Raw genomic sequence first — 144,179 nt, forward strand, 5'->3', positions numbered from 1 at the left:
TCTAATTCTTCACTCTCCCACTTTCTTTAGCTTTCTGATTCCCATGCAGATTGTAGAAGCAAAACTGATCCAACAGTGTAGATCAAAATTCAGTTTCCTGGGACAGATGAGGAGGCTTTATGCAGTGATTAGTGCAGAATACAGGAGGACTATCCAGATACAAAGACCACTAACCTTCCAAACTGCACCTACCATACATTGGTTAAAATTCTTTTAACTTTGGAACAGAGAAAACTATCATAACCAATCATTAACTAAAATAAACAAAAGTGGTGTACAGACCGCCCCTTTCCCCAATGGATCGGGGCCTCAGCTGCCCTGAGGCTCCGATCCGCCACTTCCCCGCAGCCTGGAAAGGGGTGTTCTTGGGGCTTCATGCCCCAAGGGAGAAAGGGGCCGCTCGGCCTCTTTCTCCTTTGTGTTGCTGGCGCAGCTGTGTAAAGGCTGCGCCAGCGACACAAACAAAGGAAGGAGCTCCGCCCTTCAGCAACACGAAGATGTCACGTCCACGCCACCCCATTTGAAGGTGGCATGGCTGTGACATTGTAATGGCAGCACCCATGTAGAAAGGGCGCCGCCATTACAACGTGCTAGGGTTGCAGGGCGTCTGGAAAGGACGCCCCAAGGCAACCCTAGTACGCATGAAGGCTGGCGCAAAGCACTGGTCTGTACAGCGCCATAGATCCCTATACCTATTGTAAACCAGTTGATATTTAAGTATAGGTTGAGTACTCCAAAGTATAGTACTCCAAAATCCAAAACTTTTTGAACTACAACACAAGTACCTTAGTACGTATTTGTTCTATATTTGCGAGGCTGAAGAGAGATGCCACTGCAGAGAGACCGAGGATCTGTGAAATGGTAGGAATCTACACCTCCCACAATTTCATAGATCCTCAGAGTGAACATTAATGCTTTCACACACAGTCACACATTTAATTGTGAGAGAAGATGGTTTTAATTTGTCCCTGCAGTACATCTGGATCTTTGTGGCAGACCAATAGGTCCTCAGAGATCCTTGCTGTTAGGTGCTGTCACTTGAGTGTGCTCCACAGCATCTGAGTCTAAGAATGGACTTATTTTTCTGAATGGTAAGATAAAATCTGCTTGCCCTGGGGCAAGCTGGGGAAAAGTAAGGTTGATGTATTTCTGAAATGCTTCTCTTGTTTCCAATATTTCAGCTTCCAGGCTATCTTTCCAAGATGTCATATGTTCCAGTTGCTGACCAAGAAACAGGATCTCACTGTCTTTCCTGTTCACCACATTGGTCACTTCTTCAAGCTGAGCCTCACGGAGAGTGTCTGCTGATTTGAGCAGTTTCTCAGTTTCTTCCTTATACTCTTTTTGGGAGATTGAAAATGCAATTTCCATCTCATGCTTTTTCTCCAAGGCTAATAGTTGCAAATTCCTCTGATAAACTGCATGAGCAATCGCCCCAACTCGCTCTATTTGTTCCAAATACTTCCTAGAGGAGTGACATGAACAAGAATAAAATAAGTTTAGCACAATTTTCATTATCAGTAGTTTGGAAATGACTCTTGTGCAGATTGCACAGAACTTATGATTACAGCCAAATTTAAATTATTTAGAACAAACAGAAGAACATTATGAAATTGAGTGATCTGTAACTGAAGTGATCAAGACAATCATCTTGCAAGAAAAGTTAGCAACAACATTCTGTCCAATGGCAGTAGGTTGCAACTTTTTGCGTGCTTATATGGGAGGCAGTAATACCAAAGACAGTGGGACTTACATCTAAGTAAATAAGAACATCTGCTTGTTTTTGTTCCCAAATTTATACATGTATGCACAAGAAAAATAATTAAAGGAGTAAAACTTAAGGGAATAGTAAAAAGACAGCATTTATTGATGTGGCCCAAATTTTCTCTATATTTCAAAATACAATAATAGTGAAGTGAAAGAGATTTTCCTTTTGTTGGCATACATGTGTGATGTGTACAGTTTTTGTTCCAGTATTGTCTTTGCTCAAAACTGTTTTAAACGTGTTTGAAACAATATACACATGTTACAAAACCTTCTATATAACCATCTTGGTCTTCTTCAGTATGGAAAGAAAGAAAAGGAAGAAAGGAAGGGGGCATTGGTGGATTTTCATGCTCCCTATTTATCCCTTAAATTAGAGGATTATGCACTTTGATAACCTCCTTTTACAGTGGGCCCTTGGTACAGTATCCACTGGGAACTCCTTGTGGATACCCAAATCTGTGGATGCTCAAATCCCATTATATACAATTCCATAGTAAAATGGTGTCCTTTATAAAAAATGGCAAAATTAAGCTTTGCTTTTTGAATTTTTAAAAATATATATATTTTCAAGCGGTGGGTGGTTAAATCCATGGATGCAGAATCTGTGGATAGGGAGGACTGACTGTATATGCAATCTATCCCATCCAAATATACCATGAACTACTTTTCCCACAGGATGTGTGTGCATTTTTTTTTTCAAGCAAGAAGTAGTCTCACCTTTGAGCAAAAGAAGAGTAGAGAGGGTCTGCTTAACCTTTTTGAAATTTTGAAAACGGATTATTTTGAAAAAGAATGATATTCTTATAAATTCAGAGAACTGGTGGATTTCCCCCTACTACAATTTCCCCATAACTACCAACTATTAAATAACCATAATTATATATCCTGCAACATGACAAGGCTAAAGAATAAATTATAAGACACCTTTAATGTTTGAGCAGTGGGGCACAGAGAGTAAACCCTGCTATATTGACAGGTTAAGGATTCCTGTAACCTGTGCCTGTACTATGCAGTCACAGATAGCCAAACAGCCAAGGAGAGAATTAAAGGTAGTGGGATGGATCCTGAGATATCCCTTTCACAAAGGGCTCTTCCACCTGCAAAAAGGCCTTTTCTGACTTAGCCCGAGATATTGTATGACAAAAAAAGAACAGAAAAATCCAGAAGTATGCTTCCCCTTGCAGAGGGCTTTCTACAATTACTTGCAAAAAGTCTTGTATAACATCTCAAGAAGTAGTATGTAATAAAGTCTTCCACAGGGATGGGGATACGTTTAAGTGTCTAGCAAGCTACTATGATCTCTGCCCACCCCTGCAAAGAAAACGGGAAGTACCCAGAAGTCTATTTCTAATTTTGAAAAGCTCTTTGTGGGGTTCAAGGCCCTATATCTTATTTTCAAAGGAAGATTACAGGTCCTGGAGGCTTCACAGATAACAATTCTCCTTTTTTGTCTGAAATCTAGGGACTCATGGTCCAGGAGCCATACAACTGGGCAGGTGGCCACATGATCCCCATTTCAGATCTAGCATAAGACATCTAGCACAGCAGCACGTCATGCTTTCTGCTAGCCCTTGGACAATAATTCAAAGAACAGAGGCACTGCCAAAATCTACTTGCAAATTTCTCAGTCAAACTTAGGATCAGGTGCAACTCTTCTCCAGTCTTTTAAAGGATAATATGAAGTTTTACAGTCATTACTTTTTTTGTGTGGCAAGGATTCCAGCTATCTTCTGTCTCTCCTCCTGTCTTGCTTCAGTTATAGCTTCGGCCTTCTCCAGATGGAACTGCTTTATGAGTCGGTGAAGTTTGTGAGTCATCCGTTGCTCGGCAGCTTCTGATTCTCTCTTCAGCTCCAGTTCCAAGTGCTGCAGCATTTCAACCCGTGTATTCTTCACAGCTTCCTTAAACATGAAATAATAAATCAGAAGAGCAAGACTTTATGTGATCTCCCCCTTCTTCCCATCATACTTTAAATAAGAGAAACCTGGAAAGAATGCTGGAAGGACAAACTGAATTCTCTCCTATCTAAAATGTTGTTGTGTGTCTTCAAGTTGTTTCCAATTTATGAAAACCTTAAGGTGAACTTATCACAGACTTTTCTGGGGATGAGAGTGTGTAAATCACCCAGTGTCACCCAGTGGATTTCCATGGCTGAGTGGGGAGTCAAAACCTGATCTCCAGAGTCATAGTCCAATACTTAAACTATTACACCACATTGACTCTAAAACATAACAGACACAAATTTCACTGCCCATAGAAACTCTGCATATCAAGGTTTTAGTATGACATTTACTTTGAGCCCGAACAGACAGGCCAAAATAAAGCTGCTTCGGGTCACTTTGGAGGTATGCTGTTTAAACGATGTTTAAGAATTGGAGCGCAGCTTTGGCACAGCCTCTGTCCTCTTAAGACTCGTGTGTCATTTAAACAGCATACCTCCAAAGTGACCCCAAGCAGCATTATTTTGGCATTTGTTCGGGCCCAAAGACACACTTCTTTTCCATACATGGATTTTTCTCTACACAGATGAGTGCTCAAATGTAATTTCCACAACTAAATATCCATCAAAAATTATTTGCCACACAACTTCTGCATTTGTAGGCTTTGATCATTAGCTTCCTTCCCTAAATAGAATATATCTATTTTTCATATGCTGATTTTTTTCTGGCTCTCCCTTCCCATGACAGTCCTATGTACCACATCTGGATCTGTTTATGATGGCTGGATGGCCCTTGGGAATGGTGTGGGATATATTTTAGGGCAGGGAGGGTGCAGATAAAGGGACATACTAGCAGCTGCTACTGAAATAGCAGCTGAGGATCCAAAGGATATCCCCCTTGCAAATAAGTTGAGAATGAAAAGATAATAACTACTAACTAGTAATGCTTGTTCGTCTTTGGTTTTAAGATCTTCAAGGTCTTTCTTGTGCAGTGCTTCCGCACGAATAAGAGCATCTTCCACTGCATCTTCTTTTTCTGTCTCAGCCTACAAAAGTAAGCATGAACAGACTTGGTTAGCCAAGAATAAGTAGTCTATGCTTACGGTATTTTGATGTGGCATATTGGTTGTATACTGTGACGTACCTTTGCCAGCAGAGCAGTGCCTGTCAGCAGCACCTCCCCACTCCTTCCCACGGCTCCCCAAATATTTCCTCTAAAAATCTTTCACCATTAATATTGGGGGGAGCCTGAATGATTTAAATAATAGTTCAAGAAAAAATGCACAGAATTGCAGCATAAGTATTTAACTTCAGATTAGTTGCCATGGCATAAATACATATGTAGAGCACCATTTCCTTTTCTACATGGCTGAACTACATGGTAGTTTTCTCTAGGGATAACTAGTGGCTCTTTCATCATTTTTTTTAATGGCTGCATGTGCATTGCATAGATAAATACAATGACCCACACAGACTTATTGTTTTACTTACTGAGATTGCTATTTAGTATTGTCTTTTATTTAATGAGATTGCTGTAATATTTTGGAATAAGGAACTCGGGGTTAATTCTGAATATAGATGCATAGCACTGCAGAGTTCTGTGTTTCTGGTTTTTTGTTTTTACTTTAAACATTTGTGTCCCAGCTTTTAAGACAGAGTACTCACAAGTCAGCTTACTAAAACACCAAAACACAAACAAACAAACAACTGCGTTTATATACCACTTCATACTGAACTAGCAGTGTCTAAGCGGTTTACAACTGTAAGCTAATTGCCCCCAACAATCTGGGCACTCATTTTAGTGACCTCAGAGGAATGCAAGCCTGAGTCAAGCTTGAGCCCTTTCACTGGTATTGAACTCGCAACCTTATGGTTTGGAGTGAGTGGCTGCAGTACAGGCATTTAACCACTGCACCACCAGGGCAATGCATCCCACCACAAGTGCTATGGGAACCAAAGTCGTGGCCCAGTGATCTCACACAATATATAATAAAATTTATATAATAAATATATGACACCCATAACTACATATAGACCATATTTCTGTAAGACATTCTGTCTGATTCAGTGACATATATTAAAAGAAGGACTCACACATTGATTCATGTTGACAGCATAATAATTTTACCTGAAGCAGTAGCCTGTTTCGCAGTTTTTCTATTCGTTTCTCTGTTTCTAATTCTTTTCTTTCTGCTTCTTCTTGCTTAAGGTCAGCTCCAAGTTCTGTGTATGTCAAGAAAGAATTGAACAACACTGCTGTACAGGAATATTGTACTATTACATGACATTTGTTTTTTTGCTTTATTATTCAACAGGATAATAGAAATTTTAAGATTTACGGTATGTTTATGTAAAATGTTAAAGCTACACTTTTATGTAATTACAGGCTGAATCCACACTGCAGAAATAATGATAATGATGATGATGATGATGATGATGATGATGATGATGATGATAATAAGGTTCAGTGCTATGGAATATTGCAAACTGAAGTTTTTTGAGACAATTAGCCTTCTTTGGCTGCATCCACATGGCAGAAATAATCTGGTTTGACACCAATTTAACTGCCATGGCTCAGTGCTATGGAATTCTGGCAACTGCAGTTTGTTGAGGCACCAGAGCAAAGCACAACAAGCTGCAGCTCCCAGAATTCCATAGCACTGAGCCATGGCAATTAAAGTGGTGTCAAACCAGATTATTTCTGCCATGTGGATGCAGCCTCTGTCACACACACATACATTAAAAATGACTGTGTATGATATATAAATCTCCCTGTTAGCTAGTGGACTACTAAAATTTGAAATGATGAGTAAATGCTGATATCAGATGAACACCTAAAAAAGATGAGATGCAAGGATAAGAGTGCTCCTCCTTCAATTGACTTTTCCCATAACAAAGATGGTCCCTCTTCCTCATGTTTGCAAGCTTTTCCTTTCAATCTATCCAAAATGTGATAAACAAAACTACAAACATATGTAAAGCTTGGAAAGTTATCTTTTAAAGCAATTACGTACTTAACATTTCAAGCCCACTCAGATGTAATTATTTATCATTATTGTTATAATTTATTTGTTTTTTTAAGTTTTGTTACTTCCCATTCTTTGAAAATTAACAAAAATGCTTTTCAGTTTGCAAGCTGCAAGCCCACAGTACAAAACACACTCGCCTCCTGTTCTCCTCATTGCCACCACAAATGACACCTCAAGTGTCCCTTTTGCCAAGCCGGGAAAATCCATCTGGCAAAAAGGACGTTTTTAAGACTGGAAGAGAACAAACGTGCTTCAACGTCATTTGGAAACAGGAAGATAAATGTGCTTCTCTCCATTTCCCTGCCAGATTTGTTTTCAATGTGATAAGGCTCTAAACCACCACATGAACATGCGATATTCCTCCTCCAACCTCAGTGAAGACACCCCTCCTTAATTCTAACATATGTACCATATGTATACCACAAAAGGAGTGATTTCATTCTTTTTAAGTTTGATTCATATTAGAAGAAGGAATGACTGAAAAGTACTACTCATATGTACGCATATGCTTTGCATTGCAGGAATTGATGTCTTCATGGAAGGCATCTGAATGCCAGAGACATATAGACACTGTTGGTCGTGGCTAGGTATGTGCAGTATTTAAGAACAACTTACCCAGTATATCTTTGTGCGTATAGTATCGAGTTTTGTAAGGCTTATATTCCCTAATCCGATCGAAGGTCTCTGGTGTAGGAGGTGGCGGTATTAGTTTAGAACAAACAGCACAGCAAACAAATGTGTCAAAATCTGGATTCCTAATCATGATTGTATTCAATTTGTTTTTGATTCCACTGGTAATGAAATGTTGTAACCGTGGTCCAGATCAAGAAGCAAACCTTAGTTATTGTAGCCAAAGCTGAGTGTGACTGGTGTTTTCTTATAATGCATGCATGTCAGTAGGAAGGAGAGAAATATTTCACCATGGTATGGTGAGATGGCATCTTCAAGCAGCTGCCTGCTTCTCCTGCAGCTCTGATGTTAAGGAGCTCTGCATATCATATGGCCATCAGAGGGATGGTGAGTGTGGGGTAAAATCTCCCCAAGTAACAGTTGCTAGGCAAAGTAAGCCTGGATCACAAAAGCATCTGAGACACTACTTAGCATTAAGCAGGACATCTTTTAAGTTAGAAACTTAAAAGGGTTTCCATCTGCTTTTCCAAAGTAGTTTCTGTTGGGTTACTGATGAATTCAAGCATTGGCTGAATATCTCAAATTTATTAGTTTTTATTTAAATGAAAATGCCATGGTTGTTGATCAAACTTGCAACATTGTTTAAATTGCATTTCCTCTTTAAGAAATAGCTATATGACACTTTTCTGCCAATGTATGTTCCAGATTTTTGAATCCAGATTTTGACACATTTTTTGCTGTCCTGTTTGTCCCTGACCAAATTTTTTTAAAAAATCATTTATGGCCAGAACAGTGTAATTAATTATGGGGGAAAGTTACAATGGTTCCCCATTTGGTAAAAGCCCACCAAAATTACTAGTCCAACACTTTTTTTTATAGCTAGGATGCACTTTCACACACACACACACACACACACGTGCGCATTACCTGCAGCACCTGATTCTATGAAAAACAAAAAGGAAAAAAATCAGTTATCCCAATTCATAAAATGTGCAAAATGTTTTGTCTCTTGATCCTAATTTTATTTGTCATAGGCAAGTATTTAAAAATAAAAAAGACTGCAACCTGCTTCCTGTTTGTTGTTTTTGACCTATTACTAATATTAGAAGAGTTTGCAAAGTTAATAATAATAATAAGAAGAAATAGTTTATTTATATCCCGCTTTTCCAATTTTTGATCAAAGCGATCATTATGCCACTTCCTATTACCATCCCAGCTCATAATTGCTGTATGTGTGTGTGCCTTCATGTCACCTGTTGACTTATGGCAATCTCATGAATTTCATAGGATTTTCTCAGGCAAGGAATGCTCAAGTTGGTTTTGTCCATTTTTTCCTCTGAAATATAGTCTACAGCACATGGCATTCATTGGCAGTGCCCCATCTAAGTACCTATGAGGGCTAATATTGAAAAAAATTAATTTAAAAATGAAAGGCATAACTTTTTTCACTGTTTATTACTTTTCTGTTGCACTGTAGTGTAGTTCGTCTTTAAAAATCTTTAAATAAGAAAATGACTAGAATTTTGGGGGATGGAATCCCAACAAAATGCCATTCAAAAAGAAAATATTTTACTTTCCTGTAAAAATGAACAAGTAAATGATGCTTTTTTCACTCAGAAAAAATTACCAATCATTGTATTATTTGAAAAATGAGCATTGTTATCTCTCAGAGTATAGGGTTGCCATCCCTGAGGGCCTCCAAACCGGGGGGAAATGTAGGACATGGTTTTAAAATGTAGGACCTTTTTTTTTAATTTTAATTTCCTTGCCAGGAAATTAAAAAAAAAGGTCCTACATTTTAAAACCTTGTCCAAGGCCTCCCTGGGGCCTGGGAGACAGCGTCCCCCAAGCCCCAGGGAAGGCTTGGAGGACGTCGCTTCCAAGGCCTCCCTGGGGCCTGGGAGACAGCGTCAAGGCAGTAGGCAGGCAGCCACCCACCTCCGCCTCAGCCTCCTCCTCTGCCTCTGCCTCCCGGGCCCAAGAAAGTGCCCAGCACGAAGGCGCGCAAGGCAGAGGAGGCGGTGGGTGGTTGCCTACCAGTGCCTGCTGCCCTGGTGCACGCGCGCGCGCACGCAAGAAGCACCAAGCCAGGCAGGCACCTCTGCCTCCTCCTCCGCTTGGTGCGGCCTGCAACGGAGGAGGAGGAGGAGGAGGAGGAGGAGGAGGAGGAGGAGGAGGAGAAGGAGGTGCGCCTCCTGCACGCACCCGCGCCCCCCTCCCCACCTCCCTGCCACCCTCCCCCGCCTCCCGCCCCGTAAACCGCCTCCTCCTTTGCTTCCTCCACAAGGCCTGGAACGGAGGAGGAGGTGGGTGGCGCGGGCACGCAGGGAGGCAGGGGAAGGTGGGTTGGCGCCGTGCGGGCCCCGAACCGGGGGCCAAACCGGACCGGGACCGGGAGGGGGCCTCCAAAAGCAGGTTTGTCACGGGGGCCACCGGGTTATGGCAACCCTATCAGAGTAACACATTCCATGTATACCTCAGTTAATGAAGTAGATAAACTCCTGGGCATTACATTTGGTACCAGACTTCAAAGACATAGTCCTGTTAGTCTGGATCAGTAGCCAAAGGGATCATGAAATATCTTTGAGTCTAACTGAAAGAAACTGGTAGCATCTTTTGTAGTCTTAAAGCTACTTCATCAAATATATGGTGTGAAGTATCATGGGACAGACCTTTGTAGCTATGAATAAGCTGGTTGCATGTGTGAATAGAAATAGAAATGCAACATTTGTGGGTTTGGTGATGTGGTGACAAGTCCAAAAGCAGGAGGAAACATGTTGCCTAAAGCCAAGGTGAGTGGATAACCATATGAAAGGTGGGTGGTTACTGGAATGTAGTGTGATGCTGGCTGGGAATCAGAAAGATGAGATAAACTGGCCAAGACAGCCCTCATGAGGCTGGGGTGATAACTAGTGCTATGTATAGTGAGCCAGGAAACCTTTATCTGTTCAACCCATAGTACATGGACTAGAATGTGTTTTTGCTGTTTCTCTTTCCAATCTTCCTTTATAGTTTTTTTGTTGAAGAACTGCTGTTCTGACGTCTGAGAGGAAATACCCAGGAAGATTGATGAGTTCTGCAACTGAGTTTTATGTATTCCCTAATGTCTGATTTATGTCAATTCATCCTATGGCACAGACACTGGTTTGTTTGCCCAAAGTAGAGTGTTGAAGGGCATTGTTGACAGAGGATGGCATATATCACGCTAGAGGATGAGGAAGTGAAAATACCTCAATATTGTGGGTGATCTGATTAAGTCCTGTGATGACATCTCCTAAGTAGACATATGGCCAGAGTTGGCATCTGGCTTTGTGGCAAGATCTTGAATTCATCTCCCCATTCATGTTGTATGTCCTTCTGTAGGTATTGGGAGGACATCTGTAGGCAAGTTAAGGCCTGACACCAAGAGCCCTTGAGAGGGCAGCGTTATTGTCTAGAACAGGTTGCAGTTCATTGATATGTCTGAGGGGTCTCAGTTGGGAGCTGTATGTGACCACAAATGGAGTTCTGCCATTTCTTTTCTTTAGTGTTCTGTAATAGATTAGTCTGGGTACAAGTCATGTCTTGTTGGTTTTTCTTTTTTACATTATATGGTGGGTACTGTAGCTTGCAGAATGCTTGATGTAATTCCTTAAGTTTGGCATCCCTGTTTTGTGGGTGAACTGCATCAGAGGGCTTGACTGTAAATTATGGATTTGTTTCAGGGTGGAAACTGGAAGCATGTAAGTATGCATAGCAGTCATTTGTTTTGCAATATAGTGTGGTGCTTAGATGTCTGTTGTATGGCTGCATAGTGGTTTCTAAAAAATGAACTTGTTTTGTTAATAGTTTCAGTCTGAAACTGATGGAAGGGTGGAAGTTGTTGAAATTCTGGTGCAATGTCTTGAGTGAGTCCTCTCTATTTGGTACCAGATGTAGAAAAAAATGGAAAGAACAGGGATAGGTTCCTATATCACAAAAAAAGAAGAATACTTCAACATGCTTCAGCAAAGTTTTTATTTTATTATGTAAATAAACAAAAGCATCTTGAATAATCTAAAGGCCACTTGAAGGCTTCTTCCAAAAATGTATCCAGGGATTATTATTTTTATTTCTCCAGCCTTAAATTTTCTTTTGGTTTCCATTTTGGTGTCCAAACTTATATTTGTCTGCTTTTTGACATACTGGCGAGCTGGCGAGGCAAGCTTGTCTGTTCTCCCCTTCTCTCTCTGAAGTATGCCTGTACAGGCAATGCTTCTCTTCTAGGCTCTCAATATTAGAAGTGCACAGGTACACTTTCCAGTCTGTGATTATTAAAATTCCTACTGGACGCAGCAAGAATGAGGAGGCCCCAAATCCCACTCGTGTGGAATTAGTGTTGCCAGAATTTCAAAAACAGCAACAAGGGACAGTCAAAATTCATGACACGCAGGGTTGACAATCAGGAAGCCACTATGAAGAAGTTCAGAATACTATATATCCTCAATTTTTGCCTCCATATTGATACATACAGACAATATGTTTCTTTAATCCCATTTAGAAGTCTTCCGCTTCATCTGTCTGTTTCCTTCACTGTCAACAGCTTCATAGAGATCTTTTTTATTCTCTTGTTGTGCATGAAGGTATCCAATATAAGCCACACAGAGAGTAATGGTTACAAGCCCAAAGGCCATTACTGTTTTGTTCTGTGAAGATTTTTCAAAAAATACATTATGCATTTTTAAATCCCAATGTCTTTTACTTAGTTCATGTCATATAAACTAATATATTAAGGAAATTATTTTATACTATATATTAAGCTGCTCTTTTATTTTATTTTATCCATCTTTGTTTCAGTGAGGAAACGTCTGAAATCTTATACATGTTTTCCAATGAAATCTGTGGGATCTCCTTCTAAGCAGACATACTTAGATTGCACTGTAAATTACTGAATCTCTTTAAAATTAACCGCTGACCTAATTAACAGGAAATATTTCCTTCCTCTGAAATATAGCCTATAGCACAGTATTTATTGGCAGTCTCCCATTCAAATACTAACCAGGCCTGATGCAGCAGTACATATATTTTATATTTATGTTGATATGCATCCTAAAACAATGACTGACTAGTTTACTGATTGGATGGAAGAGTTGTAAACTGTAGTAAAGTTAACTATTTAAAATAGATTTTTGAATTGATTTTGGCCTGTGAAGTCAAAGGCTTTCATGGCCGGCACCCATAGTTTTTTGTGGGTTTTTTGGGCTATGTGTACTCTTCTAGAACATGGCCACATAGCCCGAAAAACCCACAAAAAACTATGATTTTGGCCTCTTTAATCCACCATCCACCTTAATTACTGCGTGCTGGTTGCTTGTGTTTGGTAAACACTGCTGTAATCAGCTCTTACTCCAAGAAACAGAGTAGGTATATAATCTAATAAACATGAAGTCATTTTCCTTTATGACTTTTATGATGACTCTTATGGTGCTATATAAATAACAGTAATGAATTATCTACTCATTACTAGTTAAGTTACAGTTAACTGCAACTCAGCTGATGTATGCAAGCCAAGCCCATATATTTCAACTGACCTAAATCAACAGTCTACATATTTTTTTATAAAATGCTTAACTGTAGTCAGTAGGTTATAGCTCTTGATCATGCGTGTGCATGCATCATGACAATTTCTCTATTCCATGACACATTAAATTTATATTTGGCCTACTATGACTAAAATATCTGGATACTGGGCTATTTTGATTAGAAAACAGTTTTATTTTTTCCCTTACAAAACATGTGTAACTTGTGAATAAAATTCGAAAAGCAAAAGAAAGCTACAATTAAAGGTACAGTGGCCCCTTGGTATCTCTGGGATTTGTTTCTAGGACTCCCTCTTGGATACCAAAACCCGTGAAAGATATACCGGTGTTAGTCTATAGAATCAGTATACAGAGAGATCTTGTAGCACCTTTGAGACTAAGTGACAGAAAGAAGTTGGCAGAATCTATGAAAATTCATGCTGCCAACTTATTTCTTTCATTTAGTCTCAAAGGTGCTACAAGATTTCTCTACATACAAAGTCCACGGAAGTTCAAGTCCCCTTAAATACAATGGTGTCCCTTATAGAAAATGGCAAAATCATTTGCATTTCAGATTTTTGGGGGGGTGGGGGAGAATATTTTCAAGCTTTGGATGGCTGAATCCGTGGATAGGCAGTATAAAATATAAAACAGACTTTGGGATGCATAAGTCCCTGCTATTCTCTTACAGGTTTAATGAAAAGCTCCGGGTTCACAGCTCTGAACAGTGTGGTAGTTCTGGCACCTCGGAGTCCTGGAACTCGATAATCTTTCTCTTTGGGTGCTTCCTGTTGTAAATCTGGACTCTGACGTGCTGGAGGCATCTTCCTGCAGTGCAAAACGTTTGGATAAAGCAAGATAATAATTAAGGTTTCTGCTGGAAAAGAGATCTGTGCACACAGAAAGTATACAGGCCTTCTGACCAGCTACAAGGGAAATTCTCCTGTCCTCTAGAGTTCAGCTGACAGAAGGAACATAGGAAGCTGCCTTCTCCTATGGCAGACTTTAAGTCCATCTTGCTCAGCTGTATTGCAAAGGAGGACAAGGCACAGCAAAATGCAGGATATTCAAGGAGAATGTAGGACATTACAAAATAAAAGTGAAAACCACTAATATAAATGTAAATTCATGCTTCTTAGTCATGCTCAAAATGGAGGACATTTCGACATTCCTCTTGGACAGAAGGTTGAAATGGAGGATGTGTCATGGGAAAGGAGGATGTCTGGTCACCCTGTTCTTAAACTGCCTGACTGTGGCTCCCAATGAGCCATCACACAACCACCTATCTAGTAATGCCAGGGATTGAATCCAGGGGGGCTAGTCCAAATGAAGATAAGGGATCCATGTGTGTTATGTGTGTGTGGCCTATGCAGCAGAGGGATTGCCCCCAGGACTACTTTCATGAGGAGCCATGAAACTGGTTGCATGGCAAACTACACTGATGTGAAAGAAGCATGGGACTCGCTCGCTGCCTTTTGTTTATTCCTGTTTACATTTTGTATGTGGATGGTGGACATCCAGATCAGGCGGCCCAGACACCCTGCTTTTCTATGACATGTCCTACATTTCAGCCTTCTGTCCAGCAGAAATTCCAAAACGTCCTCCATTTTGAGCAGGACTAACAAGGATGAAATTATTATTTCCATTAGTGGTTTTTCTTTTATTTTCCCTCCAGGAGGAATCCCAAAACGTCCTCCATTTTGAGCAGGGCTAAGAAGGATGTATTTACGTTGCTAGGAGTATTTCTAGCTTTTATTTTCCATCCAAAAGGGAATTCCTAAATGTCCTCCATTTTGAGCATGATTAAAAGGCATGAATAGATAGATAGATAGATAGATAGATAGATAGATAGATAGATAGATAGATGAGAGAGTGTTTTCAGACTTTATTTTCATCATGTCCTCCTCTTTTTTTATTGAAGGTCTTCCATTCTGCGATGCCTTGACCTATGGAAGGAAGGAAGGAAGGAAGGAAGGCAAGGCACCATAAAATGTAGGACCCTCAAGAAAAACGTGAGCCATTACAAAATAAAATTCCTCCTGGACAGAAAATTGAAAGCTAAAAGCACTCACAGAAATAGAAATTCATGCTTCTTGGTGATGCTTGAAATGGAGGACATTTTGGAATCCCTCCTGGACAGAAAATACAAGCTTAAAAACACTCCTATAAGTATAAATCCATGTTTTTTAGTCAAGTTCAGAATGGAGGGCATTTTGGGATTCTTCCTGGACAGAAAATAAAAGCTAAAAACACTCCTATAGAAATGTAAATCCATGCTTCTTAGTCATGCTTGGAATAGAGGACATGTTGGAATCCCTCCTGGACAGAAAATACGAGCTAGAAACACTCCTATAAATGTAAATCCATGCTTCTTGGTGAGGCTCAAAATGGAGGGCGTTTTGGAAGGCCCCCTAGACAGAGGAAGGCTTGAAATGGAGGACACGTCCTGGAAAAGGAGGACAGGTCTGGTTCCCCCTGCCCCCAATTACCTCAGGAAAGGGGGGCGCTGGGGGGGGTTCAAGGTGACCCTATCATGGCCCTGGAAGCGCCCCTCGGCCCCGCCCTCTGGAAGACCCCAAAGGCCCCCCACCTGCTTCCCTGCGGCGCTGGCGGAAGAGAGCTAGAGCTGCTGCTGCTGCTGCTGCTGCTGCTGCTGCTGCCTGAACGTGGTTTCCGCACAGCGGCTCAGCTAGCTTGCCCGCGCGCGCCCCCTGGCGGTCGGAAGCTTTGCAGCCCTTGCACTCTGGAGGGAGGGAGAGAAGCAAGGAAGCTAGGAAGCTGTGCAAAGGGTACAACAGTGTTGTTGTTGTTGTTGTCCTTGTTGTTGTGTGCCTTGTTGGGGTCCTTTTCTACTTATGGCGACTTTGAGGGGAACCTATCATGGGGTTTTCTTGGCAAAGTTTGTTCAGAGGAGGTTGGCCATTGCCTTCCCCTAAGGCTGAGAGAGTGTGACTTGCCAAAGTCACTCACTTTTTGTCCCAAGGAGATATGGATCGCCACGGCGATGCATATCAGGTTTGTTGTTCCCATTTTGGTTTGGGTCCGTGAATCTCTTAGATTCATTGTAACCCCTGTATTATTCACATGTGCCATCATTTTGGGATACAATGGAACCTCCTCTCTTCCTTTGAATGATACAGAACGATCCAAATTGATTTGGAAGCTTATTCACACTGCTGAAGATGTGGATTGATGCAGATCTTTTAGGAAAAGTCGGGGGGGGGGGAACGGTATTGGTATCAAATATTCCAGGTTAAGTGGTTTTTTTGCCAGCCCCCCTCATGCATTGAGTGCATTCAGGACATGTGTGAACAACAATGATTCATTCTGGATTATTTTCATAGTGTGAACGGGGCCTTAGTTGCAAATGAGTTAGCTGTGTGAAATTATCACCTTCAATACAGCCAGTCTCTCCAAGACTCCCTTTCTTCCCTTTTCTGGGAGAAGTCCTGCATCAAAACTGTGTCCTGCCAGAGAACTGCATAAAACCCTGTGACCTCAGCTATATAGGGCCTGAATTCAGTAGTCAAGAGACCACTTCTAGCATTAGATCTTGAACACAATGGCTGTCCTCTTACTTCCCTCCAGCACATAAATGGAAGGCAATTTGTCAGGAATGTGAATGAAATTTGCATGCATTAGAGTTTGCAAATATCTGAGAGTGGAAAATACCAAGATATCAAAGGATTCAAAGGGACATCTGTGTTTTGTGTCAATGTTTAACTCACAGAAACATATAATCTGCTATACCCGTAGCTATTGTTGTGGCAACAGTTTTATAATTAATGCACACGGAGAAGAAGACAAAGAAATGAAAGGAAGTGCATGCCATTCCTTTTCTTACAACTAGAAAAGCTGATAAGAAACATAACAGTGTTGCTATTGTTGATTATTATTATTAAGGGAGATAGTGGGGGTATGTTTATACAGTGGAGATAGTGGGGGGATATTTATGCTGGGGTTCGGTTCCAGGACTCCCTGTGGACACCAAAATCTGTGGATGTTATTATATACTGTAGTCAAAAGTCTTTCTAGCGAAATTTAATTTAGCTCAATCTATTGGGTTGGCTACAAGAATCCTTGAGACCATTTCCTTTATGTATACTGAGAGAAAAGAGATCAAAGGAATATTGCAGAGGCAGAATTCTCTGAATGAGTTGTTTCTTTTATTAAAGGGGAAAGTCACACAACAGTCCACATTCACTCACTCTTATGTACCAAGGCTAAGGAAATTAGGGGATAGCTTGGAATAGCTTGGGGCTGAACTAATGGAGATACTTATACAAGACAAGGCTTGACTCTGGATCCAATTGTGAGGGAGGCAGCATTGGATATGACCGTTCAGGTGAGCAAAGGGAGCATGAATGTACTGGGGCCAGTCAGAGTTCACAGTGACAAGAGTATCTCCATGTCTTCCAATTAGCCCACTGATGAAGAATCTTGGGGATCTTTTATAAGCACAAACTAGCCTGAATGCAAAGGTGTTTGTCCTACATCAAAGGAAATCAAATCTGCATTATAAAGGATGGCTTGGTCTGGCAATGTCAGGGTGAAAAATGGAGTTGTAAATCAGCCTTATCTGGCTTGTCCGGCAAAACATCCTGCCTCAATTGCCTGTCTTCCTGACTTCGGAAGTGTTAAAGTGTCTCCCAAACTTTTCTGTTTGGTGTGCATATGGAGTAGTGCAGACGTGTTCTTACGCCTCGGGAATCATGGCTGCCCAGAGTACAGCGTCCGTTTGGGGCATAGGGAAACACACACACCATCAGAAGATGTCGGCTTAGTGTAAGAATAGAATGGGATAGTAAAAATGATAACCCTTATATAAAATGGCAAAAATCAAGAAAACATCCATGTAGCTGTACTGGCCATATAGCAAATCCAATAACATCAAAAATCCACAAAACAGTGATACCTTTATTGGACCTACTAAAATACACAATTTACATGTTGCAAGCTTTCAAAGCTATTTAGAAAGCTTGCAACTTGTATATTGTGCATTTTGGTTGGTCCAATAAAGGCATCACTATTTGGCAAAAATCAAGGTTTTGTTTTGTTTTTTGTGGTTGGATATTTTAAAGCTGTGGATGGTTGAATCCATGGATGCAGAATCCGTGGATAGAGAGGGCCAACAGTGGTGTCCCAGTGGGTGTAGATAGCAAGTAAGTATCTTAGGTTCTTGCTTGCTTCAGTAGAGGATCTAGTGTTGATATCCATAACAGTTCAACAGATGTTTTGTTCAGTTTGTCATATTTATCAGCGCCTTAGTCCAGGGAGAGAGCAATGAAGAAACAGTCCTTAAATTCTTCAGCCTCACCTATGTAAAATGCATACTTTCTTCAAGCTATCAGTCTTAAGGTGATGTCATACTGCAAGTACAGCAACCATTTTCTTGATATGAGGTTAATTTTTTTTTTTTAAAAAAAGAGGAAAATGAGGAATGCAATAGAAACTTTCAAAAGATTTAAGAGAGAAGGAGAGGAAGAAAAGGAGAAAGGTACAAATGTATAGTTTTAAAAAGTCTGTAAAGTGGGTGCATGTACCAAAATTAAAAGGTTGATTGCCAGATCTGGAAAAGATGGAGACAGTGGGCTGGATCCAGACTTAGGGTTGAAATGGATGGGCAAAACAGAACATTTAGATGATGCATGAAATGAAAGCAGGAGAGAGTGAAACCAAGTCTCACTCCAGGGCTAAAAAACAGCAAAAAAAAAAAAGCTAGGGAGTTTATCACATGGGACAGATCCAGTGCAGAAATTGAATTTAAACTTTAAAAAACCTACAAAAGCAGGTAGATTTTCAGATGATGTCAGGGTTAACCCAAACAGAAAGTGGACAAAACTTGCAAAAACGGGTTAATTTTCACAGAACTTAAGGTTTAATGAACATTAACATGACATTAATCAGAATGGAAAGTCCTGAAAATAAAAAGGAGTGGGCTTTGTCGACTTTCCGTTTGGGTTAATGTTGCATTATTGCTGATTAACCCCAACATGTCTGAAAATCAACCTGCTTTTGCAGATTTATTCTAGATTTTTAAATCCCGTTTCTGCATGAGATCCGTCCCATGTGATAAAGTTCTAAGACTCAAGGTGTAAAATGCACCTCTTTCCACCAGCATGTACGTAAATGGCCCAGGCTGCTGCAAAGCAAAGAGGCAAATGTCAATAATGCACTCAAACCAGACACTCCAACAGAAGAGCATGAGGTGAAGGGGTATGTGAAGGGGGCATGTATGGTGGACCTCCATGATTGTGCTTTGCCACTGGTCAGACTAATGAACACGTGCGACTGTGTGGCCAATCATATGGGTGGGTATCTAATGGAATGGCATATGGGTGGGAAGAGGAAAGTAACTGAAGTTGCTGATGGTGTGTTTGTGCAATTGTGTGCATGCATGGTAAACAGGTGGCAAAAAAAAAAAAAAATCACACAGCTTGGCTTGACACCATGCAATGTGGACAGTCTGTGGGTGTTCAGGCTGCCTTCGGTGCCACCTGTGGTGCGACCTGTTTTCAGATAACGCAGGATTTCATATAACGCTTTTTCATGCCCATCTGCTCTGGACTCAAGTTACACTTGGAAGTGACACAGTGAAATCAGAGGGATTTCAATTAGTCATCCTAGGAAGTTACATTAATTTGAATTGGGGGCAACATAAGTACAACTGAATCTGAACCTAACTCTACAGCTAGAAGCTTCTGTCTCAGAGTGTCAAAAGTGGATTCTATACCAATGCATTAACTCTAGGATGTAGGAGCAGCTTTATTTTTGTTGAAGAGAACAGTATAATGAAAAACATCTCACTCATGCAGGTTCCCAAGTTTGATAGAAATCTGATTCTTGGAGGATTTTATGCTTTGGGGTGTATCCATTCAGCAACAGCAGTGCTGTGGATTATGACTATATTATATAAAAAAGGAATGGAACAAAACACTGACTTCCATATTCTGCCCATCTGAAATGATTCATTTATATTTTCATTCAATATTTTAAAGTGAACAATTGCTTTAATCTTTGTTTGCAAAGGCAAAGACAAGCAATTCAATCCACATGTTTTCAGCAACCAGTGATAAAAAGGAAACAGCAGGAGTTCATTTCTGATAAGATCTTTAATTAAAATGTTAGTATTAATTATAATTGTGTCTTTAACAACAACACCTGGACTTCAACTTACATATGAAAAGTTTATGTATCAAATGTCTTGATAATGTAAGTACAACAGGAACACAGTCAAATCTTTTGAGATGGACCAGATAAATGAACTCAGTAAAATCTATTCAACAGAGAACACCTATCTGTGACATAGTTATTTTGTATATTCATAGGTTTAAAACATAAACATGCTATAATCCTAAACCCATTTACACAGGACTGATTTTGAATAAATTCAGCAGGACTTACTTCTGGGTATGCAGTATAGGGTTTTTCTGAAACCAATATGGAATGACCCTTTCTGTTGCCCAACCAGCTAAAGATTGGCCAGTACATGAGAGGCAGACCTATGTAAAACCTGCCTCAAAACCTGTCCTCCTTTTCCAGGACACATCATATATTTCAGCCTTCTGTCCAAGAGGAATTCCAAATTGTCCTCCATTTTGAGCATGACTAAGAAGCCTGAATTTATAGGAACCTTGGCAGCATAGTGGTTAAATGCCAGTACTGCAGCCACAAAGTTGTGAGTTTGATCCTAGAGAAAGTCTCCAAGGTCCACTCAGCTTTCCATCCTTTCGTAGATCAGTAAAATGAGTTCCTAGCTTATTGGGGGCAACTAGCATACACATTGTGAACCGCTTAGGGAGTGCTAGTTCACTGATAAGCGGTATAGAAATGTACAGTGCGCCCTTTACGTGGGGATCCGTTCTGGACCCCCCCCCCCCCCACTTAAAGCAAATAGCATGTATGCTCGAGCCCCATTGACAATAATGGGGATCATGCATGCGGTGTGGCATGGTGCGTGCGCCACGGGTGTGCGCACCATTTTGTTTTTGTTGCACTAGCTGAAAGCTGCATAAAAGGTGCCCGCGTATGATGCGGGCGCACTGTACTTACTATTGCTATGTGTGTTTTTAGCTTTTATTTTGCAATGCCCTTCATTTTTATTGAATGTCACATTTGTGGTGTCATGTCCTTCTTTGCAGCTATGGCATCGGATCACCCTGGCTTCAAATCTCCATGAGGATAATTTCATGCAAGACTTGAGGCAGGTCTTATATAGGCCTTCCTTGTGTGCTACTCAAAAGCCGAGAGCCGGAAGAATGGATGGTAGCTATGCTAGCAAGAAATGGATACATCTCAGAGGCCATTTTGCTGTGCACTAAATGTTCTTGTCAGTCTGTTGGGGTGGCAATCAGCAGCCATGCTAATGGACACACCCCAGTAGACTTACCCCAGAACATGTGGCATGGCATGGCATGGCATGCAACAAAATGGCCTCAGATTGGGGGGGGGGGTCTGTTGTCCAGTACAACTGGAACTTGCTCTTGCTGCTCTTGGCTGTACAGGTGGCTGAGAAAGTAGCACATGAGGCATGATTCTGGGCTGCTCTGTCTCACTTGCCAAAGAAGAGGAAAAGGAAGAAGAAGAGCAGAACCATGCCAACCAGGATCTCAGTTGGTGAACTCTGTAGCATTAGTAGGATAAGGACATTTTGGTGAATACCAAAGGCTCAGGTCCCTGGAGAGAAGGGCTGGTGCCTGCTCTCGACAACTCAAGAAGTATATTGGGGCATCCTACATGGCCCTTATAGGAGATTAGACTTCATCCTCCAAATATGGGACACCCCATACAAAATGGGACACTTGGGAATCTTAATATAGTACAGTTTTCCCTTCGTATCCACAGATTCCTTATCCACAGATTCAACCATCCACATCTTGAAAATATTACACACACACACACACACACACACACACACATAACAAAAAACAAACAAACCTTGATTTTGCCATTTTATATAAGGCACATAATTTTACTGTGCCATAGTATATAATGGGACTTGAGCATCAACGGATGTTGATATCCACAGGGGGTCCTGGTGCCAAACCCCAGCAGATACAAGGCCCACTGTACAGTGCTGGATTATCATGGGATCCTACAGACATTACTCAGCAACAGCTAAAAGCATGCACACTATCATACATAAATATGGGGGGGGGGGGGACTGTGTAAATGTTCATAGATTTCTATACATTCACCTGTAAAATAATTAGTTGGTGCATGCCTGGGATGATAGAAGTGAAAGCATGCTACGTTTCTGCTGATCACAGGTAAAAGTAATTTTATATTTATTCTATTTTATTTGGCTTTGCATTTTGATTTTTATTAACACCTTTGTGGTCTAATGATTTTATCCAGTTTATACATGGATGTGGTCTTAACTACTTTTAATATATTTTATTTAGATTTTAACATTTTATTTTTCTAAAAAAAAAGATTTTAGTGTTTGCCTCTCAGATCTTTGGATATAGGTTGGAAAATGAATCTAGAACTTAATTATGTTAACTGATACAACTATTAAGTTTATCACACAGGGGAAATCCTGTGCAAAAACGGGGGTTTAAATTGGAAAACCCCCCACAAAAGCAGGTTGATTTTCACACAGCATCATTGTTAAACTAATGTTAACTGGAACAGAAAGTGGAGGGAAAGTAGACAAAAGCCTGCTTTGCTTTCTGTTTGGGTTAACATTAGTTTAACAATGACATTGTGTGAAAATCAACCCCGCTTTTGCAGTTTTCCCCCCAATTTAAAGCTCCGAAAGTAAAAAATCCCAAAAGTAAAGAGGAGCAGCTTTTGTTTACTTTCCTTTTGGGTTAACACTAGTTTAAAAACGACATGTGTAAAAATCAACCCACTTTTGCAGGGTTGTTTCCTACCTTTTAAATCCTGTTTTTGCACAGGATTTCCCTGAGTGATAAATTCCTATGTCAACTGATATAATAATTAATTAATTAATTAAGTATGTATTTTTAAACACTTTTATCTTTTAAACTATATTTTATTCTTTTACATGCAATCTGTTTTAATAGTGTAATAATTTAATTCTGTTTTAAAGTAACATTTTAAAATGTTTTTAATTGTACTGTTTTAAATCTTGTAAGCCGCTCTGATTTCCAGTTTGAGGGAAAGGGCAGGATATAAATAAATATAATAATAATAAGATTAACTGATTCTCACTGGTAAGAACAAAAGACAGAACAAAGGAAAAATGCAGAAAGAGTGAGAATGGAAGATTATGTCCTGTGGCCTTTTTATAAACTTCCATCAGTGTCAGTGTGATGGCACAGTAAAAGTCTCATCTAGGAGCACACTTAGATATGAAGGTGCTTTGCAGAAAAAACAGTTAACAAGCCAACTAATGCAGTTAACAAGCCAACCAATCCATCTAATCCAGTACTGTTGAAGGCAATCAGCAGTACCTCTGTTTAGTACGATTTCAGGCAGGATACTTTCCTTATCCTACCTGAAGATGCCAGTGATTGAAAATGGGATGTTCTGCACACAAAGCAGATGCCATGCCACTGAGCTACACCCACTTCCTTTTGTAGGCATGGTTGCATTCTCAAAGTAAATGACACACAGGCTGGGAGGTTTGTTGACACAGTTGTGTTTCTTTACACAATCTCTTATGAGTTCTCATATTTCACTCCCTGGTGGATCATGAAAAGATACCCACAGCAAAAGTTGCTTTGGGGAAACTTTACTTTGAAAGGCAGTAGAGAAACCTTTAAAATAACTTAAAGAAATAAAGTAGAAGGAGGCTCTGAGATGGACAAGATTTCTTTCTTTCTTTCTTTCTTTCTTTCTTTCTTTCTTTCTTTCTTTTTCAAAAAAAATCAGTCCTATATATTTGTAACATTTCCTTTCTTTCTTTCCTTTGGTTTAGAACCCCCTGCCACCCTTTAAGGGGGGGTGGGGGTGTCTTCTGACATTTACTCAGGGAAGATATGAGTCTAGAGAGTCTAGGCAACAAACAAGGGAGGGCCAGAGAACCAGTCTGCACTGGGGCCCTTCACAGACCAAAATCCACATACTCTGTTCATCTCTTGGTCACACTGAGTGTAACCTCAACCACGCCGTCTTTAGAAACAGCCAATCTATTTCATGCTTACCTTTTTCTGAAGTGTGCCATATCTGCGTCTATGCAGAAGTGAACACTGTGTGTTACTCCCTGGTAGGCGTACATATGGCAACCTGTTTCTTTTCATCTCACTGAAATGGATAAGTAGCTGCAGCTTAATATAAATACCAGTTACATCAGGGAACATGATTTGAGAGCACACTTCATTGGTGCTTTGGATGAGAATGACCTTTTTTTTTTAATTTTGAAAACAATTGCTTTGATACTCAATGCATATTTTTCTGGTGGTAACCTTTCTGTGGTGGGGGGATTGTGGTGGGACTGTGTGTTCCTGTGATGCAAGAGGCTATGCTGATAGTAGCAGTGCTGCTAGTAGAATCTCCCAAGGAGGAGCCGGACTAAATATGCCAGTTACCGGGCAACTGCAGTAGTGTGAGTGAAGCTGGTGGCGGATCTCAGAGACAACGGGAGTGGCACCATTGGTAGTACTGTGCAAAAGGCAGCAAGGTAAACTCCTTTTGAATGTTTTTACCATGAATACCCTATGATGAGATAATCCAAAATGAAACAAGAGACAGTGCCAGGTGAAACTTCCAGCTTGGAAGGCACTCAACGAGCTATGCGGGTCCAGCAAAGGACAAATGTGAGTAGCACTGTGGCTAATGGTTCAACTAGCCTCAAGGTAAAAGATTATTCAGCTATTGACATGTTCAGAGGTGAAAGGTATATCCAAAGCAGCACAACACATATGATAGGAACATGGAATGTGAGAAACATAAATCAGGAAGTTAGATCTAGTGTGTAGAACAAGAAACTGAACCTTTAAACATTGCAATACTTGTGGTGAGCGAGCAAGTGGACAAGGATGGGACATTTTGAGTCAGATACTTGCACAGTGCTTTAATCAGGAAAGGAAAAACTAAGAAATGGGGTGCCATTAATAGTGAGGAGAGAACACTTTCTGGCTCCCAGAGCACCTTCTGGCTCCCAGTAAATTAGACTTAGTAATACAAATCTATTTTACAGATTTTCAAAGAACTGCAAAAAAATTCAGCAGAAAACCAGCCTGTGTTTCATAGATTATAGCAAAGCCTTTGATTCTGTAGATCATGAGAAACTTATGGCTCTCTCTTAAAGAAATAGGCATGTTGCAACATCTGATTGTCCTGATACGTAACCTGTAGTCAGGTCAAGAGGCGCCACCATGATGATGCCGATGCCGTGCAGCATCTGCACTCGTGACATATGCAACACGCCACAAAAAGAACCCGGAAGAACCAGGTTCTTTTTACTCTGGAGGGATGCTGTGCGGTTTGGCTGCTGTGGCGTCCCTCTGGAGGGAATCGGGCTGCTACCAGCCTGCCCTTTTTAACAGGTACGTACCGGGCCTAAGCCAAACTGTGCAGCGTCTCTCTGGAGTAAAAAGAACCCCGTTCTTCCAGGTTCGTTTTGTGTCGTGTTTTGGGTCGCCATTGGTGCACTCGTGACATAAGCAACATGCAGCAATGTGCAGATGCTTTGGGTTGTCATCGTCATCATGGCAGCGCCCATGTGGAGAGGATGCCACCATGATGACGACGTCCGTACATACTAGGGTTAGGGAGTGTGCAGTTGCCATGCGTTCCCTAACCCTTGTACTGGTGGCAGCATGCCACTTTAGGCCAGTGTGTACCAGGCCATACTGAAAGTCATTCTTGTGAAAAGAATCTAGCTGTAACAACAAATAAAGGGTGGTATAGGTATCATAAGGGGGGTGTTCTAGAGAGCTGTGGGTCGCACCAGATGACATCCTAAAAGGGGGTGACACCACTACTTCCCAAACACCTGCCTTTTGGCAGAAACAAGCTGCGGCATTTGCCTGCATTCTTTTCAAATGCTGGAGCTCAGCAGCTTAGAGTTTTTTTAAAATTATTTTTAAAATAATTTAATTTTTTTATTTTTTAAAATTCTTTTAAAATTTACTTTAAAAACATCACATCTTACCATTTTTTTGCTTTAACCACACGAAACTATGTACATGTAAGTACATTTAGGCTGTGTGTACGATATTGTAATTTAAAGGTATAATTTTAATATTGCTAGTTGCTTATGTCCCAACTGTTGCCATTGCATTTAGTGATATATGGGAATTACAATTTATGAGTAAGATTGATACAAAACATATTACTAAGGATTCTGTATGGTGTGGTACAGGAAGAGGTCAGAGGGGGGCTGATACCATGAGTTACCACACTCGGTGATGCCAATCCTAGTGACACCACTGAGTATAAGAATGAGAGGGGCAAATGTGCTTATCAATTATAACAAATGAGAACTGTGCCCATCATGAATGGGCAATGTTAATGCTTCCTGTTTAGTTCAGACAAATAATATCTCTGGGATGGATCTATAGTCGCTGAATAAAGGTCTACTGAGTTTTAATTACTGAAGCCTGATTTTCTGAACTTGATGTCCTACTGGACATGACAGTTCTACAAATACCATGGACTGCTAAAAAGACAAATAATTGGGTCCTAGATGAAATCAAGCCTGAATTCTCCCTAGAAGTGAAGATCACTAAACCGAAACTTTTGCACTTTGGACACATCATGAAAAAACAGGATTCACTAGAAAAGACAACAATGTGAGGAAAACTGCAGTGTAGATGTATCTTGTAACAACACCATTGAGACTGACTAAAGAAAGAAGTTGGCAGCATGAACTTTCGTAGACTTAAGTCTACTTCCTCACATCCATTTGGAGGGTGCATCTGAGGAAATAAACTTAAGTCTATGAAAGTTCATGCTGCCAACTTCTTTCTTTAGTTAGTCTCAAATGTGCTACAAGATCTCTCTACATACTGATTGCACAGACTAACACCGCTATATCTTTGAATTCTGCAATGTAGTTGGATAGACTCATAGAATAGAATAGAATCATAGAATCACAGAGTTGGAAGAGACCACAAGGGCCATTCAGTCCAAACCCCTGCCATGCACTATTCAATCAAGGAAGCCCTGGTCTTGAATCTGCAATATCTAAGCAGAGCTGTTAATGACAGGATGACTGGGAAGGCTTGATGGCAGTTAACAACAAACAAAAAAAGGGCTTTCTGGACATCAGTGTGAGACTGACTTAATGGAGTGTAATACACAACAGAGGCTGGCAACTGCAATGGGTCTGGGAGCTACTTTTCTGCTAACGGGACTCACCAAATGCTACATATTCTCCCAAAATAGCCCCCCAAACTTAAGTGGCTGAAATGCCACTTGCATTTTTTTAAAAAAATTGATGTTTATTATGTTTAGCAGTGTATGTAGGGCAAGCTGCAACCTACTGTATTCAAAAAGTAATTTTGCTGCTTTTGGATGCTTCCAAAGAAAGCTAATTTGCCCTTTTTGGGGAGGGACAGAAAAGTAGTGGTCCATGGACTCTGGCAAGATTGAGGAGTGCAAAAATAAATAAATAATAAGCAAGCAAGCAAGCTGGGGAGGTGGTGGCCACTTGTGGCCTCTGGCCTGTACATTGCCAACACCAGATGGCGAGGTTTCTGAGGAGCTAGCTCATTCTCCTTGAGGTCCAGACTAGTCCCCCCCATGTTGTATTCAAGGTGGTTTTTTGGTGTGCCTGTATGTTTTGAGGAACATTAGGCCAAGAGTGAGTGACTGGTTCAAAGTCACCAGGAGTGCTTTGCAATGGCAGCCACCTTGCCTTTTTTTACTAGCGGTCAAGATAATGCCTTCTTTGGTCCTGTACTGGGAAAACTGGGATGTAAATTAAACAAATGAACAAAATCTTCAGCTTTAAATCCTCCTGTATTTTCTCCACTGCTTCTTCCACCTTTTTTGCCACACACCCCAAACCTGTTAAGTTGCAATAGCAGTGCCATTTTTTTGGGAGGGGTATGCTGGGAACTCTCTGGAAGCAACCTCAAAGAAACTTCATTGCTGACCAGGAACTGGAATGCCAGTCTCTGGAGACCAAGCCAGACATGATTTCCTCTACAGCATGCTGCCTTTCAACTTAACCTCTAACAGAAGAATTTTCCAATTCTGCTCCAGCATGGGAAGCCCAAGTATGCTATTTAAAATATATGAGTTCAGCAGCAATGCTATTCCGTTTGAGTTTCTGTTTTCTCTGACACTCCTCTGGACAACAGGAGGCATGTGGTGTTCCTCATTTGAATAGTATGTTAGAAGAAATGATCAGGTTACACCTGTTTAGGTTACACTGCCTAGGAAACCACCGGAATCACTTTTCAAGACCTGAAGCTGTAAAACTCCCTTTCTGGGAAGAGGAATCATTAATTTTTAATGGTACCAGAAACCTGCTGTGTTCTCTGACAACCATCTGCTGTTATATAGGTAAGTCTGTTTTCCACTTATCTTAAACAACATGTAAATGTCTTCCCTTTTAAACAGCTTGATAGTAAAATAGCATTTAGATTCTAAGTACGTCAAATTCAACAAAAATAGCCTTGCAGAAAGGTTTTGCTGGAAAATGTTTAAATTCCCAGGAAATACAAATGAAGCGAGTTTGCCTATAGAAACAGACAAATGCCATGCCATAGTGGATATTAAAATCTGTCCATCTGTGATGGATGATTGACACTGGACTTTCAGATGACCTTCTGGCCCACCATGGTTTACTGCGACATTTTTTTTTCTATGACAGTTACTTAAAAACCTTTTAAAACAATTATCCGGATGACACATTAGCATTTGTTTATATGATATTTTTGGCAACCTCATATATGCCACTAAAAGAGCCTTTCTCCCCACCCAGCAAAACAGAATGTCTGAATTGGAATGAACTAAGGTGAATTAGATAATGTGGAGAAGGTGTAATAATAGCTATGTGTAAAAATATACACAAATAGATGATGTTATAAAAGATACATCCATTGAGAAGGGTAGCCTGCTAGATTTAATATGGCCTCAATTGACATCTAGTAATTCTCTCAAAGAGCTTGTCCAAGTTAATTTTTGGACTACAGTGCTCAGAATCCCACTGCCACCATGGTTCAGTGGCAATGTTAGGGGTTTTTGAAAGGTAGAGTTCCCCAAAAAGTAATTTATAAAATTGGTCACTAATTATCCATATTTGCATTGCCAACAACTTTATCTAGGAGGAGTCACCATGCCAGTCATTAGACAAAGAAACAGAGGAAAAGTGAAAGAGATATAAAGGGAAAGTGAAGGTTTAGAGATAGGAAGATGAAAGAGAGAGAGAAAACAAAAGAGAGTACATTAAAATACTATCTAAATGCTTTGAAGTGAGCTCCATGTTTTGTGGTCCGGAAAGGCTGAAGGCCTTTGCTAGATAGAACACTGTTTCTGTGTCTTTCATTGCAAGTTACAAAGGTGCACTGTGAAGGCACAGGTTAATTCTCCATGACAGCAGGACAAGTTATATCTGATCAATTTTTATTACTATGAACTTTTTGAAAATGCAGCATGTGTAGTCTTCTTAAAGCAAATGGGACTTCACAGTGCGAGTGAATGTTGCAGACAACAGGACAAAAGCTACAGACAATTTGTGTCAGACAGGACATTGCACTGAAGATCTGTGAGAGTTTTCAATCCATTTTTAAGGGAACCCATTATGGAATGCTGCCAGTGCCACAACATTGCTGAGAATAACTTGAGCCAAAACACACATGAACCTGTCTGGGGTATTACATTCTCTCTGAAGCATCACAAGTAGTGCGCACCTGGCATTTTGGCAGGGGTAGTAGGGGGTATACGTCAGCAAAGCATACAGGAAGAAACAAATCTCTTGATGTTACACAGAAATTGCTAGAAGGGTAGATATATCAGTCTGCTGTTGTAAAAACAACAACCAAGAGTCTTGTGGTTATCTTAAAGACTTGCAGGTTTCATTTTGGCATAGTTTTTTTATGGACTGGGCCCATTTCATCAGATGCAGTCTGATTAAGTGGGCTGGAGCCCTTGAAAGCTTATGCCAAATAAGACTTGTTACGTCTTTGTGCTTTAGATAAAGGTGTCCCTCTGAATTATTATATATTACCCCATTTTAGGAGCTGAAGCTCATAGGCTTGGTCAGTGCCTTTTTACACTTAAAAAGGACATTTTGTGTTCATCTTGCATTTCCCCAATGTTTTAGTCTTTCAACACCATGCCAGCAGAGTACACAATGCAGCAGCCACTCCCTTGCTTGTAAAGCTGTTGTGTTAAGCTAGAAAAAGACCTGCAGTGTGTGCCTCCTGACTAGATATGTACAGTATAATCTCTTTAAATGTGGCCCAACGTTCTACCTCTGGCATTGCAAGTACTTATGGTAAACTTCATTATCTATAAAGTGTAGGGCAGCCCCTCACCAAATTTACACTTCTAAATTGATGGCAGGAACAAAAGCCCCTGTGGAAAGTTCATGGCTTAATTTGGCACCACCCATTGATATTTTCCAATTTTCCTCTTGTTTTTGTTTTCAAAAATGTCTAGGCTGGAGTGGACAACTGTGTAGGGGCAGTGATCAATTTCCCCTTTTGCTTCCCAGCACACTGGGAATTACACAGAAATACTTCTGGTCATCAATTTGAGCAAGGTCTCAGCCAAAGGTTTTCACAGGCCGGGGGAGGGAAAATGACCATTTGTGTGTATTTTGGGCCATTTGGTGGTTTTTTGTGGGGGGCGGCCGGGGGTCAGGCAGAAAATCATCTGAAAATCACACTCAAAGACCAAAAAGGGGAGAGTTTTGAGAAGACTAATGGGAGGCATTCTGGGCCCTGCAAACCTCCCCTTCGGGTGAGCTTTTTAAAATAATAATGTGGTAGTGTTACTTACTGCTAGTTTTCTAACATACCTTTAGACTCTGAGCTTGATGGTCTTAACTATCCCCTTTCTTCTGATGGTATTATGTATTACTAACTATATGTGAAAATGCAGTCATCTAGTCTGGCTATGTTTGCAGGGACCTTCTGCTCATTCTACTTTGTGCAATTCAGCACTTCTGCCCCAAAGTCCTGGCCAGAGTGCACCACTGCAGTGGAAGCATGGCCTTTCCAGTCATGGTTTGGGCAATTCTTGGAGTTATAGTGCAGGCAGCAATTTTTCCAAGCTTCATTCCTCATAAGAATGATTGTGGGCCATAGGACAGAGCTGGGTTAGGACATGTGTCCATAGAACTCGGCTATTGCTTATTGCTGTCTGGCGAGTATTATTTGTTTTTGTCTGATGTAGAACAGCTGCCTGTAGTATGAATGCCCACTCCAGAAGCTGAATGCATCATGGGATCTAATTTGGGATTACTCACAGGAATCCAATGAACCTTGAACAAAAATGTAAGGTACACCCATGTGACCAAAGTAGGCCAAATTTCCTTTGTGGCTGCATGACATCCTGTCCTGAAAGGCAGCTCCTCAATTCCCTTTTGCAGCTTCAAGGAGAAATATTGAGATGTTGTGGAGGGAAAAAGGGAACATTTTGGCATGTATAACACATCCAGTGCACACTTTGGATTTTGGCCAGTTTTGTTAAGGCTTTAGGACAAGCATGTCCTACATGTTTTTTTTAAAGTATGCATAATTAGGAAAGCTTGTACAAGGTAATGTTTAACTTAGTAACAATAAGAAACAAGGTCCTTAAACTTAATTATATTCTTTAGCTGTTCTTGGTTGGTTAGGTACCAGTTCTCTATCTTTGCATTACATTTATTGTGAAATAAGTGAGAAGGTTTGGACTCCACTGATGCAAGGACCTCCCTGTGCTCTGGGTGTTATGTCTCTCACCATTGTAAAATCTGTGCTAATGCTAGTTCCCCCTTTATTATTTGTAGCAATATGTTTTGATCAAGGAGAGCACGGCTGCACAGTGTGACTGGACAGGAGTGCCTGGAATGGTATGGTGGCATGAGTTTCTAATATACATAGCTCAGTTGCTCTCTCATCTAAATGCATGAACGTTTGTGAATCTTACAAGAATGGGGAACATGTGGTCTTCTAGATATTGTTGGACTGCAACGCCTGTCATCCTTAACCACTGGCTATGCTGCCCAAGGTTGATGGGGGTTTCAGTTGCAGTTCAACATCTGGATGCCATGGCCATCTCTTATCCAAATAATTTATACAGGGCACATCTGCACAGGTCATTTATATTGGTTTCCCCCACAGAGCCAAAGGCCTGATTTGACTATGGATTGTCTGCACATAAAAAGATCAGTCCTGCCATGAATCCAGGCCATCCCTCCCTTAATCCTCTTTCAAAAAAACTCACTATTTACTCTAGGGCCCCATTCCCACTGGCCTATAACACGGATCAGGACGCGAATCATGGGTGCATTGTCTCCATTTAAGAGTGCATTCGACTCGCATGGCTCCGATATCGTTCCCATTGGAATTCAAATCTGAATCGAATTATCCTAAAACCCCCGAATTATAGGTCGATAAACTGGTTAAAAAAAACAGTGGCTTTTTAGCGAGTTTTCCTGTGCCTCCCTAGTCTGATTTGGGGCAAATGAATGGGAACGAAAGGGTGTCTGATTTGGGAACCTGGAGATGGGAGGAGCAGCGCTCAAGGGACTGGCCTGGGGGTGTCACCCTCTTTGTTCTCTTTCTTCATCGCCTGCGCCATTTTCTTCCGTTCGCATAGCCTTTCCCCCAGTGGATTGGGAAGCAAGGTAAGGCAATCGCGCTACATTGAGCTCCAAATGCAGTACACACATTACTCCCCCTGCAACCTCCCCTCTGCTCCACAGTCATAGACCAATGTGTGAGGAGAGCCATTGAACACCATTTTATACTATTTTTTTTGCCTCCGCCTTAGCGCCTGAGCAGCAGATGGGCTTTGCAGTACATGCCTGCATGATCGCCCCCCAGACAGCCCAGGGAGCAATGGGGGAGGCAAAGGGATTGGGGGGAATGGAGGCTCCTTCTCTCTTTCCCAGAGGAACTATGGGAAGACACAGGAGAGCCTGGACGCCCAGGGATTTGAGGGGGGGATCGAGCCTTCTCTTCTCTCTTTCCCAAAGGGAATATGGGGAGACACAGAAGAGCCTCGGATGCAAAGGGATTTGAGGGGAATAGAGGCTCCCTTCTTCCTTTCTCGGAGGGGAAAAGCGCCTAAGCGACTGATTGACTGTGACGTTGACAGCTGATTTTAAAAAAAGAGGTCTCGGAAGGGCAATGGGAACGGGGAACAAAATAACCCGCTTCAAATTACCACAGGGAAAATACCAATGGGAACGAAAACAGTGGTAAAAAAACCTGGTTCTGTTTGCACCTGTTTTTAATGGGAACGATGGGTCAGATTCGATTATGACTCGGGGGAAAAAATCCGAGTCAGAATCGCAGCAAAATAAGCCGCTTTTTTGCCCAGTGGGAATGGCCCTAGATCTTCTTAGAAAATCCAGAGCATTTCAGAGCTCTGCCAGGTGGCTGTCTACACAGTGTCCCATTGTGCCACCTGCCAGTGGTGATGCAAGTTGCTCCCAGTGAGGTCACACCGAGACGCCCAGCCATATGATTGATGTTGGATGCATTTCTGGCCTCAGAGGGAGCAAATTGTGCCAGCTGAGGTGGCAGGTGGCACAGGGGGATGCTGTGTAGTCAGGTACTTGGCATTGCTCCTGAATGCACAAGTAATAGGGAATTCAGGGCAGCTTCAGCACCACAGAATATTCTGGCCAGTGTAGATCCATCTGTGGATCCTGTCATCACACCATTATTTAAAGAATGTTCTTGGAATCAGTTGCAGAAGTGGATAGAAGTCCATCTGACAGGGATGACAACAAAACCTTGAGTCTAACAAACCAAACATGGCTCCTCTATGTGGTTGTACAACTCATGTTTATTTGAAAAATGCTGACATGGTTTTGTAAAACAAAATATTTTTACTGTATTTTAGGATCCTCCCTTATTTGATGGGGCCCAGTCTAAATTCTGAATGGTTATAGCCTGTGATCTTCTCTTACGTTGTCTAAACCAGTGCTTCCTAAGCGATCCTATGTGAGGGACTGGCAATTATTTTTTTCCAATGTGCCAGACTTCAGTTCCATTTCTGTGCTCAGTAGCTACAATTATTTCTTTATTTCCTGGAAACTCATGAGGCAACTGCAGCAGATGACTCAGAGACCAGCACCGATCTCAGGACCACCACTGCTTTGAATAGCACTGACATAATCTACACAGTACCATATATATCATGGGTTTACTTACAGTTGTGTAAAGGGTCACTACAAATCAGCTGTCAAATAAATAAAGCTTAAATGGCACAGGACTGTAACACTCTCTGATGGAGGCACATAGTAAAGTAAGCATCTGAGTTGGATTTGTGTAGGCTGAAAATTACAATTACTCATTGGGCAGTGGTGAAGACCCCGAAACTGAAACAGTTACTGTGATCAACTGAACAGTGTCCATGCTGGCTGGGGCATTATTTGTGTGTCCACGTGCCTTCATGTTGCCTGTCAAGTTATGGTGACCCAATGGATTTCATAGGGTTTTCTTACACAAGGAATACTCAGAATTGGCTTTGCCAGTTCTTTCCTCTGAAGTATAGCCTCCCATCAAAGTACTAACCAGGGCTAATCCTGCTTAGCTTCCACAATCAGATGGGATCTGGTACCTTTAGGGGTATATGTGTAAAAAAAAAAGGTAACTTCCAAACTCTTGAGAGGATCCTCTGCCCATCCAGATGTTACAGAAACTACTAGTCATTGGCCAAGCTGGCTGGGATTTATGGGAAACAGCACACAGAAACATTTAGAAGGCTTCCAGCTCAACTCTAGGAACTGATGCTTACAGGTCACTAGTGGTCCTATGGAGAGATGGGTAGGGTATTTATTTGAGTGTTGGATTAGAACTCTGGCAGACCAAGGTTGGAGTCTCTGCTCACCCATGGAAACCTACTGGGTAACCCTGGGTATGTCATACTCTCTCAGCTTCATAGGAAAGCAGTGGCAAACCCGCTTTGAACCAGTTTTGCCAGAAAAACCCTTAGGGTCACCATAAGTCAGAAATGAATTGAAGGCACAAATCAGCAGCAGCAACAAGGTGATCCCACACTTCAAATTGAGGGAAATCTTGAGTGGAGTGCTCAGGATTTTGTCCTGGGGCTGTCATTCTTCAACATTTTTACCAATGACTCAGATTATGAGTAGAGGAAATGCATGTCAAATTCCAGATGATAGAAAACTGGAAAGTGTAGCTAACATATTGGAAAACAGGATCTTGATAAAACAGAAAACCAGGCTGAGATAAATGGAATGAAATTCTATAAAGGCAAATACAAAATTCTGCACTTAGGCCACAAACCCAAAACTAAACAAATGTACAGGTATAGAATGGAGGATACTTGGCTTAGTAGTAGTACTTGTGGAAAGGATCTTGGGATTACTACTTATCATAAAGTTAAACTTGATCCAGCAGTGTGACACTGTAGCAAAGAAGGCAAATAATATTTTAGCTATTATTATTAGAACTATGGTTTCCAAGTCAAGGGATGTAATATTTCCACTATATTCTTCATGAGCCAAGCCTCATCTGGAGTACAGTTGGCCCTCTATATCCACGGATTCTTTATCCATGGATTCAACCATCCATGGCTTCAAAGTATTTTAAATATATATATAAATTCTGAAAATCAAACCTAGATTTTACCATTTTATATAAGGGATACAATTTTACTGTGCTATTGTATTTAATGGGACATGAACATCCATGGATTTTGGTATACACAGGAGGTCCTGGAACCAAACCTCAGTGGATACCAAGGACCTGTATTATATTTGATTCTGGGCACCTCATTTGAAGAAGGAAACAGATAAGCTGGAGAAAGCTCAGAAAAGGGCAACAAAGATGGTAACAGGAACAAAACATAAGAGGAAAGGTTGAGCAAGCCAGGCACGTTCAGCAAGAGAAGAGAAGACTGAGGGATGACATGATAGCACTCTTAAAATACCTCAAGGGTAGACATAGAGATGAAGGTGCAGGCCTGTCCTCTGCTGCCCCAGGGGTAGGGACAGGTCTAATGGTTTTAAGTTACAGGAAGGCAGATATCGATGGAGTTTTAGTTTTAGAAGGAACTTCTTGAGAGTGAGAGTGGCCTGGTAATAGAATCAATTGCCTAGAGAAGTGGTGGGGTCTCCTTCTCTAGGTGGCTTCAGAAAGAGGCTGGACAGCTACCTGCTGGGGTGCTCTAACTGGAGATCTTGCTGGTAGTGGTGGCAACTCAATGCTCTATGAGCCTCCGTCCAGCTCTATGAGTCTACCTGATCCTACTAGCAGTGAATTTTACTAATAAAGCCACTCAGCTAACTTTTCCAAGTAAGTGATTTGGTTCTGGTCATACTCATTTTGAAATGCTAAATGAAAAAAGGTAGGGTTTAGAGATAGGCTCAAAAGCCCCTATTTTTATCTATAAGCCCTTTATTCTGATCCCAGAAACTCAGAGCTGCTTAGATTGATCCAGTTGAGTAGGAAGGGGCTCAACATATACTTAAAGATGATTTAAAGTACACAAACACAACACTAAAATATGCATTTGAGCCTTCCTCACCCTCCTTTGTAACATGAGACAGAACACAGAAGTAATTCAATGGCCCTTATCAGACAACAGGTTTTGCAGCTCCAATCCAGAGTCACTCCTGATCCATGCGAGTTCGTGTTAAAATGTGATGTATTATCACACAGGATTGCGTTCTATGGGGAGTACTTCTGAGCCAGATCCAAAGTCAATCCAAAGTGACTCCTGATTTTTGTGAATTCGGTAACAAGTGAATTCACAAAAATTGTTTCCAAGCCCACTTCGATTTCAATCTGAATTTGTCTGATGTGGAATGCAACTTTACTTCCATCCTGGTACACCCCCCCAAAGCTCCAAGGTGGCAAATTTCCCATGATGCAGCGCTGCAATTTTGCTCCATTTGCTTCCAGTACTCCTTCAAGAACGGAGGCTGCATAGTATTTCCTTAATAAGGGTACTTTGTTCTCTCCTTTGGGTACCTTGCCTCCAGCCTTGAGGAGAGGCAGGAAAGAAAATTATTATTATTATTAATAATAATAATAATAATAATAATAATAATAATTCTTTAATAATAAAAACAATTTATTTTTTGCCACGTCTCAAGGCTGGAGGCTGGGTACCCAAAGGAGAACAAGACACTGCAAAATAATAATAATAATAATAATAATAATAATAATAATATTACTTTGCTGAGGCACCAGAGCTCTCTGGCAGAGAAGGCTCAATGTCTCACAACACTACAGTTCCCAGAATTCCATAGCACTGAGCCAGGACAGTGAAAGTGGAGTCAAACTGGATTATTTCCCCAGTGTGAATGCAATCTAAGAGAAGGCAACTGTTACACAGGGAAGGAGAGTGGATTGGATTGGATTCAGGGAAGTGGTACTTTAGGGAGCATGGGGAATAAGGGAAACCGGATCATTTCTGCACTCCTCCAAAATGGGTCTCCTTCAGATCTCCTTCAGCTTCTACACTGATTATTTTGCAGAGACAGAATTTTTTTTAATAATAATAATAAATGGATGTGGGCTCTGACACGGAGGATAGATGTAGATGTGGCTGAAATGGATGTGGGCTCTGACATGGAGAATAGATGTAGATGTTGCTGAAATGGATGAGGAGAATGACAGGAGAATAGATGTAGATGTTGCTGAAATAGATGAGGAGAATGACAGGAGGATAGATATAGATGTGGCTGAAATGGATGGGGGCTCTGACATGGAGGACCCATTTGGATTTGGCTACCAGGGATGGGAAAATAGAAGGGAGGAAGAAATGTGAAGCTGTCATTCACGTGAGGCTAGCATTCACATGAAACTGGAACCAGGAAATGGCCCCCTTCTTCACCCCGGAAGTGCAAAGGTTCACGATGCGTTCAGAGCCCCACTGAGCATGCACAAGGGTCCCAATTCGCATTGGTGAATCCGCATGGTATGTACTGGTGTGGTAATTCAATGTGCACTCATTCCGCTTTGACTCAGGAATCACCACAATTTCGTTCTTCATGTGTGATAATTCATGACATGAATTGCCTTGGATTCAAATTGACTCTTCTTCCCCTTCACTTCAGATTGGCTCTGGATTTTAGTTCAAATTTCACGTGTGATAAGGGCCAATGATTATTCTAGCTATGGTACACTTTACATTCATAGTACAGTCCATGCCAAAAAAAATCCCTAAATGCTGTATGTTCTTGTTACTTCTAGTATTCCATATACTGTTGGATGAAACTGTTAGTGCTAGAATCAAATTAAGGCTAGGATTCTGTTGTTTTTGTCATGCATTTGTATGTTTTGGCCATGATGTAATGTCTGTGCTCACTTCACAATTGTGCAAGTGACCTTTGGCAAGTGTAATTGTTGCAAATACCATTTCTTGTATTCTTGGATGATGCGTAACTATTCAGCAGTGCCTTCAATACTGGCATTCAGCAGAAAGGTGGCATAGTGCAACCACTGATGAACTGTGGTTGTGTGCCTTTAAGTTGTTCCCAACTTATGCTGACCCTAAGATTACCCTGTCATGGGGTTTTCTTGGCCTGAGAGTGTGTGACTTGCCCAAGGTCACTCAGGAGTTTATCAGACAAGGGAAACTCGGAGTATAATCCAATGGCAATCCAAACGCAATCATGGGGTTTGATGTTATTGTGTGATAGACTACCACACGCAATTGCGGGTAATGGCGAGCTATTTTCGGGCAATGAGAAGTCAGTTCGAACCCAATTCGAATTCACATAAATTCACTGAACTAGCGAATTCACGTGAATGCATTCTGGCCCCACTTTCTTTTCATTCAAAATTAAGAGAAATTCCTCCTGTGTGATAAACTTCTCAGTGGGCTTCCATGGCAGAGTGGGGAACTGAACCCTGTTCTCCAGAGCAGAAGTCCAACACTCCACCCACACTGGCTCACTGCTTAACTAAGTTAGTGCAAATTAACACTATACAGGCACAAGGGAGGATCTCAGCTGAAGTCGCTTCTGTATGGCTCTCTATTAATGCCTGACATCAGACCATCCCATTCTGCAGTCAGTTTAGCCACATGGATGCTTGGCTTTGCATTATCCTTGCATTGCCTTGTGGCACCTGAATAGGATAGTCAATTACAAAACACATTTTACACACTTAAAGGCCATTATCTAAGATAATTTAGGACTGAAAGATTGCAATATATACATTGTATTTATGATCCTCAGAGACTAGATACTGAGAGTGTATCAGGATACTGGAAGGAATATTCTTTTATTGTGTATGATACAAGAGCAATGGAGTGCTATTTTGTAAGAAAATACTGCCACCTAGCAACATAATCATAGAACTGAAACTGATTTACTTTGCAGGCTTCAAGGTTTGATTCTTGTTATGTACAGTCAGATATAAATTCTATTGAATTCAATGGAATTTACAGCAAATAAGTTTTGTATTGGCAAAGAGTCTCAGGAAACAATTGGGAATCTATAGAAATACTCATTTTACTCTATAAAGCAGGTATGCCAACGAAAAGTAGATTCCATTTCAATATTTGATAAATTATTTGACTAAAGACCTTGAAATTCTTAAATTTGTACTCAATACAATAGATTAAGTGGAATAGGAAGTAATTTAGGGCATTTAAGACATTGGCATGAATGCATTCAAATGAATTCAGAACTCTCCGGTAATAGAATAATGTAATAAATAAAAATATTCATTGTTCTTTTTGACAGTGGAACAGATTGCTTCAGAGGTTAATGGACTTTCCTTCTCTGGAGACTTTTAAACAGAGGTTGGACAGCCATCTCTCAGGAACAAAGAATTAGGGTTAATCCTGAATGAAAAACGGATGCTTCCTCTACCCAAACTGACCCTCCCATAATGGGCTATTTTGTACATATGGGTTGTGGTTCAGTGGCTCCATCCCAACTCAGCAGAAGTGAAGGTTTAATCTTGGAAATCCCCCAAGAGCTTGCAAAATGGATACCCTCCTATGCCAAAAACGTCAATCCCAGCCTTAAGCATTATAGAAATGATGTTGAATAGTAGTCCAGTAGTGGAAGAACCCCACACCACTTACCTCTGCCTCTTCCACTACTTTATTTATACCCTGCCTTCTTTCCAAAATTGACACACAAGGCAGCTTACAATTATTACAATATAGTAAAAAACAGACAAAAGTTCAGCATTATTAAATCATTAAAAATAAGTTTAAAAGGTCCCATTTAAAACAATACACTTTAAAAGAGTGTTAAACCAATAGCCATTTGCAAGTCCTAAAAGCCCATCAGGGAGGTAAAACTTTTACCTGCCAATGGAAGGACAGCGAGGGAGCCAGCTAACTTCCCTAGGAAGACAATTGCAGAGCTTAGGGACAACCACCAAGAAGGCCCTATCTCATGCCCCATGAACCATACCTGTAAAGGACTGAAAGAAGAGCCTCTCCTGAGGATCTCATGGCCTGGTCAGGCTTGCATAAGGAAATGCTGCCTGTCAGATATTTTGAACCTAAGATGTATAGAGCTTTTTAGGTCATCAGCAGCCTTTTGAACAGTGTCTGGAAACAGTTCAACTCTAATGAAGTTGTAACAAGGTGTAACCTACTGTGGACAAACTATTTCAAGCTTTTTCGTTGTTGCTACGTATGGTTTCTTCTAGTATATGAAAACAAATTGTCCCTAGTGTCTCTCTTATGCATCTTTGTACCCTAAATTCTAAGATCCTTGAAAGAGCAAAACAGGAATAGAAAGTTCTGTTATTTCCAGTTTACAAATAGGAAGACTAAGGCTGCATCTGCACAGCAGAAATAATCCAGTTTGACACCACATGCTGTGGAATGTTGGGAATTTTTTTATGACACCAGAGCTCTCTGATAGATGACCAAATGTCTCACAAAACTACAATTCCCAGAATTCCATAGCATTGAGCAATGGTAGTGCAGTATCAAACTGGATTATTTCTGCAGCGCAGCCTGCGAGGTTTCTTAAATAGGTCAAATGTTGTATCTTACCCTGGTCTAACTGTCACTCCCCCCCCAACCAGTAATGTAATTCAATTTGGATGCTTCCTATTTTCGATGGACACTCTCATATGGCATATTTGTTTTGTTACAGCATCTTGCTTTTCCTGAAGTAGAAGAAATGAGCTGGGGATTTCTCCGAGATATTTTAAGTGGAGTGAATAAATATTCAACTGGAATTGGCAGAATTTGGCTAGCTATTGTGTTCATATTCCGCCTGCTTGTCTACGTTGTGGCTGCAGAACATGTCTGGAAGGATGAACAGAAGGAGTTTGAGTGTAACATTAAGCAACCTGGCTGCGAAAATGTCTGTTTTGACCACTTTTTCCCAGTTTCCCAAGTAAGGCTTTGGGCCTTGCAACTGATCATGGTCTCTACTCCATCACTTCTTGTCGTTCTCCATGTGGCTTATCGCGAGAGTCGAGAAAAGAGACACAGAACCAAGCTCTACAAGGACCCAGGGAGTATGGATGGTGGATTGCTATGCACTTATCTCATCAGCCTCCTTTCCAAAACAGGGTTTGAAATAGGTTTCCTCTTTCTGTTTTACAAACTTTATGGTGGATTTGATGTTCCCCGCCTGGTGAAATGTGATATGAGTCCATGTCCTAACACTGTTGACTGCTACATATCCAAGCCCACTGAGAAGAAAGTCTTCCTCTATATTGTGGTGGTGACGTCTTGCTTGTGCATAGTCTTAAATGTAATTGAATTCAGCTATTTGATTTTCAAATATTCTATCAAATGTTGCTTCAGGAATTATATCAAGAGGGCTCAAGGCTCCAAATGTGAAAACAAAAGGTTGAATCCTACAGACCACAATGGAACAACCTTGCCTCTTGGAAATGATTCAACCACTGTCTTTGGTATCCATGGAGCAGATGAAAAAAACCCACCCATCAGCCAACTTGAAGAATAAAAGCACACATTACATTAAAAAAACACATATTAATTACTTTAAAATGGATACTGAGATAATAGGACAGCTTGAGGATTTTAGCCAGCAGGCTATATGTATGCTTTTTTACAAATAAAATTATTTTAAGGTTCACCAAGATTAAAGAGCCAGGTACTGGTTTGAATGTTGAACAACTCTGGAGAGCAGGGTTCAAATTCCTGCTCATCCATGGAAATCCAATGGGTGACCTTGGGAAAGTCACACGCTCTCAACCTCAGAGGAAGACAAAGGCAAACACCATCTGAACAAATCTTGTAGTGAAAACTCCATGATAGGTTCCCATTGGGGTTGCTATAAGTCAGAAATGACTTGAAGGCACACAACAAGATTAAGGAAGATTTAAAGATGGACTTTCCTCTAAGTTAATGTGTGAACATTTAATGTTTATGATAGAAAATATTGAATCCAACAGTACGTAAGCAGCTATTTCCATTTTTAAAAGAGTTCTGTTGTTTTAAAGACTTTTTAAGTCAGAGACTTTACTCTGTTAAGGAGACTTACACTCTCTGTTTTTCCCAGGAAGAGGAAGCTGCAAGTGCCAGCTAACTGCCGACTGGCTTCCTTGCTATGAGTTGGGGTATTCTCTGGCTTTGATTCTAATGCCCTTACAGGTGCCCACAGCTTGCTTTTGCAATAGAAGTTCCTGCACTCTCCTCCTCCTTCAAGTGACAAGGATTTCTGACTAATTCTTCAAGCAAATTGTATAAAACTGTACACATCTTTTTTGCTGGGTAGTAGAAAAACCCTCCACCCTCCCAGAGGCATTAGCAAGGGGGCAGAGGTCCCACACAACCACCACCACTGGTGCTCCCTTACTACTGTGTTTGCAGTTGCTGATCCTTTCCATTTTCCAACAGAAATCATTCCTTTTGGAAATGCAAATAATATCCATCCTTCTGATAGGCAACTGTACTCATTATTAGTATGTATTATTTATTACAGAATATTTATAAAGACAGAGGAAAAAGAAAAAATGGGAACCCCCCCTTTTTTTTTTTACAGTTTACAATGGAACTGAGGTGGGGTAACAAGATGGGACTACATCCAGATAGCATTAAATTGTTTAGTTTGGGAAGGAAGCTGACCTAAGAATGGGTGTTTTGCCTGTTGTGAATGGCGCAGCATCCCCTCTGAAAGACTAGGCAGGCAGATAGTGGTCCTACTTGGAAGCGAGTTCTGCTACTAAGGGTTGCAGCCAGGACAGTTTTCATCAAGGCTCTTCTCAAAGAGGGCAGATCTGGCTATGGCTATGTATGCATGGTCAGCAATGTAGGTGGGGCTGCTTTTGAAATGTTTGGGAATTATAACTGGCACAGAATGCTGCTGACATTCACTAAACATAAATTTAATTCATTTGCACTGGCCACCATTTTGATCCTGAGCCCAGTTTATAGTTCTGGTTATATACTTTAAAGCCTATATGGTTTTGTTCCAAGGCATGTAAAGAAATGTCTGCTTCCAATGGGATTCTATTTATTAAGCTTTTCAAAGGCTGTTTTACTTCTCATTGCTGTCTGATGTTCCGTTTGGCTTTTCGCAGACAGTATCTAGTCTGGATCTGGATCTGTTACCCTTGTGGATCTTGTGAAAACCTCTTATGAAAATCTGATTTCAGTGGGGTTTTAAAAGTCTGATGGGTCCCTGCTCTTTTATCTGGATAGTAAATGCTATCTTCTGTTACAGTTTTGTAATTTTTAAAAATTGCTAGCTTGTTGTTTTTCATTTTGTTGCATTTTATTAGTATTTTGTTTTAAAATTGTTTTGTTGAGCTGCTGTGAAAAGCAGAGTAAATATGCTAAGATAAATAATTTTCACAAGTCTCCCATTGACTTCAAAATTATGCTGTTGGATCTTATGCCTGAATCAGATGGGCCAAAAGGACTGCACTGGGATTGCAGAAGCACCATTTGCAGTGGGACTGCGACAACTGCATGTGCCCAGTTCTGATCTGGGCCACTGCCTTGGTCATGAACCAGGCTGCCAGAAGGCATCGGCACTACTTCTGGCCACATTCAGGGAATGTGTCATCTAAACTCCATGCCTCCAATACAGTCTGAAGCTGGTGCTTTAGGCCTAAGGTAGTTTGCTGTTATATCCTCTTGAATGTAGAGCATACAGAGTCTATCCACCTCAAACCTCAGCTTATTATCTCTTCTCTGAAACTATCAGCTTAATTTCTTATTCCGCTTCAATAAGAAACCCAGGTTTAACTTCATTTGATCAGAATTTTGCCATTACCACCTATTTCTAAATCCCTCCACTACTTAAATTTATATTATTGTCTGGTTCATATATTGAGTTGACCCATCCCATCTGCAGAGGTTTGGTTCCGAGGGCGCCCACGGATAGGAAAAACACAGACAGTTGTGCCCGTATTATTCAGTGAGTAGCAACACACACACGTCCATGTTTATACACCATCACTGAATAATATGGAGTGTGGCAATCCACAGGTGGTCAAATTTGCAGCTTTAGATTTTTGTTTCCTGAGTAAAAGTGTGTAACAGATTCAAAATATCCCATTTCTGTCCACTTTGGATTCTTTGCTTCAAGTACTACAGTGTTTCTATGTTCCATTTCTTGTTTTACTATGTCTAGCTTTCCTTGATTCATACTTCTCACATTTCATGTTCCCATTTTTGTTGTGCAACTTTGGATCTTCCTTTCATTTCTGAGCACATCAACAGCTGAATGTCCTTTCAGCTTGAGTCCTATTGTGTCATTAGTCACAGCACTATTCATATTTGTCCTCTGCTCTACCCTAGTAGCTCGTTGACTACTTTCTGACATGGAAGTTTCTTCTTTGGGCATTGTCTCTTGCTTTATTTTGGATTGTCTCATCATACGATTTCCATAGTAAAAGACATTAAAAAAGGAGTTTACTTTTCAGTACTAACAAGTGTTAGCTATGGTACCACTGCTGTTGTCTCTGAGAGATCCTCCACCAGTGTTACCCTCCACTACTGCTGCTGCCCAGTAGCTGTTTGGCACATTTAGTCTGGCTCCTCAGCATAAGCTTGTCACGGGAGACCCTACAAGCAGCACTGCTACCATCAGCATAACTCCTTGCCTCAAAGCAGTATGTAATCTTACAACTGTGGAAAGGTAGTGCCATGATGATCATGTAAATGTAAGAAATAATTCTACCATCTTGAAAATAAGAGAAAAACTCTAATCTCCGTTCAGATGGGTTGGAAGAGAAGAAAGCGTATGCTAGCTCAAGGCTTGTCCACATACAATACTGAACAGTTGTTTAGCCATACAGGCTAACAAAATGTTAAATTCTATGTTGTGTATATTACTTAACAATGGACCACACATAATGATTATGTATAATCAAACCAGATTGCCAGAAGAAAACAGCAATTTTCAGCAGTGTTTTAAAATCTTTAGATCTAAATATTTTTGCACAAACTAAATTTTAAACAGAGATTTCTCTCAGAACATTTTGGGAGAGGAGATATTTTAAGTGCCATAGGATTGAGCTGTTAATTGCATACATATCTACATTTGGTTTTAAGTTAACATTGAACTCTCCCAGATTTGTCTAAGACTGGTGAGTTCTTCTGACATAGTTCATTGGGTTTCCCTGGTTGTTGCCACTGCATCCATTCTTTTTTGGGCTGTTTCTAGCAATTTCTTGAGATTGCACTAGGGTTCCTATGATATCATAGGATGCTATGTAGGGAAAATTTTCTTTCTTTCTTTCTTAAAAAAAAGTTGTAGTGCTATAGTACAAAATTGGTCTTTCATTGATGCAGTGGTCCTGTAACTCTTTAAAAAACAACTCATGAAAATGAAAGGAGGGGAACTTTTAATTTTTTTTTTTTAAATCCCATTGCAGGTGGGAATAAAATGTGTCAGAAAACAGTCTCCCATAACAGAAACATCATATGAATTTTTGACTGAAAACTAAAATAAATATCTCAACCTCCTGACAAATTTGCCCTATCTGGAGGAGTCCACAGTCAATATAGGCAGACAAGAGGGTAATGCTATGCAGACCTTGCTGGACTGTACTACAACAACCATTCTTATTAGGAACTATGTTGGAATGTTTTCTTATGAATGAATGCTCTTATCTTCCAGAATACTGGAATTCACAGCACAGAGTGAATTCTACTGCCAATTAAACCCTCAGGTTATATAGTCCAACAATAGCTACATCACATGGTATTGCCAATCACAATGCAGAGCTACAAGTAGATTGTCTAAGAGCACATCAGCAAGGCACCAGATCCCATCTGATATTGGAAGCTAAGCAGGATCAGCTATGGTTAGTACTTGGGTGGGAGATTGCCAACAAATACTAGGTACTGTAGGCTATATTTCAGAGTATTCCTTGCCTGAGAAAACCATTAATTAATTAATTAATTAAATTAGTCATATGCCAACAGCTTATTTGATCACATACTCACACATACAAACTACAGAGGAACAGTGCTCTCCTTAAGCTAATATGGAAGCACTCTATGAGCATATAACGACCAAAAAAGAAATTATGCCAGCTGCCAAGTTCTTACCACTTTTCTGTGGTCTAGTGCATGTCCAGCAAGTTTTAATCAAAACAATTTGTGTTGAAATAAAAATAACATTATGCTTCCAGTGCTTCCATGCTAACGAAGACTTGTATCTAACTGGACAAGCAAAAGGCAACTCATACAATGTTACTTTTCCTCTCCAGCCCAACTTGTGTCTGAGATGCCCACGAAGCAAGGGGTTGTGTTGCACATGGATGAAGCAATAACAGGAAGTTTCCCCAAATGTTCTTGTGCTAGTGGAATCTCCCTTGGCAAAAACGTTCAGTTTGAGGCTATTCCCTACTACCACTGCACCACTGTACAATAGCCCGAGCTTACAAATCATAGAATCAGAGTTGGAAGAGACCCACAAGGGGCATCCAGTCCAACCTCCTGCCATGCAGGAACTCACAATCAAAGCATCCCCGACAGATGGCCATCCAGCCTCTGTTTAAAGACCTCCAAAGAAGGAGACTCTACCACTCTCTGAGGGAGTGTGTTCCACTGTCAAACAGTTCTCACTGTCAGGAAGTTCCTTCTAATATTTAGGTGGAATCTCTTTTCCTGTAGCTTGCATCCATTGTTCCGGGTCCTATTCTCTGGAGCAGCAGAAAACAAGCTTGCTCCAGTCTCAGTATGACACCCTTTTAAATATTTAAACAGGGCTATCATATCACCTGTTCACCTTCTTTTCTCCAGGCTAAACATACCCAGATACCTAAGGAGTTTCTGTCTTCTGAAGATGGCTTTTGGAGGGATGGCAGACAAAGAAAAATTATTTCATATAGATCAAGATCTGTTCATGCAAAAACTAAATAGTGCCTTCTGGTTTTGGGTACTCAGGCAGCTAAACTGAATAATTGTTGCAGCCATATTCAACACACACCACAAAGAGAAAAAATGAAGCACCTCCCATGGCCATTCATTGGTTTGTGGAGATGATGCAGGATTGGAAACATGTCTGGCTATGGCCTATACTATAGCAAGTTACATAATCACCGCCTTAGTGCTGCGATCCATCAGGGCCCTCCAGACCTCTCAGCACTGCTGTAATCATTTTGTGTCTGGCTAAAGGGACATAACAAGACACTTTTCCAATCTTGCCCACTTGGTACAGTATTAGCCCGCATGGCTAATACCCTAGCCAGGAGCAAGTTTTCTAGGATGGTTGGGTGGAAAGTTGTTGCCCAGGACCTTTTCCCTCCCAGAAAGCAGACTACTTTTTGCTCTATGAAACAATTATTATGCTATTTTAATAATTTAGGGACTGATAAGAAGTGAGGAGAATACCTAGAGTTCCTTCAGGTGTCAGATTTGGCCCTGAGATCCCCAGCTATCCATTTGGTTTTCATTAGACCTCTCTGGTACCTTCACACAAAAGGGCCTGTTTTTATAGCTAATAAATCACCTGAGGGAAAAGGATGGAACTCTATCAGACTGCAATTCCTCTTATTCCCTGTAAAAAATGAAACCAATCCACATTAGCATTATCATTTCTCAATTGCTTGTACCTGCCTGCTCCAGTGAACCCCAAGCAGCCAATTTCCTTTCTTTTAGGGCTGAAGCTGATGAAGTGCCTCCCCTTCAACTGGATTAGAGTTGAGCTTGGAGTATACTTGGATGGGTTCTCCTTATTCCAATGGTGGGATGTGGGATGAACTTTTCAGAAAGAATTAAAGTTTCACCTCTCATAAATTTATAATCATCCCAAATCCAGTCTTTCTCTAGCACCTAAGCCAAAGAGAGGCCAGGGAGTGATGGAAATCAGACTCACACATACACACCTGGGTGCCAACATGCAGATGAATTTTGCTTTTAAAACTGGCATTACCAATGGCAGCTGGTGGCATGTGCACAATGCAGAAGCTGATTTTGTATGACAAAATGTTATAGGATGCTGTTGTAAACAGTAAAACAAATGGATAATTCAACATTCTGCAATGTGCAGGTTACCATGGTCAATTATCAGGAATGATGGGATTTGGAGTCCAAAACATCTGGAAAGCACCAGGTTCAGAAAGGATGCTAATATACCAGCGTCCTAATAGTACAGTTGGCCCTCTGTTTTCGCCGGGAATCTGTTCTGGACCCCCATGAAAATGGAGGCTCATGCACATTCAAGCCCCATAGGCATGAATGGGGCGTGCCCCCATGTGTGTGGCTAAGGTGCACACACCATTGAAGATAGCAGAGGTCACCCCTCTGTGGATATTCAAGGGCACGGATCTCAGATCCGCAAGTTAGGAGGGGTGACTGTATTGTAAAAATCCAAATGGAACAGTGGAAGAAAAGACAGATTGTACCAAGAAGGGATTAAAACTAATCTATATGTACCATATTATTTCCAACATATAATACACAACTAGAATGTTCTTCGTCTGGCTGTCAAGAAACACTTTCAAATATGTTATTAAAAGTTCCCTTAGGATAACAGTGACTGTTTAAATAATATTTTCAACAATGCTGGGAAACTAGAACCAAATTCTCCTCACATTGAACACCACCCCTCCCCCAAATTTTGATATCCTTCATGCATATGCCTTTTTTACTCATCCTGATCTAGAGTGGTGATACAAAATAAAATAATCTGCTGACTGCCAGTATTTACTTTCCTTCACAACTGTGGGTTAGTTGATTAATCTGCAAATTTTCCATATTACAGAAACAATTCTGAAAAGTCCTTGCTGGCAATGTACTAATCCATTCTCACTCCTACTGCTAGAGGTTTGGTTTTACCTCCAAAATGGTAGTGGTGGGGGAAGGAATTGTGTTATTCATTTCTTTAATGATTTTCTTTAGGAGAAACTTAACACTTACAACAAATTATGTAAGCTGACAATGAAACATGCAATACTGAAATAATAAATGACACAAGACCTGCAGACTAATTACTCCTGCAGGCTGTTGCTACAATGAAGAAATAAAGCAGTTTGGCATCACTTTAACTGTCATCCTGTGGAATCCTAGGATTTGAAGTTTGATGAAGCATTCAGCCTGGCCTGTCAAGAGAAATTTGGTGCCTCATTAAACTACAAATCCCAAGTTTTGAAGGATACAATCATGGTAGTTAATGTGGTATCAAACTGCTTTATTTCTGCAGTGTGGATACACTCTTAGGTCCAAAACACACCACAGAAATAATCCTGTTCAAGACCGCTTTAACTACCCTGGCTCAATGCTAGGCAATTCTGAAAGTTGCAGTTTTGTGATACATTTAGCCTTCTGTGTCAGAGAGCTGGTGCCAGAATAAACTACAATTCCCAGGATTCCCTACCATTGAGCCAGGGCAGTTAAAGCAGTCTCAAACTGGATTATTTCTGCAGTGTGTTTTCTACCTTAGTCTTCTTCCACTGCTATCAGGCATGCATTTACCTAAGAAAAGGAAGTTATTTATTTCGTGTGTACACATGCATTAACCTGGGCACACTTTATTTGGTCCCTTCACATATCTTCATCATGTTGATATGATGAAAGACAATCATGTTCTTGATGACGCCAAGTATTTCCAGAAGACAGAGTTCCCAGGATACAGAGTGTATAAAAGTCTGAATGAGTATATTTACTGCTACCATGCTAGGGAAGAACAGGGTTTCTAGTAAGGTCATGAATAGACATTTTCCTTGCCCCAACCTGGGTGGAGTAATAAAAGAGGCAAACCACTCTTTTATTACTACACCTTCTCTCTTGTTGTTTCCTTGTGCTTTACTGCTGACAACCAAGTCTTCAAGTTGCTGGGCCATCTTAAATGAGAATGTGGATAGTAAGGTTGGGGACACTGGACTTTCTGCTCCAACAAAACTATCCCACATCTTCTTGCTGGGTTATGAGCTAGTACATTAAATATATTTCAGTGTGCATACACTGTTAACTTCAAGTGAAAATTGATTTTTTTCCATTTAAAATGTTTTCATTTTGTAAAAAGCCAGACAAATAAACTAAAAAAATCACCAGCCTAGTTTCCAATTGAAGCTATGAATGAGAATATAGTTCCATCTCTTATGAGAGTATGATTTTTTTTCTCTTAAAGAGCATAAATTCACTTTCTATTCAAAATGCATTTTTGTGCTTCTAATGCTGTTGTAAACAATACCTATTTTACAAATGGATATGTAGACAGTATAATCAAACTAAGTGATTTAAAAATCCATTCCTGACAAAAAATATCATTTTCAAAGGAGTGTTGTAGAAGTTATGATGTAATACCTATACACCAATGTAAAATTTTAAAAAGCAAAAAGGATCTTTATAAGATAACATGTATAAAACAAGAATTGAAATGTGATTTTATTTAAGGCAATACTGGGCTACTTCACAAATCACCACCTCAAATATATACAGTGCTCCACACTACTAATTTTCTATCACATTCACGATGGGTTATTCAATACCAAACTGTTGTTTAAATCTTCCATGTCAGCAAACTATTTAAAATTTACATTTACATTATATTATGGAAGTGGAAGAGTTTTAGATCCACTCAAAAGCAATGCAAGTGCAGTTGCATGAAAACGTTCTGAGAACTATAGCTCAATACCATCCAAAGACACTGGATGTTTCAAGTTACAAATACAACTGTGTCAGTATGTATTTTAACCATGTGTGATCTGATCCAAGTTTCTGTCCTGTACACATACCCTATGCAAAATAAACTAGATATGGTAGACTTACCTAGTCTTTACTTCAAAAAGTTTTAAGTTTAAAAGAACATTTAAAAAAAAACATAATCACTTAGTTACAAATTAAAATTCTGAATATAAATGTGTCATTTAATATTTCAGACTTACAGACTGCTGGTTGCAGCAAATGATTTACAATAATAAATATATACAAAAATGTATCTACAAATAAAAAGTACTGTTATATATGAGCAGTGACTGGTGAACGATACCACAGACAATTTCACAAAGATTTCAGTCATGGAAAAGGGACATTTGATAAAAAAATTGAGGTTTTTGATCAATTATTTACAAAACTGAAACAATGATTCTGTTCCAAGTCCCATAGGGATAAAAACAAATAAAATTACATGACAACTGTCATGAATTTTGCTAGGTTAAATCACTTCAAAAGAAAACCTTAAGAAATAGCATCATGCTCAATGGCTTCCTACTTTTAAAAATGCAGTACAGGTCACATTTAGACACCATTGGAACAAGGAGTCCACTCATATTACCTGATTATTTTGTAACCTCTGCTTTTGCCTCCCCATGTTCATCAACTCTTGCCAGACTGACAATAGGTTTCATTTTCTGAAGTTGCTTCAACACAAGCTCAGTGCAATCTTTAAAAGTCTTATCTAAAACTATTTTTACAGTACCACTACACTGAAATTGTGATGTGTTAACAAACTGTACATATGTTTCACTTTCTGAATATGATCTTCGTCTTGCAAAAGAGTTCTTGTCATTAGATTTTCTTGATTTTGAATGAGAACCTTTCCTAGTTCCACAATTATTGTAGCTCCTCTCTGTATTTTTCTTTTGCTTCACTGCAGACTCTTCGAGGAACTTGAGAAAAGATACTTCAAACCCCATGGGCTTAAATGAACTCCAGGCAAAAGCTGAAGAATCTTCTTCAGTAGTTTGAACTGCAACTGCAGTTTCCTCCTCTCTGTGCACACTACTTAATTCAACAGCCAAGACTTCTTCCTGCTTCTCAACTTTTTTCTTTTTATTTTGTGTTGCAATTTTTTCTTTGCTTGCCCTTTTTAAATTACTGTTTACGCCCTGCTGTTCTGTAATGGAAGAGCTAGTTTCTTGATAGTCACTATTTACATCAGGAGTGGGTTTTGCATGGTTCTCTAAACTTGTGAGGTCTTCATTTATAAGTTTGGTAATGAACAATTCTGCAAGTTCATCCACCTCATCCTTCTCACTCTTTTCAGGTTCTTTCTGCACCACTGGTGGAGGGGGTTTCAAGTCTGCAGAGACATTTGATGTATGTGGCTCCAATTCTTTTAAATCACAGCTTTTGACATCACTTGCTTCTTTCTGTGAAGGTGCTTCTTTTTCTTCTGAATCTGAATACTTGTTTGAGACAATTAAGAGATGCCTGTGTTGTGAAGTAAATGCTTTAGACAACTTGTGACATTTATAATGCCTAATTATATTATTTTCACTTGTGACAACTGATGAACAGCCTTTTATCATACAAGGATATTGCATTACAAATTTGTTTGTGCATTCAGATAAGGCCTCATCCCTAGCCTTTATTGAATACACATACTTCCCACATTTCAAAGAATATGCCTTACTGTCAGAAGCCTGACCCATTTTGAAGTTTTTGTTTTGTATAGCAATAACCTTCTTTCGCCTCATCCTGATTATTTTGTTTCCATGCTTTCCTGCTCTGTATTTTAATCCTTTATATTTAATTTTCATATTTTTTCCCTGATTAGCTTTGCTTGAAATATTTTCTTGACCTGGTGTAAGGAATCTTCTAGGTCTTATTAGATGGTCTTTATGCCTCTCATTATGCTTATTAAAAATATGCCGTAAGAGATTAGACCTTGTTGCATAAATACGGTCACAGCCTTCACAGTCACACTTGTACATGCCATCGTCTGTTTTGTTCTGCTTTATCTTTATTCCATGATCTGTCTCAAGATGTATAATATAATTAACATATTCTGTAAAGGATGATTTACATTCAGACTGATCACAGGGGAATCTTCCAACATCCAGGGCTGACCTCACACTCCCAATTTCCTCAGGAGTCATCTCATGAAGTTTCATATAGTGCTGAATAAGACTAGTAACTTTTTGAAATATCCTTGAGCAATTTCTCACCTCACATCTGAATTCTTTTACTGTACTTTCAGTTTCTTCACAATCTTCTTCTTTACCAATATCCTCATCTTTGCTTGGCTCACTTTCTTCTTCTGCCTCCTGAGAGAATGATGGCAGATCAGATTTATGTACAGCCTGATAATGAAGAATCAAATTCTGTTGTATTGTAAAAGCGGCAAAACAGCCTTGGTGCACACACCTGTAAGGTCTGTATGGACTATACGTAGTAGGAAATTCCAATGGTTTGTGTACTATTTTTTTATGTTTTCTTTCTTCCTTTTCCTTCCTATGTCTTCTAATCTTGCGTACTTTTGGCTGAACCTGTGTATTATTAAGTGGGGCTACACTATGAAGCTCTAGAGGAACCAGAACTACTTGTGAAGGCTTTTCAAATTTTTCAAGAGCAGCAGGAATACTTTCTGGCATCACTATTTCTGGCATCACCTTTTCTGGAACTTTCTCAGATTCTATATACCTTTCTTCCTTTACTTCAAGTTCTTCACTCAACTGGGATTGATTTTTACTTTCCATTAACACATATTTTTTTAGTTCAACATTTTTTAGTTCAATCGACCTTTGTATTAAGTTTGCAGTTTTATTTTGGGACCTTCTTCCATAAGGCCTTTTTAGTTTTAATTTTACCATTTCCTCTGTTGTGAAGTGATGCACTAATTGACAGTGTGCTCGGAGGTTAGAATTTCTAGTAAATGTTTTTGGACAGGTAGCTACAACACATTTGAATGGAGCATATTTCAACTGGTGTTTCTTGATTTCTAATATCATTTCTGCAGTGTATTGATGTATTTTGCTGTAGTGTTTAAATAATGCATCCTTTGTCATAGCACTATAATTACAGCCTGGAGCCTGGCACATAAATGGCTTATGGACTTTTTCACCAATGTGAGGACGTGTTTCTGAAACTGGCTGGACAAGAGATGTGCTCTCAGCTGTTATAACTGGAACAGGAATTTGTGGCAACAGTGCATCTGAGGGAAGACAAGGAATTATATTGTCAAATACCTGGCTTGATGTTTCACTTTCCAATTTCAGCTTTTTCAATCCTTCTAAAATTTCCATGATCTGGTTATCATCTTTCTGCGAGGTTTCTGATTGAGAAAGGTTAGTTTTGGAAAGAATGATATTCTGTGTGTGTACTATTTGTTCACTGGGTTCAGCTGGTTTAATGTTGTGTGAAGGGTTTTCCAAAGCACACTCAGCAGTTTTAATTTGTTGTCTTTCTAACAATTCAATTGACACCTCTTGGACTTCACTTTTAACTTCAACAACCTGAGAGTTCATTGCGGTTTTAATTATTTCAAGAGTCTTTTCAAAATTCTGAATAACACTATCTTCTGAAGAACCAAAATTAGTATTTTCTTGAATGCAGGAGCCTAGAGTGACCTGAGAAATACTATTTTCATCTTTTACTAATAGATGAGCTATTTCCACAGGGGTTTCATGACTAGTTTTGAAGTTCTCTTTAACATTGGCAGTTAATTCATTGTCCACACTACTCATTTTTTGTGTTAGATTCTCTATTAACACTTCAGTGTCACAGTTTGCCAGTACATTTGACTGCAACTTCTCTGCAGGTATTTGCACATTTCCTTCAACATTTCTGTCTAGAATTTCCAATGTTGTCAAATCATTAATTACTAGTTTCTGTGAAATGTTAGGCACAACTAATGAAGTAGCTGCTTTTTTCTTTTTCTTTGAACTACACGCCCCCCTTTTATCCAAGCTACAAAATTCTGAACCTTTGATACTACTTATGACTGAAACTCGTGATGTGTTGTTTCCAAAATTATGTGTAGGGGCATCAGAATTAGAAACTACATTGGAACATAAACCATTTTCAATAGTCTTAAGTATTAAATCATCTGGAAATACTGGTAAATTGCTGCATTCTTCTACTGATGAAATTTTGGCATTAAGTGTTTTATTTTGGTCTGTTAGCAAGGTAGTTGGGTTGCAAACTGTTGATAACAAGGGTGACACACCTGGACTTGGCAAAACTGTTGCACTTATTTGAGAACTACCAGTGATACAACTAGTTGTCATTATATGTGGTAACATCTCCGCAGCATCAAAAGTATTTGGAATGCCTGCAGTTTCCAAGGCTTGTTTGATAATTTCACTTCCTTCATCATTTTCACTTGTATTGATGCTAGTTATATTGGTCCGTGGAAACAAATTTTGCAAAAAAGCAGCAGTCCGATTTTCTGTAGCAAGCAGCTGTAGAAATGATGGCTCTTTGAAACACACTTCTGGATTAAAAGCTGACTCCTGTTGTTGCTGTAAATTTAAAGCATTTGAAGAAAGAATCATACTAGCAAGTAGAGAAGACTGCCCATTAAGCTGCAGAGCTTCAGGAGAAATTTCTGATTCATCCAGGGGTTTACAGTAAGACCGTTTAGAAAGATGACCACCAAGTGATCTGGGATTGGAAAACACTCTGTAGCATCTACTACAAATAAATTTGCCATCTCTGATAATTGCTGGCCATTTTGCCCGTTTATTATGTTTTGGTTTTTTGTCTTTTCCATCTGGATCTCGCCTACGATCCTTTTTTGCTTTTTCTGCTACCAGAAGTTGTGGAGTGGTTTCACTGAAGTTCTCATTATTCACTTGTGAAGGGAAGAGCACATCAACACTTTCATCTTTTGGAAAAGAATTAGTGTTTCCTTCTAGTTGGGAGGAAAAATGATTGATACTGTTTTCCATTTGTGAAAAGACAGAAGTTGGGCAATTATCAGCTGAGGATGAGAAAAGAGAAATTGGACCATTTTCTGCAGGTAAAGGAAGGAAAGGATCTGAACCACTGTCAATGTTTAGGGGCATGACTGGTCTTTCTAGTTCATCTAACTGGGAAGGTAAAGTTGCATTAGACAGACTTCCCATTTGAGAACTTAATGTATCTTCTGGCTCATTTTTAATAGTGGAAGAGAGACATGTATTTATACCATTTTCATTAGGTAACAATGAATTATTCATACTTTCCAGACGTGTTGGAAAAAGAGCATTAGATAACTGCTGTAACTGACTTGTACATGTAGAATTAAAACTGTTATTAGCTTGTTGAGGAAAAGCATTGCTAGTGGGAGTAACTTGTGATGTTAAAAAATAAACAGTTTTGTTATCATTTGGCAAATTTTGCAAACTGCCTGCTTTTCGACTTTTTTTGTTCTTGTGCTGCATCTTAAATGTAGCATATTGATCAGGATGTGCTGTTTTCATATGTTTACCAATGCTTTGAGAAGAATTGTAGATTCGAGTACATCCCTCAACCTGGCAGGTGAACTTCTGAACTGGAGATGATAATGGTATGGCTGGAACAAAAGGAGGGCCTAAGCTGTTCTGGGCTGGAGCAAGTGTAACTCCTTCTAAAGTCTTCAAAGGGAGATTGTACAGATTCGAAGCACTGATAATGCTTTCTTCAAGCTGAGACTTGGGGAGAGGTGAATTTTGATAATCCAACTCATTCTGCATGAGTGATAAATGGTTTCTCTCTTTTTCTGGGCTTTTTGTTGAAAGGACTTCAGGTTCAAGCTTGCATGAATTAAGGGAAATGGTTTGGGATTCACTAACACTACCAGGTTCCTTTGTTTCCAGGAAAATTGCAAGATCATTGCAAGTATCTTCTACGGTTGAGCATAACTGCTGTATTACAGCTGCACTGCTATCTATTTTAGTAATTCCAGGAGGTAGTTTACCCTTCCTTGCCATATTTTCTCGAATTTTTTGACCCAAGAGAGGCATCAAAGCATTGCTGGCTAGAACTACTGGTTCTGGCTTTGCTGGCGCTTGTATGGGTTGCTCTATGCTTCCAGTGGAGATTGGATTAATCTGTTCTTGTACAATTACTGGTATTCTTGTTCTTTCGGTCAAAAATGATTCATCTTTGATCTGCTCTGTGACATAGTTTTCTTCTTTGAAAGAATTATTTAAGCTATTTCCAAGGGGCAGCATCAATGCTTTTTCTGGATGGATTTCTTCAGCACTCTCATTTTCTTCCAAAGACTGAGGAAAAACAGTGTCATCTTCATTGCCTTTCAGAGGCTGAGGCTGAGGCACAGCTGTCTCAACCTCAGACTGTACAACAGTGTCAACATCAGACTGTTGTATTTTTTCAGATTTAGTGTGATCTTCAAGATGTTTTTCTAATTCAGTCTGTGAACGGTAAACTTTCCCACAACCTGCAAATTTGCAGGTGAAAGTATTATAATGCTGTGCTTCATGATCATAAAGCAAATATGCTTCTGAAAAAACTCTTCCACATTTAGGAAACATGCACTTTGCCCTGAAGACTGGGTGCTCTTTTCTGTGACCCAGAAGTTCTGCATAACTGTTAAAGCTAGCCTTACATTTCATCTGAATACAGATATAGGGTTTGCTGCCACAGTGCATTTGTAAATGATCATTAAGGTGGGTAACACTTACAAAATGTCTTCTACAGTACTGGCAAATTACTTTTTTGCTTTGCATTTCAAGAAAGCGTTTAGCTTCTTCATTGTCTTTGTGACCTTTTGCATGTGCAATCAAATTTTTAAAATATTTAAAGCCTTTTTTACATAAGGTAACAGGGCAGGTAAACTCATTGACAGGCAATGGTTTTTGGACTGGCATTATCTCTGGAACATATGATTTATCTTTTTCATAATTTTCATCATCAGAGCCATCATTGTCATTAAAAACAATGAAATCCGCAGCATAAAGACTGTTCTTTTTAATGTGTCGTTGTTCTGGCTTAACTATAGTATTATTCTTCTTGTTCACACCTGTGGTTGTTGTTTTTGGTGGTCTTCCTAGCTTTCTCAGTGGTTTCATTGCAGCCAGCCTCTCTTTACTTGACTTCTTAACATGTAGTGTCACATGAGGAACAAAAGTTTCTTTAGAACTGAAATTCTGTGCACATATTGGGCAGCTATAAATTCCATCTTTATAGTGTTTTTGTGCATGCCTAACTATTCTGTGTCCAAGAAATTCTTTGTCACAGAGTACACAATATTGCATGTATGCCTGCCAGTTCCTGAATCTAGCAGATATAAATCCCCGCTCTCTCAATTTTTTTATTTCTCGGTTTTTCTGTTTTTTATCTCTAATGGCTCTAAGCAAATTTGTAGCTTCATCAAAACATCCAGAAAGTCCATTCACTGATGTTTCTTTGTTCTCATCCTGGCAGTCTTCTACCTTTTCATGCATTTCAGTATCATTCAATTCATCTATCGATGATACAATTGATGCCTCCTCTCCCATCAAAGCAAGACACTGACGTTTTAGCATTTTCCAGTCCCAAAACTCTGGATCAAAAGGCCACTGCATTTTTAATACAAGTAGAAGTTCACAGCGCAGTGAATTTGGTATTGGAAGATTTTCTTCATCATATTTCTGGTCTGGTTGATTGTACAGTATTTCTACAGCATAGTATGCATCCACAGTAGGCCCCAGTAGAAATTCACTTAGTTGACAAGCGCGTTTAACCTCCAAATCATCCGGCAATAAGCAAGATATAGTCTTGCAAATGGAAATCTTGACTTCTGTATTCTCACTAGCTTCCAAACGCAATGCTTTTACACAAAGTTCAATACAAGTTGCAAGTCCAGCCGCATCAATCTGTAAAGTAAAAAACAAATTAAAGAGCAATTCACTACCAGGTTCTGCATTTACAAATATTATTTAATCCTATTTCACACGTTCTCGCTTCTTTGCTCTTAAAAGACAACAGTCTAGATTTTGCCAACATTAGTTAACTATTTCAGAAAATCACACTGTAGAATTCAGTTTTCAACTCATTTGCCACTGTTGCCGACGCTGACAGAAACCGAAAATTCCTATATGAAGCTCAGTTAGAACTTTGAAATGAATGGTATTAATTTAAGAATGTAAATATGATCCACAGACATATTAATAACAACAAGCGGGAGTGTTGGCAGAAAAAAAAAAAGAAAGAACTCTGTTTCTTAACTGAGTTGGGAATCATTCTTTAGAGATGCCTACTGTAACTACCACATTCAAATGCATACTTGTATGCTGGCTTCAGAGAAACAAATACAAGGATATTTGTGTAAGGGGACTTGCCCACTAGTTTCCTGTGCTACTACTCCAAAGCAGCTGCTACTGTCTTGAAGATGATGCAGAAGTAGCTGAGGCAAGGAGGAATTAGCTGAAATTGGTTATCTGGTCTTTTAGCAAGTGCAGGGTGCTACAACACGGAAATAGTACAAGAATGTCTATTTGTGTATGTGTCTTGAAATCTATGCTTCTTTGGCTCTATCTCAGTATCTTTAGTAGCTCTTAAGACACAAACTTCCACACAATCTACAGATGTTTTGCATGCAATGAAAGCAGTGGTCTGTGGGAGCTGAGAATAAATCTCAAAAGAAACAGGCAGATATATCATATAGATTGCCCAGTCCAAATTTAAGGGATAACTACTACAAAAGAGAATTACCAGGGAGGACTAACCAAAACAACAGTAAAGCTGCAGCTCCCTGCCCTAGTGTAGTAATGGGGACCACTGGTCACCAAATTGTTATATACTGTCCTGAAACTTCTTCCCACAAATATAACATTTTTCTTCTACTCAGATGAACAAGGTAACCCAGCATGATATCTCCCACCATATATCCACAGGTTAGTCTGGAAAATTACTATATCAAATCAGAGTATAAGAAGGCTGTTTTCCTGATATTGTTCTTTAAATCTGTAGCGGTGAACTTAGTCTTGTAACAACAACAAAGAGTTTTGTAGCAGCTTAAAGATTAACAAGGCTTTCTTGGCATAAACTTTCAATGAATTGGAATGGAGTCCATGAAATGTCTCACAGAACTCTTTGATGTTTCTTAAATGGTTCTCTGTAAAGTGACACATAGGAAATCCACACCTCTGCAAACCAAACAACCAGAAGTTTCCGGAAAGATTAAAATCCCCAGAAGATGCCTGGAGCCTTCAGAAAGCCACATTCTTGGCATGCCAGAATGCACACCACTGGGATTGTTCTTACTGCAATGAGCACCCAAGAGGGTAGTGGACAGGTGACTGCACAGAAACTACTCACAATTATGGGAAATGATTTCTTTGTGGTGTCTGTGCAGCTTGATTTATAGCAACTTAGCAAGGCAAAAATATCTGGTGATGAGATGCAAGAAGAAATTATTTTTGCAAGCTAACAATATTTTGTCATCTGTCAGGTTCTGAAATATTGCAAGAGACAATATTCTGCAAGATGACACATTAGAATTGATTTTAATGCTGGACATCTAGTGTTTAATACGAACAGGCTGTCTAATATAAAATCTGATCAGTTAACTTGTTCTAACTGACAACATCAAAGGTTCTTTGGAAAGAACCTTTTCAACTGTGTGCCTCACCAAAGAAACTACTTCTTAACTTCTGCTATTCCAAGGTCCAGGCAAGCTTCTGAGCCCCAGAACTAAACTCTAGATGCAAGTTTATCATCTCAGTGAAATCAAGGTACTCTTTGATTCAGGTGAGGGCACAATTGCTGAAGCATATTAACCAAGCTGATTCACGGTAGCCATTTTCAGCTGTTGATATGTAGCTTGTTAAGACACACACAAATCTTCTGAAAGTATTTAGTCCTATTAATGCAGAACATCAAAGTCTGGGAGACTTTTTGTAACTGCAATATTCTTTCTGTATTGTCCTACATTATTAAAACAACAAGAAAACAACAACAATAATGAAAAACAGGCAGGTACCATGGCTGAAATAAAATGATAAGTGCAAGGACAAAATCCATAGTGAATTAGAACTTTATTTTGTCCATATAAAAATTTCAGGAATTAGGGGCTTAGCAGAGATCACTATCTCACCAACTGTTCATGGGTATGGCGATCATAGGGGTAGCCAGTAGACTATCCAGATGGTGAGGAGGTAAAGGGTTATACAAAAACCATATTAAAACACTACAAGACTCTGCTGTGGGATCGGATACAATAGAACTTAATTATGTCCATCTAAAAATAGGCACCGACTTCAGCACTCTTCAAATCATGTGTGAAGCCAAAATCACTAAATCCTGTACATATAGTATTGTAGTGGTGAGTGCTTTTGCACAACTTCATTTATGATGATGATATTTATTTATTTATATCCTTCCTCCAAGTATAAGGACTCAAGACAGTATCTGGAGATGCAGATCTCATGACTATTATCTATGCTGCAGTCACAGCCAGACTGGACTAGGGTAAACACACTCTTCATGAGTCTGCATATCACAGATGTTCAGGAACTACTAGTGCAGAAGGCTGTGCTACAATAACTATGGAGGCCATTAAGTGTGTCCATTATTATTTGGCTCATTTTGGTGTGAACAGGGGCTTTCAATTTATTTTTGAGTGGAATCTGTGGTGGGAATTCTTACTTCTGAAGTCTTATATGGTTTGGACTGAAGGTCCAGACGAAGCCAGGATCAATTTCTCCTTCATGCACTTCCTTGATTGTTGAGATTGTCAACAGAAGCTTTGAATCACATTTTGCCATCCTCAGAGATACTGATGGTGCAATGGGATGTGTATCAATGGGAATGCTCCCATGCTAGACCTGTATGGTTCCTGCACTACAGCCTTTAGATATTTTGTCTAGACTGCTTTATGTTGTTTTCCTTGAACCTAACTGATTTTTGTTGACCTTGCTTTTTGTTGTATTTTTGATTTTTTTTAAACAACTGCTAGTCATTTCACTTCTGCCGTGTGACTGATATTTTTTATTTATTTTGCTTATTAACATTTGGATGTAAGCTCCTTTACTAGGAAACTCAGCCTAAAATAAATAAATAAATAAAATCAAAACAATACTGAGCAAGATTCACTTTGTACTTAAGACAAATATTATTTTTAGCCTGGAGACGACACAAAAGCCAGGTGGTCACTGAAACTGATTGGAAGGAAACATTAGGCTCTTTCTTTTATTCCTTTCTTGTGACTTCTTAGCAAAAGTGAGACATTTTGGACATTTGGAAGACGGTGAGCATGTGTTTTAGGGTCCAGGGTGAGGCTTATTCATGTGTGTGTTTTTTTTTTTGGAGGGGGCTGTGCGTTCTCCCCGTACCCGTGGTCTAAGGGAATGAGGATTCTGTTGAGTTGATTTGGTTGGAGCCAGCCCTAGCAGTTCTGTCTATCTGCTGCCTGTCTCTGGACTTCAGTCTCTAAAGAGAGAGAGGAAGGTGAGCTTGCAAGTTAGGGAAGGAGGGCTGATTGTTTGGGTGTGCCATTTGGTGGAATGAACATGTGGTCTAAAGGTGTTGGGGATTTATATAGGTGCAACCTTAGTTTCAGGAAGAGGAAAACAGCTATTATGTGAGATTGTTTCATAGAAGAGTTTGAGGGGTATGCCTACAGAACTATGTCATTGTCTGTATAGGGAATGAACATGAATGAACATGAATGGAGTTACCTGCAACATCTGTGTCACGTTTGCTTTCTTGCCAGAGAATACTGAGGGGGGATATACCTGCAGCAAGCACAAGCTGTTTGCATTGCTAGAAGAGCAGGTATAGAAGTTTGAACTCATATATCTGTACTTCAAAGTCACATGCTCTCAGTTTCTGGCGAAAGCAAGGATAAACCTCCTCTGAACAAATCTAGCCAAGAAATCCCTGTAATAGGCTCACTGCAAGTTGAATGCACTTGAAGGCACACAACCACAACAAATCTACACTTCAACTTAGAGGATGAAGCTTTTTTGGAAAGAGTGGCGCATCCTCTCCTGGAAGGGCAAGGCACAGGACATGGCTCGAAGGAGAGCCTGAAACAGTCCCCCTGATATTCTTACATACAAGCTCATGAACTGTGGGCTAAACAGATGGGTGGGTTTGTAACTGGTTAACTGACTAACCCTTCAGAGAGCGTGCCAATGGACAGAAGTGCCTTGGGGTTCTGTCTTAGGTACAGTAACAGTTGTTCAAGAGTGGAACAGATTGCCTCAGAGGGTGATGGGACACTTTTCTCTAGAGGTCTTTAAACAGAGGTTGGATGCATAGCAGTCTGGAGTGCTTTAGCTTTGTCTTCCTGCTTGGTAGTTAGTTGAACTAGATAGCTGTTTCAGTCCTTTCCAATGTTATGATTCTATATCTGGTAGTCAGAGAAACAGTATAAAGTGCTATGCTAGTGTTCTTTGTGGACAATTATGATTTCCAGAAAGTTCTGACTGGTGTCTTATGCAGGCAGAGACAGCATATGTGGGACAATGAAGAACTACTTTTATGTGTGTGTAGAATCAGTGCACCTGGTGAGTTGCAATGAGAGATGTGCTGAGTTGTTTTTCAATATAGATTTTATTTTCAATTCATACCATCTTGAAAGTAATTATGTTGCACACTCTTACCTCTGAATTTATTACTTTAATTAGGAAGAAAATGTGGTATACTGTCTTTGTTAATACAGACAGTTGACGGCATCGCTCTAGATATGTTTGTACAGAAGGCTCTACCCTCTGCTGTAGTTTACTCCAGAAGAGAGTCAGTTCCCTGAAAACAGAATTTCACAAATTTAAAGTATGTTAATGCAGAAATGCTACAGTCATTATAATCAATTTTCAGCTGATGTTCAGTGGAGTAGGGGAGGGTACAGGAAGAGGAATGCTAACTTACACGTTATAATTATATCTTGTACATTAAGGCATACTATGAACTCTTTTGGACGTTCAGTGCAATTTTTCTGTTTTGTAAGACGTTGCAAACAAAAAAAATAAAGCATAAATAGTGGCAGATTTTGTGCAGTCTATTTTTTGTCAAAATAGCATGCTGCCATTATGTTTAAATTAGAGAACTGTTTAACCTAGATTTACCCTAGCCTCTCCATGAAAAGACAATTAGTATATTTTCATATTTGTTTAGGAGCTGGGGAAAATGTCTTGCTTAGTTTATCTTAAAATCCTGAGTGAGGTAAAACTATGAGTGACTTACAAATCATCAAGTCTTAAAGTAGGTCAACAGCTTTATTTTAATAATGAAATGTAATGTGTCTTCTAGTCACTTGTTGATTTATGGTGACCTCATGAATTCCACCTACAACACCTGCTATTTTTTGGTGATTACTAACCAGGTCTGAACTTGTTTAGATTCTGTGATCACATGGGATTTCTTATCTCAATGGTATTTAGGCAGGCCAATTATAAATTCAGAGAGCATCCTTAAATGTAGTAACTTTTCCAATGGGAGTTTAGCATTTCTAAATAATGAGAATAAAGTAAGTCTTATCTATGAGATTCCTGGCTGGAGTGGGAAAGAAAATGAATAAAATTCTTGTGAATTGCTCCTCTATCATAACTTGCAACTATTGCCCATCTTTCTCAGTGAATGCTAATATAACGCATGAAATATTACAAAGTGACAACAGGGATGATTTCACACTAATTAGATATGCAAAAAAGAGATATTTTTACAGGCCCCAAATTATTAATACAACAGGTTTTTCAGGTTTACATTTCCTCAATTTCTGTTGTTCTTAGAAAGGCATCCTTACTGTCATTTCTAAAACGAGCCTTCACTGAGCAAAATGGACACGAGTAATAATTTTTTTTCTTTTAAGTTATTCATTATGACAAACAATTCATTTTTCAGTACACTACAGTTGTTCCTTCATTTTCCTGGTGGATTCGTTCTGGACCCCCTGCGAAAATGGACATTTGCATGTATTCAAGCTCGATTGGATTGAATGGCCACACACACCTGGGCATGTGCGCCATTTTAACCCTCCCCACTTGCCGGTCTGTGAAAATGGTGGGAGGACTGTATTTCTTTATTTAACAACTCTGTATATTCATCAAACCCGAATACAGCGGTTCTAGGAAAACTCAAAATGAGAGATTCCAACCTACCAGGCACAATACATCTCCCCTTGCTGTAGTTGTCGAGATAAAAATGCTGCACATAAAATTAGAGCGCTCTTCTCATCTCCTTCAGATTCTAGATTACAGATCATTTCTAAAGCATCTTTGCAATCTATATCTGCAATCTAAAGGAAGAGAAAAAATGTGACAGCACTGAATACACTTTTTGTTTTCAGATACACAATAACTGGATAACATAAAATGTAAGAAACAAACCACTGAAAGTTTTAATATTTTAATCCTAAAAGTCAGACTGTTTTCCAAAAGTAAAAGATGAAAAACCCAGCTTTATTTGGTGTATCTTTTATTAATATATATCAGGTTTAAAGCACTGTAAAAGAGGGGAAAAGTTTCCATGTATGTTTCATATAACCCAAGGTTTATAATGATTTGTACAAGTTACTTGCAGGTTAAAAATATCAAAGGAAAACATATAATTGAAAGGATTCTGAGAACTGCTGGGCTTTGGGTTAGCATCTGAAAAAATGGATGTTGAAAAGAACACATAAACGACCTATGTAGATGTACCATTAGGAGCCTTGGACTTACTTCTCTTCTTTTACAATTTACTGGCCTGAGCTGAGCCCTCCCTCCAGTTCACCTGATGCCATCCGGCCATGGAGGGAGAGATGCAGGCCCAACTCCATCGGGCCTGGCCTAGATTAAGAAGCAGAGCCCTCCATCCAGTCTATCTGCCTTGGTCCGGGCCTCAGAGGGAGAGAAGAACTGCTGGACCTGATCCCCTTCCCCACCACCATTCCCTTCTCCTTTTGTGTCATGTCTTTTTAGATTGTAAGCCTGAGGGCAGGGGACCGTCTAATTAAAAATAATAATAATTGTAAGCTGCTTTGAGAGCCTTCAGGGCTGAAGGGCGGGGTATAAATACCATAAATAATAATAAAATATTGTATCCATCTTCTTTATTCACATCACACTGTAGCACTGCATTGTTTGGAAGTTAATATTAAATATAGGCAGCATTAGACCAAGGTCTGAAGGTGGTTTTAAAACTCCAAAGAAGAGTACAGGTGCCAATGTGACATTCCCTCACACTAATGATGTGGCCCCCAAAGAAGATTACGATTTCTTGGCTGAAAAGGGTTGCTTGCCCCTGCTTTGGGTCTGACATCTTATAATAGGAGACAGTACACTTCCTCCCCTGCCAATATCTATTACATATTAAAATGAAACAGAGTAAAGGAGGATAGATGTTCCTTTTCACATATCACATCAGAAGTTCCCAACAGCAACTGACATAGCCCACAACATTTGGATAACACCAGGTTGGAAAAGAGTAAATCAGATCAATTTTGAAATTTCTCTTCAAAATCTCAAAATTAGCATTCCTTTCTATGGAGACTTCTATCCCCGAATCATTACCAAAACCATACAATCCTCTTAAGAACTTCCTGTGTTTACTTCTTATAATAATAGCCTCCTATATTAGGGATGGGAAGACTTCAGGCTTGCATGATGTAGTTTGTTTTTTACTATACTCCATAGATTCACCACCTGGAGCCTGTTGCAAAAGACATAGAATTAAAGAATTCTGAGCCCAGGAATTTGTTCTGAGTATCAGACTTCAACATGGTTCATATCTTTGCACAGAAACATCCAATCTAGGCTTACGTCAACATTATTTCATTTCAGTAGTATATTTTAGGGGGCAGGGGCATGGGAGAAAAGGTATGTTATGAAACAAGTGGGAAGTCAGCAAAAGTCCTGAAAAGCACAGAATTAAAAGTAAATCCAGAGCTATTTTCTTCCCCATTGCTGTATTACCAGGCTGTATAATGGAACAGGATGTCTTCTTACACACTGAGAAACACTTCAGTAATACAGTGGGCCCTTGGTATCCTCTGGAATTTGGTTCCAGGGCTCCCTGGGCATACCAAAATCTGTAGCTGCTCATGTCCCATTAAATACAATGGTGTAGTAAAATGGTGTTACTTATGTAAAAGGGCAAAATCAAAGTTTGCTCTTTGGAATTTATATATTTAAAAATATATATCTTCAAGCCATGGATGACTGAATCTGTGAATAAAAAATCCATGGTTATGGAGGGCTGACTGTACCTCTTATAGTTTTCTCTTACTGTGCAGAATGATGCAAGGTTAACTGCTTAAGAACTAATGTGCAGACCTCAATATCCACCCTTAAACCATGTCTCCAGATACTCTCAAAAGAATTTCTAATGCTGATGTTTTGAAAAATAAAATAATAAAATATGAACTAAAGGTGACTCACCTCCTGCATTAGCTTTTCATTTGGTGATCCAGAGCAAAGACAGACCAGGTAGGTTTGCTTAAAACTCCCTTTGCTACTTATTTCTGGGTGGTCAGAGCACACTTTTGCTAGAGCAGTTGCTTGAGTTAATTGCTTTGATTTCATCAAATGTTTAATGCGCATATCCAGTAGCACAGGGCCTTCAAATGCTAAAAATTCATCCACTGAAAGACAGATAATTAAACATATTTTCACTGCTCCATACAAGTCAAATAAAATTAATCTTCAGTATTTGATAATTAAAATTAAACATATCAAGTATCTAAAATGTATGTGAGAGACCCACTTTAAATGGAAACCACGTCCTGTCTTCATTAGAAATATATTTAATGACAGAAAGTCTAATAAGCCAAATGGCTTGGATAAGACAACAGTCAACCTGCTTCAGAATGAAGCAGCGATGAAAGAGAAAGAGCTTCAGTTCTTCACTGTTTTTATCTGTGTAGTATTTCAGTTAAATATGAACCCAAAACATTCCCAGTATCTGACATTCTCCCACAAGAAAAATGGCCGCAGTACTGTGGCAAAGCTAACTGATACCAATACCTGCTCTGTACCTGCCTTCATAGGAGAGCTGTGTTTGGAATATGCCCTTTCCAGTCCTGAAAATGCACAAAAATTAAGCTAATTCTTGTTGTGTTAAGTTAGCTATCAGTTACATGAACACCCCACAAAACATGAAAAAGACTTTTAAACCTGTTTGGATATGATTTCTTCCCTATATTTACCCATAACTCACTCAGTATAGGAATGAAGAAGAATAAACACTTGAAAATCTGGTTCATTCTTTCACTTCTCCCTGTGAAAAGTGAAGCAGGACAAAGCTGGGGAAAAGGTCCAAACCCAAACCTATACCCAATCTCTTCTCAGAGACAACTTTCGAACAGGTCCTTAGTTATGCTAACTATTATCCTGGCTGATGCACCAGCTGCAACCCTACCTGGTCACAGGACCTAGAAACGGTTGTACATGCACTGGTAACCTCTCGTCTCAATTTCTGCAACACGCTCTACATGGAGCAACCCTTGTTCTATGTCCGGAAGCTTCAACTAGTGCAAAATATGCCAGCCAGATTGGTTGCAGGAAAATCTAGGTTCAACCAAATTACACCTATCTTAAAATCTTTACACTGGCTGCCTGTCAGCTTCCGGGCATAATACAAGGTGTTGGTTATTACCTATAAAGCCCTACATGGCTTGGGTCCAGCTTATTTGAAGGAATACCTTCTCCCATATAATCCTCTCTGCACACTCAGGTCCTCCGGGAGGAACTTACTGCAGTCAGGAAATATTAGATTGGTGGTGACTTCCCAGAGGGCCTTTTCAGTTGCTGCTCCAAAATTGTGGAATGACCTGCTGGAGGAGGTTCGTCAGATCACATCTCTTGACGCTTTTTAAAAGGTGATAAAGGGGGCGTTCCCACTTGCGATTTACAACGCTTTAAAATACACCGGTATCAGTTAAATAGATTCAAAATAACCCTGGTCTTATCCCGCGTTCCGAATCGCTTTTTTTTCTTAGTTCTCATTTACCAACTGATTCGCTTTAAGTGATCCTCTTTCGTTCCTATTCAAATAAAACGGTGTTTATATAAACCGGTTTTAGCCTTATTTCGTTCCCACTCACCATTTTTGGGCTGTCAATCAAAGCAACGTCATCATAACGTCACTTTTAAATTTCGCGGTTTGTTATAAAAGAGCCAATGAGGAGGCGCTTAAAGTGCCGAGTCCTGCAATTATTCGTGGGGAAGGATGGTTGAGGGAGAGAAAACTGCCTCCCCAAAGCACTTCTGCTGCCTTGGAAAAAGACCCCAGGCTGGGGGAGGCTGCAGGCAAAGCGAATTTAGGGAAAGCTGCTTCCAGAGGAACTATGGGATGGGAGCACTCTTCCCAAAGATTCTCTTTCCAGGGTTGGAGGAGAAGGCAGATTCCGTTTGGGAAAGAGAGATAGAAAGGCTCTATCCCCCCCCCCCCCCATTGCAACCTCCCCTCTCTGTGTGGGGAGAGCCTTTCCATCTCTCTTTCCCAATCTGGGGAGACACAGGAAAGAGCTTCGGTTCCCTAAATTCGCTTTGGCCGCCCCATAGGGAGAGACTCTTTGGGGAAGAGTGCTCCCTGGGCTGTCTTGGGAGCCATGAAGCAGGGATTTCCTGCGAAACCCATCCCATAGTTCCTCTGGAAAGAGCTTCGGTTCCCTAAATTCGCTTTGTCCGCCCCATGGGGAGAGAATCTTTGGGAAAGATTGCGCACCCTGATGAGCAGGAGCAATGATTTTGATATGGCACCCAACAATTGCTCCAACAATTTGAGGAAATCCTAACTCTGCAAAACTGGCCATGACCTAAGAATAAAACATATAAACAAAGCATAAGTCTTTTTTATTGACATAAACATTGAAAATCTCCTATAGAAAACCACCACATCAGTATCATACAGGATAAATATCAATCACTGCAGAGCTATCTAAGAATAGTGAGTAACAGAATAGGATTCCAGTAAGCAGGCTTTTGCCATCACCAGAGGCTGAGAGAGTGTGACTGGCCCAAGGTGACCAAAGAGTCATAATCCAGCGCTCAAACCCCTTTCAACACGCTGGTGATTACTATGCTATGAGAAAGAGAGAGAGAGAGAGAGAGAGAGAGACATGCAGACAGACTAATTAGATAGGTACATTGGCTAGACAGAGAGATAGATAGATAATTAGATAGATAGATAGATAGATAGATAGATAGATAGATAGATAGATGGATGGACAGACAGACAGACAGACAGTCTGGATAGGTAGATAGGATAGTTAGATAGACAGATTGATAGACAGTTACATAGACAGGCAGACAGACAGATAGATGTATGTATGTATGGATAGATAGATATACAGATACATGGTTGGACAGGCAGACAGATGTACTGGATAAGTATATTGAATGGGCAGATGGATGGATGGATGGATAGATAGATGTATATATGTATATGGGTAGATACATACATAAATGGTTGGACAGACAGAGAGACAGACAGGATACATACAGATGGATGGATAGAATAGAGAGATTTAAACACTGGCTAAACAGACTGAAATAGAATAGAATGGGCTGTCTTGGGAGCCATGAATTCCCCAAATTCATTTTGGCTGCCCCATTGATCTCTGGGCTGTCCTCCAAAGCCCATCTGGTGCTCAGGCAGAGGTGAAAAAGAAAGAATAGTTAAAAATGGTGTTCAATGGCTCTCCTCACATGTCGGTTTATGAAAGAGGAGCAGAGGGGAGGTTGCAATCCACCGGAGGAAAGGCTATTATGCGAATGGAAGAAAATGGCGCTGGCGATGCAGAAAGAGACCAAAGAGGGTGACACCCCCAGGCCAGCCCATCGCACTCCGCTCCTCCCATCCAGTTGACCCGATTCAAAGGCCGAAACGTTCCTATTTACATACTCCGAATCCTATCCCGAATCAAGAAAAAAATGTAGGTTTGACCCTTCTATTTTTTTAACATGGGTTATACGCCTTTAACACAGATTTAATTATAATCTGATTGACGAATCGCATTTTAGTGGGAACGATTGCGGGTTGCTCTAGAACTGTTCTAGACTTAATTCGGTTTCTAATAGGAACGATGTACCTTGGATTCGATTTGTAACATGGAGTATAAGCCAGTGAGAACACTCCCAAAAATGACCCTCTTTTGGCAGGCTTTCCTAGACTAATCTCTGCTAAAACAAAATCAACCGCCCATGTTAACCAAATCCCCCTCTTTATTGCCCATTATTGTCATATTGTTGTCACTTGCTGCCGAGCTGTTTTAACTGATGTCATTCCAGTTAAATGTTTTTATTGTTAATATTTTGTATTGATGGGAGGGAAAGTAGAATGGTGAGGGTTTTCCGGGACTGTTTTGTTATTATTTTCTGTGACTTTTGTATTTGAAATTTTCCTTGTTGTTACCCGCCTTGATCCTCAAATGGGAGAAGCAGGATACAAATAAATATTTTATTATTGTTATTATTAAAAGCATAAATCTGAAAGAGATGAAAGTTGAAATTAACTTTTTTGGATGCTGTCATGATAGACTTCATTAGAGACATAAACTAAATGACTAATTGTTAAGATTATCAATCAGTAGCTATAAAAGCTAGTCAAGATTCCATCAAGCTGTGGTTTTGATCCAAGAAATGGAAATCAAGCTATGAACATAAAAATGAGTAATCCTTATCCAATGTTCGCTAGTGACTTTTGAAAGTATTCTTGATAGATTATCTCTTGATATGTAAGCCCAACCCCAAATATCTCTGAATATACATCTTCATTTTCACCTGTGTAAATGAATCCTTGCCAATCATACCTATAAGAACAAAAGGAATAGTTTTACTTAGCTGCACCATAGCAACAGCAACAAAGTCAATCTTACTTGCTGGATGTCTTGGGAAAGACACAATCCATTTTAAAATGTACTCAAAGCCTATGCTGTTTCAGGAGTCATGACACCAAGAGCCTATTAGGCCAACTGTAAGGACACAATGCAATTATCCAAGGTGTTCTATATTACCTGAAGCCTCCAAATCATCTTAAAGTGCAGTTTGTTATCAAACTCTCACATAATGAACAGCGTATTACAGCTGTAAAAATATTCAAAGTAAAGAAGCTATGGATGACAGTTACCAGTGCTTTTTAACCAATGTATGTACCAGATAGAAAATGGGAAAACAAACAAAAACACAATCACCACTAAATTATTGTTATAACTGAAATAGAAATTGACCATGGTACTAATCATCCCACTGACTAATATAAAAATGGGGAAAAGGCATCCTGTATTTAAGTTACCACATTTTTCTCATCACTCAGTTACAATGACTTCATAAGTAATACTGGGTAATATATGTTCAGTCACAAAAACCACTTCAGTATGAGGATATAACATTTCTGCAAATAATGGGAGCATGAGGGGGAAAAGAGGTTTATCAATTTTACTCCAAAGGGAAAAACAGTATTTTGGGGAGAAATGAATATGTAATACCTATTTTCACATCAAACACATCTACTGAGTTTAGCAAACTGCTTTAGCAATATAAAATGCTTCATTCATATCTTAGCCCATATAATTATAGCATCTGGTAAATAAGTCTTAATATATATGTAAACATACCTTCACTTCTCGGCCTTTTGGCTAAGATCAACTGTGTGTAGTACCTTCTGCTAAATAAAAACGAGCTACAAGCTGCTGTACCCAGTTATCTGAGCACAGATTCCTTAAGATTTTTGTCATTTGAGAAGGAATAATAATAATAATAATAATAATAATAAAGTGGATTATTTAGTCATAATTTCCTATCTCATATGCAATTATTTATTATTATATTTACATATAAATGATTGTTATATGTATTTAAACTGACTATTAATATGCTACTGACCATTATACTAATCATCTCATTGACTAATCTGGTTTGGATAATATCTAGATGGGAGATTGGCAAAAGAATAGCAAATGCTCTAGGCTATATTCCAGAGGAAGACAACAGCAAACCATCTCTGAATACTCATTGCCTAAGAAAATCCTATGAAATTGATGGGATCACTACAGGTTAATGACTTGAAGGTACATACACAGTTCGTTCCTTTTCCCACTGACTACAGTATATCTGGCAGTCTTCTAGTGACATTTGGCTACAAAATGAAACTGCCAATTTTTAGGAAAAGAATTCTGGAGAGTCCTGGGGAGCTTTAAAAAAGGGCTTGAGGCTCGGCTCAAAGGTGACCAATTGCCTAGCTTTATTTAAATTTATAAACTGAAATGTTGAAATTGTCAGCAAATCTCTTAACTTCAGGCCACTGAAAAATGCAGAATTTAAAGATGTGGACTAGGTATTTTTCCAAGCAGCACAGGAAAAGATATGTTTTAATATAAATATACATTTAAACATCTGTAGCCTTATAGCTCACTCAACAGCAATATGAGTAAAAGATGTACGTGCCTCAGTGGGGACTGTAGAACTTATTATTATTATTATTATTACTACTACTACTATTATTATTATTATTCTGCCAGAGGTATGTTTTGATGTTATGAGCTACCATGAGTCCCAGTTTTGATTGAAAGCCAGGGTATAAACATATAAATTCCTGCTTCAAGTGATCTTGGATTTTCTAGACTCATTTCAAACTGGCTTCCGGGTGGGCTATGGAGTTGAGACTGCCATGGTCACCTTACTCGATGATCTCCGTCTGGGCATGGACAGGGGAAGCATGTCCCTGTTAGTGCTTTTGGACATCTCAGCGGCTTTCGATACCATCAACCATGGTATCCTTCTGGAACACCTGAGGGAGTTGGGTATCAGGGGCACTGCGCTCCAGTGGTTCCGTTCCTACCTCTCGGGAAGATTCCAGATGGTGCAGCTGGGGGACTCCTGCTCTGATAAGAGGGAACTTACATCTGGTGTCCCTCAAGGAGCTATTTTGTCCCCCATGCTATTTAACATTTACATGAAACCGCTGGGAGAGATCATCTGGAGACATGGGGCGCGGTGTTACCAATATGCTGATGACACCCAAATATGTTTCTCTGTGTCTCTGACTGATGCAGTGACTAGGGATGGCATCTCTCCTCTAAATGCCTGCTTGGAGTCGGTAATGGGCTGGATGAGGGAAAACAAACTCAGTCTGAATCTAGAGAAAACAGAAGTACTAGTGATAGGCTCCCTGGGCCCGGGTAGTGAAATTTCTCCACCTGTCCTGAATGGGGTCACACTCCCCCCGAAAGACTCAGTTCGCAGCTTGGGAGTGCTTCTGGACTCGTCGCTCCAATTGACATCTCAAGTGGATGTGACGGTCAGAAGCGCCTGTTATCAGCTTTGGCTGATACGCCAGCTGCAACCCTATCTGGGCTGGGGGGACCTTGAAACTGTGGTACACGCTCTGGTAACCTCTCGATTGGATTTCTGTAATGTTCTCTACATGGGGCAACCCTTGTACCCATCCCGGAAGCTTCAATTAGTGCAGAATAGGGCAGCAAGATTGGTTGCCGGTTGTTCTAGAGCTGACTATATAACGCCCATCTTACAAGATCTTCATTGGCTGCCCATTCGTTTCCGGGTGCAATACAAGGTGTTGGTAATTACCTATAAAGCCCTAAATGGCTTGGGCCCAGGTTACTTGGAGGACCGTCTCTCCCCATATAATCCGCCCCGCACACTCAGTTCAGCCGGGAAGAATTTGCTGAGGGTGCTAACTGCGAGATATGTGTCAACCTCGCAAAGGGCCTTTTCCATCTCGGCCCCACAAATTTGAAACACCCTTCCCGATGAGCTTTGCTCCATCACCTCCCTGGATCTCTTTAAAAAGAGACTCAAGACCTTCTTTTTCAGTCAAGCTTTCCCCCATGTGCCTTGATATGTGTGGTTTCCCCCCTGATATGTATCTTGTACCATTGATTATCAACTCAGCTGGCTTTGATATGGTTTTTATGGTTTTAAATTGCGATTGAATTTTTATTGTCATGTTTTAATGTTATGTATATATCGTGTTGTTATTTTTGATTATTGTATTTCGTATTCTTTGTTGTGCACCGCTTTGATCAGTTTTGGAAAAGCGGTATATAAATAATAATAATAATTATTATTATTAAATAAATAACAAACAATTTTTCTGTCCGAGACAACTGGGGCAGCTTACAAGTAAAAATTATGCAATCCTAGATCCCAGTATCCCACCCACCCCTAAAATAACAATTAAACAATTCACATTTTAAAATACTTTAAAATAAACAGATCAGACAGTGGCTATAGCAAGTTCAGAGGGGTAACAGGCTCCGATTTTGGTGGCTAGTTATCTATTCAGCAAAGGCCTGCCAGAAGAGATCAGTCTTAACAGCTTTCTTTACAGCTATTCAGGCTGGTAATGTATCTTTTACGGAAGGCTGTTCTATAATCTCGGAGCAGCAGTCGAAAAGGTCCTCTGGGTGGTTATATGAATAACAGAAGTACAGTATGACCCCCATTTATGCAGGACCTGCACCTGTGGTTCCACTTACCTGCCTTCAAAAAACTATGTTCTCCTTAAGCAATTTCTTGGTCCTTCATTGTGATTCTATGGCATGCTTCCATTAGAAGTTGAGTACAGAGTCATGCTAGAGCCCCTAGATACTCATAGAGAGGTGTTCTCCAGCACAATTCTATGTTATGATTCTACTAGATGTCTTTTTTCAATAAGGTGCAATGTTTCATGTTGGCACAGTAACTCGAGGAACGTATTATCTCCCTATATTCCAGCTAAGATGATTCTGTGCTAACTTTTTTTTAAAAATAAAGCTGAAGTAAATATCTTGAACAGACATGAAAAACTGATATAAATATTTTGGCATACTAGTTTTCACTGGTTGAAGCTAAGTTTCTTCTTAAACTGAACACTGAGTGAATAGGGATTAAGCCTGTGCTGGACGGGGCTTCACTTCCCCTGAAGATGCACATTCGAAGTTTGGATGTACTCCTGGATTTAACTCTGAGCCTGAAAGCTCATGTTTCAGTACTGACTAGGACTACACAGTTAAGGCTTGTGTGCTAGCTGTGCCCACTCCTTGAGACGTCAGATCTGGCCATGATGACACATGCTTTGGTTATATCCCTGTTGGATTACTTTAATGAGCTCTATGTGGGGGCTGCCACTGAAGAGTGTTTGGAAACTTAAACTGGTCTAAATAAGAGTTGTGGCCAGATTATTAATGTGATGGAAACATTGGAGAGAGCCTTTTCAGTGGCTGCCTACAGCCTCTGGAACTCCCTTCCCTGAGAAGTTACACATTAATCGTTATAAATTGCTTTCCCAATCTGGGAAAAAGGCAGGATAGAAACAACAACAATATCCTTCTCCTTCTCCTCCTCTTGGGTAGTGAACACATGATATCATATTTTGACTGTGTATGTGTGCCTTCAAGTCACCCGTTGATTTATGGTGTCCCTATCATAGGGTTTTCATAGGCAAGGAATATTCAGAGGTGGTTTTCACAGTTCCTTCCTCTGAAATATAGCTTACAGCAGTCTTCAATCCAAGAGCTAACCAGGGCTGACCTACTTTAGCTTCCAAAATCAGACAGGATCTGGTGCTTTTAAGGCAGGGGTAGGCAACCTTTTTGAGCCGGGGGCCAGGTTGCTGTCCCTCAGACAACTGGGGGGCCGAAGCCAAAAAATAAATAATTATTTTTTTAAAAAAAATTTAAATAAATAAATAAACCGGGACAAATGTAGGACAACACTTTCAAATGGAAGACACTTTTTTTTAAAAAAATGGAGGACACGCAAAAAAATTTGCTGATTTTTAAAAAAAATGTTAATATAAATGCATGTTTCTGAGGTGTCTATAGACAATTGCCCCCCTTGCCCCTGCGCGCGAGGCCAAAGGCCCTGGCGGCAATCGGCGGCAGGCCCGGGCTGGGGCCGGTCCCAAGGCCTCGCCGGGCCGCATTCGGCCCGTGGGCCGCAGGTTGCCTACCCCTGTTTTAAGGTATTTAGGCCCCTACTCACACTGTACATGTAGTTATTCCTGGTTTTGCAGGAACAGTTCTGTAGTGTAGTTGTTTTAATATTAAAAAGTATCAATACATTGATCATGGGCTAAACGTACCCTCCCATTAATAAAAGTAGAAACCAAAATAATTTAGTAATGATACACAGAGTATAAAATCACAAAACTCTTAAGATGCAAATATTTTCTTCTAATAGTAGGTCAACAAATTGAGTAATGTTGGCCTGTAACAGATGGGCCGAACAGATCATGTGGGTGCTGTTTGCGCTGGGACCTTGGCAACTGCATGTGCCTGGTCCCAATCCAGGCTGCTGCCGTGGTCCTAAACCAGGCCTGGTTCTTTCTGGATGACGAGGGCTCAGTGCAGCTTCTGGCTGTGTTCGGGGAGTACAGTCATCTGAACGCTACATTCTGAACGCGGCTGGAATCTGTGTCATTTGGCCTGTATGTTTTGAGGCCATTGTGCAAAATTTTTATATTTTCCATAGCCACTAACAACTTTCATAAGACTGATAAAGTTCACCTTTGCAACCAAATTTTGATTGGTAAGCGTCTCCTGAACTTTTCCAAAATAACTGCAAGTTTGCAATTGTTTTGAAACCCTTAGCTGAAACATGAGACTTGATTCAGGGGCTGAACAGACATTTAGACAGTGCACGCTCTCAAGACGCCTAGAAGCCGCCCTGGCCAACCAGATGTGGGCGGCTTCAAGACACTCTGGCGGCATGGCCTTTACATGCCACAAACTGCGACAGTGGCTTGAAGCTGCCCCGGGGTTGTGGCTTGGCTGCCTAAGGCAGCTTTTTACTAGCCCAAATAGAAGCAGATCTTTTCAACTCCTGTTTGGGCTGATTGGGGCCACAGTGTGTGGTTGCTACAGCGCTGGGGCTGCCTCAATCTGCCCTTTTCAGGCAGTGTGTTCCAGCCCTTAGACAACACAGTTCTCATTACTAAAGTGCACTTTGGCAACTGGAAGCTTGGGAAGTTTCCCCCCGAACATTTCTTTATTTGACATTGCTAAGAGTTTGTTGTAAAATTTGATTAAGCAAACTATGGTGACAATCAAATACAATTTACTTCAAACATGTTCTCATATTTATTTTGGCACCTCAGTTTCAAGGCAAGCCATGATTAATAGCAACAATTATTAGCTCTATTGAAATAGCACAATAAACAATTTTTGTGATAAAATGCCTGGAGGGATGAGTGTGATGTATGTATAAATTCTTAGTGGTACCCTATGCCTTGCACAATTGTTCAATCATATCCAAGGACTGAGCGGTACTTTCCATGTTTAATTGTGCAATGTGGAGGTGAATATATTCCACTGAATTAACTTTAGAAAGCTAAAAGCAACCTAAGGATGTATCCATAAAAAGTAGTTTCTGAGTATTTTATTTCTGAAAAAAAGTCACCTATTACATGTACATTTCAATCAAGAACGTAAGTGTGCTTAGGTGTAGAAAAGCACTGTAAATGCTGACAGATAGACATCTTATTAACTAGAAGTAGTTCACTTTAATATAGTTCTAAACCTGGGATGTTAACTATTAAAAACAAAATGTTGAATTTATTCAATGTTCTCTTTCTCTATCTAATCAAAAACAGTCATAGTCTTGTCTACCTTAATAATGATCCAGTGAATAATTACATTTTTATTTTTATTTGTTAGCCTTGCGCTTCCACCCACAGGCCTGAATAATCCTTTTAACCAGAGCATTTACCATTTTATCTAGTTTACCTTGCATTAACAGAGGAACATCTTCTTCTATCACTGAAATATGATACAGAAGAACCTTGATATATGTATATATATACGCAAAACTAAACCACATCAATATTATTAACATTTAATATTTTAATGTCAAGGTTTAATTTCCTCTTGCAAATACATAGCAGTCTCCAATTCAATGGTATACTTAACCTCTGAACAAGTGACACCTAGGACTAAAGTAAACATTAAGACACCACAAATTTTACTTAGCTTGGCCTTCTACATTTTGACTAGGTACCCTTGACTAGGTACCTCTAGGACAATGTTCTCAACAATGAACTGCCTTTTAAAAGCCAGAATAAGCTTTCAAATAATTAGTTTCCCCTTTGGGAGTTATTTTGTTTTGCCTAATTTTTTTCCTTTCAAATACGTTTTTCATTGAGCTTCCAATAATAATAATAATAATAATAATAATAATAATAATAATAATAATTTATTTATACCTCCCGCCTCTCCCACGGATCGAGGCAGGATTACAACCTTAATTACAATCAATACAATGTCTTCATTACAGTTCTTTTGTACTCATGTCAAGCACAAACCCAAGCAATTATCTGAGAAGAGGCATCAAAGAATGGAAGTAGCCTTTTGGTAAATATGAGTTTATATTGGCTTAAGAACAGTGCTGTATATTAAGAAAATTGTAAAAGTCCATAATTTATATGTAAATGCGATACTTTGTAATTTATATGTAAATGTATATGGAATTCATGTAAACTAAATACAGGTAATTCAAATTAAAAATAATTAGATTAGTAAACATCAGGAAAGCTCCAGTAACCCTGAAAATGTCAAGGAGACAATTTCTATGTCAGCCTTCCCTTGCATTCTCTATACAATTCTCTATATATTAAATGGACTTTTTCTTACCATTTCTACTAGACCTAAATGCTTCCTGTGCCTAAGAGAGGCCTGTATTTGTGAACTGTGTGTTACTACACCCTTAGTAATTACTTGCAAAATTATTATCTGTCTTTTTTTTCTTTTTTGGAAGATAAGGACAAGAACTGCTATCCAATCATTCAGGAACCCAGAGGTGGGCGTCATGTCTCTGCAGTGTACGTGTCTCAATCTCCGCATTCCTTAAAGACTGAAAAGAAGTTAGGAATGCAGTCAGTGAAGCCTGATATGGAAATGGACTATTCTAATATTCTTCTATGCATGACGATAGCTCAATGCTAAGCACACACAGGTTCCTCTCTTGGGTGGGGGAAATGAAAAAGGTAGATAACTCCCTACTATAGAACATATTGAATACTGAGGTTGGGATAGAGAGATGGAATAATAAATTAATTCCAGAAACAGTCCCATTACTTCCATTCCTGTTGCACTCTAATTTTGGGCATGTTAATAAAAAGCAATATGCAAAATGGAAACAAAATAGGTTGCAGAGAATGTGAAGTTTCTATGAGAATACAATCAATCCCACTAGAGCAAAATAAAAGGTCCAGGGAATGCAGATAAATTGGACCCTCTTACATCAATATGTTACCTTATTATGAATCCCATGGTAAGACAAAGATATCATTAGAAATATAATGAAATTTGGATGTATTTTGTTGCAATATACATTCAATACAAAAAAGGCTCACTGTCTTAAATCTATTTCCATTTTAACTGAAAGAGAAACAAGTATGTCCCGTTGACTGAAAATAACATTAGAACATGATACTGGGATTATAACAGAACCAAAGGTATGAGAGTAGTTGTTGTTTTCATTTATTTATATAGTGCCATCACTGTATATGGTGTTTTACAAGAAAAAGAAAAAGGAAAATAAAAGTTCTCTGCCCTCAGGCTTACAATCTAAAGACACAATGAAGGGGGATATCAGTAGGGGAGGAGATTAAGTTCAGTAGATATCCCCTCTTTTTCTCTCCCTCTGAGTTTTGCATAACTGAAGGAGAACTGTATCAGCAATTCTTTGGAAGGATTCCTTAAAATGATTATACTGCCAATGTATTTGCCAAGAAATAACAGTAAAAAAATGCTAGAGAAATTACAATATCTTGACTAACCATTTATTTGAATGAATAGGTCTACTCTAGTTGGGACTAATCAACAAGATGCCAGCCACTGTGTAATAAGTTCTAGCTGTCACAACATTAACAACATTTTGGGAGGAACAAAACACAAGATTAATTCAGACAAATTAACAATGTTCACCCTGATAGCATCTTGCAAAGTAATTAGCTAAAATTTCAAAATTGTTAAGTTTTTGAAACGGAACTGCAGGTAGACAGATCTGTGGAAAGTATGCAAACAAACTGACATTTAAACTCAAATCAGCAAAAGATAAAGCTAAACTCCCTGACTCAGATGATCCAAAAACAGACTGGAGAGAAATTTAAAATTATTGATAAGGTATGATAAAATCCAGTGTGAAAAAAAAATGGGGAGGGACATCCTATGACTAAATGCCTGGGTTAAGACCCTCCTTCTCTCCTAGCACTGAAGGACAACTAATGCTTTGAGATTAAGAAAAGCCAGTAGGCTAGAGATGCTGCCACCACAACTGTCATCTGGATGCTTGATATGCCAAGCAGTGAATCACAAGACTTCACTGAAGATTAACTTTTGGTATTTCTTCATATGTACCTATATAGTTGTATAGTTACATTTAAACCTTACAACATGTGATATTTTCATGATATGACTTTAACACAGAAGAACAATGGTTGAAAATAACCATATTACTATCTTCCTTCATCACAAACCATCACCAGTCTCTGACTGCAACTGTGCCCTGCATGCCTGTGTGTGAAGATTTCTGCAAGTTTACTAAAGAAACGAATGACTGGACTGAGTTATGAGAAGGTGGTACAAACTGAAATGCAGAAGCAGTCACTTCAAAATATTTGAAGAAATATTACTAAAAAGGGCTTGCTCTTCAAAAGGCACTTAATTGGAATTTCGAAATCAGAAATACTCCAAAACATTCTGCATGGCTGGCTGAGATAGTGACACCTTTGCTTTCTCATAGTTCAATGTTTACACATTTTGTTTCATGTTTAGACTCGGGTCCCATCTCCAAGATATCTCATTACGTATATGCAAATATTCAAAATCTGAAAAGCTCCAAAATCCAAAACATTTCTGGGTCCAAGCAGTTTGGATAAGGGAGTCTCAACCTGTATTTAGCGAAAATGGTAGTAACTGATGACTGTTCTGATCAATGTAAACTCACCTTTATCTTGATCCAGTGGCTCTTCAGAAAGAATACTGCAAAGAACTGGATTCTTCCATGTCCCATTCTCTTGGGCAAGAAGAGATAAAAACTGTAACTGACAGCTACCACGTTGCATCAACTTTTCATGTGCCATCTGAGAAAATTATAGAAATGGCATTTAGCAAATATGTTTATAATAAATTTTGTAATGTCATACTAGCTCCACCAACACTAAGGACACATTCCAGTTGGCTGCCTTGAGTATACTGGCACAGATGGCAGCAGGAGTAAATAGACTGTGGGTATACTAGTGACATGGGTAAGGCAGAGAAAGTCATTTGCATTGCTGTCTGAACAGAAAACTACCAATTCCCAAGCAGCTTATTTCTGCAATATCTGGCTTCTGGATGGGTCCTTGACAATAAAGATGGTCTAAGAAGTCTGGCTTGGAAAACTGTCCCACTCCTTGAAAGTATGGAATTCAAAAAGCTATTTCAAGGCTTGAACAATCTTTGGCTATATTATTTTAAAAATTATTTTAATCAATTTTTGATGTATTGGTGTGCTACAGGGATTTTTAATATCCAACTTGATTTCTAACAATATTTTATCAGGATTTTAGCTAACAGGATTACAAGTATTATGAACATTAGTGTTTTTTCAAAAAATCCTACTAATACCACTACTTCTTAGTATTTAAGATAGCTAAGGAAAAAAATATTAAGCTTACACTTTGTGCAAACACAGCAAATACAGTGGTCCCTCCGGATTTATGAGAGATACGTCCCCCCCCCCCCCCGACTCTGAAATTTTGCAAATATCCCCAATCGAGTCATTGGGGACAATGGGACTTGACAATTTGTGAAATTCCCTCCCTTTCTTACTGGCATCTTCCTCCCCCTGGCACTGGGGACTTTAATCGGAGCCCAGGCTGCCAGGGCTTGTAATCAGCCCTGGCAGCCATCAGGACTCTTTCCCAGCAGCACTTGGGGCCCAGCATGCACATGCCCCAACCCCTCCACCGCAGCTAATGGGCATGCAAAACGTCAACTGGCTGCAGTGGAGAGGGAGGTGCAGACATTTCCATGACTTTTGCCCCAAATTTGAGGATTCTGGCAAAAAATACAAGTCAGGACCATATAGAATTCTTGTTTTTTAATTACTCCTTGCTACAATATTCCTATCAGAAGGTCTCTCTGTGTGCACAACGTAGGGAGAAATGTGGACAATCACATATTTATTTATTTAATTTATAGCTTGCCTTTCTCCTAAAATGGGATTTAAGGCAGTTTATAATAATGTTAAAATTATTCAAGTTAAAATATTAATTTAAAAAAGTTAAAAAAAGAATTAAATCACAATATTATTTTTAAAACATGGCTAAGAACAGTTAAAAACATTTAAAACATAATTACAAGTAAAAAGAAAAAATACACCATACAACTTTACACACACGACTGCTCCATAAGTAAATTTCAAAGGCCTCCACCTAACAGCAGAAAGAGAGCAGGGTGGCTCCCATGGAAGGGAATTAATTTCACAGTCTGGGAGTCTTCACTAAACATATCTGTAAAGCTGGTGGGACTAAAAGAAAGCTCTCCCTTCCAGATCTTAAAACTCAAATTGGGTTGTATGTGAAGATATGATCTTTCATGTAGTCTGGATCCAATCGATTCATAGCTTTAAGGGTCAAAAACAGCACTTTGAATTCTATCCAGAAACAGACTAGTAGCCAGTGAAGCTGTTTCAACAGGGGAGTCACATGATCCTTGAAACTAGACCTGGCCAATAACCTGGCCACAGCATTTTGAACTTGCTGACATTTCCGAACAGTTTCCAGAGCTGTATAGAGTACCGCACAGAGTAGTAGACTTACAGTAGTATGAACAGGATGTAATCCAGGCATATGTCACTACAGCCAGTTCGGTGACTGTTCAAGAAATGGACACTGATCACTGCTAAAACTTGGGCTAACCAAGCCATGAACCTGAGATTTCAGGGGAACCCCATCCAGCACAGGCTGAATCCCTATCTCCTAAGCCAACCTGTGCAGCTCTGGATTTAATTTTCCCCCCTACAGAAACCAGATTAGTACGCACACAGATGACAGTTAGCACTTATTTTCCTCTTTGAAATTTAGCTAAGAGCTAACTAGAGCTAAGATTTCACAAAAGCCAAATTTGAAAATTCTGGATTCTGCATGTTCAGGAAATTCTGGCACACATAGAACACACACATGTCCATGGAAGCACTGAGATGCAGCAGAATACACTGAATACTTGCTAACACAAATATTTTATGTATTTGATCAACTATGACCTTAAATGTGTAGAATTGTTATGAAATCAGAGACCCACCTGAATAAAAGACTGAATCTCTTTCCATTTATTTTCAGACAGTTCAAGAGGCAGGCACAGCAGAAGTTCAACATAGCTTCTGAAAATGCAAATAATATTACAAAAATCAAAAAGGAAGTCAGAGGTCCAAGAAACACTTGATTTGCCAGAAGTTATTAACACACAGAAATCAAGTAGTTTTAAAATAAAAATCATATCTATTGAAAAATTCATAAAAATACACTCACAGGGCTAAGCGTTCAAGCACAAGGGCTACATTTTCACTCTCAGAGGTAAGATAAGGTTGTGCTTTAATGTAACTGTGGATAGCCTCTGTGTATACTTCCAACAAAGGCAAGGGATCTTCAGATGCCTTCCATTTTTCTGCATATTCAAGAAGTGTCTGTTTAGTAAATACAAAACATGGATTACTAATGTTAATCCAAACTGCATTTCTGTTTTTCCATTTAACTCAAAGATACAAGACAGTACACCCAACACTACTTTTGAGCATGGTACAGTCTGTCACCTTTCCTCTCCACAGTTTTAGCAAAAGTTCTTAAGTATAACTGTCATGTAGAACTGTGCTGAAACAAGAAAATGCATTCAAACATACATGAGGTTGTTAAACCACACAATCGAGCAGCTGTGCACCAAATGCTGCTGTAATGGGGGTGGGGGGGAGCAGTCATGACAACCCCCCTAAAAACTGCATGTGGTTTCCTATTTCCTGGTCAGCAGCTGTGGCAATTGCTTCGCTGAGCCATTGCTCCACAGCATCTGGGCTGTGCAATTTCTTCATTTTCAGCCACGCCTATGGTGGTAGTGCTGAAGGACAGCACACTTTTTTGAAAACTAAGAAAGACATGCTGAGCAACTTCAAAAGATGTATTAAATTTTCTGTTCCATAAAGTATCAAGCTTTTCCATATGAATGAAGAAAGATATTGACTCATAATTATGGAGGAGGGGGGATATAGGTAGTGAGAGGAATAGAAAATGAATGACATGCCATAATGTTAATACATCCCCCCCCCCACATGTGATGGAAATATGAGAAGACACTAGAGAACAGTATTGCACAACATTAAAATTTTCAGCTTGATTTGACAATGCAGAAACATATTTTTTTTCAAGGATTCTGAATGGGTTAGTACCTGTACATATATTATTATTGTTGTCAAAGTTCAATATGCTAAACTAGGAGAAGTAACGAAAAGATTCAACTGTTGAAAGAAACTGTGTAATGAAACAAAAATGGTTAAACTGACAACACTTCTGGAAAACTCACAAAAATATAGACCCTGAAAGATTGGTATTCAGTGATTAAGTACTGGACAACTGTTATATCTTGAAAAGGAGAATGAACCTATAGCATTATTAAGAATACAGGTCAATCAAAAATGTAACATTTGGAAGATATTTTTGTAATATACTTTTATTGGTTATAAGCCTTTTTGGAAAGAAGTACAGACATATTAGAATGTCAGTTTTGTATATAATCCTCCATTAATTATTTTAAAAATGAAATGGTTTACAAACCAACGAAGAAAATCCAGCAAATGCTTCGCTCAGCCAAGGACCAGAGAGACCCTCTCAGAGCCGCAGTAGTTTACCGCAAACCAGGCAACTGCAGACAAGTCTACATAGGGACCACCAAACGCAATGTGCAAACCAGAATCAAGGAACACGAGAGACACTGCAGACTGGACCAGCCAGAAAAATCAGCAGTAGCAGGACATGCCACAAACCATCCTGGGCATAAAATACTGTTCGAAAACACTGAAATTCTGGACCATGCCAACAATTACTATGTCAGGATGCACAGGCAAGCCACTGAAATCCACAAACACCTGGACAATTTCAATAGAAAAGAGGAAACCCTTAAAGTAAACAAGGTTTGGCTACCAGTCCTGAAAAATAGCAAGATCAAGACTCAACAAATGCAAATGAGAAATCTCCCAGGGTCAGGGGTTTCCCAGCAGACACTAATCCTCCTTTGCACCCACCCTGAGGCCTGCCATTAGCAACAGAACAATACACATGCAAATCCCTCCTGCCTTCCCAGGGTCACACAATATATATACCCAACTCCTTTCCAGGCAAACATTCTCTGAAGATGCCAGCCATAGATGCTGGTGAAATGACAGGAAGAAACTCTTCTAGAACATGGCCACATAGCCCAAAAAACCCACAAAAAACTATGGATGCTGGCCATGAAAGCCTTCAACTTGACATTAAAAATGAAAGTTAAAACATTCAAGTCCTGTCTTCTTTGGGATATGAATTCTTTAGTAAATAGGGCTGGACAAAGAAATACAAGGAGTAGTTGGTTTGAGTACAAGTTCTTCCCACAACTAAAATAATGTAAAATCACTCCCCTTTCCTAAGATCTCCACAAGGCAAGCAGAACAGCTTGGTCGCAGCTTCAGCATTTCCCATGGATCCATACATGTTTAAGTGTGTGTAAAGATGGAAAGTAGCAACACTAGGCAGTATCACACTAAGCTCCTTTTGCAGGGGCTTCTCTGTTTCTCTCATAATGACAATGTGGAAGTTCAACAATGTGTTTAAATGTTACCATAAATATGTAGCTGTGCATCATTTTACAATTTTTAAATGCTATTCAGCTTCTATTAAAGAACTGAAAGTGTGGGTCTGAAATATAACTTTTTAAGATTGAATACTTGTAAGAAAGTCTGAGGACATTATCACACCGCACTGTTATGCCAGCTTATACCATTCAAAAGCTGTTGTACAGTCGGCCCTTCTTATACACGGATTTTTTATACACGGATTTAAGCATACACGGTTTGAAAATGTTCCAAAAAAGTATAAATTTACCTTGATGTTCCATTTTTTATTAGGGACACCATTTTGCTATGTCATTATACTTAATGGGACTTGAGCATACACGGATTTTGTTATACACGGGGGATCTTGGAACCAAACCCCAGCGTATAACAAGGATCCACTGTACTGACAAAACTAACTGATCTGGCAAAACCTTGCCAAATTTGTACTGTAATAGCGTGATTTAGTTTGTTCATCTGCACTAATGCCATTATCATAACCCATTTGCTCTGCCTTGTGCTTCATAGTTGATTTGCTTCTTTTTTAAAAATAGCCATAATAATATTATTACAGAACATCATCATTATGGCACACCCATCACAGTGCCACAATCTCTCATTGCAAGAGGTGGCACAGAAGAGAAACAGTACACATCATCCTCTGCCACTTTTGATATCTTTCTCCAATAAAAAACAAAACTCCTTATCATGCTAGTCAGTTGTTTCATATTGTCCTGTTGAAAAATACATCAGTGCTACTGAATAAGCTTTAATAATGTTATTACAGCATGACAACATAGCGCTATTACATTATTACCTTAAAAATAATTTTAAAGAGTAACTATGGCAGTAAGACTGTGGTGTTTGGCACCACAGGAAAGCAATGGAGACATCTTTGGAAAACACCATCATGCAGTAAAGGCATCTGAATAGTGACTTTCAATGGTAAGCAGATCAGGATCACAGCATTATTGCACTGTAACAGCAAACAATATCTACATCACACACACACACACATTTTTTTTGGAAAAGATTTTCAAGAGCATAGACCACAGAAAGCACAGTTATTCTCATCAGAAATCTTGTCTTTCCTGCCCAAGCACCGAAAGTAGTCTAAGGTTTCCCTGCAGAAAACATTAGGAATCAAGGGAGGAACAACCAGACTGCACCCACAACACACCCACTAATCCAGGGGTGGGGAACCTACAGCCCTCCAGGTTCTGATGAACTACCATTCCCATCATGCCTCACCACCAGCCAAGCTGAAGGAGGTTTTATCTCCTTATGGTGACAGTACATGTAGGCTGTAGGTTCCCTACCCCCGTACTAACCAATTGCTCTAACAATGAAGTAGAATGAGACATCAACACTCAAACTGGCTATTGAGCGTAAGCTTGCAATACAGTCGGTCCTCCTTATACGCGGATTTGCCATCCACGGATTTGAGCATCTGCGGATGGCAAATCGGGAAATTGTCCCCAATGGCGGCGTGCGTGCACGCGCGCCGCCATTGGGGACAATTTCCTTCTCCTCCCTCCCCTGCCTTGCTTCCCTCCTCCCTTCCCTCCCTGCCTCCCTCCCTTCCCTTCCCCTTACTTACCTTTCGTCACAGCAGCTTGGCCTCCGCCGCCGCCGCGAGGGAAGTCGGCCGCCGCCGTGAAAGGGTACGATGGCGGTGCTGGAGGCCTCTTGGCCCCCAACAGCACCGCCACTGGGCCTTTCCTGTGGCGGCAGGGAGGAAGCAGGGCTGCCGCGCTGGAGGCCTTCAAGGCCTCCCACGCCGGTATCCGGCCTCCTCTGCTGCGGAAGGGCCGGATACCGGTGCTAGAGGCCAAGAGCGCCCCAGCACCGACACCCGCCCCTTCCGTGGCGCTGAGGGGGCCGGGTGACGGTGCAGGAGGCCTTGAAGGCCTCTGGCACCGCTATCGTACCCTTTCACGGCGGCAGCGCTGGCGAGGAAGCCAAGGCTTGGCCTCCGCCGCCGCCACCCAACTTCCCTCGCAGCGGCAGCGGCGGAGGCCAAGCCGCTGCGACGAAAGGTAAGTAAGGGGAGGGGAAGGGAGGGAGGCAGGGAGGGAAGGGAGGAGGGAAGCGAGGCAGGGGAGGGAGAAGGAACTTTTGTTCCAATGGCAGCACGCGTGCACGCACACCACCATTGGAACAAATGGGACTTGAGCATACGCGGATTTTGCTATACGGGGGGGGGGGGGGGTCCGGAACGGATCCCTCGCGTATAACAAGGATCCACTGTAATTACATTCTCAATGAGTGTACAGCACAACAGCATTGGGAAAACCGTGATGTCATGTGATAAAGCTGAGAAAACAATGGGACCAATCCACTACTAAGACAGTATAACGGCATGGTTTACAGAGGGACACAAGTAAAACAGACAATATTGAATGCTACCGTATGTACAGTGCACCTTTGCTTTATGTAGGGATCCGTTCTGGACCCCCGCATAAAACAAATAGCATGTATGCTCGAGCCCCATTGAAAATAATGGGGCTTGTGCATGCGGTGCGCTGCGTATGACGTTTTTATATATCCAATACAAGCTTTTCTACCTTCTGAGATTTTCCAAACAGTGAACACATGCTAAAAATAAGTTCTTAGCTTTTATAAACGAAAAACTCTGAGAATTTTGCACAGAACAGCAAGTCCAGCTGAGTTCAATGGAGTTTACTCCCAGGTACACAAGAGTGAAGTCTTACATAGCTAATGTAATGGTGCAAAGGAAGAACTCACAATAATTGTTGCTCAATACTGCTCAATACTGTATCCCTATTGATGGGACCTGTTCTATTGGCCTGTTCTATCAGCGGAAATGGTTGACTAGATACCGCTCTAGGTCTCTGAAACTTTTAAATACAAGACTAATACAATAGAAATTCATCACAATTTACTGCATGAGGTCAGTTCAACTGTTGTATTAATTTTGACTAAATAAATCAGAATATTTTGCCACTTGATTAACTGGCATAATTGCTTCATTCCACAGAATTGCAGTTCTTCTGTGGAATATAAGCATTATGAAAACTATTTTAGACCCCAGGGAATGGTGTCTTGGAACAGAGTTTTTAATTAGGAAGATGAAAAGAGCTTAGGAAGAATTTAGTCCCACATTGTGAAGTTGAATACACAGTGACTACTCACTCATCTGTGCCCCAAGGACTCTGAGTAAATTTCTAGTTGCTCTGACATTGCAAGAGGAAGACACACGAAAAGCAGCCAGTCTAAAGGACTAGGGGTTACTGGATAGTTGCCCCACTCATAACCATACAAGAAAACAAGCAAAGAAAAAGCAGCCTGACCTCAACTAAATATAAATGCCCATGCACAAATTATCACTTTGTTCTGGTAAACTCCCTCCAAATATTTAATGCCCTCAAGTTGTTCCTCCTTTTTGTATCTTTTCAGTTTATGTCAACGTATAATATTTTGACTGAAGTGAGGCACTGTGGAAGAAGACATTTGTTATAAAACGAAGACAACAATACAATCAAACAAGTAAGCACTGGTTGAACAGAAAATGACTTCTGGGATCTGTGGTCACCTGCTGCAGCAATAACATTATAGTAGAAGGCTAAGGAGCAGGAAGGTTGGATGCAGGTCTTCCTACCATCCCTCGTAGCAGACCTATGTGTGCTGTCACCACAATGGCAAGTACAGCAAGGCCTTAGATAGCCATAAAAACACTAATGGTATGTGTATCTCTAACTGTGTGGTGAGCTTATGCACTACTGGGGACTGACATGTTGAATACTGAGAATAATTTCACTTAAGAAGGCCAACAAATCAGCCCCACGAGTTCCAGAGGGTGGTCACCTTGCATTATGTATATGGAATTTATTGCTGTCTGTACCTTGTTTCAGCAAGTTTAGAATACATGTAGTTGTTTAATGTGGTCCTGTTTTCTTGTGTTTGGAACCCTTCCCTCTTGTAACTGTATAATTCAACAAACTATGTATGCATTTTGAAATGTAATTTTGAGGTTTCTGGGGTTTAAATAAGGAATACTAAGATCACATTTCAAGAAGGGCTTACAATTCTGCAACTCTACAGCATGTGAATACAAGATGTGATCTCTTTTTTATATCAGTAACGCCTAAAGCAGTGCTGTTCAATGTACTGGACTGTGGACTGGTGCTAGCCCCCAAGCCATCTGCTGCCAGTCCCTGCAGAGCTTCTAGGAACTAAATGGTTGTAGCCAATGGGCACAAATAGGGTACCAGTCCCTGCCACATCAGGAAAAAACTGTCAGACCCAACAGATCGCCCAAGAAGCAATGACCTAAAGGATACCAATAGCTAACTGCAGGAAAAACTCTACTGTATACAAAAAATTCAGAAACCTTTTTTGGATGGCTCATCAGGTGCTCAAAGGAAGTCCTTTTTAATAGACAATACAGCTATGGACTACTACTTGGGTTTAGTGAGACATTTAAATCCATATTCAACTTGTCACATATAACATAATCATCTTAAATCTGCCAAAAAACAAAACAAAACAAAACAAAACCCAGCCATATAAACAGGCCACTGGCCCAGGCAGGCTTCATAAACCAATTAAACCTTTCAGCAGTGTTCAAGTTGCTTATGACAGATTAATATAATAGACTGAAAATAGGTGAATATCCTCCATTTGTATGGACTAGACAAGTTCTCATAAGACCTCAAGAAACATTTAATGTAAAACTATTAAATATTAAAAGTTAAGCAGTAACAATTTCTTATTCAAGACTGGTGTGTTACTCCTACCCATCTCCTGAGCCCCAATACCCACAAGACATCTTGTCTTAACAGTAAACATACATTAATGAATCTCATTTACATTGCCTGCTGTATTTCAGACATGATTCAGGATGTTGCTTATTATCTCTAAAGCCCTAACACTCAGGGCCAGTTTTTGTTAGAATTTTTTGCAATCAAGTTGGTCAGACTTTTTTAAATGATCCATCCAGTCATCCTGCAAGACATTTGTTATGTGAAAAAAATATTTTTAAATTTTGTTTATCATATTAATCTTCCCTATAATGGCTGGACTTGCTTATGGGAACCTCAAATGAGCTGATTATCACACTCAGTTCAGATGAGGGGCAGGGGAAAAGGCCATTTTCACTGATTTCTCCTGCAATCTCTCATGCCCCCTCCCCAATTAACTTTGAAGAGCTGGGACATAGGGAAGAGACATTGAAGTAGGGCAACTTGTTGAATCTCAATCCTGTCCACCAGAAAGGTTCCTTTCATTCGCAGACTGTAACCAAAAATAGTTTTCTGTTTTATCTGGTCAATTTGAGCAACCACTGTATAAAAAAGGCAAATATTTTTTGTTTTGTTTTGTTTTTAAAAAAGGTTGCTACATAACTTGTTAGAAACATGAAGTACTTGGGAAAGGAAAAAAAAAAAAAGATTTTCCCCCATTTCATCTCAGACAAATTTTCATTTTGCCCACTAGGAAAATTGGAAATTTTGTAGAACATAAGAACCTTGCCATAATTATTTTCTATTTTGGAATCAATGCACTGCTTTTTAAGCAAGGTTTTAATCAGGAAAAATATGAAGACTCTGTACTATGAACATCTGTAAACCAGACTACATAATAAAATACTATGCTTTGCTAGTCTATGGCCCTGGACAGACGAGCCTTTTAGCACGTAACGAATACGTGTAGGGTTGCCTCAGGGCGTCACTTACAGACGCCCCGCAACCCTAGCACGTATTCCGTACATCAAAATGGCGGCACCCTGTACACATGGGTGTCACCATTTTGACGTGACTGACGCTTAGCGTCCACATGTCGCGACCCACTTGTGACATCGCGAGTGCGCCATTGGTGCACTCGGGCATCACAAATGCACCGGAAAAAGAACCAGCTTTTTTTCGGGTTCTTTTTGCAGCGTGAGGGAGTCGTGCAGTTTGTCCACTGTGGCTCCCTCATATAGCAAAACAAGGCGCCAGCAGACTGCTGTTTTTGGGCGGTCTGTACCCCGCCTATAAGACTGTGATCATATAAAATACTGTTTCTATCTAAATAATACATTTAAATTTTTTTAATTAAAATTTTGTGGCTTGTTTTCATTTTTTCCCTATATTTCTCATATGGGAAAACAAAGACATATGCTTAGATAGCAGAGAGTGCAATAGTATGCAACTCTCCCTTTAGTATACGATATTCAGAAAGCCCCTGCTTATTTGATAGGTTAGGGACCAATGGAATGTCAAAAAGTTTAAATGGTTGAAATGAGGAACCAATGGTGCTCTTTCTAATCTGTCAAATAAACAGGGACACCTGAATTGAACTGGAGAGGGGTACCATTTGAAGTATATTTATATCATCTGAAGAAGATGAACCAATGCCTCATTGTCATTGCCGCTGAGTGGAGGGAAGCAGAATCTAGACAGCGGTGCTAGCTGCGTAATATAACTGCCTGGGCTGGCTGTAGGCTCTCTGAGGTGGCAGCGGCAGTTTCATCTTGGCTTCATTTGGTGCAGCAAGCCGAGTCAAAACCACCTCTTCCTCCTTGAAAAGCCTATCGGCAGCCTGCGCACTAACATCACAGAGCCAGCACTGCTGTCTGGACTTTGTTTCCTGCTGTTCAGCAGCAATGGCGGTGAGGTGCTAGGTGCTTCTTCTTCCCCAGCCATCCAAAGGCGGGCTGCTCATCACCAGTCCAGCTATGCTCATCAAGCCTGTGCACACTCTTCTACTTTCCCTTAACTGTTCTCTTCAGCCTATGTTGCTTCCTAGCCAAAACGCTTCCTTGCATGGAAAGAGAACAAATAGATTCAAACAGCATCCCTCCCCCATTCAGCCAGAGGAGTCTCAATATTTCTTCAGGAAAAATAAAAGTCTATTAGTAATGCCTCTCTTGCCCAGTCCATAATTGCCTCAGCCAAACAAGCGTTAACTACCACCTCAAAAGTAAAAACCCAACCTTCCCAATCCATTTGAAACAAAGAATTAACATCCACTCTTTTGTCCCTTTAAATCACTGTATAACCAGAACTATTAAAGCAACACATAGTCAAATGAGTGGACCACACATAGACTATACGGATTCTGGGTTTAATTTAAAATGGTCGAAAGAGCAAAGTGTTCAAAAACAAGCTGTCAAAAAATGGGGGATGTTTGTAATCACAATTGCCTTTAGAAAACCAAGACTTCTGTATTTTTAAATTTTATTATTATGTCAAGTAGCACATGGACCTAAATACTCTAAAGACACCAGATCCTGTTTGATTTTAAAAGCTAAACACGGTTAGCACTGATCAGTACTTGGATGGGAGACCACCACTGTTGAATACCAGGTACTGTAGACTACATTTCAGAGGTAGGAACAGTCAAACCACCTCTGAGTATCCCTTGCCTAAGAAAATTCTATTAAATTCATGGGGTTGCCATAAGTCAACAGGCAATTTGAAGGCGAGGGTGGGTGGGTGGATGTGTGTGTATACACACACACACACACACACACACACACACTATGCTAAATAAGTTATGAGGTATTTTATGGTGCTAAAACAAAAACATGGGTTTCATATGAAAAATAAGTAAAGCATTTATTTTAATTTTATTAAAAATTTCAACCCCTCCTTCCTGAAAACGGGTTTCTCCATAGTTTCAGGATCTCTGCAAGTTTTAATTCCTTATGGCTAACCCATACAAGTAAGGTTCTGGAGATTTGTCAGCAGTATATGTCATAAGACCTCCAAATAGTTTATAAATGGAGCTATACATGTGGTTTAGGACTCTTAACTCAAATGTACGAGTGCTAGTGTCCTGTCTTATATGATGTGCACATGCTCACCATTTTCATTTGTTAAAATTTATGACCAAGAACCCATTTTATAAATGTTGCCTCACCATAACTTTATTCATCTGAATTTTCAACATTTCTGTTAGCAAAAATAAAACTAATTTTCCAATTCAACAGTACTTATCCTCTACACCAGGAATTCCCAATCTGGGGTGTCTACATCCCCAAGGGGTGCAAGATGGACTCTCAGGGGCTGTGACAAAGAGTAGTTTGTGTTCTTGAGTGACAAGTCATGAATCACCCAGCCAGCTCCCAGCGTGCCTTGAGAAGTGATAGTAGGTGGTTGTATTGGATAGATAGTCCCATTGTTCATTTAATCAAAAGGAGAGAATTTTACGATTACAATAGTTTAGATTTTTCTGAATAAATTAGAATCTAATTGTTCAATTTAGATTGACATTTTATCCACTAAGTTAAAAGCTTCTTTTTCAGTTCAATTTGTTCATTTGTAGTATTGTATGTGGTTCAATTTGCGGTTTAAAAATTAGAAATTAAACTTCCTCATCTTCAAATGTGATACTGGTTTTGTAGGGGGTGTGAACATTAACCAAATAGATCCTAAGGCTGTGGGGGCATGGAAAAGGTTTGAAACCACTGTTCTACACAATCTCCAAGGAGAAAGATGGGTTTTATATTACAGTACTGCCACTGTTTACCTTAATGTTGGATCTTACTTAGGTAAGTACCAGAGGGCCAGCTTACCTGTGTTTTTTCTCCACAGGCATCTCCTGTGGCATTGCTCTTTGCTTCTTTTAGGTGTACAGGGGGAGTCTTGTCACTATGTCCAGTTACCTTGGACCAGGAGAACACTCCAGTTCATGGTTTTGTATTAAAGGCACACTGATGCAAAATAAAGATTGAGAATGCAATACCACTGGTATTAATTACTGTTTATGTTTCTACATGTGCAATGCAAAATGATAGTTAATGATGGAAAGGGAAGATGATGGTCAGAAGTTGCTTTGAAGAGGTAAGGAGAACTATGCAAACTTGGCTCTCAATTTGCAGTAAGTCAGTGCTATGTGTTTACCTTAAGGTAAACAATGGTTATCTTGAAATGGCTCCCACTATCCTAGGTATGAAAGAAGTCAGATATTAAGTAAGAAAAAATAACAAAGTGAAAACATGATTGCACTCTGAATTACAATGGAACTTTCTATTTCTAAACATCTTTAGAAATAGAAAGCTACCTAATATCACATTAGAATGTTGGACCATCTAACTCAGTACTGTCCACTCTGAATCAGTTTATCTACGAAAATCTCACAATGTTATGCAACCTATTAAACCAGAAAGCATCTAACCATGGTTTCTTATGTCTAGATTAGGAAAGTGCTTACCATCTGCAGATGGAGGCACAATATTAGACCATTGTTCAAAGCTGTTTTAATAGCCTGACTTGACCTGAAACTGGTATCCACAATTCTGTATTTACCAGAAATAGGAAACTATGGGGTGAAACAAGCTGCCCCTTCTGAAGGTGGATTGGGGCTGCAGCAACAGCAAGCTGTGGCTCCAATCTGCTTTGAAGCTGCCCAAAAAGGAGCGGCAAAGAGCCACTCCTTTTTGCGCTGACAAAAGTCAGCTTTTCCACCCTGCCACAGCGGGAAGCCAGCTTTAAAGTGCTTGGGCAATGTACGGCATGTAAACGCTGCACTGCCAGGGCGCCCAGAAGCTGGACCACATGTGGGCGGCTGCCCATCTTGAAGCTGGCTTTTGGGTGTCTTGGGGTCATGCATCGTCTGTATGCCACACCTCCAAGTCGTCTAGAAGCTGGCTTTTCATGACGGTCTGTTTCTCCTCTATAATTAACAGCCTTCTGGCTTGTTTGCTTATGGCATCAAGGGTAGTGCAAAGGGACTGTGTGCATGGATGAGTGAAACATCCTGTTATATCTGTTTATGAAACTGAGCTGTGATAATCTGAACACAGCTCCTAATGAAATTGACTTTCTAGGATTTTAGGAAATGCCAGTTTTTAAAACCTATGACTATACAGACTGAGTATTCCTTAGCCATAATTTTGGAGTATTACAGAATTTTGGATAAGGGATACTGCGTATAAGGTATATATGAATCATAAATGAATTTCGTGTTTAGGCTTGGGCCCCATTTCCAAGATACCTTATTATGAATATGCCAATATTCCAAAATCCAAATTAAAAAAAAAAATCAAAATCCAAACCCTGGTCCCAAACTTTTTGGATAAGAGACTCAACCTGTACATGTAACTGGAGGAATTTCTTCTTTTATAAAACCACTCCAGTAGTTGTACTTACGTTACAATATTTTACTATGGTTGATACAGCACTTGTTATCTTCATTCTACTAAAATCCACCAATATGGCACAGTGCCCAATGCCACAGCCCAGTATCACCCAGTTAAATAACCCACAGTACTCTACTAAAACAAAACTTTTTGCATTTAAAAGTTCCATTTTCAATAAAATCAGGATAAAAAAAGTGAAATCAAGCATCAATATATTCTTTTTTAACAGATTCAAAAAGTAATATTGCTATTTCAAACATGCAATTTTATCCTTATTTAAAACAATTAATGTTTCCAGTACAAATATTTAAGGTCTGAATTAAATGAGTTCCAATTACTTGTTTTTCCACCAACAAAACAGTTGCTATTGGACAAAACTACAAAATATGCAAAACTATATGCATATACATGCATTCAAATTCTCTTTTAAAATAACAATTTTTGTATGACATTTTAAAATGCAGGCATCAATATTTTAAATAAAGACTGTCTCTTGGATAAAAAACTATTTCTGTTCTATTTATTATGAAATCATACTATAGAACTGATCATACTAAATTGTAGAGCTAAATCCAGTGTTAACCCTCTTTATTGCAGACACACTGAAATTAATGGGTGTACATAAATGGTGATTCATTTCAATCCTGTTCATTTCAACCTGAGTCCTTTAGTTGGGGCATGGCATCTTGTCCAAAGTGGTGCAATGGTCTGAGCGTTAGACTACGAGTCTGGAGACCAGCATTCCGACCTCTGTTCAGCAGTGGAAGCCCACTGGATGACTTTCAGCAAGTTGCATACTCTCAGCTTTGGTAGAAGACAATGGCAAACCTCCTCTGAACAAATCTTGTGAAGACAACCTCGTGATCAGTTTCTATTATGGCTACCATAGTTGGAAATGACGCAAAGGCACACTGCAATAATTCAGCCATAGAGTTTTATCCACCTCTTATTGGAATGAGCATGGACCTTTCCCACAAATCTACAGCCTGAACCATCACACTGGTTTTCCTCATTGTTTCTGAACTGCTATAATTCACACATACAGAATCAACTTCAGTATTAACTAAAATATGCCAAGAAATATGGAAAACAAAACGCAGGCTAATAGACTAGAAATGATCAATATACATCCCAACCACTACATTTTGTATTTGTTGTCTTTTCTGTAGTATGTAATATATGTTGTATTCTTTTTATGTTGTGCGATTAGGTCTTGTCATATGATGTTAAGGTGATGTTAATGTGATGGGATATGTGTTATTTTTTAATAAACCACCCACAAAAAAGGAGAAACAAAAGACTGCAGCAACTATAGAATCTTTGGCCTGTTACAGACAGCCAAAATAAAGCTGCTTCGAGTCACAGTGGAGGTATGGTGTTTCAATGATGCATGCGTCCTAAGAGTCCAGAAGCCACACCAAAGCCACGCTCCAGTCCTTAGGGCTGGAGTGTGGCTTTGGTGCGACTTCTGGACTCTTAGGATGCATGCATCATTGAAACACCATACCTCTACTGTGACTCGAAGCAGCTTTATTTTGGCTGTCTGTAACAGGCCATAGCATTAATTTCGCATACAGATCTACAGTATAGACTCCATTGTAAGAAGAAATCCCAGAAGTGCAAGCAGGTTTCAGGAAAGGTAGGGGAACTAGGGACCACAATACAAACATGAGACATAATAGACCACACTAAGAAATTCCAAAAGAAAGCCAGCGTGTGTTTTATAAATTATAGCAAAGCCTTTGACTACATCGTGAAAAGCTATGGAACACTCTTAAAAATATGGGAGTGCCAATACATCTGATAGTTCTCATGAAGAGTCTGTACTCAGGACAAGAGGGTTTCTGTTAGATTGTAGACTATTTGGAAACAATGGTTCCCAATTGGCAAAAGGGGTCAGGCAGGAATGCTGTCACACTATTTGTTCAACTTGTATGCAGAAAATATTATATGAAGAGTAGGGTTAGACTTAGAAGAAGTAGTAGTGAAGACAGGAGAAAAGAACATCATAAATTTAAGATGTGTGGATGACATCATATTACTAGCAGGAAACACCATAGATTTGGAACAATTACTAAGGAAGGTCAAGAAAGAAAGTGCAAAGGCACCCATATTTCTGAACAGAAAGAAAACAAAAATAATGACCACAGAGGACCTACATACATTCAACGTATGAGGAAACGGAAATAGTTAAAAGAACTCACATCCCTTGAATCAAACACTGATCAGAACAGAAACTGCAGTCAAGAGATAAGAAAAGGACTAGGAATGGGAAGGCCAGCCACAAAAGAACTAGACAAAATCTTAAAGAGCAAAGATATACAACTGAGTGCTAAAGGTAGAATCATCCAAGTGATTGTATTCATCAATATGTATGGATATGAAAGCTGGACAGTGAAGAAAACAGATAAAAAGAAAATAAACTCATTTGAGATGTGATGCTGGAGAAGGGAGCTGAGGATACTGTGGACATTATTGTTGTTGTTGTTGTTGTTGTTATTTATATAGCGCTGTAGATTTGCACAGCGCTGTACACAAAAACAATAAATATATAAGAGTAAACCTGCCTATGGTGTACAATCTAAGAAATAATAGGATAATACATATAAAATACATAGCAATACAGGAAATGGTTCAATAAAACAGGCAACAAAAAAGAACATCAAATAGCAAATGATAATGCCTGGGAACGGTTCTCTGAATAGGATGGTCTTCAACGCTGTTTTGAAGCTGGTTAAAGAAGTGATGGCCCTTGTGTCTCGCGGGGGAAGAAGGTTCCAGGAGTGGGGGCAGCAAGTGAAAAGGGGTGAATCCGCGATGGGTCAGAGAAAATCGGGGGCTCAGACAGCTGACGCTGACTACCAGAGTGGAGGGCCCGAGTGGGAAGGAGAGGAGAAAGAAGGTCTGACATCGAAAGCAAACAAACAAACAGGTCCTTGAACAGATCAAACCTGAACTCTCCCTGGAAGCCAAGATGACTAAACTGAGGCTGTCGTATTTTGGCCATATCATGAGCAAGTATGACTCGTTACAAAAGCGAAAATGCTGGGAAAGGCAGAGCGTAGTAGAAAGAGAGGAGATGACATGCCAGATCAACAGACTCAATCAGGAGGTGATGGGGATGGATCTGCAAGACTTAAGCAGAGCAGTGGAAGACAAGGGGTCTTAGAGGTGTCTCACCCACATGGTCGCCATGTGTTGATTCAATTCGAGGGCATTTAACAAAAAATAACAACAAAGCATGAGACAGAACTGGACAACAGTTTGATGACATTCTACAATTTTTGCAGAGTAGCAGGCTATTCATCTTTCACAAACACCTAGAGAGTTTATGGCTATAAAATTGAAATTGCCAGATTCAGCTACCAGGTTTATGCCAATTTTCTCTGTAAAGGTCTTGCTGATTTTTTTATTTAAATTATTTAACATAATTTTCATATTGGCTTCAGCAATAAATGTGATCATAAACCTTACTTACATTTGTATGACTTGTCAGAGAAACAGGTGCTGAAGAAACTGTGACTAGTTTTTTCTAACACTTTCTTTACAAACATCTTCTTTATGACAGCTCTGCAAACTGGTTTAGCACATAAGTAAACAGTTAAAACTCTTGAATGAGTTATGATTGGAGGCTGAAATTGTGTATGTGCCTTCAGTTCATTTCAAATCTACGGCGACCCTAAGGCAATCCTATCATGGGGTTTTCTTGGCAAGTGTCTTCAGAAGGGGTTTGTCATTGCTCTCCTCTGGGGCTGAGAGAGTGGGATTTGCTCAAGGTCCCCCAGTGGGACTACATGCCTTAACTGGCATCCGAACCCTGGTCTCCAGAATCCTAGTCCAGTGCTCAAACCACTACACCTTGCTGGCTCCCATGCACAAATGAAATGCCCATGCCTAAATCCACACATCTGAACTGGTGGAAAGAGCAGTAGATACATATATGCTGAGAAAGCACTACAGACATCACAAGCAGCTCTTTGTTGTTGTTGTTGTTGTTGTTGTGTGGCTACTAGTCGTTTCTGACTTATGGCAACCTTAAGGTGAACCTATGTTAGGATTTTCTTGGCAAGATTTGTTCAGAGGGGGTTTGCCACTGCCATCCCCTGAGACTGAGAGACTGTGACTTGCCCTAAGCCACCCGGTGGGTTTCCATGGCCAAATAGGGATTCAAACCCTGGTCTCCAGAGTTATAGTCCAACACTCAAACCACCACACCATGCTGGCTCTCAGGTCTGATCTGCCTCTTAGAGAACGTAAAATGAAAGAGACAGCGAAGTTCAGAAATCAACCAAGAGTTGTTCTATGGAGGCTTCCAGGCAACCTACAACCAAAACAATAAGGATTGCAGCCTGACTGATGTTGGTGAAGGGGTTTATGAAAGGAGGCCTTGTGGAAGTCCTTCCCCTCCCTTCATCTGCTTCCTCAACATTAGGAGGAACTTCCTGACAGTGGAACACACTCCTTCCTGGGAGTCTGGTGGAGCCTCCTTCCTTGGAGGTCTTTAAACAGAGGCTGGATGGCCATCTGTCAGGGATGCTTTGGTTGTGAGTTCCTGGATGGGAGAAGGGGCTGGACTGGATGGTCCTTAAGGTCTCTTCCAACTCTATGATTCTATGACTCCCTTCCCCCACTTTGTAAGGTCCGAGTAGATGGCTCTTTGTAATCTTATTCTAGTTATAAGACTGTATGCTTCTATATGTGAGTGTTTTGATTAAGACTCCCTGCATGGCAGGAAGGGGCTGGACTGAATGGTCCTTGTGGTCCCTTCCAACACTATGATACTCTGACATCCCCCCCCCCCCCAATTTTGTAAGGCTGGAGTAGAGTAGTTTGCAATCTCTTCTACTTCTATGACTCTATGCTTCTATATACTCAGGCAGCACACATGGCTCTCTGTGTTTTGACTGTGTCTCCCTGCATGGCAGAAGGGGGCTGGACTGGGTGTCCCTTGTGGCCTCCTCCAACTCTAGGATTCTATGACTTCCCTCCATTTTGTATTGTTGGAGTAGGTGGTTCTTTGTGACCTCTTCTTTGAATCTATGCTTCTATGTGCTCAGGCAGTGGGCATGGCCTGGTGAGTGTTTTGACGGTGTCTCCCTGCATGGCAGAAGAGGGCTGGACTGGATGGTCCTTAGGGTACGGAAACACTAGGAAGGCCTCTGCGTGCAGGAATGGATGTTGTGTTATGTACAAACACATCAGTATCTTGCTCTGGCCAGCCATGTAGGCCAGAGGGGAGGGGGCGCAGGGGATGGCACAGCCACAGGGGCTCGGGGCCAGGGAGCCTTCCTCCTCCTCCTCCATCTCCAGGGCTCCTCAACCCCCTCCTTCTCCCCATCGGGAGTAACCAATCCCTCCTCCTCCTCCTCCTTAGTGCTGCTGCTGGGTCGGGGACAGAGAGGCTGGCCGCCATCAGGAGACAAAGGCCCCTCCTGAGGCGAGGCGAGGCGGCAGCGGCAGCAGAGGAAGCACAACAAAGGGCGAAGCGAGCGCGAGCCCCGGGGCGACAGGAGGAGGAGGCGGCGGCGGAGGAGGAGGAGGAGGGCTGCGCAAGGGCTGCCCAATGGCCCCAAAGGAAGGGAGGGAAGCGGGCCACGACCACCGCCACCTCCTCCAGGCCCCTCCTGACCTGGCAGAGCTGCTGGCAGTACTCGGTGGCCGCCTCCTCCGCCGCGGCCGGATCGCCGCTCTCCCTCAGCCTCGCCTCCAGCGACCGCAGCCGCTCGGTCAAGCGCGGCAGAGACAAGGCCAGGCCGACGCTGCTGCTGCTGCCGCTGCTGTTGCTCTCCTGCTCGGCCTCCTCGTCCGCCATCTTCGCAGCCAGATCCGTCGCGTACGCAGCGCGCGCGCCGCCGCCGCCGCCGAGAAACACAGACACACAGAAACCACACGCACAGAAACGCACGCGCATGCGCGCCCCTCACTTACCCTCCCTCCCTCCCTCCCTCCTCGGCGTACGGGGGTCACGTGATTACACATCGCCACGTTCCAGGGAGGGGGAGGTCACGTGGGGGATAAGGGGCGGGGAAGTAAAAACACACACTGTCCTTTCTCCTCTTACGCGCTACTCCCTCCCTTTTTCCCTCCTCCCTCGCTGAGGGGCGGGGCGACCGCCTCCTCAAAACAGGGTCACGTGCCGCGGGGGGAGGGGGGAACGGCCGCGCGCCCACTTCTTTTTGGCGGCAGGCAGGGAGAGAGAGAGAGAGAGGTGCTCTCTGCAAGTTTCGTGCTTTGGTCCTCTCTCTCTCTCTCTCTGTAGCCTGGCGCGCGCGAAAGTGTGTGCGCGCTCTCGCTAATTCGCGAGCCCGCGCTCTCTTGCCATTTTCTCTGTTAATGTGTGGAGAAGGGTCTGAGGGAAGCGCTGAGTTCGGCCCCTTGACAGGAATTTTAAGCCTCACAAACCTTTTCCTGAACACAGTCATTTCTTCTTTAAAAATAAAATAAAATAAAATAAAATATTATTTTTAATAAATAAAACAATATAAATAAAATAATAATAAAAATAATAAAAATTTTATTTATATACCGCCCTTCCTCAGATCAGAGAATAGAGAATACAGAGAATACATAATAAAATTATACACACACACATATATATCTACATTTATATATATATATATATATATAATTTCATCTATGTATATAATTTATATATATATATATATGATATTTATATTTTTTTTATTAAAATAATATTTTAAGCATTTAAGTATTAATTCTATAAACCTTTATATATTATATGATATATATATATATATAAATTTAATATGTATTCTTTTTAAAAAATTTAAATAAAATATTTTTAATAAATAAAAGATAAAATATAAAATATAAATATATATATATAATATATATAATATGAATTATATATACTATTTATGTTTTATTTATTTAAAGTATTTTATTTAAATTTTTTAAAAAATAGATAAATAATAAAATTATATATATAATATAATATATATACTTATATACAATAGATGTTATATATATATATAAAATTTATCTTTTATTATTTATTATCTTTTATTTATATTTATATTGTTTTATTTATTAAAAAATATTAAAATGATTGTGTCCAGCAGGACTTGTATGACTTAAAATCCCTGTCAATGGGCCAAACTAAATGCTTCCCTCAGCCTATACATAAAATAAAACAATAAGTATAATAAGAGTAAAAATAATCATAAAAATCAATAAAGACTAAAATATTCTGAGATTGTTCATTAATTTCTAATTTTATTTGCATGCTGGCTTTCTCCCAGGCTGAGGGCCCAAGGTGACCTCCTCCATAACAACCAATTAAAAACATTTAGGAAAAGTTTTAAAACCAGTCTTTAAAAAAACTGCCACATTAAAAAAGTATAAAGCTGAATAAAAAAGCATTCCAAATAAATAAATAAACAAATAAACAAAAACCGATAAAGTGTGTGTTTGTATTAAGAGCCTTCCTTGCTTAAGAATTAAAAGCTTGCTTAAATAAAAATGTTTTTGCTTGGCGGGGAAAGGAAACCACTTTATTAAATCTTGCACATACCCAACTATAAGTTGACCTCATGTATAAGTCGAGAGCAGGTTTGGGGGGCCATTTGAACGAGGTAAAATATTGGATCACATAACAAAGGAGCTAAAGGAAGAAGGCGAGGAAAACAATGTCAAAGAACCTACACAATTCCAGCAGGCCTGACTGTTTGTTCTCTCCATAAGGCGGGATGGATAGGAGAATGGGGAGGAGGAGTGCCAGCGCTTTCAAGATAAATTATGCTCTTGCTTTTCACTAGGGGATGGTTCCTTTTTTAAATAAGAGTTAATGTAATGTACAGTACTTATATTGACCCGTGGATTAGTTGACTTAGGTTTTGTGGGTTAATTTTTTGACTAAAATTTCTAGACTTATACATGAGTGTATACAGTACTCTTGAGAACAGCATTCTTCTGATACAGTGTACAATTGCATCCATGATAGACCTGAACAACTTGGCAATAGGGAGGGACCAAAACTAAAATAGGCTACACTTCTTCGGGCCGCTGATAGATATTAATATTAATTCTGTCCTCCTCCATCTCTGCCCAGCCCCTCTACTCAAGAGAAAGCCAGGTGGTGGAGGAGTCTTGCAGGGCGAGCATTTGCCCTTCCTCATCCTCTACATGGACCTTTACTCCAAAGGAGGCCAAGCAAAGGAAGAGCCTTGAAGTCGCTCCACATTCTCACAGGCTACCCAAATCCTTTGGCGGGCCACATGTGGCCCCTGGGCCATAGGTTGTGCAGGCCTGATCTATGTGATTGTAAAATTGCATTTTATATACAAACATAGCCTAAGTGTGTGGACACTCATCATTGGCTGCTTAGGCTTTGTTTACTATGTCGCATACATGATGTCACATACATAGGAGCCCTGATGGCTCAGTGTTTAAATGTCAGTACTGCAGCCACAAGTAGGGTTGCCATAAGTGAGGACCTCCAAACCGGGACAAATGTAGGACAAATGTAGGGCAACATTTTAAAATGTAGGACACATTTTTATTAAAATGGAGGACACGTAAAATTGAGGTTTTTTTAAAAAAATGTTAATATAAATGCATGTTTTTAGGCATGATCAAAATGGAGGACATTTTGGCATTATTCTTAGACAGATGGCAGAAATGGACTTGCCCTCGGGTTCAACTTTACTTCTCAGAAGTATGTACTTGGGCAAGGGACTGTGGTTTTTCTTCACTGCGCATGAGTTTGTAAAAATCACAGCAAGTTACATTGGCCGTGCCTGAGAGGCTTGTTGATATCAATATCATCATCATCATCATCATCATCATCATCACTATAATTGGCCAAGAAAGGCAGACTTGTTAGCATTCAAAGCACCATAAATACACAGAAAATGCACTTGCATATATTTAATAATAAAAAATAATGAAAAAATAAATAAAAAACAAGGCAGGGGTGTATATATTTGATAATAAAAATTAATGTAATAAAATAAAAAACAAGCAATAATAAAAATTAATAAAATAAAACAAAAACAAGCAATAATAAAAATTAATAAAATAAAACAAAAACAAGCAATAATAAAATTTAATGAAATAAAATAAAAACAAGCAATAATAAAAATTAATGAAATAAAATAAAAACAAGCAATAATAAAAATTAATGAAATAAAATAAAAACAAGCAATAATAAAAATTAATGAAGTAAAATAAAAACAAGCAATAATAAAAATTAATAAAATAAAAAATAAAAAGCAATAATAAATATTTAAAAAATTAAATAAAATAAGTATTTTATATTTTTAAATAATAATAATAATAATATGTTTTATTTTTATACCGCTTTTCCGAGGTGATCAAAGCGGTTCACAAAATCAATAAAAATTAACACATCATAAAAACAACATGCAATAAGACAAGCAAGATGGTGGTCAGGAGGAGGGCTTGTCTTCTTAGCAGGCCGAGGCCTGTTGTTGCTGGCCTGCTTCTCTCCCCCTCAAGATGGTGGTCGGGAGGAGGGCTTGTCTTCTTAGCAGGCCGAGGCCTGTTGTTGCTGGCCTGCTTCTCTCCCCCTCAAGATGGTGGTCGGGAGGAGGGCTTGTCTTCTTAGCAGGCCGAGGCCTGTTGTTGCTGGCCTGCTTCTCAATAAAATTAAATATAATTTTAAAACCCCAAAATACCAAGGCAGACCTAATGGCCACTAACTCAGCTTTCCTCCTCCTCCTCCTCCTCCTCTGGCCCAATTCTGCCCTGGTCTTCAGGCACCCTTCCTCCGGCTCCTTCCTCCTCCTCCTCCTCCTCTCCCCCCTCCTCCTCCTTAGGATGGCTGGCGCGGGAGGAAGAAGGGAAGTGGGGCAGGCGCACGCGCGGAGGGAATGGGGAAGACGCGCGTGCTGCCACTGGCCCCTACTGAGGCCTGGGCAGCGCGCAAGCCCTCACAGTGGGGGCGCGGTGGCAGCGGCGCTTCTGCCGCCGGCCCGCCGAGGAAGAGAAGGAAGGCGGAGCCGGAGGAGGAGGAGGTGGGTCGGCGCCGCAGCAGCCGCATTAGCGGCAGCAGCAATGGCCGGAGCAGACCCCCAAACCGGGAACAAGGCACGGGTGGGGGCCCAAACCGGACCGTGACCAGGAGGGGCCCCCCGAAACCGTGAATGGCATGGGGGCCGCCGGGTTATGGCAACCCTAGCCACAAGGTTGTGAGTTTGATCCCAAGGCTCCAAAGTTGACTCAGACTTCCATCCTTTCATAGGTCAATAAAATGAGTACCCAGCTTGTTGGGAGCAATAGGCTTACAGATTTTAAATTAGGGAATGATTGGTTCACTATTAAGTGGTATAGAAATGCAATGCTATTGCTATTGCTATTTTATCTGCTAATGCATAGCAAAACTAAATTCAACCATTGTCTATTTACCTCTATTCACATTTTATCTCTTGTGGCTGTACTCTTTGAGGTCCCAAGGAAAAGAATATCAGTTGCGACCTCAAAGAACGAGGTCCCAATGCTAAGCTGTATAGTCGCCCCTCCCAACTCATGGGGATCTGTTCCAGACCTCCCCCCCATGCATGAAAATGCCCACTTGCACATATGCAAATCCCATAGAGAATAATGGCATGCATGCCTGTGGTGCGTGTGCAGGGCTGTGCACGTGTGCCCATTTTAAAAATAACAGCTTGTCCCTCCTGTGAAGAGCGAGACCGCAGACTTCAAGTCCACACATATGGAGGGACAACTGTATTTGCTTCCCTAAATTGTACTATGAGACTTCAGATCTACTTTCTGGCCTTTGGCTATCACCCGCTTGTCTGGTAGCTGCACTACACCCTAAATTGGCCCTCCAGAGGCCACAGCACAGCCAGCCCCATCCTCAGTAACGTCAGCTGCTGGAGGGGTTGGCACCTTCAGGGTTTGGGGCAGCTGCAGCAATCTTTTTTTTAGCTAATTGTATTTTAATGTTTTTATACTGTGATATATTATGACTATTTTAATATTGTTGTTTAGACCTGGGATAGGGGGTTAGCTACGGTTTTAATTTTGAATTTTATTGTAACTTTTGATGCATTTTTTATTGTTGTAACCCCTCCTGATTCCGTGTCATTGGGCGGACTATAAATAAATAAATAATTATTATTATCATTATTTATTATGCCGAACGCTGAAAGCCTTGGGAGAAGAGGCTGCCTCAGCAGTGGTCTAGGCAGGCTGGGCATGTGCCTTCAGGGTCTGGCATGGCTGCAGTTGCATTGGACCTTGAAGTGATGGAGGGGGGGGGCTGCTTTCAGGAACCCCCTTGGATGCAGCTGGACTGGACTGTGAAAGCTTTTTTTGTTAGGTTTTAGTAAAAAGCCAAATGTAGATTTGGTGAATCTCCTTAGTACAGCCTGCTTCAGTGGAGACTAGACCCTGACCCCCCACCCACCCACATGTATAAGCACAGCAAAAGGAATAAAACACAGGCTTTCTTTAAAAAGAACGTAAAAATAGTTTACTCACAAAACCTGTGTGTAGTTCATATATGTAAACACAGCTTCATGATGAAGATATAAGGAAGTAGAAAGTGTACATGCTACTTAGTGGAAAATATACAAAAGGAGCTTAATCAACATCCCAAAACCAATCATAGAGGATAGAGGCAAGCGTGGAGATGTCTGAGACAAAGGAAGGTGGAGCTTCCTGACAGTAAGAGCTCTTCGACAGTGGAACAAACTCCCTCAGAGAGCGGTGGAGTCTCCTTCTTTGGAGGTCTTTAAGCAAAGGCTGGATGACTATCTGTTGGGGGTGCTTTGATTGTGGGTTCCTGCATGGCAGAATGAGGTTAGACTGGATGGCCCTTGGGATCTTTTTCCAACTCTATGGCGCATTACAGACTGCCCAAACTGTGGGGCTCCCCAGTGCCGCAAAAAAGAAGAGCCAAAATGGCGCTTCTTTTTGCGGTGCGGTTATGGTGCCATGAGGCGCCAATGGTGCACTCGCGGCATCATGTGGCATGGGCGCCACCATTTTGTGCGCGCTCCGTGTGTATTAGGGTTAGGGGCGTCAGGAAGTGATGCCCGTTTCTAACCCTAGTACGTGCAGAGCACGTACTATAGGCCCATGCGGAAGATGGTTTGAAATCGGCTGAGGAAGTGTGTGTCATCCAACAAGTTTGACTCCACTTTAATTACCATGGATCCATCCTACATTATCCTAGGATGTGTAGTTTGGGGAAGCCCCAGAAGCCCTTGGTAGAGAAGGCAGCATTTTCATCACTCTCAGGATAAATGTTTTTTGTAAAGCTAATTGCTGTTAAACTTAGAACAAGGATCCAGCAGTGACTGCACATAACAACATCCCTCTTAATCCAAAAGATCCATTTGTATGTCCCTACAGCCCACTAGTCCCCTACACTACTGGTATATTTTTAAAACATTTGTAATTATGTCTTGTTTTATTTTATTGCAAGCCACCCTGGGATCTTCAAATCAAAGGCGGGATATAAATATTTTAATTAATAAATAAATGGATAGAAGTCCTGTATAGATACATTTCATGTTGTCCTGATGTTTTACTGCCCTGGGCCCATATTTCTTATTTCTGTTTTGTAGACGTTTGATGCTTAATGGTCACGGTTTCTTTGGCTGATCATTCCATGCAATGTTTTTGCTACACACTGATTACTCCTTACTCTGTTGGTATAATAATTAATGTTTACATCTTATATGCAAGCCCACCTTTTCGTCGACTCTGTTTATTCCTTGTACTAAAGTTCAGTTTTTCTAACTATATTGCAATGAGATTGATTGATATATTTGACAATCCTTGGCTTCCAAAGAATTTTGGTTTGGTTTGAGAGCTGGAGTTCAACAAGACCTCTAAGGTCCCCAATGACCTAACCCTGGTCAAAAGCCTACATTGTGATGGCCAGAAATGCCTCCCAAATGAGCGAGCCTTATGTCCTAACTGTAATTCAAAAGCTAAGATTGTGTGCTACTGTTTGGTGTATAGTTATTTTGGATAGAGTTTCAGATGTATTATCTGGAGCCATATTGCAAGGCCAACTGGGGAAGAAGAAGCAAGACTCTGATGTTGGGGGACTGTTGACATCAGAATAGCTCATTGCCATGGCGATGTCAACAGTCTCAGTGTGGCTCATGCCACCATGGCAACCCATGATGCTCCTGGGACTTCACTGACCCATCCCAGCCACAGACTCAAGGGAGGTTGCCGCTCAGACAGACCATGGTGGATGCCAGGCGGAGGAGTCAAGTGGGCCGGTGGATAAAGGCACTCCACAGAAGTGAAGCTGGCCACCTCTGGGACCAAAGGAGAAGGCAAGTTCACTGTTTTTGTGGACTTGCTAAGAGGGAGGCATGTTTGCAGCCCGAGGCCAGTGGAGATCCAGACCCTGAAGCTGGCTGTTGTCAGTTGATGGACCTGGTGGAAACCGGTGGATGTTGGGGGACAGAAACTGGTAGAGTCTGTATTCGGAAGCTGGTGGATGTCATAAGGCAAAAACTAGCGGAGGTTTGCAGACATGAGCCGGTGGAAGTCCTCCATCAGAAGCCAGCTGATGGAAGCCAGTAGATATCTGTGGATTGAAACTGGAGCATGTCTGTGTGTGGAAGGAGAGTGAATGTCTCTGGCGAAGGATCCTCTTGGAGGATCTTGCCCTCTGTGTGAGTGTATGAGTGTGTGAATGATTGTGGGAGTGAGTGAGTGTGTGAGTGTCAGGACCAAAGAACCAAGATTTGAAAAGCCAGGAAAACATTGCAGTGAAATTGACAGTTTATTTGAATTCCAAAGAGAGCCTCACTCCCAGACGAGTTAGTGTCAAATCTGGTTTGTGTCCACAACCATCCCATCTTTAAGGATTCTCTTCCCAAGCCCCCACTTGTCCAACCCCAGCCTGCCCTCTTTCTATCCTAACAAAGAACTCTTTCAACTTGCTGCTCCAACTCTCTACCGCCTATCAATCCACTTCTCCCAGGAAAGAAGGCATTGCTTTGCTTACCATCAAAGTCTTTCCTCAGGAAACAACAAAGTCTTATAAAGTCACCCCTCTGTTTCCATGGACTTGAAATCCATGTCCCTTGCGTATACATGAGTGGGAAACGGAGGGGGAAATAATGGGCCATGCACCCATGATCCGCACTCGCAGCCACCCACAGGAGTGTGCCCACATTCAAGCCAATGGGGCGCATTTCCATTTTGTCAGAGGGTGAAGGGGAGGGTGGAACAGATCCCCCACAAAAACAGAGGGGAAACTGTACTCTAACTTCTCCATGGAGTCTTACGGATTGCATGAAAGCCTGATTTCAAAGCCTGACTCTCCTGGGTCATACAAACTGGATAGGTGCCTGATATTGATATTAATCTGTTCATGACATTCCAGACTCTTATGGACTGGATGGAAGCCTGACCTCGACCCTCGACGGTCCCTGACTCTCCTGGGTCATACCAATCGGATAGGTACCCGATTTCAATATTTATGACGTTCTTGAGTGGTACTGCTTGGTTGAGCCTGACATTCAGCCTCATCGGTCCCTTACTCTCTGGAATGTTACCGATTGCATGGAAGCCTGACTTCAAAGCTCATTGTAACCCTGACTCTCCTGGGTCATACCAATTGGATAGGTGCCCGATTTCGATATTCATGACGTTCCAGAGTCTTACAGATTGGATGGCAGCCTGACCTCGAACCTCATCGGTCCCTGACTGTCCTGGGTCATACCAATTGGATACGTGCCCGATTTCCATATTCATGACGTTCCAGAGTCGTACCGACTGGCTTGCAGCCTGAAATTCGCCTTCTGGTCCCTGACTCTCTGGAGTCTTACTGATTGGATGGCAGCCTGACTTCGTACCTCGTCGGTCCCTGACTCTCCTGGTTCATCCCAATTGGATAGGTGCCCGATTTCGATATTCATCCGTCCATGACGTTCCAGAGTCATACCGAATGGCTTGCAGCCTGACATTCACCCTCATCGGTCCCTGACTCTCTGGAGTCAAACCGACTGAATGGCAGCCTGACCACGAACCTCATCGGTCCCTGACTGTCCTGGGTCATACCAATTGGATAGATGCCCGATTTCAATATTTATGACGTTCTTGAGTCGTACTGATGGGTTGAGCCTGACATTCAGCCTCATCAGTCCCTTACTCTCTGGAATCTTACCGATTGCATGGAAGCCTGACTTCAAAGCTCGTCGTAACCCTGACTCTCCTGGGTCATACCAATTAGATAGGTGCCTGATTTCGATATTCATCTGTCCATGACGTTCCAGAATCGTACCGAATGGATTGCAGCCTGACCTCAACCCTCGTCGTTCCCTGACTCTCCTGGCACATACCAATTGGATAGGTGCCTGATTTTGATATTCATCCGTCCATGACGTTCCAGAGTCGTACCGATTGGCTTGCAGCCTGACATTCACCCTCATCAGTCCCTGACTCACTGGAGTCTCACGGATAGTATGGCAGCCTGACATTCACCCTCGTCGTTCCCTGACTCTCCTGGGTCATACTAATTGGATAGGTGTGCGATTTCGATATTCATCCGTCCATGACGTTCCAGAGTCGTACCGAATGGATTGCAGCCTGACATTCACCCTCATCGGTCCCTGACTCTCTGGAGTGTTACGGATTTGATGGCAGTCTGACCTCGAACCTCGTCGGTCCCTGACTCTCCTGGGTCATACCAATTGGATAGGTGCTCGATTTCGATATTCATCCGTCCATGACGTTCCAGAGTCGTACCGAATGGCTTGCAGCCTGACATTCGCCCTCTGGTCCCTGACTCTCTGGAGTCATACTGATTGGATGGCAGCCTAAATTTGAAACTCGTCGATTCCTGACTCTCCTGGGTTATAACAATTGGATACGTGCCCGATTTCGATATTCGTGATGTTCCAGAATCATGCTGATTGGCTTGCAGCCTCACATTCACCGTTATATGTCCCTGACGCTCTGGAGTCAAACCGACTGAATGGCAGCCTGACCACGAACCTCATCGGTCCCTGACTGTCCTGGGTCATACCAATTGGATAGGTGCTTGATTTCCATATTCATGACGTTCCAGAGTCGTACCGACTGGCTTGCAGCCTGACATTCGCCTTCTGGTCCCTGACTCTATTGAGTCTAACGGATTGGATGGCAGCCTGACATTCACCCTCATCGGTCGCTGACTCTCCTGGGTCATACCAATTGGATAGGTGCCCGATTTTGATATTCATCTGTCCATGACGTTCCAGAGTCGTACCGAATGGATTGCAGCCTGACCTCAACCCTTGTCGGTCCCTGACTCTCCTGGGACATACCAATTGGATAGGTGCCTCATTTCGATATACATCCGTCCATGATGTTCCAGAGTCGTACCGATTGGCTTGCAGCCTGACATTCACCCTCATCAGTCCCTGACTCACTGGAGTCTCATGGATAGTATGGCAGCCTGACATTCACTCTCGTCGTTCCCTGACTCTCCTGGGTCATACCAATTGCATAGGTGTCCGATTTCGAAATTCATCCGTCCATGACGTTCCAGAGTCGTACCGATTGGCTTGCAGCCTGACATTCACCCTCATCAGTCCCTGACTCACTGGAGTCTCATGGATAGTATGGCAGCCTGACATTCACCCTCGTCGTTCCCTGACTCTCCTGGGTCATACCAATTGCATAGGTGTCCGATTTCGAAATTCATCCATCCATGACGTTCCAGAGTCGTACCGTTTGGCTTGCAGCCTGAAATTCACCCTCATTTGTCCCTGACTCTGGAGTCTCACGGATAGGATGGCAGCCTGACATTCACCCTCGTCGGTCCCTGACTCTCCTGGGTCATACCAATTGCATAGGTGTCCGATTTCGAAATTCATCCGTCCATGACGTTCCAGAGTCGTACCGATTGGCTTGCAGCCTGACATTCACCCTCATCAGTCCCTGACTCACTGGAGTCTCATGGATAGTATGGCAGCCTGACATTCACCCTCGTCGTTCCCTGACTCTCCTGGGTCATACCAATTGCATAGGTGTCCGATTTCGAAATTCATCCATCCATGACGTTCCAGAGTCGTACCGTTTGGCTTGCAGCCTGAAATTCACCCTCATTTGTCCCTGACTCTGGAGTCTCACGGATAGGATGGCAGCCTGACATTCACCCTCGTCGGTCCCTGACTCTCCTGGGTCATACCAATTGCATAGGTGTCCGATTTCGAAATTCATCCGTCCATGACGTTCCAGAGTCGTACCGAATGGCTTGCAGCCTGACATTCACCCTCATCGGTCCCTGACTCTCTGGAGTCATACCGACTGAATGGCAGCCTGACCTTGACCCTCGTCGGTCCCTGACTCTCCTGGGTCATACCAATCGGATAGATGCCCGATTTCAATATTTATGACGTTCTTGAGTCGTACTGATGGGTTGAGCCTGACATTCAGCCTCATCAGTCCCTTACTCTCTGGAATCTTACCGATTGCATGGAAGCCTGACTTCAAAGCTCGTCGTAACCCTGACTCTCCTGGGTCATACCAATTAGATAGGTGCCTGATTTCGATATTCATCTGTCCATGACGTTCCAGAATCGTACCGAATGGATTGCAGCCTGACCTCAACCCTCGTCGTTCCCTGACTCTCCTGGCACATACCAATTGGATAGGTGCCTGATTTTGATATTCATCCGTCCATGACGTTCCAGAGTCGTACCGATTGGCTTGCAGCCTGACATTCACCCTCATCAGTCCCTGACTCACTGGAGTCTCACGGATAGTATGGCAGCCTGACATTCACCCTCGTCGTTCCCTGACTCTCCTGGGTCATACTAATTGGATAGGTGTGCGATTTCGATATTCATCCGTCCATGACGTTCCAGAGTCGTACCGAATGGATTGCAGCCTGACATTCACCCTCATCGGTCCCTGACTCTCTGGAGTGTTACGGATTTGATGGCAGTCTGACCTCGAACCTCGTCGGTCCCTGACTCTCCTGGGTCATACCAATTGGATAGGTGCTCGATTTCGATATTCATCCGTCCATGACGTTCCAGAGTCGTACCGAATGGCTTGCAGCCTGACATTCGCCCTCTGGTCCCTGACTCTCTGGAGTCATACTGATTGGATGGCAGCCTAAATTTGAAACTCGTCGATTCCTGACTCTCCTGGGTTATAACAATTGGATACGTGCCCGATTTCGATATTCGTGATGTTCCAGAATCATGCTGATTGGCTTGCAGCCTCACATTCACCGTTATATGTCCCTGACGCTCTGGAGTCAAACCGACTGAATGGCAGCCTGACCACGAACCTCATCGGTCCCTGACTGTCCTGGGTCATACCAATTGGATAGGTGCTTGATTTCCATATTCATGACGTTCCAGAGTCGTACCGACTGGCTTGCAGCCTGACATTCGCCTTCTGGTCCCTGACTCTATTGAGTCTAACGGATTGGATGGCAGCCTGACATTCACCCTCATCGGTCGCTGACTCTCCTGGGTCATACCAATTGGATAGGTGCCCGATTTTGATATTCATCTGTCCATGACGTTCCAGAGTCGTACCGAATGGATTGCAGCCTGACCTCAACCCTTGTCGGTCCCTGACTCTCCTGGGACATACCAATTGGATAGGTGCCTCATTTCGATATACATCCGTCCATGATGTTCCAGAGTCGTACCGATTGGCTTGCAGCCTGACATTCACCCTCATCAGTCCCTGACTCACTGGAGTCTCATGGATAGTATGGCAGCCTGACATTCACTCTCGTCGTTCCCTGACTCTCCTGGGTCATACCAATTGCATAGGTGTCCGATTTCGAAATTCATCCGTCCATGACGTTCCAGAGTCGTAACGATTGGCTTGCAGCCTGACATTCACCCTCATCAGTCCCTGACTCACTGGAGTCTCATGGATAGTATGGCAGCCTGACATTCACCCTCGTCGTTCCCTGACTCTCCTGGGTCATACCAATTGCATAGGTGTCCGATTTCGAAATTCATCCATCCATGACGTTCCAGAGTCGTACCGTTTGGCTTGCAGCCTGAAATTCACCCTCATTTGTCCCTGACTCTGGAGTCTCACGGATAGGATGGCAGCCTGACATTCACCCTCGTCGGTCCCTGACTCTCCTGGGTCATACCAATTGCATAGGTGTCCGATTTCGAAATTCATCCGTCCATGACGTTCCAGAGTCGTACCGAATGGCTTGCAGCCTGACATTCACCCTCATCGGTCCCTGACTCTCTGGAGTCATACCGACTGAATGGCAGCCTGACCTCGACCCTCGTCGGTCCCTGACTCTCCTGGGTCATACCAATCGGATAGATGCCCGATTTCAATATTTATGACGTTCTTGAGTCGTACTGATGGGTTGAGCCTGACATTCAGCCTCATCAGTCCCTTACTCTCTGGAATCTTACCGATTGCATGGAAGCCTGACTTCAAAGCTCGTCGTAACCCTGACTCTCCTGGGTCATACCAATTGGATAGGTGCCTGATTTCGATATTCATCTGTCCATGACGTTCCAGAATCGTACCGAATGGATTGCAGCCTGACCTCAACCCTCGTCGTTCCCTGACTCTCCTGGCACATACCAATTGGATAGGTGCCTGATTTTGATATTCATCCGTCCATGACGTTCCAGAGTCGTACCGATTGGCTTGCAGCCTGACATTCACCCTCATCAGTCCCTGACTCACTGGAGTCTCACGGATAGTATGGCAGCCTGACATTCACCCTCGTCGTTCCCTGACTCTCCTGGGTCATACTAATTGGATAGGTGCTCGATTTCGATATTGATCCGTCCATGACGTTCCAGATTCGTTCCAATTTAGTTGCAGCCTGACATTGACCCTCATCGCTCCCTGACTCTCTGGAGTCTTACTGATTGGATGGCAGCCTGACCTCGTACCTCGTCGGTCCCTGACTCTCGTGGGTCATCCCGATTGGATAGGTGCGCGATTTCGATATTCATCCGTCCATGACGTTCCAGAGTCGTACCGAATGGATTGCAGCCTGACATTCACCCTCATCGGTCCCTGACTCTCTGGAGTGTTACGGATTTGATGGCAGTCTGACCTCGAACCTCGTCGGTCCCTGACTCTCCTGGGTCATACCAATTGGATAGGTGCTCGATTTCGATATTCATCCGTCCATGACGTTCCAGAGTCGTACCGAATGGCTTGCAGCCTGACATTCGCCCTCTGGTCCCTGACTCTCTGGAGTCATACTGATTGGATGGCAGCCTAAATTTGAAACTCGTCGATTCCTGACTCTCCTGGGTTATAACAATTGGATACGTGCCCGATTTCGATATTCGTGATGTTCCAGAATCATGCTGATTGGCTTGCAGCCTCACATTCACCGTTATATGTCCCTGACTCTCTGGGGTCATACCGACTGAATTCCAGCCTGACATCGACTCTCGTCGGTCCCTGACTCTCCTGGGTCATACCAGTCGGATAGGTGCCCGATTTCAATATTTATGACGTTGTTGAGTGGTACTGCTTGCTTGAGCCTGACATTCAGCCTCATCGGTCCCTTACTCTTTGGAATCTTACCGATTGCATGGAAGCCTGACTTCAAAGCTCGTTGTAACCCTGACTCTCCTGGGTCATACCAATTGGATACCTGCCCGATTTCGATATTCATGACGTTCCAGAGTCTTATGGATTGGATGGAAGCCTGACCTCGAACCTCATCGGTCCCTGACTGTCCTGGGTCATACCAATTGGATAGGTGCCCGATTTCCATATTCATGACGTTCCAGAGTCGTACCGACTGACTTTCAGCCTGACATTCGCCTTCTGGTCCCTGACTCTCTGGAGTCTAACGGATTGGATGGCAGCCTGACATTCACCCTCGTCGGTCCCTGACTCTCCTGGGTCATACCAATTGCATAGGTGTCCGATTTCGAAATTCATCCATCCATGACGTTCCAGAGTCGTACCGAATGGCTTGCAGCCTGACATTCACCCTCATCGGTCGCTGATTCTCTGGAGTCACCGACTGAATGGCAGCCTGACCTCGAACCTCATCGGTCCCTGACTGTCCTGGGTCATACCAATTGGATAGGTTCCGGATTTCCATATTCATGACGTTCCAGAGTCGTACCGAATGGCTTGCAGCCTGACATTCACCCTCATCGGTCCCTGACTCTCTGGAGTGTTACGGATTTGATGGCAGTCTGACCTCGAACCTCGTCGGTCCCTGACTCTCCTGGGTCATACCAATTGGATAGGTGCTCGATTTCGATATTCATCCGTCCATGACGTTCCAGAGTCATACCGAATGGCTTGCAGCCTGACATTCGCCCTCTGGTCCCTGACTCTCTGGAGTCATACTGATTGGATGGCAGCCTAAATTTGAAACTCGTCGATTCCTGACTCTCCTGGGTTATAACAATTGGATACGTGCCCGATTTCGATATTCGTGATGTTCCAGAATCATGCTGATTGGCTTGCAGCCTCACATTCACCGTTATATGTCCCTGACTCTCTGGGGTCATACCGACTGAATTCCAGCCTGACATCTACTCTCGTCGGTCCCTGACTCTCCTGGGTCATACCAGTCGGATAGGTGCCCGATTTCAATATTTATGACGTTCTTGAGTGGTACTGCTTGCTTGAGCCTGACATTCAGCCTCATCGGTCCCTTACTCTTTGGAATCTTACCGATTGCATGGAAGCCTGACTTCAAAGCTCATTGTAACCCTGACTCTCCTGGGTCATACCAATTGGATACCTGCCCGATTTCGATATTCATGATGTTCCAGAGTCTTATGGATTGGATGGCAGCCTGACCTCGAACCTCATCGGTCCCTGACTGTCCTGGGTCATACCAATTGGATAGGTGCCCGATTTCCATATTCATGACGTTCCAGAGTCGTACCGACTGACTTTCAGCCTGACATTCGCCTTCTGGTCCCTGACTCTCTGAAGTCTAACGGATTGGATGGCAGCCTGACATTCACCCTCGTCGGTCCCTGACTCTCCTGGGTCATACCAATTGCATAGGTGTCCGATTTCGAAATTCATCCATCCATGACGTTACAGAGTCGTACCGTTTGGCTTGCAGCCTGAAATTCACCCTCATTCGTCCCTGACTCTTTGGAGTCTCACGGATAGGATGGCAGCCTGACATTCACCCTTGTCGGTCCCTGACGCTCCTGGGTCATACTAATTGGATTGGTGCTCGATTTCAATATTCATCCGTCCATGACGTTCCAGATTCGTACAAATTTACTTGCAGCCTGACATTCAGCCTCATCGGTCCCTGACTCTCTGGAGTCTTACTGATTGGATGGCAGCCTGACCTCGAACCTCATCAGTCCCTGACTCTCCTGGGTCATACCAATTGGATAGGGGCCCGATTTAGATATTCATCCGTACATGACGTTCCAGAGTCGTACAGAATGGCTTGCAGCCTGACATTCACCCTCATCGGTCCCTGACTCTCTGGAGTCATACCGACTGAATGGCAGCCTGACCTCGACCCTCGTCGGTCCCTGACTCTCCTGGGTCATACCAATCGGATAGATGCCCGATTTCAATATTTATGACGTTCTTGAGTCGTACTGCTTGGTTGAGCCTGACATTCAGCCTCATCAGTCCCTTACTCTCTGGAATCTTACCGATTGCATGGAAGCCTGACTTCAAAGCTCGTCGTAACCCTGACTCTCCTGGGTCATACCAATTGGATAGGTGCCCGATTTCGATATTCATCTGTCCATGACGTTCCAGAGTCGTACCGAATGGATTGCAGCCTGACCTCAACCCTCGTCGGTCCCTGACTCTCCTGGGACATACCAATTGGACAGGTGCCCGATTTTGATATTCACCGTCCATGACAGTCCAGAGTCGTACCGATTGGCTTGCAGCCTGACATTCACCCTCATCAGTCCCTGACTCACTGGAGTCTAACGGATAGTATGGCAGCCTGACATTCACCCTCGTAGTTCCCTAACTCTCCTGGGTCATACTAATTGGATAGGTGCTCGATTTCGATATTGATCCGCCCATGACGTTCCAGATTCGTTCCAATTTACTTGCAGCCTGACATTCAGCCTCATCGCTCCCTGACTCTCTGGAGTCTTACTGATTGGATGGCAGCCTGACCTCGAACCTCATCGGTCCCTGACTGTCCTGGGTCATACCAATTGGATACGTGCCCGATTTCCATATTCATGACGTTCCAGAGTCGTACCAACTGACTTGCAGCCTGACATTCGCCTTCTGGTCCCTGACTCTCTGGAGTCTAACGGATTGGATGGCAGCCTGACATTCACCCTCAAAGGTCCCTGACTCTCCTGGGTCATACAAATTGCACAGGTGTCCGATTTTGAAATTCATCCATCCATGACATTCCAGAGTCGTACCGAATGGCTTGCAGCCTGACATTCACCCTCATCGGTCCCTGACTCTCTGGAGTCATACCGACTGAATGGCAGCCTGACCTCGAACCTCATCAGTCCCTGACTGTCGTGGGTCATACCAATTGGATAGGTGCCGGATTTCCATATTCATGATGTTCCACAGTCGTACCGACTGGCTTGCAGCCTGAAATTCACCCTCATTCGTCCCTGACTCTCTGGAGTCTCCCGGATAGGATGGCAGCCTGACCTCGAACCTCGTCAGTCCCTGACTCTCCTGGGTCATACCAATTGGATAGGTGCCTGATTTCGATATTCATCCTTACATGACGTTCCAGAGTCGTACCGAATGGATTGCAGCCTGACATTCACCCTCATCGGTCCCTGACTCTCTGGAGTGTTACGGATTTGATGGCAGTCTGACCTCGAACCTCGTCGGTCCCTGACTCTCCTGGGTCATACCAATTGGATAGGTGCTCGATTTCGATATTCATCCGTCCATGACGTTCCAGAGTCGTACCGAATGGCTTGCAGCCTGACATTCGCCTTCTGGTCCCTGACTCTCTGGAGTCTAATGGATTGGATGGCAGCCTGACATTCACCCTCGTCGGTCCCTGACTCTCCTGGGTCATACCAATTGCATAGGTGTCCGATTTCGAAATTCATCCATCCATGACTTTCCAGAGTCGTACCGAATGGCTTGCAGCCTGACATTCACCCTCATCGGTCGCTGATTCTCTGGAGTCACTGACTGAATGGCAGCCTGACCTCGAACCTCATCGGTCCCTGACTGTCCTGGGTCATACCAATTGGATAGGTTCCGGATTTCCATATTCATGACGTTCCAGAGTTGTACCGACTGGCTTGCAGCCTGACATTCGCCTTCTGGTCCCTGACTCTCTGGAGTCTAACGGATTGGATGGCAGCCTGACATTCACCCTCGTCGGTCCCTCACTCTCCTGGGTCATAGCAATTGCATAGGTGTCCAATTTCTAAATTTATCCGTCCATGACGTTCCAGAGTCGTACCGTTTGGCTTGCAACCTGAAATTCACCCTCATTCGTCCCTGACTCTTTGGAGTCTCACGGATAGGATGGCAGCCTGACATTCACCCTTGTCGGTCCCTGACGCTCCTGGGTCATACTAATTGGATTGGTGCTCGATTTCAATATTCATCCGTCCATGACGTTCCAGATTCGTACAAATTTACTTGCAGCCTGACATTCAGCCTCATCGGTCCCTGACTCTCTGGAGTTTTACTGATTGGATGGCAGCCTGACCTCGAACCTCGTCAGTCCCTGACTCTCCTGGGTCATACCAATTGGATAGGGGCCCGATTTAGATATTCATCCGTACATGACGTTCCAGAGTCGTACAGAATGGCTTGCAGCCTGACATTCACCCTCATCGGTCCCTGACTCTCTGGAGTCATACCGACTGAATGGCAGCCTGACCTCGACCCTCGTCGGTCCCTGACTCTCCTGGGTCATACCAATCGGATAGATGCCCGATTTCAATATTTATGACGTTCTTGAGTCGTACTGCTTGGTTGAGCCTGACATTCAGCCTCATCAGTCCCTTACTCTCTGGAATCTTACCGATTGCATGGAAGCCTGACTTCAAAGCTCGTCGTAACCCTGACTCTCCTGGGTCATACCAATTGGATAGGTGCCCGATTTCGATATTCATCTGTCCATGACGTTCCAGAGTCATACCGAATGGATTGCAGCCTGACCTCAACCCTCGTCGGTCCCTGACTCTCCTGGGACATACCAATTGGACAGGTGCCCGATTTTGATATTCACCGTCCATGACAGTCCAGAGTCGTACCGATTGGCTTGCAGCCTGACATTCACCCTCATCAGTCCCTGACTCACTGGAGTCTAACGGATAGTATGGCAGCCTGACATTCACCCTCGTAGTTCCCTAACTCTCCTGGGTCATACTAATTGGATAGGTGCTCGATTTCGATATTGATCCGCCCATGACGTTCCAGATTCGTTCCAATTTACTTGCAGCCTGACATTCAGCCTCATCGCTCCCTGACTCTCTGGAGTCTTACTGATTGGATGGCAGCCTGACCTCGAACCTCATCGGTCCCTGACTGTCCTGGGTCATACCAATTGGATACGTGCCCGATTTCCATGTTCATGACCTTCCAGAGTCGTACCAACTGACTTGCAGCCTGACATTCGCCTTCTGGTCCCTGACTCTCTGGAGTCTAACAGATTGGATGGCAGCCTGACATTCACCCTCAAAGGTCCCTGACTCTCCTGGGTCATACAAATTGCACAGGTGTCCGATTTTGAAATTCATCCATCCATGACATTCCAGAGTCGTACCGAATGGCTTGCAGCCTGACATTCACCCTCATCGGTCCCTGACTCTCTGGAGTCATACCGACTGAATGGCAGCCTGACCTCGAACCTCATCGGTCCCTGACTGTCGTGGGTCATACCAATTGGATAGGTGCCGGATTTCCATATTCATGACGTTCCACAGTCGTACCGACTGGCTTGCAGCCTGAAATTCACCCACATTCGTCCCTGACTCTCTGGAGTCTCCCGGATAGGATGGCAGCCTGACCTCGAACCTCGTCAGTCCCTGACTCTCCTGGGTCATACCAATTGGATAGGTGCCTGATTTCGATATTCATCCTTACATGACGTTCCAGAGTCGTACCGAATGGATTGCAGCCTGACATTCACCCTCATCGGTCCCTGACTCTCTGGAGTCTTACGGATTGGATGGCAGCCTGACCTCGAACCTCGTCGGTCCCTGACTGTCCTGGGTCATACCAATTGGATAGGTGCCCGATTTCGATATTCATGACGTTCCAGATTCGTACCGAGTGGCTTGCAGCCTGATATTTGCCTTCTGGTCCCTGACTCTCTGTAGTCATACGGAATGGATGGCAGCCTGACATTCACCCTCGTCGGTCCCACACTCTCCTGGGTTATACTAATTGGAAAGGTGCTCGATTTCGATATTCAGCTGTCCATGACATTCCAGATTCGTCAAAATTTACTTGCAGCCTGACATTCACCCTCATCGCTCCCACACTCTCTGGAGTCTTACAGATTGGATGGCAGCCTGACCTCGAACCTCGTCGGTCCCTGACTGTCCTGGATCATACCAATTGGATAGGTGCCCGATTTCAATATTTATGACATTCCAGAGTCGTCCTGACTGGCTTGCAGCCTGACATTCGCCTTCTGGTCCCTGACTCTCTGGAGTCATACCGATTGAATCGCAGCCTGAATTCGAACCTCGTCAGTTCCTGACTCGCCGGGGTCAAACCAATTGGATACATGCCCGATTTCGATATTCATGACATTCCAGAGTTGTACCGACTGGCTTGCAGCCTGACATTCGCCTTCTGGCCCCTGACTCTCTGGAGTCATACCGATTGAATCACAGCCTGACATTCACCCTCGTCGGTCCCTCACTCCCCTGGGTCATACCAATTGCAAAGGTGCCCAATTTTGATACTCATCTGTCCATGACGTTCCAGAGTGGTACCAAATGGATTGCAGCCTGACCTCAACCCTCGTCGGTCCGTGACTCTCTGGAGTTTTAAGGACTGGATGGCAGCCTGACCTCGAACCTCGTCGGTCCCTGACTCTCCTGGGTCATACCAATTGGATAGGTGCCCGATTTCGATATTCATGACGTTCCAGAGTCGTACCGAATGGCTTGCAGCCTGACATTCGCCCTCTGGTCCCTGACTCTCTGGAGTCATACCGATTGGATGGCAACCTAAATTCAAAACTCGTCGATTCTTGACTCTCCTGGGTCATACCAATTGGATACATGCCCGATTTCGATATTCATGACGTTCCAGAATCATGCTGATTGGCTTGCAGCCTCACATTCACCCTTATATGTCCCTGACTCTCTGGGGTCATACCGACTGAATTCCAGCCTGACCTCGACCCTCGTCGGTCCCTGACTCTCCTGGATCATACCAATTGGATAGGTGCCCGATTTCGATATTCATGACGTTCCAGATTCGTACCGACTGGCTTGCAGCCTGATATTCGCCTTCTGGTCCCTGACTCTCTGCGGTCATACAGAATGGATGGCAGCCTGACATTCACCCTCGTCGGTCCCACACTCTCCTGGATTATACTAATTGGAAAGGTGCACGATTTCGATATTCAGCTGTCCATGACATTCCAGATTCGTAAAAATTTACTTGCAGCCTGACATTCACCCTCATCGCTCCCACACTCTCTGGAGTCTTACAGATTGGATGGCAGCCTGACCTCGAACCTCGTCGGTCCCTGACTCTCCTGGATCATACCAATTGGATAGGTGCCCGATTTCAATATTTATGACATTCCAGAGTCGTCCTGACTGGCTTGCAGCCTGACATTCGCCTTCTGGTCCCTGACTCTCTGGAGTCATACCGATTGAATCGCAGCCTGAATTCGAACCTCGTCAGTTCCTGACTCTCCGGGGTCAAGCCAATTGGATACATGCCCGATTTCGATATTCATGACATTCCAGAGTTGTACCGACTGGCTTGCAGCCTGACATTCGCCTTCTGGCCCCTGACTCTCTGGAGTCATACCGATTGAATCGCAGCCTGACATTCACCCTCGTCGGTCCCTGACTCCCCTGGGTCATACCAGTTGCATAGGTGCCCAATTTTGATATTCATCTGTCCATGACGTTCCAGAGTGGTACCGAATGGATTGCAGCCTGACCTCAACCCTCGTCGGTCCCTGACTCTCTGGAGTCTTACGGATTGGATGGCAGCCTGACCTTGAACCTCATCGGTCCCTGACTGTCCTGAGTCATACCAATTGGATATTTGCCCGATTTCCATATTCATGACGTTCCAGAGTCGTAGCGACTGGCTTGCAACCTGACATTCGCCTTCTGGTCCCTGAGTGTCTGGAGTCATACCGACTGAATGGCAGCCTGCGCTCAACCCTCGTCGGTCCCTGACTCTCCTGGGTCATACCAATCCGATAGGTACCCGATTTCAATATTTATGACGTTCTTGAGTCGTACTTCTTGGTTGAGCCTGACATTCAGCCTCATCGCTCCCTTACTCTCTGGAATCTTACCGACTGCATGGAAGCCTGACTTCAAAGCTCGTCGTAACCCTGACTCTCCTGGGTCATACCAATTGGATAGGTGCCCGATTTCAATATTCATCCGTCCATGACGTTCCCAAGTCGTACCGAATGGCTTGCAGCCTGACATTCACCCTCATTGGTCCCTGACTCTGTGGAGTTTTACCGATTGTATGGCAGCCTGACCTCGATCCTCGTCGGTCCCTGACTCTCTTGGGTCATACTAATCGGATAGGTGCCCGATTTCAATATTCATCCGTCCATGACGTTCCAGAGTCATACCGATTGGCTTGCAGCTTGACATTCATCCTCATCGGTCCCTGACTCTCTGAAGTCTTAAGGATTGCATTGCAGCCTGACCTCGAATCTCATTGGTTCCTGACTCTCCTGGGTCATACCAATTGGATAGGTAGCCAATTTCCATATTCATCCATCCATGACGTTCCAGGGTCGTACAGACTGGCTTGCAGCCTGACATTCACTCTCATCAGTCCCTGACTCTCTGGAGTCATACCGATTCGATGGCAGCCTAAATTCGAACCTTGTCGGTTCCTGACTCTCCTGGGTCATACCAATTGGATACCTGCCCGATTTCGATATTAATCTGTTCATGACGTTCGAGAGTCTTATGGATTGGATGGTAGGCTGACATTCCCCCTTCTCGGTCCCTTACTCTCCTGGGTCATACCAATTGCATTGGTGCCCGATTTCGATATTCATCCTTCCATGACGTTCCAGATTCATGCCGATTGGCTTGCAGCCTCATATTCACCGTCATATGTCCCTGACTCTCTGGGGTCATACTGACTGAATGGCAGCCTGACATCGACCCTCGTCGATCCCTGACTCTCCTGGGTCATACCAATTGGATAGTTGCCCGATTTCGATATTGATCCGTCCATGATGTTCCAGAGTCATACCACATCGCTTGCAGCCTGACCTTGACTTTCGTCAGTCCCTGACTCTCTTCACGGTCTGCGGTTTCTTTGTCCTCTGAACCCACTTTAGCAGGTCTGGGGGCAAGCCCACCTTTAAATGCTGTAAGTTGGTTGCCTCAGGGAAATCCAGGACTTGCACGGCCAACGTTTGGAATTCGGTTGCATATTCTGTCATGGAGCAGCCTCCCTGCGTGAGCACCATCAACTTGGTTTGAGTGTTTTCCACCCGGAAAGGGTCCTCAAACGATCATAAATTCATAAATCATAAATTAGCACGATCATAAATTCAGGCAGAATTTCGGCAGCTCTGGCAGCAAAAAGTTGTATGAGCCAGGCTGCCACTTCATCTTCCAGATGAAAAGTCATTCACCTCACTTTTGCAGCCTCACTCAGAAATGTAGGACTCCATCACACGTGTGTGCTGCCACCTGTTTTCAGGACAACTGACTTGCCCTCCAGTCAAACAGCACTCCCAGTCAAAGTCTTTCCTCAGGAACCAACAGGGCCATATACTGAAACTTCTCCAGTAATTGGCCATCTGTTCCCATTTTGCATTTCAATCAGATTACAGTCCCCCTCTGCTGCTTGCCTTCCTTCTTTCACGCTTCCCTCTGGTCAACCATAGCCCTGTTTTACCATTAGCCAGTACTCCTATTTTGCCATATCAAAATATTACCACATCACTATATCAACATATTACTATATCCCCTCATACGTCCCATCATGACAGATCCATATACTTCTGGATTCTGACACTGAGTGTGTGTTTGTGTGTGTCTGTGAGTTAGTGTGGTTGTGAGTGTGTGTGAGTGAGTGAAGCGGAGAGTCTGTCTTTGTCTGTGTCTGTCTAAGTGAATGTGATGAACCAGTGGATCTTCATGGGTGGAAGCCAGGGATGAAGTCGCCAGACAGAAGCCGGGGATGCGTCTGGGTTGAAGCTGGCGGAAGGCAGAGCCCACCCCTCTTACCTCTTGCATTCTTGTCTTGCAGGAACGAGAAGCTTTGTCGTTGTTGTGGTGTGAGAACTCTGTGATTCAGCCATCTTCCTGAAGCAAAGCCAGTCTTTGTCTATTGTCTGGATTGTTGTTGTGATTAACCGCCTTCAAGTCGATTTCAACCCATTGTGAACCTGTGGATGATACTTGTCTGGATATTTACTTGTAAAATCTGCTTTCAAAAACCAATAAATATGTTTTGGAAAAATATATTTTTTAAATTGTCCACAATCACCATCATTATTTGCATTGTTCTATGCATAGTTTATACAGAGTAGAAGGGATTCATAGAATCATAGAGCCAGAAGAGACCCCAAGGACCATCCAATCCAATCCCATTCTGCCATGCAGAAAGACGCCATCAAATCACCCCTGAAAGATGGCCATCCAGCCTCTGTTTAAAGTCCTCCAAAGAAGGAGACTGCACCACACTTTAAAGCAACATATTTCACCATTAAACAGTTCTTACTGTAAGGAAGCTCCTCCTAATGTTGAGGTGGAATCTCCTTTCCTGTAGTTTGAATCCATTGCTCCAGGTCCTGTTCTTTTGAGCAGCAAAAAACACAGTTGCTTCATCTTCAGTATGACAAAAGTTTGCCCCAAGGACCTTAAAATGTCACCTTTGAGATACATTCAACAATGCAACAAGAAAAATTAAATAAAGTTGGATAAACATTTAAAAAAGAGAACAAGATGAAGTTTGAGTGAAATGAACACATGGCATTGGCTTTCAGTTGTATTAAGCTGGGAGCTGTCTTGCCCTCAGGATGTGATGTGAGCAACTGACTTGGGATGTCTTTTTCCCCCCAAGTAGGGCTTCCAGCTACATTTAAATTATATATTTTAACAACCAAAATACTCTAAGATTATATATTGCAGTATATTAACCCCTTCCCAGCCGGTGCTGACTTGTGATGGGTTAGACTACAACAACCTTGTGTTCCTAAAAGCTGTGTTTGAGAAAATGAGAGTTGGGAAAAGTTTGGCTCTTTTCTGTTCAGTGCAGGGCTTGGAGAACATAATTTCCAGCTACAAACTTATTTCCCCATTTTACATTTTTGTTTTTTATGTGAACGACATACTTTGACCAAATGATTGATGCTTGTAACCTCAACAGGTCTCCATCTCGTGTTAGTCCTGAAATCTCAAAGACTAGAATGCTTCTAATTTGCCGTAGTAACCTTAGGCAAGTACAGTGGGCCTTTCACATTTGTGGTTTTGATTATTTGCGGATTTGATTAATATGTTCTCTCTAGAAATCCCTAGGTCCTCCAGGGAAATTCTGCTGGAAACTGACCACAGAGCTGCGGTGGAGAATCTAGAGATGACTAGAGAAAACACTTCTCTAGGCATTTGTAGGTCCTCCAGCATGATACTGTGGCCAACGTTTGGCATATGTTGACCATAGGGTTGTGCTGGAGGACCTAGAGTTTCCTAGAGAGGTGGTCTCTTTAGGTAAAATAGTAGTGGTTTTTAAATTGCAGTTTTTTCACTTTCATGGGGGTCCTGTGCCCCTAACTCCAGCGAATGTGGAGGGCCTACTATAGTGGGCTGCTAATCCGTCTGTAGTTTGGATCCGCTGGAATGTGTAGCCCTTACAAGATTAGCAGACCAATATAGATTTCTCCTTGACCCCAGAGGCTGGTAGAGCTGGATGATCATTTGATGGTTCACGGGTTTTTTTCCTGTTTCCTCAGCGCACAGTTCTGTGAAAGGCCAGTTGAGCTGTGAAATGAAAAAAATGACCAGGATAATAGGCATGATGTGTCCTGAGCTTTCAGAGAATCATAGAGAAGACCACAAGGGCCTTCCAGTCCAACCCCTGCCATGCAAGAACTCTCAGTCAAAGCATTCCCAGCAGATGGCCATTCGGCCCCTGTTTAAAGACCTCCAAAGGAGGAGACTCCACCACTTTTGGAGGCAGCATATTCCACTGTCCCACGGCTCTTTTCATTAGGAACTTCCTTCCTAATGTTTAAGTGGAATCTCTTTTCTTGTAGAGTGAATTCATTTCTTCGGGTCCTATTCTCTGGGGTAGCAGAAAACAAGCTTGCTCTATCCTCAGTAGGAAAAGCCTTTGCACAGAGTGGAACCCAACTAAACCACTGTTGTTTTTATGGAACTGACAGCAATGAAAGGAGCAAGACTTCAACTCTGGTAACATTAACAGAAAATCCAACCAAACATAGGCTAGATAGAACCAATTTCAAAGCCTCCTCCATGACATTATGAGGAAGAGGAGGGAAACAATTTTCTGTACTATCATTGTATTTGCAAAGAGCCATCCAATGGAACTGTTTCAAGTTCTAGGAGGTCTTTGACATCCTAGTCTATGAGAAGTTAATTCAGACCTCTTCACAGCCCCCACTGAACAATTTGCCTGTTATTATCATTATTCTTTTTGTTTATTTATATAGCACCATAAATTTGCATGGCACTTTACAGGCGTCATCAAGACAACATATAACCTGCCAATGGGATACAATTGGAAGATAGAACTGCTTGGATCTGTTCTGACTTGGACACTATAGTTGCCAACAGACCTGTGGAAAGTAACTTCAGAACCTTCTTGTTCAATTATAATATTTTTCCCCAGTTCGTAAAGCCTGGGAGTATGGACAAGGTTCTTGGACAGCCAGTACATAGAATAGAATCATAGAGTTGGAAGAGACCACAAGGGCCATCCAGTCCAACCCCCTGCCATGCAGGAATTCTCAGTCAAAGCATCCCCATTGACAGATGGCCACCCAGCCTCTGTTTAAAGACCTCCAAGAAAGTAGACTCCACTACATTCTGAGGGAGTATGTTCCACTGTCCAATTGCCTTACTGTAGGAAGTTCCTCCTAATGTTGAGGTGGAATCTCTTTTCCTGCAGTTTGCATCTATTGTACCTCAACATTAGCATAACACATGTGTGGTAGATACTTCTCCTTTCTGGCTCACTCAATAGGTAGGAGACTACTGAGTGGGTAAAAGGGGTAGTCAATGCCATTCGAAAGCATGCAAGGTCAAGTAGATAAAAGGGTGATAAACAGTGGAGAGGTAACAACGTTCTGTGCAGTTATGCTGGTCGCATGACCACCAGAGTAGTCCTGACAACGCTGGCTCTTTCGCTTAGTAACAGAGATGAGCACCCCCTACAGTAGATTACAACTAGATATTTACGTCAAGAAACTAGCTTTACCTTTCTTTTACACCAAGTCAGGGTTGCTGTGTACGTAAAGGCAGCAGCCTAACTGATCGTCCTACATGTCAGGGGTTCAACCACACTGGCAAAACCATGGGTTCTCTAGCTCTGCTTCTCATAGTACAAGAAAGATATAAACCAAATTTTATAGAACAACCATGTGATGGTATAAACTACTCTATCAACAGAAAAGACTGCCTCAGAAGTTTTGGAACTCTTCTTTATTGAAACATTCAAAGCAGAGGCGGATGACCAGCAATCATGGACACATAGATCCCCTATACTGGCAAAGGGGCATGTGTGGCCAAAGCAGTGCTGGTCCATGAGCCATTGGTTGCTGGTCCATAGCAAGTTTCCAAAAGGGAAAGAAACTGTTGTGGCCAATCGACACAAATCTGTTACCAGTTGTGATGACTTGCCCTCAGGGATCATCACACCAGTCCCTAGCAGATAAAAAAGAAAAAGAAAAACCTTCAAGTTTGCCATATCAAACTATTGTGGCCATTGGTTTCAATTATGTCTTTCTATCCTGGGAGCCCTCTAAGCATCAGCAGCCAATGGCTCAAGGAACAGGAGTTACACCATCCTAGATGACCTTTGAGGTACTTTCCAACCCCATTCTTCTACCTCTAGCATTGTCTTTAAACCTTTTAGACACAGTCCTTCTAGATTTATTTCTCTGTACTTCATCACCAGAAACATCGAAGGCAAGGATGGGCAACCTTTCAGTTGTGGCCCAGAAGGGTTGTCTATCTGACACACAATCTTCTCTTCCTCCTCTCATTTCATGGAAAATTAGCTCCTTTTTTTAGTTCAGAAAGTTAATGAATGGGCTTACTCTGGAGTAGCCATGAACAGAAAATTTGGGAGAAAATCCAAATTGCTAACAGCTATTTCTGCTCCTGCTTACTTTGATTTAGTGCCACTCCAAGGGTTAGCCCACACTGTGCTAGATTAAATATTTCACCAACATAGGGTTGCCATAAGTCAGGACCTCCAAACCGGGACAAATGTAGGATAACATTTTCAAATGTAGGACACATTTTTTTATAAAAATGGAGGACACGCAAAAAAAATTGGTGCTTTTTAAAAAATGTTAATATAAATGCATGTTTCTTAGGCGTGATCAAAATGGAGGACATTTGGGCATTATTTCTAGACAGATGGCAGAAATGGACTTCCCTTTCTGGCCAAACACCCCCCCCCCCCATTCCAAAACACACACAACAGCACATTTGGGCATTCCACATGGCTTTACTTAACATGGCCTCTTGCATATTTCAGAGGCTTATTCCATAACCAAACCCCTTGGGTTTAACACTTAGCATGGTTTAACATGGCTATGCATATTGAACATGTCAAGGTGGTTTCACAGTTCTTGCACCAAGTGTACTTCTCAGAAGTGTGTACTAGGTCAAGGGACTTTGGTTTTTCTTCACTGCGCATGAGTTTGTAAAAATCACAGCAATTTACATTGACCATGCCTCAGAGGCTTTCTGATATCAATATCACCATTAAAGAACCAAAAACACACAGAAAAGGCACTTTGGAAGGTGACGCTCTCTCGGCTTCTGAAACAGTGCGGGTAGGGTTGCCATCCCCGAGGACCTCCAAACCGGGACAAATGTAGGGCAATGTTTTAAAATGTAGGACCTTTTTTTAAAAAAAAATCCTGGCCAGGAAATTTAAAAAAAAAGGTCCTACATTTCAAAACATTGTCCAAGGCCTCGCTGGGGCCTGGGAGACAGCGTCTTGCAGGCCCCAGCGAGGCCTTGGAGGACTCCGCGATCGCGGAGCCCGTTTCCAAGGCTTCACCAGGGCTTGGGAGACAGTGTCTCCCAAGCCCTGGCGAGGCCTTCCAGGGCTCCGCGATCACCGGCCCAGGCTTCCTCCCAGGCCGGGAAAGAGGCGGGGGCCGATTGCCGCGAGGGGAAGCATCCTCCTCCTCCTCCCGGTCTGGGAGGAAGCCTCGGCCGGCTCCCAGACCGGGAAAGAGGCAGGGGCCGCCCCTCATCGCGGCGATTGCCGCGAGGGGAAGTGGCCTCTTCCTCCTCCCGGTCTGGGAGGAAGCCTTGGCCGGCTCCCAGGCCGGGAAAGAGGTGGGGGCCGCTCCTCATCGCGGCGATCGCCGTGGTGGGAAGCGGCCTCCTCCTCCTCCCTGGCCTCGCGGAGGCCTTGGAGGACCCCGCGGTCGGAGCTCCGACCGCAGATCCGCCTCCAAGGCCTCGCTGGGGCCCGGGAGGGAGCGTCTCCACGGCTGGAGCTCCAACCGCGGAGAGCCTTCCCAGGCCTCAGCAAGGCCTTGGAGCCGCCGCGGGGGCTGAGGTGGCCACGGTGGACGGGGCCGTCCTGGTTTGGGCGCCAAACTGGACCGGGACCGGGATGGCACCGCCCAAACCGGGATTGTCCCGCCCCCCGGCGGGATATGGCAACCCTACACCAACACATCCCAAATTAGAAATCAGGTCCTAGGCCAAAAATGTTTCCTTACCCTCCAACTGTCCCAACTTGTCCTCTGTCATCCCACTTTTTCAGCTGCTTTTAAAGTGTCCTGGTTTCTCCCTCCGCTTCTCACCCCCCCCCCCTTTACCTTCAACTTACTTCAGTTGCTGCAAACTGAGTTTAAAATACAAAAGTGGTTTTTTCTCCAGAAACCCAGCAGGGGGAGAAGAGAGGAGGATAAGATCTTGCCCTTTCCAAGCATCTCAGACAAAAACAAACTGCTGCAGCCTCTCCAAGGTTGTGTGTTTTTCATCATTAATAACTTTTACCCTCTTGGCCACACTCTGACACTGCTTGGCCACATGTGCCCTGGTTTTCTTATGTGACATGAGGATATGCCTTTCTTCATCACTGCTCTAAACTATATGTCACAGGAAATGTTATTTGGAAGGGGAATGAGATGTGAAATAAGGTAAAAAGACACAAAGCGGAATCTATAGAGTTTGAACAATTTGTAATCAAGAAAAACTGAAAGAACCGAATCATATTCTCATTTGACTCATGCCAGGTATCCTTCAGGATGCAAGGCAAAAGATAGGTCCAAGGAAGGTTAGTCAAACATAACAGATTTAATATCAAGATCGCCAGCAACAGAGAAGCACTCTGCAGTTTCCAGTCTCAACCTGTTTGGTAACTTAAGTTCCTGCCCTTCAGGCAGCTTCACAGTCACTTCTTCAGCGTCAAAGGAGACACAGATCTGGAAAAGAGAGCAAAAATTAGAGCCATTCCCAAGAAGGCGTACAGGTCGACTCACCCTTATCTACTTGGGACCAAAGGTGTTTTGAGATTTGGATATTTTTGGATTTTGGAATATCGGCATTTGCATATACATAAATAGTGAGATCTCTTGGAGATGGGGGACAAGTTTAAATTCAAATGTACCCCTTACACACATAGCCTAAAGATAATTTTATACAGTATTTTAAATAACTGTGTGCATGAAACAAAGCTTGTGTACACTGAATCATCATCATTATTATTATTATTATTATTATTATTATTATTATTATTATTAACCTTTATTTATAAAGCGCTGTAAATTTACACAGCGCTGTACATACAATCTTATTAATTGGACGGTTCCCTGCCCTCAGGCTTACAATCTAAAAAGACATGACACAGAAGGAGAAGGGAGTGGTGGTGGGGAAGGGGCCTGTCTAGTAAGATAATACATATAAAATACATAGCAATACAGGAAATGATTCAATAAAACAGACAACAAAAGAACATCAAATAGCAAAGAACATCAAAAGAACATCAGAAAGCAAAGGTGTCATTATCTGAACTACCCATGAAAAAAGCTTTTCGTTTTTGGAATAATTTGGATTTCAGAATTCTGGATAAGAAAGGCTCAACCTATATATATGGTGTCTCAGAATGTGATGGAGTCTCCTTTGGAGGTTTTTAAACAGAGGCTGGAAGCCCATCTGTCTGGTGTGCTTTGATTAGGCTGTATTTTGGTATGAGGACCTTTCCCCCCCTTCTTCAGGTGACTCCAATCTTTGATAGAAGTAGCTCATGATCTGTGCCACACCCAGCACTTGATCTAGTTTTGGCCTAATAGAACTCCTCCATCTTCTGCTTCCTATCATGTAGTCTATTTGATTTTTGTATTGGCCATCTAGTGATGAAATTCATTTTGTTAGTTTTGGCCCAGCTTTCTGATCTATTCAGGTCATTTTGAATTTTGATCCTCTCTTCTGGGATATCAGCTACCCCTCCTAATTTGGTGCCATCTGCACCTTTGACAAATATGCCCTCTATTGCTTCATCCAAGTTACTGATAAAGATGTTGAATAGCATTGGGCCTAGGACAGAATCCTGTGGCACCCCACTACTAGCCACTTCTCTCCAGAATGAGCCTTTGTTGATTTCCCTTTGGGTTTGGTCAGTCAGTCAATTACAATTCCACTTACTGATCAAATTGTCTAGCCTACATTTTACAGTCGGCCCGCCTTATCCATGGATTTTTTATCCACGGATTCAAGCATCCACGGCTTGAAAATATTTTTTAAAAAGTATGCATTCCAAATAGCAAACCTTGATTTTCTATTTTATATTAGAGACACCATTTTCTTTTTCCATTATATTTAATGGGACGTGAGCATCCACGGATTTTGTTATCCATGGGGGGTCCTGGAACCAAACCCCAGCGAATAGCAAGGACCCACTGTACTACCTTTTTTCCAAGGATATAATGGAGACCTTGTCAGAGGCCTTACTGAAATCAAGATACATTATGTCCACAGCATTTTCTTCATCTACCAAGTTTGTGGCTATCAAAAAAAGGAGATTAGTCTGGCATGACTTGTTTTTTTGAAAAACCTATGTTGACTTTTAGTAATCACTGCATTCCTTTCTGTTTAATGATCAGCTCTAGAGAGAGTGTCATTTACCAAGTTTTGGTGAAAAGCCATCTTGGGTGATTTCATTCTCATCAGCCCAGGGCCAATCCTTGATTATTCCCAGAAGGGGTTTCTTGCTCACCTTGGTCTCTTCTCCCTGATGGAAGGGGAATTCTGATTCTTGCAGTTCATCACCCCACTCTCCTGCACTCTTAGAGTTGCAAACAATGGTCCTGATGTCCCCATGAAAATCAAATCAAGGGTTGAAGTGAAGGATCAGGTTTGTTTCATCCCAGCCCAGGTTGAGGGAAAAGCTAAAACAAAGAGGGCTTAATAGAATGGGGCAATCCTAGCATCCATCAATAAGAACAACAACAACATTTATTTATGTCCAGCTTCCCCTCAAAATTGGGACTCAAAGCAGCTCACTATTTAAACAATGCAATGAGAAGCATACCCCCAAAAACCATAGTTCCAGAGTTTAGGGCAGCCATTTAGAAGGCCCTCTCTCTTGTTCTCACCAACTGTGCCTGTGATGATGGTGGGACTGAGAGAAGGGCATCTCCTGATGAACTCAGAGCCCAGACTAGCTCATCCAGGGAGATACGGTCTGCCAAACAGCCTGGACTTCAGCTATGTAGGACTTTATAGGTCATAACTAGCACTTTGAATTGTGCCCAGAAGCAAATTGGTAGCTTAGGTGGAGCTGTTTCAACAGGAGCATTGTGTGGTCTCTATAATCTGCCCCAGTTAACTGCCTGGCTATAGCTCTTTCGACCGGCTGAAGTTTCCGAACACTGTAGTTTTCTGTGGGTTTTTTGGGCTGCAACCACACAGCCCAAAAAACCCACAGAAAAGTATGGATGCTGGCCGTGAAAGCCTTCGATTTCCAAACACTCTTCAAAGGACAGTCCCAGGTACAGTGCATTACAGTAGTCCAATGGGATGTTAACTAAGGCATGTACCACCATAGCCAGATCTGATGTCTTGCTGCCCAACTGGGATCTCAGGAGCCTCAGTCATCCTAAACCTGCCATCTAGAGGTGTTGATTACACCTCCCATATGCTCCAGCTATTATTTATTTATACCCACCTTTTCCCTGCCCAGAGGTATAGCTAAAGTTAAAAGAGGTGTAGCTAAAGGTACACATCATAAATAAGAATATAAATAAACTGCTCATAGAATTAAAAGCATGGCCATGAAAAGAAAAACAATACATCACATTATGAAAGACTCCCTCTCATGAGCAATCAGACCTCAAAGGCCTGCCCAAACAAGGGTTTTCACCTGTCTAGGGAAGGATAACAAGAAGATGCTATTCTTTGAAGATAGTGCCTGCGAACAGTCACCAAGAAGGCCCTATATTCCCACTAAATGTGACTCTGAGGAGATAAAGAAAAGAACAGCCAGTGGCCAAAGATTGTGTACTTTGTAGTCCAAAACATCTGGTGGCCTTCTGTCTCTCCTTTCATATGTAGGCATAGATTTTTATTTATCCTACTCATGGAATTATATTATTTTTGAAACTAGTAGCAGCATTTGAAATTGTATAAAATTTTAAATGTGAGTTTCCCCTCAGAGGTCTAGGAGGCTTATAGATCTGACCTCCTCTGTTTGGTTCAGGTAAGGTGGAATGCATTTATACAAATTATAAAGGAAAGGTGGGCCACTGTGACCCTCCAGTGTTTTTGGACTACGGCTCCCATCAATCTTAACCCACATATCCCAGTTCTCATCAGTCTCCTAGACAGAAGAGAAGGATGGTGAGAAGTTCAGCTTAAAAACATCTGGAGGGCCACTGCTGCCTACCCCTGCTAGAAATGATCAGATAGGTCTGGAATCCATTTGGTTAGTCCCAACTAAAGTAGACCCATTCAATCAATGGGTGAATGTTGAGTCAACGCACAGTTAAATCCCACTGATTCAGTAGATCCACTGTAGTCAAGACTACCAACAGAATTTAGGCCATTGAGTGTACATAATACCAACGATCAGATTATTGCTGTTGTGTGCCTTCAAGTCATTTTTGATTTATGATGCCCCTTGCTGGGTTTTTCTTGGCAAGAATTATTAAGAAAACATTAGCTGTAAATAATACTAGCATCTAAATAGTATGTCTAAATACTATGTGAGGAAGATTATTTGGTTATTATTTAACTCCATCTGTTCAGATCATCCAATGATTAGACACCTGAATTTGCCAAAGCCCAGCTATTATTTCTAGGTTTTAGGAGTTTATCACACTGGGGCTAATTGCAGCACTAAAGGGAGCACATTTAAAGCATCCCATAAGTAAAGCGAAAATGGCAAGTAATTGCGGGAATGATTATCACAAGCAATTGCACAGATAAAGTTATACCAGAAATGCATTGTCACTGAAATCCTGAGGTACAAAGATGCACGTTAATGCTTCTTGGTGACCACTTCAATGGCGGGTTTTGTGCAATGTCTTGTAAAATTGTTTAGCATAATTATGTGATTTTTGCAGGATATTCATGGGATAAACTCCCAATCTTCTTCGTGTGATAAACTCCTTAGATTCAACAGAGATCAAGCAAGAAAAGAGGAACGTTTGCACCAAAACAAAAGGATCCTAATGTTTAACTATTGTAAGCATATTGCCAAAGCACTTTAACACTTTGACTATAGTTCCTGAATAATAATAAAGGAATCTCAGTGGAATTAAATGAGAGTAAAATTACTGCACACATACCCCATTAAATTGTTGTACAGCCAGCTAAAGTAGCCCTCCATATCCATAGATTCTGTATCCACAGATTCAAGCATCCACAGCTTGCAAATATTTTAAAAATATATAAATTCCAAAAAGCAATTTTGGAACTGATTTTGCCATTTTATATAAAGGCCACCATTTTACTATCCATTGTATTTAATGAGACTTCTTATTGTTCTTGTATGGATTTTGTTATCCACCAGGGATTGTGGAACCACATCCCAGTGTGTAATTGCCAAATGCCTTTTTAAATAACTATATACCCAGGAAAGGGGATTTCAAATTTAAAACATTTATCAAATTTTGGTGGCAAAACATCTTAGGCCATAAATATATGTGCCAGAACCCTTTCCCCAGGTTGGCCCTGCAGTTCCAACTCCTAGGGAATTCTGCCGTTGACCTTGTCTGTTCCCCCGATTAATTCCTGTCTGGATTGGGTTATAGGACCTCAGTGTGACCCTCCCCCCATCCTTATAAATGAGGACTTGTTATTGTGTTGTTGTGTGGATATGTCGCTTGGTATGTGTAGCCTGACTCCAATTCAGGCTTGAAGGATAGTCAGAGACAGATTTAAAACAATAACAGGAATAGGTTTATTAAATATGTTGCATCAGTCTATAGGTGACATATGATTACTGGGAGGAAGAAGACCAAGAATACAGATACTTCCTTCCCTTGTATTGTACAAATCTTGCTATGAAAGCCTTAAGGTTGCCATAAGTTGGCAATGACTTGAGGTCACACAACAACAATAAAGGAAATAGAAATAAAACCTGACTTTTAATCAGAAGACAATACCTTGTACTTTAAAGCCCCCAAAACAAAGCAACCAGCCTGAACTCTAAAGGGAGATTTAAACAGAAAGAGGCAATGGAGAATGGAACCATAGGCTGTATCTGTGTATCTGACCTAAGGCTATGGCAAAAACAACACTTCCACATTTGACTGTAAGCAACCTATGAAATACATGCCCCAAGAAATACAAAGTTTATTGTTAGTGCTTAAAGCAGGGGTCGGCAACCCCCGGCCGGCCCGCGGAGGTGGCAGGACCGGCCCCAGCCCAGTCCTGCCGCTGCCGCCACTGCTGCCTCCTCCTCCTCCTCCTCCTGGGCCGCGCGAAGCCCAAAAATAAATAATTAAATAATTAAATAATATAGGACAATAATAATAAATAATATAGGCAGTCGCGCAGCCCTCCTCCTCCTCCACCGCGCGGAGGAGGAAGAGGAGGGTCACGCGGCCTGGGGCAGAGGAGGCAAAGGGGGAAGCCCCGCGCCGCCCTCCCAGCCTCCCCACGTGGGCCCGCGCTGCCCACCTCCTTCTCCTCTGCCTCCTCCGCCCCGCCCCCAGGCTGCGCGGTGCATGGAGGAGGGGGGAGGGGAAGAAGGAGAAAGAAGAGGAGGAGGGGGGAGCAGAAGGAGGAGGAAGAGGAGGAGGGGGAGCAGAAGGAGGAAGAAGAGATGGAGGGGGGAGCATAAGGAGGAGGAGGAGGAAGAGGAGGAGGGGGAGCTGAAGGAGGAGGAAGAGATGGAGGGGGGAGCAGAAGGAGGAGGTGGTGAGTGGCCAGAGGCCTCAAGATTTTTTTAAATTTTATTTTGTGTGCTTTAAGTGCTAACAAGTCTCCCTTGCTTTGACAATAATAGTGTGATGATGATGATATGAGTCAGCTTCAGAGGCATGCAGGCACTGTTTCTTAAGCCGAGAGAGTGTCACCTTCCAAAGTGTGTTTTGGGTGCTTTTAATGCTAACAAGTCTCCCTTGCTTTGACAATGATAGTGTGGTGATGATGATATGAGTCAGCTTCAGAGGCATGCAGGCACTGTTTCTTAAGCCGAGAGAGTGTCACCTTCCAAAGTGTGTTTTGGGTGCTTTTAATGCTAACAAGTCTCCCTTGCTTTGACAGTGATAGTGTGGTGATGATGATGATGATGATGATGATGATATGAGTCAGCTTGAGAGGCATGCACGCACTGTTTCTGAAGCCAAGAAAGTGTGACTTTCCAAAGTGACTTTTCTGTGTGTTTTTGGTTCTTTAATGGTGATATTGATATCAGAAAGCCTCTGAGACAAGGCCAATGTAAATTGCTGTGATTTTTACAAACTCATGCGCAGTGAAAAAAAACCAAAGTCCCTTGACCAAGTACACACTTTTGGGAAGTACACTTGGTGCAAGAACGGTGAAATCACCTTGACATGTTCAATATGCATAGCCATGTGAACCCATGTTATGCATAGCCATGTGAACCCATGTTCAGTGTGAAACCCAAAGAGTTTGGTTATGCAATAAGCCTCTGAAATATGCAAGAGGCCATCTTAAGTAAAGCCATGTTCAATGCTCAAATGTGCTGTTTGGAATGGGGGGAGGGGGGGTTGGCCAGAAAGGGAAGTCCATTTCTGCCATCTGTCTAGGAATAATGCCCAAATGTCCTCTATTTTGATCATGCCTAAGAAACATGCATTTATATTAACATTTTTTAAAAAATCATCAAATTTTTCCGCATGTCCTCCATTTATAAAAATGTGTCCTACATTCGAAAATGTTGTCCTATATTATTTAATTATTTATTTTTGGGCTTTGCCCCCCCCCCCCCCCAATTGTCTGGGGGACACCAACCCTGCCCCTGGCTCAAAAAGGTTGCCTACCCCTGGCTTAAAGGGGAAAAACAGATTTAAAATAAATTGCTAAAAAATCTTCTGATATAGTTTTGAGTCACAAAAGGCTACAGCTGGTAATATAAAGACCATTTTTAAAGGGGAATTAAATTCTGAAGCAGAGCCGGTGTGCTGTGTAGATAATGAACCAGACAATCCTCATTTTAGTTAAGCTCTTTTTAACTAAAAAACCTACAACCTAATGAATACAAACCACGTGGCCTCTGGCGACACTTTGCCTTTCACTTTGATGCATTCTCCAGACTTTATCTTGGAGTGGGCAACCAGTTTGTAATAAGGCAAGGAAAGATACAAAAGCAAAGAACTTCATTAGCTTCACAGTTTCTTATATACTACTATCAACACGAGTATATTCAGTAGACCAGGGTTTCGACATAGCCATGAAGTTTCCTGAGGGACCTTGAACTAGTTGCTATTGCTAGGCCTAATCTACTTCACAGGGATGTTGTGAGGATAAATGTGAGGAGGAGGAGGCCCAGGTGTGCATGCTGCATTTTGCTTCCAGAAAGAAAGGAGAGGATTAAAGTATAATAAATTGTTAGCATCATGGAGTTTTCATTATGCCGCTTCAAGTCAACTCCAACATATGGTAAGCATATTATAGAGTTTTAATGGCAAGGTTTATTCAGTGGAGGGCTGCCTCTTAGGTTGAAAAACTATAAATTACCCAAGGTCACCCAGTGGGTTACTGTGGCTGAGCAAGGTTTAGGATCCTGGTTTCCCAGGCTGCATCTACATGGCTGCATCAATGCAGTTTGACACTGCTATAACATCCTGGGCTCCTTGCTATGGAATCGTAGAATGTGTTGTTTTGTGGAGATATTTAGCCTTCTCTGTCAGAGAGCTCCAGTGCAGCAACAAACTATAAATCCCAACATCCCACAGGATGGAGCCATGACAGTTAAAGTGGTGCCAAACTGCATTAATTCTGCAGTGTGGCAGCAGCCCTAATCCAGTATTCAAACCACTATAGCGACTTTAACATGCTGGTTCTTATTAATACTGCTACATCGCTTTTATCATATACTGTACATCCTCCCTAATAACATTTGCTAGCTTCTAAGATACACAGCTCATTGCTTCCTTGATCCTTTCTGGACCAAACAATGGAAACTCCCAAGGGGCAGCAGGGAAAAAACACACACCAAGTTCAATGGGGTTTGTTTATGAACATAGATTGAATTGAGTTACCATTATCGTCTAGAGAAGGATATAGGCAAGATGTGTGGCATCCACATTTCTAAATACGCTACAGGTTGAGTCTCCCTCATCTGAAATTCCAAAATCCAAAATATTCCAAAAAACAACACCTCATGGATGGCTGAAAAAGTGACACCTTTGCCTCCTGATGGTTCAATGTACACAAACATTGTTTAATGCACAAAAATTATTTAAAATATTGCATAAAATTACCTACAGGCTATGTCTATGCAGTGTATATGAAACAAAAATGAATTTGGGGTTTAGACTTGGGTCTTATTTCCAGTATATTCAAATAAAGGTATTCTGAAATCCAGAAAAAAAATGCTGAAAGCCAAAAGACCTCTGGACCAAAGCATTTCGGATAAGACACTCAACCCGTATTTACATTGTGTAATCCTGTGCGACAGACAGTGGGGCATAGCGGTTTGAACATTGGACTATGACTCTGGAGACCAGGGTTTGAATCCCAGCTTGACCATGAAACCCACTCAATGACTTTGAGCAAGTCACGCTCTCTCAGCCTCAGAGGATAGCATTGACAAACCTTCTCTGAAGAAATGTGTCAAGAAGACCCTATGATAGGTTCACTTGAGGGTTGCCATAAGTTGGAAACAACCTGAAGGCACACAACAACAACAACAACAACAACAACAACAACAACAACAAATTCCTATGTGGTGAAGGTTGGACTGGATGACCTTTGAGGTCTCCTCCAATTCTATAAATTGATGTTTAAACTCTACAGTAATAGGATAGAGGAGACTTTGAACATCAGTGTAGAGAACATTTCAGTTTCAATAACATTACTGTTATATTTCCATAACATAACACTGATATGTTATTGAAATATAACTGATATATTATTGAGGCTGAAATGTAATCAGGGCACAAACCAGGAATGTGAAACATTTCTCAGTGTATAGAAATACAACAGATTAATAACAAAAAACCCATACACAACACACACACACACACACCCCACTCCAGTTCTATAATTCAAAGATATAGCTGTGTTCATCTGTATGATTAGTAAATAGAGAGATCTTGTAGCAGCTTTGAGACTCACAGAAAGAAAGAAGTTGGCAGCATGAGCTTGCCTAGGCTAAAATCTCCTTCCTCAGATGCATTTGAAGAATGCAACTCCAAATCCAAATGCATCTGAGGAAGTAGACTGACGTCTAGGAAAGCTCATGCTGCCAACATGTTTCTTTCACTTAGTTTCAATGGTGCTACAAGATCTCTATAATTCTATACACTGATGTTTAAACTCTACAGTAGCAGGACAGGATAAAAGTGCAACAGATTAAAAAAATACACAAAACACATTTGCGGCGCGGAGGAGCCCCAGCGTCCAAACCACGGGGCTCCCCAGCGCTGCAAAAAAGAAGCGACAAAATGGCACTTCTTTTTGCGGTGCGGTTATGGCGCTGTGAGGCGCCAATGGTGCACTCGCGGCATCATGTGTGCTGCACATGTGTGGACGCAATTCACCCGCTATGTCAAGATGGCGGCGCCCGTATGGAATGGGCGCCGCCATGTTGTGCGCGCTCCATGCATATTAGGGTTGGGGCGTCAGGAAGTTACGCCCATTTCTAACCCTAGTACGCGCATAGCACGTACTATAGGCCCGTGCGGAAGATAGTTTGAAATCGGCTGAGGAAGTGTGTGTCATCCAACAAGTTTGACTCCACTTTAATTACCATGGATCCATCCTACATTATCCTAGGATGTGTAGTTTGGGGAAGCCCCAGAAGCCCTTGGTAGAGAAGGCAGCATTTTCATCACTCTCAGGATAAATGTTTTTTGTAAAGCTAATTGCTGTTAAACTTAGAACAAGGATCCAGCAGTGACTGCACATAACAACATCCCTCTTAATCCAAAAGATCCATTTGTATGTCCCTACAGCCCACTAGTCCCCTACACTACTGGTATATTTTTAAAACATTTGTAATTATGTCTTGTTTTATTTTATTGCAAGCCACCCTGGGATCTTCAGATCAAAGGCAGGATATAAATATTTTAATTAATAAATAAATGGATAGAAGTCCTGTATAGATACATTTCATGTTGTCCTGATGTTTTACTGCCCTGGGCCCATATTTCTTATTTCTGTTTTGTAGACGTTTGATGCTTAATGGTCACGGTTTCTTTGGCTGATCATTCCATGCAATGTTTTTGCTACACACTGATTACTCCTTACTCTGTTGGTATAATAATTAATGTTTACATCTTATATGCAAGCCCACCTTTTCGTCGACTCTGTTTATTCCTTGTACTAAAGTTCAGTTTTTCTAACTATATTGCAATGAGATTGATTGATATATTTGACAATCCTTGGCTTCCAAAGAATTTTGGTTTGGTTTGAGAGCTGGAGTTCAACAAGACCTCTAAGGTCCCCAATGACCTAACCCTGGTCA

General features: G+C 41.7%; 4 protein-coding genes and 1 pseudogene across 9 annotated transcripts; 1 reads left to right on the forward strand and 4 right to left on the reverse strand.

Moving 5' to 3' along the window:
- Positions 1 to 885: 885 nt before the first annotated feature.
- Positions 886 to 7,498, reverse strand: CUNH6orf163 (chromosome unknown C6orf163 homolog). Its single transcript, XM_089529493.1, has 5 exons — positions 7,351 to 7,498; positions 5,835 to 5,929; positions 4,645 to 4,752; positions 3,466 to 3,668; positions 886 to 1,465 (listed from the first exon to the last, which is right to left on the reverse strand). Exons 1-5 carry the CDS (start codon positions 7,496 to 7,498, stop codon positions 1,009 to 1,011), a joined length of 1,011 nt encoding a protein of 336 aa, XP_089385619.1. The 3' UTR covers positions 886 to 1,008.
- A 3,849-nt stretch (positions 7,499 to 11,347) lies between these two features.
- LOC149311320 (small integral membrane protein 8-like) lies at positions 11,348 to 81,833 on the reverse strand. 5 transcript variants are annotated; one of them, XM_089530803.1, is made up of 3 exons: positions 81,812 to 81,833; positions 13,592 to 13,730; positions 11,348 to 12,029 (listed from the first exon to the last, which is right to left on the reverse strand). In XM_089530803.1, exons 2-3 carry the CDS (start codon positions 13,724 to 13,726, stop codon positions 11,871 to 11,873), a joined length of 294 nt encoding a protein of 97 aa, XP_089386929.1. In that variant the 5' UTR covers positions 13,727 to 13,730; positions 81,812 to 81,833; the 3' UTR covers positions 11,348 to 11,870. The 5 variants fall into 5 exon arrangements, with proteins under 5 accessions (XP_089386929.1, XP_089386927.1, XP_089386928.1 ...); XM_089530801.1 differs by lacking the exon at positions 81,812 to 81,833 and adding an exon at positions 15,493 to 15,557; XM_089530802.1 differs by lacking the exon at positions 81,812 to 81,833 and adding an exon at positions 15,392 to 15,486.
- On the forward strand, positions 28,273 to 42,089 carry LOC149311321 (gap junction beta-7 protein-like). 2 transcript variants are annotated; one of them, XM_089530796.1, is made up of 2 exons: positions 28,273 to 28,328; positions 41,032 to 42,089. In XM_089530796.1, the coding sequence occupies exon 2, from the start codon at positions 41,059 to 41,061 to the stop codon at positions 41,854 to 41,856; it is 798 nt and encodes a 265-aa protein (XP_089386922.1). In that variant the 5' UTR covers positions 28,273 to 28,328; positions 41,032 to 41,058; the 3' UTR covers positions 41,857 to 42,089. The 2 variants fall into 2 exon arrangements, with proteins under 2 accessions (XP_089386922.1, XP_089386921.1); XM_089530795.1 differs by lacking the exon at positions 28,273 to 28,328 and adding an exon at positions 31,769 to 31,824.
- Positions 50,682 to 102,646, reverse strand: ZNF292 (zinc finger protein 292). The gene is made up of 8 exons (XM_089530798.1): positions 102,418 to 102,646; positions 84,378 to 84,532; positions 84,151 to 84,229; positions 81,812 to 81,947; positions 67,304 to 67,506; positions 65,045 to 65,181; positions 63,551 to 63,692; positions 50,682 to 58,816 (listed from the first exon to the last, which is right to left on the reverse strand). The coding sequence occupies exons 1-8, from the start codon at positions 102,598 to 102,600 to the stop codon at positions 51,593 to 51,595; spliced, it is 8,259 nt and encodes a 2,752-aa protein (XP_089386924.1). The 5' UTR covers positions 102,601 to 102,646; the 3' UTR covers positions 50,682 to 51,592.
- A 30,710-nt stretch (positions 102,647 to 133,356) lies between these two features.
- LOC149311323 (galectin-1-like) overlaps positions 133,357 to 144,179 on the reverse strand; it is a 12,976-nt pseudogene continuing 2,153 nt past the window's right edge.

Source organism: Sceloporus occidentalis, unplaced genomic scaffold (genome assembly GCF_023333645.1).
Source record: "Sceloporus occidentalis isolate IW3139 unplaced genomic scaffold, rSceOcc1.0.p SCAF_6, whole genome shotgun sequence".
Taxonomy (NCBI): Eukaryota; Metazoa; Chordata; class Lepidosauria; order Squamata; family Phrynosomatidae; genus Sceloporus; species Sceloporus occidentalis.

Coding starts and splice junctions, on each gene's coding strand:
- CUNH6orf163 (XM_089529493.1), bottom strand. CDS start 7,498: ATGATTAGGAATCCAGATTTTGACACATTTGTTTGCTGTGCTGTTTGT. Junction 4,753..5,834: donor GAAACAGGCTACTGCTTCAG/GTAAAATTATTA, acceptor TTACTTTTGTAG/GCTGAGACAGAAAAAGAAGA. Junction 1,466..3,465: donor ATCCTTGCCACACAAAAAAA/GTAATGACTGTA, acceptor TCACTCCTCTAG/GAAGTATTTGGAACAAATAG.
- LOC149311320 (XM_089530799.1), bottom strand. CDS start 15,114: ATGCCCTCCATTCTGAACTTGACTAAAAAACATGGATTTATACTTATA. Junction 13,731..14,974: donor AAGCATGAATTTCTATTTCT/GTGAGTGCTTTT, acceptor TTTGCACTGCAG/GAAGATGCCTCCAGCACGTC. Junction 12,030..13,591: donor CGGAGCTTTTCATTAAACCT/GTAAGAGAATAG, acceptor AAATCTTCACAG/AACAAAACAGTAATGGCCTT.
- ZNF292 (XM_089530798.1), bottom strand. CDS start 102,600: ATGGCGGACGAGGAGGCCGAGCAGGAGAGCAACAGCAGCGGCAGCAGC. Junction 84,230..84,377: donor GTGCTTGAACGCTTAGCCCT/GTGAGTGTATTT, acceptor TTGCATTTTCAG/AAGCTATGTTGAACTTCTGC. Junction 67,507..81,811: donor GCCACTGGATCAAGATAAAG/GTGAGTTTACAT, acceptor TCTGTCTTTCAG/TGGATGAATTTTTAGCATTT.